Below are 136,571 nucleotides of genomic sequence, written 5' to 3'. Positions count from 1 at the left end.
CTCCTAGTCGTCTATCCGCGACTGCTTATTCAGTATATTCGCAGCTAACCTCTATATCTAGAGGCCTTCTCCTCGATCCGCAACCTGAGGACGCGCCATTCCGTGGTGACAGTTGTTAAAATATGAGTTTATGAGGTAAGTACAAGAGAATGTTGAGAAATAGAAATAAAAGTCATAGTCAAATAACTAGATACATAATCACTATGAAGTTAAATAGTTGTTTCGGGTGGAGATACATGAAAGTGCACGTACGAACCACTGTAAGTGTCATGAAAATCGAGGTGAAGAATGTTGCGAGCTGCGTGCTGAACGTGTTTTAATATTAATGGTTGTGCAAAAGACGAACGTTTTGAAGAGTGTGGGTGACAAATGCTAATAGTTTATGCATATAAAGAAACTGATTAGTCTTTCGAAGTCTCACCTTTTCGATTTTGAACATAATGAGTCAATAGTGGTACTACAAGTTTCGGCCTGAATTCTTCTGGAGCAAGCCGAGACTTGCACTTGTAGCTGTATCTCGGAGGCGGGAATTGATACCAAGTGTTGCAGATTGGAACTTGTTGCAGATTCGGACAGTTTTCATAGGAAAAGGAAAAGTGTGCACCTCTTTGTAGGATTACAGGTTCATAGGTTGCACCTGTTAGTAGGATGTAATTTGTTTTCTTGACAGCGTTTACCTGTGAGAGGAATTGGTCGTAATGAGCAAGATTGTTCAAATCGGCATCTCTTCTTGAAAATTAAGATTTGTTTATGCAAAAAGTCGTTGATAGTATCCTGTGATGTTCTCAGAATTCGAACTATGTACGTTGGTCCCTGATTGTTCCGAATACGGATGTGATGAGAACAGGATAAGAGTGAAAATGATCATAATGATGATTAAAAATTATACTACTTGTGTACTCCAGCCAAATTACGCTCGTGAAAACTCTCAATTTCTTGCAACCTGTCGCCTGTTAATGAATTAGCATCACTGTGCGCCCACATGAGTGCAATAAATAGAGTCTAGACTTGGCATTTACGCCTCACTACATGTGCGCCAGCTGAGAAAGTATGTGAATGCACTACGTTTTACCGGCAAATCGAAGTGGCTAGCAACCTATGAGAAGGTTACGCCCTCTATAACGTGAGTGATGGAAAAGAATTTATTTACAAAGTGTAAGTGGAGATCTGTGCTCTATCGAAATTTTACAATTATACGGTATAAAAACTAACAAAAAATCAAAAAGAAAAAGAAAAATGGGCGTATGGAACTTTGATCCTTAGCATTATAATGTAAGTAAATATATATAACAGAACTTAATATAGACAGATTGATTCAATATAAATACAATACAATTAGAGAAAATAAAAAATGTGTAAAGGGATAACGAGGACGGAGAATGAGGGTACGCTAGCGAAGGAGGTATTCCACGTCGCTCATAGTTGCCATGGCTGTACTGCAGGAATTTCAGAAAAGTTGTTGATAAACTTCCAGGTAGAGACGTATATGTAGGAGGTTGCGTTAGGTAAAACCACAGTCTGTTGTCCTGTGTGACTCCCTAGACCTCAACCAACGTTCATTGTAGTAGGCTTCTACGAAGCACTGGAATTGAATTTTCTGGCATTCTCTACGGACTCGACAGGCCCCAAAAGTGATAATAACGGTGTGATAAAATGCTCTCGTCAGGTCAAAGCCACAGAAATCCATAGAGACATCTTCAAATGGAATAGCCTTGATGCTAATGCTTGTAGTCAATTCGTTGCCAGAATCTCCGCGTAGAACGGATCTTATTTCTCGTGTGTATAACGGCCTCAGTTTGTCGCTATAAAAAATGCTGATGAATAATTATGTATTAATATTTATTCTGATCTGCATAGAAACAAATCATGACTTGAAGAAGCCACTTTAAAGCGGCTATATTTCGCAAACAATTACTTCAACTGCCCAGTACCAGATTGAATGAAATAATCTTGGCCGTAATAGCCATTTTAAAACGCTCACCTTCATCCGAACAATTACTCAATCAAATAAACAGATCATGACTAATGTGGCCAAAAGTTTTTTTTTTTAAAGCATACTCGAAATTTTTAATTTACGATTTTTAAAGTTCAAATTGTTTTTATACGCACAACAGATATTTATTCAAATTTATAAATGAATATTCCAGGAACTTGCGGTAGTGCCACTCCAAAACAAAAACCTAAGCGCATCTTACTTACTATAATATTAAGGAATCACAATTCATATATTCTTCGTTTAAATGGAGCGACAATCTATCACTCTTGTTTATTATTTTCAGGTGCATGATGCAGCTCGTAACATAATGAAATTAATCGGCAAATTTATAACATAATTTATATCCAGGTTAAAGATTATATTAAACAGGCTTACTATGAATGATCAGGTGCATGATACAGCTCACAACATAGTTTATATAAATTCCAGTTATGTAGCCAATTTATTTAATAAAGAACCTCTTTTGCCTTCAACGCATGCTTATTCATTTATTTATTATATTTATATATGTCATATGTTGGAATCTATGCCTGATTTTATGTATTCAGTTAGATTTCTGAATTGCACAATAAGAAACATTCCTTGCAAATTGATAACATATTAAAGCGCATTTCACATTACTTTCTCTATAAATTATAATTTTAAAATAACGAGCTTAATAACACAGGAATGCCCATTTTAGATAGGAATAATTGATTCACATTTGCTCTAACATAACAAAATTATTAACATTGGGCGGTATTCAGAGAGAATTCTTTAATGAAGGGTTAGTCACGGACTAGTTAGTGGCACACTAGCTCTATATTAAGGAAGATGTACTCTTTGGTATTCAGACTCTGCTTTGAATACAACTAAAAAGTTGATTTGGGTATGATTAACTAATATAACCTCAATGCATCGGGTGAGAAAAATAAATGTGTCAACTAGGGGAAAGAAAATCTGCGCATGCGTAGTCTGTAAACATGAAAACATATGAAGTACGAAATCCGAAATGTGTCGTACAAGCTAAACTGTGGTTAAAAGGGTACCCTCTGCTCTAGATTAATTAGTCACATGTGATACGTTCTAATCAGACTCTGAACACAGTTTTGATAACCATCCGTTAGTCAAACCCGTAGTAGGTCATTAATCAGACGTCAAAACGACTCTGCATAAGGCCCATAATTTTTAAAGGAGCAATATATTCACATTCACTTTCAAGCATTATTTTTTTTTTTTTACCGCTCTATCAGCTTTAGTTATGTTCGATATAATCATAAATATATCTCGATAATACGGGCTCTTCAATCCTTACAAGCACATAACATTAACAATAACAATAACTAAATACCGTTCCTAACATAACATACTATACCTAACCTAGCTAACTTAACCTAACTTTTTGCTAGAAAGAAATCTGATCCTATCACCTATATATATACAATAACCAAATGCTGCTTCTAGTAGATCTTATTGTTCCTTAACCAGCGCATAGAACACATGAATCACACACACAATTATATATATATATATATATATATATATATATATATATATATATATATATATATATATATATATATATATACATTGTCGGATCCAGGATATGATCAAGGGATGGGCGAAACTATAGTTTGCCGCTTTATCCAGTGTAAAACAGGATTGAAGTCCATTTTATCCTGTGTATACCTGAGAAGGGTCAAAGGGGGGGGGCTATAGCCCCTATAACCCTCCTTGGATCCGCCCATATATATATATATATATATATATATATATATATATATATATATATATATATAATATAAAATCATTAAAGGGCAAATAAGGTGATATTGCTTAGTTTACCGTTACGATTCGATTTCATGTTTATTATTGATGAATCATAATACTCAAATTTACTTCGCATCAATTCCCGATCAATGGGAAACTGCTATATCGAGAACGATCTGCAAGTGTGGAATATCAATTCTACCTAAAATGATCTGGTGAGTATCGTTATCCTACTTCAATAATTTCGTTATGTAATCACTTCTGTGCCGTTGTAGTTACTTTCCCCGCATGATTACATATAGATAAGAACTGGTCTCGCTGGACAATATGCCGCGACATCTTCATAATTCAGTGATAGGATATTTAGACCTATCGCTTAAACAAATATGTTAAACATGTCCCCCTTAAATTTTGCTGAGATATGTGCGACCGCGAATGTAACTTAATTAACCATACTAGCACCACTTCTTTTAAACTTGCAAAGGAACACAGATAATGAAGAACTTATAGTGAAGAATTTCTAGTTCACTTTTACAAGTTAAAAATGTAAAAAGCAAGTTCTTTCAAAAACATTACCAAAAACGGCGATCTTCATTTCTTCTAACTTCTGGTTTTCTTCCCCTTAAGTCTAAATTTATATTACCTTCATCATCCGCTTGATCCTTTGAAATTTCCAAAAGCACTGTTAATATCGAAATCAACTATCAGGTTGAGTCCAAATATATTCTTTTTGAGGTTAAAAATTCATTTTCCGGGCCCGACGTCGAACTATGTACGTTAATTCATATTCTTCTTAACCGCTTACACCATCTATTGACACAAACAGTTTAATTATGATAATACGAAATCTCATGAAGTATAAATAAATTCGTTAAATTGAAGCTATAGATTATATTAGGAATTATTTTTCGACATCGTATCCAATATAATTTTTACCCTTTTTACTCGAGTGACATAAAATGTATATCAAATTTGTGTACATTGGCTTGAATATGTTAGCTCTACGTGGAATTTACAAGATTATCTTTCCTTATAGGAAGTTGTATATATTCCTATTTCTATTGCCACACACACACACACACACACACACACATATATATATATATATATATATATATATATATATATATATATATATATATATAAAGATTCTTTAATTAAGATACTATCACCACACCAACTAGGGGTCTGTATACCATTCAGAGCAGAATCAGCCGTACATGCTGCCAGAATGTACTACTCATCTTCCCATACTGAAGTGAAAGCATTTTTGAAAATTGACTTCCGCAATGCCTTCAATGAACTCAACCGCGACTCAATGTTACAATCTGTTAAAAGTAACTTTCCAACTTACTATCCATACATCTACCAATGCTACTCTGAACCAAGCAATCTTTTTATAAGTGATAACATAATTCACTCACAACGTGGAGTACAGCAAGGCGACCCATTTGGACTAGCACTGTTCGCCCTAACCATCCATCACATTGTTAAGGATATTAACACAGATTTAAATATCTGGTACTTAGACGACGGTACCATAGCTGGAAATATCGACGTAGTACTATGCGCTTTTAATAAAATTCGTCTAGAAGCTTCATCTATTGGATTGTTTCTTAACTCTGCCAAATGTGAAGTGTTTTCTGAGCGCCAGAGTTGATGAAATTCATGACCTTTATGAAAGGTTTAATGAAGTAGCACCTGGTATCAAACTCTTATCTCCTACCAATGCGGAACTTTTAGGGGCTGCCATCTCTACCGAATCAAGGAGCAAAATTTTATTGGACAAGATATCAAAATTAGAATTCTTCTTTTCTCAATTATCAAAGCTTTCTGCACACTCCGCTTATTATTTACTACGAGCTTCACTCTCACTTCCAAGATTACTGTATTTCCTTCGTTGCTCCCCTTCTTGGCAGTATGATAAATTACTTGACAAATTCGACCACACTCTTAGAACAGGACTGGAATCCATTCTAAACTGTTCTTTGAAAGACAGTTCATGGTTACAAGTTTCCTTACCAGTGGAGAATGGGGGCCTTGGGATTCGTCGAGCCATGGATATCGCCATATCTTCTTTCCTCGCATCATTCTATGGCTCACGAGAACTAATTAGATCTCTTCTTCAACAGGAGGTTGACTTAGACTCGATTCGAGATGTACAAGAATGCATCGATAAATGGACTAGTCTGGTTGGAATGGATCCCCCACCTAACGACAAAAGACATGTTCAGTCTGTTTGGGATGAACCTATAGTCAAGCTTCATTTATCTTCACTCCTATCATCAACCAATAACCCAGATGACAAAGCCAGGCTGTTAGCTGTCTCCTCCTCCAAAAACGGAGCATGGCTTCAAGCCCTACCTTCTCACACGATCGGCCTACACCTTTCTAATGAGAGCTTTCGTATTGCTACAGCTCTGCGCTTAAGTGCTAATATTTGTGAGCCTCACTTTTGTCCTGCTTGCAACGCATATGTTGATAATAAAGGATTACATGGTCTTTCATGTAAAAAAAAAAAAAAAAAAAAAAAAAAAGTGTGGGAAGACAATCTCGACATCATAGTGTAAACGACATTATTTGTAGAGCCCTCGTTTCAGCGGGAGTTCCTTCAACAAAAGAACCAAATGGTTGTTGCCGCTCTGATGGTAAAAGGCCTGATGGCATGACCTTGGTACCGTGGAAAAATGGAAAGGCACTAGTCTGGGATTTCACATGTTCACATGTTTCACACGTTTGCTCCTTCCAACTTATCCCATTCTTCTATTCAGGCAGGTCTCGTCGCCGCTCATAGAGAATTAGACAAAAGACTAAAATACTCAAACCTATTGGACAAATATTGGTTTGTAGCAGTAGCAATAGAAACCAGTGGGTCTAGGGGTCACGAAGGATCTAATTTCATTAATGAAGTTGGTCATCGAATAGCAATCAAAACTGGTGACCCCCGAGCTACTGCATTTCTTTTCCAACGTATCAGCATCGCCATCCAGCGTGGGAATATGTCATCGATCTTAGGCACATTACCTCCTGGTAAAGAACTGGACGAGATTTTTCTTCTATAACACACAATAAGACGGAAGTAGAGACATCCTAGGAGGCTGACAACCACTTTGACTATGTTCATGAAGAATGTTTTGAATACAGTTTGGATAAATATAAATTCTTGGAAGTCATGGCTAATACCGGTAAATTTGGGAGTGGTAGCAACATTATCTACAGATTTTACTTTGTTGCTCAAAATCGTTAAAGACCCGAAAGATATTGTTGTCAAGCTGTCCGATGTTTATTTAGGAACAAATATGCTATAACTAATGTTTAAGAAAATATGTCATACGTTTTATCATGTAACTTTAGTTTTGGTTAATGGTTGTCAAAATGTTATTATAATTTTAAAAAATAAATTTGATATTTCTTCCTTTTGGTTAAAATTAACAAATTTCACCAAATCAAAGAGCACATTAAGAACTCAGTTTCATTTAAGAACTCTATTTGTTGCAACAGAAACGCTTCATGATGGTAGATGTATATGCAGCTGTTAAAGTCCTTTATGTATATATATATATATATATATATATATATATATATATATATATATATATATATATATATATATATATATATATATATATATATATATATATATAGCGAGAGAGAGAGAGAGAGAGAATGCAACGAATAAATATTTCTATATTATCTATGGATAATGTATGCATACGTACCTCACATTATCCATTACGACCAAGTAATATCTATACCGTACTTGTACAATCTCTTATGGGGCGTTTACACTTGGTCGATTTAGTCGCAGGGCTAAATCGACTAGCTGCATTTGCGACTAAATCGAAGCAACTAGGCCGAATCAGATCGATCGATGTGTTCAATTGTTTCAACCGAAATTGAATGCTGCTTGTCGACTCGCTCTTCTCTAGTCGATTCGAAATCGACTGGCAATTTTAAAGATGTCCAAGCAAAATGTAATTGGTACAATTTGCCGTGTTATAGCAGAAGAATTAAGGGACGAAATCAAATAGCAGTGACAAGAAAAAAAGAAAAGAAAATGGTGTTGGATAAGGGAATTTATATTAAGAAAACAGTATTTAGAAGCATAGTATACGTGTACTCTGATGAAAGAATTTTCAGTGGAGAATCTTTGTGTAGGTTTAAGCACTTGTTATGGTTCCACAGTAATAACTCTAAACTTGTAAACATAAATATACTTTCCTATATTATAGAGAAAGACTCCGCTGGTGAAATTAATATATTACACAGTCGTCTTTCATATGGAGTCACTCATCATAACCGCAGTATACCACTTGTTAAAATAAAATACTGCTTACCTTCATTTTGCAAAAATGTTCCACCAGTGGAAATCAATATCATATTAATCTACTTTCATCTATAGCCAACTCTTTTTTACCATAAAATTGCCATTTTTATGACGGTCTATTATAAACTTGCACTATACAATGTATTAAAAAATCATTAAATAATGAAAAAATATATGATTTTTAATTAACATTATCTCGTAAAATTGACAAGTTCTTTAGTAGGATAGGAAGCTGTATTTATACGCAAATCGTAAAAGAATTGTAATTTTTCAGCAATTACTTCTTGTGGCCCCTTTAGATTTTATCTACGCTAAGTGAGGTATTTTCATGGTGCCCAGTGGAAACTTTTTAGGTTATAATAAGAAGGATATTAATGAAAGATTTATAATTTTTTAATAATTCTTTCCAGTGGTGTGGCAAAAGTAGACCTGTACGTTCTAATGGAGCATATATATAATCTAGCGTTATAGCGATCAGCATCATGAACCAAGCTATCTTTTGTTGGGATATATCTTCCACACCTGCACCTGATCTTTTCGAAGCATTTTAATATTTTTAATTTTATTACGTAGATCAGCAGTTGTGATTTTTAAATTCATTTGATGAATAAATCTAGTGCTGTTCCTCTAGTAGCAATATTTCTGTAAAGAGTATTTTGTGTATTCCATAAGCATTCATTTTTCTCATATAATTATAAAAGTAATTTAATGTAAAATAAGCATAACCGCATGCCGGACACTTTTCCTTTCCCTTCAAAATATTCTGGAATCAGGTGTTTACACTAGGCAATCTAGTCGTATTCGCTAGGCAATCTGATCGAATCGACCACAGAAAACAGAACATTTTTCAATTCAGTTGCCAGTCGATTAGTCGCTTTCGATCAACAAGCGATTAAGTTGAAGTCCCGTTTACACGGTCGATTAAGTTGAAAGTGACGTCAATTCAACTAAATCGAACGCAAATCGACTAACGAGGAAGGTCCATAAACCGTGAGAGTTGAATTTTGATGAAAATTTGTGACAAGATTCAGTTCGAGTTGCTAAGTAACGTAGTAATAGTCACTCGATGCGCAAATGCTTCGTTGAGCTGCTACACCGACGCCATCTTGAAATCCTGTAGGCAATGTCCAAGAATACCCTTTTAGCACAAAAATTAAAAAGCTTTTGATATATCTGACTTCAGTATTGTAAACCAAGGTAAATCATTTATATGCGAGAGTACTTCCACTGCATGACCGCCATCTTGAAATGCGCCATATTGAATCGCCGTCAAATATGATAAATGGCAAGGGGGTCATGTGGGATATCAAATAGCATTGGAATTTACTCCTGAATTGATTTCCGTAACCAAAATTTAGATATCTGTTTTCACTTGAGAGTTAAGAGCTCTCTCGCTCACAGGAACTTACAAAAACTGAGCAAGTAAAATTTGTGATATGAAATGCGGTCGTGCAAACACTTGCATGATTTGATATAATAATACAATAGTAGTTATTTGATCTACAATAGCCACTATACCAATCAGATCTTGAGACTAGTAAGAGAAATCGTTAATTAAATTGAAATTTCTGTAGTGAAAAATGGAATATCAGCATGCTACAAGTTATACTTATTTCAAAGTGCGATGGAATAGACTGTTGGTCGATGAAACACATGCCTAATAGTACTGACAAGCAGAGAATACCAAAGGGATTGTTCGGATATATATTAGAAAAAATATATAAACTTGTACATATTAGTTGAACGACCAAAATGGTTCATATTCCACGATAATCAGTAGGTCCACGTCTCCTTTAGCGTAGCAGGCGTGTGGGACGTTGAATTGTATCAAACCAAAAATATATTTTAGGCAATTTTACCTGGTCCATTATAGTGTGTTAAGTTTTATTCTCCAATCTAGAAACCTTACGCAAAGACCATCATTGTTGCAGAATATTGCGTTCCTTTTCAACACTCATATTTGACGACCTATAATTTACCGTGCATATTACGAAGTTAAAATACTTTAATGTATTTATTGACAGTTTCTCTAAATACAATCGATTTATTGCTGCCACATTGAACAATAAAGGAGATTAAAATTATCAGTTCACAGCCAATTCTTAGAAGATACACCTGGAAACTTAGAATTCACTTTTCTTGTGTCTGTTCTGCTATTAGTGATAAGAGAATGTATGCACAACTGCTAAGAATATGTGGCAGTAAAGATTATTACAAGATTCAATTCCAAGTTGCAATCCATAAAACAAGCCTCTTTCTTCCTTTTCCCTTCCATATAAAATAATTAAATATCTGCATGTTTCCACCTTTAACGATAAAACACTTGCTTATAATAAGGACAAGACTAGTTTTCATATCAAAACTGTGATAAATAACTGATTGTAGCAGGTGTTCACTTGTTCGGTGTACAAGTTATATGGCAGAATTTTCATAAAGAAAATGCATTCTGTTGTGTATCATCAATTTTGTGCGCCAGTCCTAAAGGACATGCTTGCATATGCATGGCAGAAATGTGAGTACGTAACAGGAGCAATAGTTGGTTCATTTACAAATGTTTTGAAGACTAGTAGAAAATAGTGTCTGTGGTCATGAAGATTGTGACGAAAGTGCATTTGTTAAGTGTTTGCACTGCACCATGATGCTGTGTGCTAATCACTACGTTTTGGATCTCCATCATCACAATTGAAGAGCAAAAGGTTAGTAGGTTAATATTTGCTTATGTGCAATAGTTTATATTATTTTTGTAATATTTTTTCTGTTAATTTTCTAATAACTTCAAGACAAATTCTTTAAAACCGTATGTGCCGTTGCACCAAACTTATATTACAGCATTTAGATGTTATGCATAATCGCAACAAACACAGACTCATATACGTATATAGCGCACTTTGAAATAGGTATAATTTGTTACAGTGCTGCTATTACATTTTTCACTACAGGCATTTCAATTTAATTAACGACATCTCTTACTAGTCTCAAGATCTGATTGGTATAGTGGCTATTGTAGATCAAATAACTACTATTGTATTATTATATCAAATCATGCAAGTGTTTGCACGACCGCATTTCATATCACAAATTTTACTTGCTCAGTTTTTGTAAGTTCCTGTGAGCGAGAGAGCTCTTAACTCTGAAGTGAAAACAGATATCTAAATTTTGGTTACGGAAATCAATTCAAGAGTAAATTCCAGTGCTATTTGATACCCCACATGACCCCCTTGCCGTTTATCACATTTGACGACTCAATATGGCGCCTTTCAAGATGGCGGTCATGCACTGGAAGTACTCTCACATATAGATGATTTACCTTGGTTTACAATACTGAAGTCAGATATATCAAAAGCTTTTTAATTTTTGTGCTAAAAGGGTATTCTTGGACATTGCCTACAGGATTTCAAGATGGCGTCGGTGTAGCAGCTCAACGAAGCATTTGCGCATCGAGTGACTATTACTACGTTACTTAGCAACTCGAACTGAAGCTTGTCACAAATTTTCATCAAAATTCAACTCTCACGGTTTATGGACCTTCCTCGTAAGTATAAACGCCCCATTAGCTAGATTTATATATTACCTACTTCTGTAGTAATTCAGCGCAGGTAAACATTAATGGCACAGAAGTAAACAACTTTTACTTAGCACAGGTCCACATTACACGCACAACAAATAAATAACTTATATTAAGTGCAGATCAACATTATGCATAGAACAAATAAACAACTTATATTTGGTCTAGGAATTAATTCGTGCGGTTGGTACGCACACATTGAAGCTGTAGTACAAACACAAAATACATAAATACCTTAAGAAAAATATTGTCCATTCCTAGCCAACACTTTCGCCCATCTGTCAGGCAATGTACGGATTCCGTGGCGAAAGAAGTCCTCATCCTTGGAAGCGATCCAGTCAGAGACCCATGTTTCGATATCTTCTGAAGAAGTAAACCGCTGTCCAATCAAATCGTTGTTCATGCAATCGAACAAGTAGTAGTCCGAAGGAGCAACGTCTGGTGAATACGGCGGGTGGAGTAAAACTTCCCATCCGACATTTTCTAAATAGGTTTTGACCGGTTTTGCGACATGTGGGCGAGCGTTATCATGTTGAACAATAAGTTTATCATGTCTGTTCTCCCATTCTGGTCGTGTTCTGGCCAGAGCTTGCTTCAAACGCATTAATTGTCGTCGATAACGTTCTCCATTCATAGTTTCACCCGGTTGCAGCAGCTCATAGTACACCACACCTTTCATATCCCACCATATGCACAGCATAACCTTTGCACAGTGAATATCTCGTTTTGGTTGTGATGGACCTGGTTCACCTGGTTTCACCCAGGCCTTTTTTCGTTTAGGGTTCTCGTAATGGATCCACTTCTCATCACCCGTAATAATTCGATGCAGAAACCCCTTTCTGCTCTGTCGTTGAAGCAGCAATTCGCAAATGGTTTTTCGTCTTTCAACGTCTCTGTCTTTCAATTCATGTGGAACCCAATGTGACATCTTTTGAATCATTCCCATGGCTTTCAAGCGTTTGGAGACTGTTGTTTGATCAACGCCTAATGCTGCTGCAAGTTGTTCCTGCGTTTGACACGAATCCTGCTCGAGCAATGCTGTCAATTCTTCGTCTTGAAACTTTTTTGGCTGTCCAGCTCGCTCTTGGTCTGCCAAGCCGAAATCACCACTTCTAAACCGTGCAAACCACTTCTGACACGTTCGCTCAGCTAGAGCATGGTCACCATACACTTCCACCAAAATACGATGACTTTCAGTCGCACTTTTCTGCATGTTAAAGTAATGCAGCAGGACACCCCGCAAAAACACTTTATCAGGCACAAATTGCGCCATGTTCACTTAACTACAAACTGGTGTTGTTGACGGTTTAATCCACTGCCCTATACTACGAACGATACGCGATGACAGGGGTTTGCAACACATGTGTGGATACACGGAACTGTGGGACGCTCCGTTCGTTGCGCCATCTCTTGTCCACCCGCACGAATTAATTCCTAGACCAAATATTAAGTGCAGGTCAACATTAAATGCGCAAAGATAAACGAACTTTTATACCTAACAATAAACATATTTAAGATTGATTATTGATTTCCAAACGATAGATTTGTTTTTACCAAAAGCAGGTCGTAATATGTGGGAAGAAAAATAAATCCTTAGGAGTTAAATCAGGCGAGTATGGACAGTTAGTCAATTATCCGGCATTTTTACTGGGGAAAAATTAAGTTTGGTGTGCTAATTGGAACTGGCGTTGTGGTGGTTAGGAATGATGCAAGGATTTGAGTGTGTTTTTACGCAATTCATTGATGATCTCTAACAAACAATTTGTTGTCTATCACTCAACATATACAGTCCTTCGATCTTCAACAACTATGGTTGCTGCGTGTCAGGTGTAACCAAAAAACAAGCAAGCATTTGGTTGATAGCACTCCTCGAACGAACTACATTGTCGGTTTCGGTTCACTTTGAAACATGTAAACTGAGAATTAGTTTAGTTTCGGGTTCGTATGAATAGATCAAAGTTTCATCTCCTGTAGTGATGTAATACACCAAATTTGACTTACCGCGATTGATTTTTTTAGAGCATTTCTTTACACCAATTGATATGAGCCTGTTTTCCAGCTTTGGTCAAGTTGAATGGGATCCAACGATTTGAAAGCTTCCGTGCATTTAGGTTACCATGCAAAATCGTATATATTGTTTCTATGTCAATACTCAAGAATCCCTGAATCTTACGGTATGTGACATGCCGATCTCTCTCAATCGTTCCACGCACAGCATCAACGTTATTGGCAACAATAAACATGGATGGACGACCTTCACGAAATTCATCACTGGGAAATGTGCATGCAACCACGCTGGAATTTGGAAAACCAATTGTACTCAGTCGTATTGAATGGTACTTTATACTCAAAATCAAAATGAAATTGTATTATTTTGGTGTTATACTACATTTGAAATCAAAGAGCCTTATGCAGATTCGTTTTGACGCGTGATTAGTGCCGTACTAAAAAGTTAGACTAGCATGTTTCGTGCAGTAGTCAGGCCTTTAGTTTGACGCTATTCGTACGTCAAAACAGCTCTACATAAGGCGGAAAATCTTTGCCCGAAGTGTTCACAAATTTCTTCTCACACAAAACAATTTCTTTAAACTGTTGTTAAAACTAAACTAATCTGCGTGAACAAACACAAAGATAATTTAAACATAGGATAGTTTATTATTCCGAATTTTAGAGTAGCGGAACGTTGGCATCATTAAGTGGCAACTTGGAGATGCTTTTCCAGCAGACATTTGTTTCAGGAAAACTGATCATGTGGCAACTGTGCCTTTAGAGGAAGGTAGAATGGTACTCAACTCTGAATGGTACACAACAATTTGTTTGCCGGAGATCTTCGGCCAAATACGGAAAGCATACAGACAAGCGCTGTCGGATCATTCTTCATCAAGACAATGTAAGCTCTCACACATCTCGTCTAAGAACCTACTATTTGAACACGAAAAACGAATTGATGGGTCATCCGCCGTATAGTCCTGATTTGGCACCAAATGACTTCTTGTTCCCGAATGTCAAGAATAAATTGCGTGGACAACGATTTTCGTCGATGTAAAGCCGTTGATGCGTTCAAAAAACATATTATTGGGGTGTCTCAAGAAAATTGGAAAAAATGGTTTGAACGAATGGAAAAGTGTATTGATCATAAAGGAGAATATTCAGAAAAACAATAAATTAATTTTCAATTGCAATTTACTGTTTTTTCATTGTTAGGCTCAAAATATAAATAGTGGCCCTCGTACCCTCTGTAAATTTTTTTCGCTAGCTGCGGGTCTGATGCTTCCCCGTGGAAATGCATGTGCCGCACTGACTTTGGATACATACAAAGCTCATTAAAATCGAATAATTTTCACAAAATTTATCGTAGGACAGGCAAATGCCGTTTGAATAGAATGGTAGAAGTTTGCTGCAAATATTAACTTCCGACCCATTCAGATTTTTGGCCTGGTAACCCTGGAGAGATGTTCATTTGAAAGACGCAAACAAAAAAGACAATCCGAGCGAGCAACAGGAGAAAACGAAGAGAAGATAATTGAGAGTGCAAGTGAAAAATGTTGTTATGGAAAGCTGAAACAGGACAGAAATATTAAAAAGAAGGTAATTGTTTACGTAAGTATTTGAAATTGATTTTGACACCATTTTAAGTTACTGTTGCACTTGAAAATATGTATTTGAACATACTGATACAGACACTTCTTTAGTTTCTAGTTCACTTCTATAGTAAAGATGATTTCTTAACTAACATAACAAAGACTAATGTGCGTGCCTTCTCTGAACGTGGTTCCGAACCCGAATCCACATAAAAATTCTCTGCATATGGAACATCTAGATGTATGTAATGTTGTGACCATTTCGGTGCAGTTTTACCAGAAGGGTGTACATTTTTCAATACACGTTCCAGTTGCACATAGATAAGTGGGACCGCTTTAAAAGGGTATATTAGGGGGTAGGTAAGAGTATAATAAGGGATGAGTGAAATAGGGTAGGGTTAGATTAGCATAGGGTTAGGAAAGTTTGGACCCATTTTGTTAAAATGAATACTGTATTTTTTCGCTTCTGCATTGTACTACCAACTGGAGCGGCCATTGTGAAGTTTCACCCCATACATTGATGAAATAATGCCTCCTGTTTTTTGTTTAATAGCAGGAAATGCACTCTTACAGCCTTATGATGTGTTTCTTAAGAGAGAAGTTGAATTAATGGCAGGGTTTGCCCAAGTGGGTCCAGCCCAAAAAAACCGGTGGGTTTTTTCGGGTTGGACCCATTTGAAAGAAACTCACTTTAAAACCCACCTGGATTTTTGAGCTTTTGGTTTATATATTGTTGGAACAACTAAATTGATCACATTGAAAGTTATTTTTATCAGATTTTGGTCTTGGGTGAATTAGATGCTTTCGCGTTAAGGTATACAACGTATTTTAACATAAGACCTTAATAAAGTTCTGAATGAATAAGAAACCTTACCTTAGCTTGAGATAATTATAGAGCAAATTAATGTATGGATTATGCTTATAGCCTGTTTGAACTAAAATATGCACAGTAAAATTTGGTTTTCCAACAATAACAGTTTAGTTCAGTTATTTGTTGCTATTCTTCAAATAAGCCTTCTGTAGAATCAACAACAACAATATCATAAAAATTCTTGTCAAATTTAAGAAACTGAATGCTCGGAGTTCCGAAGACTACGTAACGCTTACTATTCCAAGTGCTCAATTCAAAGTTCCGTACTAGTTGAAGTTTCGATGTACAAGATGGTCCCAAAAGTGGGCGTACCACCTTTAATTTCAACAGTATAGTGTTAGTTATGGTAGAATGTCTACACAGTTACCTTGAAGTCTTAAGAGTCATAAACATCGGTATGATCACCATTCGTGTCGTAACACAGCTGCATTCTGCGCCAAGTTGTCGCACATGTTTTGCGGAGATAATCCGGAGTCATGAGGGTGAAGGCGTGTTCCACACCTGCTCGTAATTCCTGCGTTGTGTGATATCGAGTGTTTCTTGCTTTATGAAACCCCAGAGAGCATTGTCTGGTTTCGTCAAATCGGGACTTCTTGGAGGCCAGGCAAAGGGATCTGGTGAAGATGCACAATCTCTTCCAATCCAGTGGCTAGGAAATGTCTGATTCAGGTAATTGCGCACGTTTATCTCGAAGAGCGCTGGTGCTCCATTGTCTTGTATCACAATAGTGTTTTTGATACCATTTTCTTCCAGTTGAGGCACCAACCACTCATTAAGCATCTCCAGGTAAGAATATACATTAACATTGCCCATTAACATCCTAAAACCGCCAGAAAACACCAAGTAGGCGTACGTCCACTTCCGAACCACGCTGTACAGTAAAGAAAGCTGCAGTTTCAAGGGAAAAAAACGGTCGTGAAAGAAGTACTCGATAAATTCAGCAATTGAACGCACAAAGCATCGGAAATGAATACTTCAACAATAAAACCACTTATTTTACGCTGGAAAGTATTTAATTTCATTTAAGACATTTTCAAACACTTACTTTATAAAATATGAATTATATCTTTAATTGTTTTCAATTAATTTTCTGGCAAGAACCTTCTTGCAACAAGTGCTCGGGAAATTCCCGTAATTGGAACGCACAAAGTATCGGACGTGAACTTGAACAAAACATTTGATGAATGTCACTGACGCTTCTGGGATGATTCGATCTACATTTGTTCATTCGTTCTTTAGATCATTAGACGAATATTTCACCTCCATCAGCTCTGACTGCCCCCAACTTGGAGTCTATCCGCCCCTGGTATATCACACATACTACAGGTTATTACTTTCGGTCTTTTAAGTTTACATTTTTAGGGTACAGGCACGAGACACTCTAAATTGCGTGTATAGATTTTGGCGGCATACCAACATAAAATTTCAAAATGGCGACGGTTCTTTTTTTCAGAATAGCTGTTATCCACACTACAAAGCGCAATTTTCGGTCTTTCAAGTTGAAATTTTCAGAGTAGAAGAACGAGATACTCTAAATTACCTATACATATTTTCACGGCGATCCAACGTAAAATATCAAAATGACGGCCATTTTTCAAAATAGCTGTTATCCACGCTACAGGGTGCAATTTTTGGGACTTTTAAGTTGGAATTTTGAGAGTAGAAGCACGAGACATTCTAAATTTCCTGTATAGATTTTCTCGGCGATCGAATATAAAATTTCAAAATGGCGGCTATTTTTTTTTCAAAACAGCAGTGAATAGAAAATTGTTGCAAGTTGTGACAATAATAATCTTGAAATATAAATCACATTTTAACACTTTTGCCCCAAAGGCATTGAAATATTTCGGAAAAAAAAAAACTCGAAAATACCCATATGGCCCCAGGGGGAACCGGTCAAAACCCCACAGCCAAAACCCCCACACTCAAGAAATGTCAAAACGCCCACACAAACGGTCATAACCTCCACACAAATGGACAAATCTCCCAAACGCACGAACGGTCAAAACCCCCACACTCAAGAAATGTCAAAACGCCCACACGATCGGTCATAACCCCCACACAAATGGACAAATCTCCCAAATACACGAACGGTCATAACCCCACAGCCAAAACCCCCACACTGGTAGTCGGTCATAACCTCCAACGGTCATAACGCCCACACAAATGGACAAAACAGCCACACATAGCAAGGGTCACAATCCCCACATAAATGGACAAAACCCCCACACAAATGGGCAAAACTCCCACATGCAGAAATAGTCACAACTGCCACACAAATGGACAAAACCCCCACACAATCGGACAAATCTCCCACACTCTGAAATGATCCTGGTTGCATGTATTGCCCTTCTACTTTTTAATAACATTTTTTATTCCAATTAAACTGATGTTGCAACTATTCTTCTTGGGCGTCATAAAGAGCCGCAACAAAGACGTGTAATGACGATCATTTCAGAGTGTGGGGGATTTGTCCGATTTTGTGGGGGTTTTGTCCATTTGTGTGGCAGTTGTGACAATTTCTGCATGTGGGAGTTTTGACCATTTGTGTGGGAGTTTTGTCCATTTATGTGGGGATTATGACCGTTGCTATGTGTGGCTGTTTTGTCCATTTGTGTGGGGGTTATGACCGTTTGTGTGGGCGTTTTGACATTTCTTGAGTGTGGGGGTTTTGACCGTTCGTGCGTTTGGGAGATTTGTCCATTTGTGTGGGGGTTATGACCGTTTGTGTGGGTGTTTTGACATTTCTTGAGTGTGGGGGTTTTGGCTGTGGGGGTTTTGACCTAGACCCGCCCCAGGTGGGTTGGGCTTTTTCAAAAAACCCAGGTTTTTTTCAAACCCTGATTAATCGTGAGAGGTTTGACTTTAGGAGGGCTGAGTATAAATACAGCGTGTGGACATAGACTGGTGATGCTGATGTAATTTGGCGCACCACATTTTGTAAGATTTATTGTAAAATTTAATACTTCGCATGAAAATGCATGTTTATAAGGAACACATTTCTGCAGATTGCAGAATTTAATACAAGGCAATGCAACTGTATTGGGACATTTCATGTCAAATCAACAAGTCATCAGATTTGACAATCACAGATCTTTGTGAAAATTGGTGAACAGCTTTATTACAGTGGGAGATGAAAAAATGTCAAATTTATCCCTCTCCTCCTGAAAGTGTCCCCATACAGGGTGTTCAAAAATTTTAAAAGAGGTCATTTTCTCCGTTACAGTGATTATCACAAATTGTCATAAAATGGTTAATAGCACTAGAAAACGCAACAAACACCGTTGAAAAGCTTAAAGCTTGCTCTGCACGTTGTATTATATTCAAAAACCTGTACAATAATAATAATAATAATAATAATAATAATAATAATAATAAAAACTAACTTCAAAATTAAAATTGGAATTTCGAATAGAAATGCCCCTGAGAACTAGTTCAAAATTGTCCAGATTCTGGTCTCATGTGTGTACTAAAACACCACAAATTTGCATTTTGGGCACTCAATGGGATCTGATTCAAAATTCAACATAAACCAAACATTGCAAAATATTGACCATGCGAATATCGTGGTTCAGATCGATGACCATGTGCCTGTAACTATTTACGTGCAGCAGCAAAGGAATTTATATTTAACTTCATTTGTTTCTTGATGTATGCATTTGAATTTACACAATTATCCACCTTTCGAGTTATTTAGACAGAAACTACGCTTCCGAACAGTACTCAATACAGGCCATTATTCTTGTTAGTCAGTACGAATGTTTCTAAATTTACATAGGCAACATTGATACATGTTACTTTCATTCCGTTGTTTCAGGATTGCTATTACATACATGTAGAAGTGCATCATTGAAATAGGAAAAAGACTTTATTATGAAAGGGAGGGATTTGTTTTCCTCTCTTTCACAATATTTGTATCAAATTTGTTATGAAACACTGTGGCACTGTTCACAATCACTTCACACACTTTCAGCACAAACAATAAATTCTTTTACCACGCGATGGCTAATGGTAGAGCGTTCACCTCTTGTGCATGGGGTCCCTGGTTCGATCCTATCTCGCGCGAAGTGAACTTTAGTGAACTTTATTCTACTTTAGTCTAGCCGGCATAATTGTGGGACGTAAAAGACAAAGATTTCATTTGAAATACGGTAGACCCTTATCGAGCTTCTTCATTATGGTCCAATAGTATGATTAACTCTAAAATTTCAACTTCAATTTAATAATAATACTGTGATTATCTTCTTCCAAAGAGTCGATACATGACATCGAGCTGAACAAAATGACCGACTAGAGAGTGAATTCTCATGTGTAGTTTTCGAGAAAAACGAGAAAAAAAAATTAGGGCGCAGAAAGTACAAGTCAACAAGTTTCCGGACTTTTGTTGCAACTCTTTACTTAATCGCCCTCAAAGTAGGCTTCTTTGGAACACACACAACACTTGCTCAGCTGCTTCTGCCATTGCTGGAAACACAGGCGAAAATCCTCTTTCGCTACCATATCTTCCGCAGATCAGCCACCACGTTGGTTTCGATCCTCTTCAAAGGTGGTGAAACGCTTTCAGAGCAATTTTTCCTTAAAGCATTGTCATCAGAAACTGTTTTAAGGCTGTCAAAGTCTCTGAAGCAGATTCCCCCTTGCGCATTTCTTGAACTGCGACATTGCGCCAACTGTTCGTCATGTACTTCTCCGTCCAGCTACACTACTTGTATTCTCTCTGTTATGACCTGTTCACACTCGTCAGATTCATAAGTAGTAGTAGTAGTAGTAGTAGTAGTAGTAGTAGTAGTAGTAGTAGTAGTAGTAGTAGTAGTAGTAGTAGTAGTAGTAGTAGTAGTAGTATCATCATCATCATCATCATCATCATCATCATCATCATCATCATCATCATCATCATCATCATCATCATCATCATCATCATCATCATCATCATCATCATCATCATCATCATCATCATCATCATCATCATCATCATCATCATCATCATCATCATCATCATCATCATCATCATCATCATCATCATCATCATCATCATCATCATCATCATCATCATCATCATCATCATCATCATCATCATCATCATCATCATCATCATCATCATCATCATCATCATCATCATCATCATCATCATCATCATCATCATCATCATCATCATCATCATCATCATCATCATCATCATCATCATCATCATCATCATCATCATCATCATCATTATTATTATTATTATTATTATTATTATTATTATTATTATTATTATTATTATTATTATTAGGTCCTGGGACTAATGAGGATTTTTTCTTTTCTATTTTAGGTTTGTCCCTGGAAATGTTTTTTCCACTTTTCTCGATCTTCACCTTCCTCATTTAACTCCCAATATTTTCTTCTATCATTCAAATCATCGATCAGCTGCGTTCTTCTTCTTCCTATTCCTCGCGTTCCTTCCATCTTTCCTTTTGTGGTGGTCTGAAGAAGACAATTTCTTCGCAAGATGTGTCCCATCCAATTGGCCTTTCTACGAAGGATGGTGGCTAGAAGTGTCCTCTTCTCTCCTATCCGTTTTAAAACATCTTAGTTTGTTACTCTCTCTGTCCATTTTATCTTCTCCATCTTCCTCCGACATCACATTTCGAAGCTTTCTAAGTATTTCTTCTCTAACTTCCATAATGTCCAAGTCTCTGAACCATATATTCCAATGCTCAATATATAGCACTTGACCAACTACTTCTTAAGTCCAATATTGAGCCTGCTAGTTATGAGTGATCTTTTCTTGTTGAATGATTCTTTGGTATGGCAATTCTTGATCAAATCTCTTTGGTACAGTAAGCGTCTCTCCTCAAAATTCTTCTCAGATACTTGGAATTATCGACTTCTTCAAGTTCTCTTTGTTCTACTCTGAATAAGTAGCATAAGTAACATAAATTCATAACGACTGTGTTGTATAAGAGTTATTTTGATTGCATCACAAGTGCCAAAACTTTTTGACTACCCTGGTATGTTACTTATTGTCAATAATAATTATAGTCCAATAATGTGCTGGAATGGACTATTTATTTATTTATTTATTTATTTATATAGTGTATATAAAAAATATAATGTGTTAAGTAGATCTCTCGTAACAATGATGCAGATACCACTCGCAATTGGATGACATTCACCGTTATGTAAAATAGAAGAGACTCCCTTGCCAACACTGGTAGTCAGTCAGATTCTGGAAATAATCTTGTAATTAATACATGATTTAATAGCAGGATTCATTAAAAAGTACTCAGCCCAAAAGCACCCAAAATTATTCATTTATTTACGAACGTGATTCCAGATACAACTGAATGCCAGTTTACAGTCGAAAGTCTACCATATCTAGGAAATGTGTAATAATAATAATAATAATAATAATAATAATAATAATAATAATAATAATAATAATATAATAATAATAATAATAATAATAATAATAATAATAATAATAATAATAATAATAATAATAAACATCTAAGTAATAACAAAAAAGATTGAAAATAACTGACTAGAATTTATGCATTAAAATGACGTCATAGTGCAGAGTTATATGTTGCTTCAGAATTAAATAAATGTATCTGACATTTCATTACATAACTTAGGAAGCCTCTAGAACAGAAAGCGTTGAACTATTGACAATCTAGATCGTACTATATGAAAAAGATATGTGTTATGTGTTTGTCTGAGTGGAATTCACAAATACAATTCTGAGAGACGTTTCGGATATGAACTGGCCATGTGTCAATTTGTAGAGATATTTGAGATCACTGATTTTATGCCGAGTTCCAGGTAGTTGAATATTTAATGTTTTGTCATCCCACGTGTGCGAGGTACTCTGAAACGTACAATTACCAGGAAGAAGTTGAGTTGAGTTGAGTTGCTTTTGAGTTTAACATCTCGTTCAGCAGCGAGGTTATATGAGACGTGGACCTATTGATTAACGTGGAATCCGAACCATATGAACTCCCGTCGGGAATCGAACCCGGGTCTACCACGCTAAAGGCGCGTATGCCAGGAAGAAGTTGAGAACTAAGTTTAGCCAAGATAGGTTTGTAGGAGCTGAGATTGTTCAGATAGGTGAACAGTATTTTATCATCAAATTTTGAACACCTTTGTAAAAAGCAGGGTGGAAAAAAATCAAGATTTTTTTTAAAAATCATTTTTGTTGATTTTTTTTTATTTAAATCGATTTTTTTTATTTAAATCAAATTTTTCTCCTCGTATAATACAAGTCGCGAACTGAAGAAAAAGCATTAGGAATTAATATTAAATGCTAATTATGCAATTTAAGTTAAAGTATTGGGGTTGAATTTTGAATTATCCCCAATCGTTAACCTATATCAATCCCAAAAAATGTTTCTTAACCCTTTTAAATTATGGCTTTTTTTAAAGGTAAATTATACACTTTCAGTCAAGCAGCTACAGCATCATCCCTATTTATCCTAGGATCATGATACATACATCACTCTAGAGTAGAACAGCTTTTGAAACGGTAATATTCACATTTCCCTATCATGTCCCTGAAGCGGGAAATTTTGAGAGTAATAGGCATTTTTTAAAACTTTTTTTTTGTTTATAAATTTTGGATTCCCCTGTGTTAACGCACAGATCTCAAAATCAACTGGGAAATACTAAGGGGTGTACTAAATGTGTGTACAAAATTTGAAGCTTCTATCTTGAGTAGTAAGGGTGAGGGAACTATTTAACAATGAGCTAAGAACATTCCCACAATGCCTCAGATGACCCGGATGTAATATAACAATTTCCTCAGACATCCCTATTTATCCTAGGATCAGGGCTGGCAGAAACCATGATTTTTATTGAAAAAAAAACACAAAAAAACATTTTTTTTGTTTAAACCCGGTTTTTTTGGTTTAAATAATTTGCTCTACGTACTTATACCACATATGGACAGAAACAAGTTTTTTTTTTCGCCTTTTCATTATTATGCAACAACCGGGTTATGCTAGAACGGGTCACATAAGCCCAAAGTGGAATCCAAACCGCTTCTCGGCTTATATCCGAGAGAAATTATCCTCCGTTTGAACTCGGAACCGGGACTAATTGGCCACAAATGCGATACGTCTGCCGACTCACTCACGAAGGACTCCTGATAAAAAAAATACGTTGTTGTACTAATCTTTACATACTTGTTAATATAATTGTCAAGAGTCATTTCAGAAGGAAAAAAAGATAATCAGTTGCACAAGTGAAACCATTATACAGAATTACATATGGACAATTTCAAAGTACTGCAGAGTACAGAAGAACTAATTTAGTCCAAGTTAGTTCACTACGACTTTTATTAGTCCAAATTAAAGAAATACGACTTAATTTGCATATCAGTAAGAAAAGTGAATAAAGATACGAATTATTTGAGTCCACTTTGGCTCTGACCCATTTATACATAAATAGTTACAAAAGTTACTTCTGATTTCAATAAATGCCTCTCGTGGGGTTTGTATACCCCTTCCCCCAAGTACGGCATTTCAATGTGTTTTATCAATAGTAAACATTATTAAAACGAAACAATATTTAGAATTTTTTTGATTGCAATTGCATAACAATAATAACAAACTATAAAAAATTATAAAAGAGACATTTATAAACTTCTATATTTTTTTTTAAAAAAAAAGTTGCTTTTGTAGTATAATTTCTCAGTAATGAATGGGGAATTTAGGTCTGAGTATAATACGAATAATATACGGGAGTGAAACGTGATAACCCACAAATGTGTGTTTATCTAGCTTTTACGAACACTTACACTTTTACGAACATTTTTCGTTTTTTGGTTTAAACCAGGGTTTAAACTACCTTGGTTTAAACTAGCAAACCTTGCCTAGGATCATGATTTGTACATTATTCTCTTCATAATAAATCAGATTTTCAAACGGTACCCTTCAAATGTCTCCGGCATGTATCTGGGGCGGGTTAATCACGAAAAAAGGAATTTTTTGTTAAAAATATCTTTTTTAAAAAAATTTTTACTCAGTGAACCCCCTTCACCTTTTTTTAAGGTAGAGATCTGAAAATATTGAGGGGTACGCTGAGTAAATGTGCAAAATTTCAATCCTATAGGTGCAAAAGTAAGCCCGCAAAAAATAATATTCCCCAAATACCCGAGATTTCCGTATAAAACAGGATCTCAGGTAACAGTTTCCTGAGACATCTCTATTTATTCTAGGAGCATAGTACGTACATCATTTTCTTCAGAATAGAACAACGTTTCAAACGGTACCGAGGCGGGAAAATCACGAAAAAAGCTATTTCTGTTAAAAATATACTTTTTTAAAACATTTTTGCCCCTCTGGACCCCGCTGTTCCCACGCCAAGATATGAAAACATTTGAAAATTATTAAGGGGTGCACTGAACGAGTGTGCAAAATTTGTCTTCTGAATGCAAAATGTAACCCGATAACAAAAAATACCGTTTTAAATTTATGACTTCATCACACACTATGCCTCAACGCAGAAAGGCGTGAAAGCATATGTAACGTGTTTTAAAATGTCTCCTGTCTTGAAGAAAACGATGTAAAAAGCCTTATTGGTACTTTTTTAATCGAATAATGAAGATACTACCCTATTACTTAATAATATGTGATATAATTTAAAAGGTTAAGCATTAAGGAAAAAGTACAGCAATGTTTATCAAAATAACACTTTTTTTCACAAAAGTTACTGATATTTGGCAGGGGCCTATTTTTAAAAACTCAGAACTAGCTTGCGGCATGAAATATATAAATTTCGCCTAAAGTATAAAATTAAAAAAAAAAAAAAATGGAGAGGGGATAGGACCCCTCTAAATACACCCTATTATCTGGGAACAAACAAACAGACACGCACAAAGAGAATTTTCGTCTTAAATATCAACGGTGATTTCCCCGTCGGAATAGTTAACGATTTTAAAACCCAAACCCAATGTTACGAAAAGAAGAAAGCAGGATTGCTCCGTTACCTGTTCAAAACGGGATTTTCCCTAATCATCCTCTGCATGACACTTGTTTTCATACTATACTGTACATTTGAGTCTCCTTGTATTATGATTATTAACTTCCATAATCGAAATAACAGAACAGAAACTGGATTTTACTTATTTTCACTTTAAATTAATTTATTTCGGAATTCGATTTAAATCGACGATTTTTATTAAAAAAATCAAGTGATTTAAATCTTGATTTAAATCGTGATTTAAATCAGACTGATTTAAATCAATCCACCCTGGTAAAAAGTTACTGCTTTCCTCAGCACGAATCCTGTCGGAGAAGTAACGTTGTATATTGATTATCTTGGTCCAAATCTCATTACTTTTCTTATGTCCAGTAGTTATTCATAATATTTTCCTTGTACAATAATTTACATTTCCCAGTGTGTTTCTTAGTCTCCTGAAGAAGGTGGCAGGGAACATCGAAACAGTACAGTTAATGGTACATTAAATATACAAGTCTGGTAATGGTACATTAAACGTACAAGTCTGGTTCAGAAAGTAATGCCTCCAAAGTGATACCTTTATTTGAGTTTCACAGGTAGCACCGATACAGGTATCAGTGGAAAGTTTGCAATGTCAGCTACAAATGGTGGCATCATTTTTCAACATAAATCCCCATTACGGGCAATACATTTGCGCCAATGCGAAACAAGGTTTTTCATGCCGTCGACGAAGAATTGTGGTGGCTACTGGCGCCACCATGTCCGAACTGCTGCTTCCAGCTCCGCGTCACAACTGTAGCGTTGGCCCTTAAGGTGATCCTTAACTTTGGGGAAGAGCCAAAAGTCGCAGAGTGCAAGATCTGGACTATAGGCAGGATGAAGCAGAATGTCAACAACAACAACAGAATACCAGCAGATAGGACAACTTTGAACTTTTTGGTGGAGGAGAGGACATGTGGTAGTACTTCATCGACTGACACTTTGTTTCCAGGTCGTAATGGTGTATCCACTCATCGTCAGCGATGAATGTCCCTGTACAACCTTCTGCAGTCAGAAATTCAAAAAGAGCGCGCTGTTTCAACCAGACGTCACCACTGGATGCCATGAACTGCTCCATTACTCTGGAACGAGAAGAGATAGGGAGGAGAAACAAGTGACATTCTATAGTTTAAACATCAGTGCATTAATGATAAACAGTTCAGAATGTTTGCTGTACTATTGGCCAAGTAGTGGGCTTGGAGGCATTAATTTCTGAATCACCCACGTAGATTCAGTAAATAGAAGAGTATGCATAAAAATTCTCTTGTTTGTAAATTCATTTCTTCATGAGCATTAACCGATACCTTACATTGCAGACTAATAAAATTCTCAGTCCCAGTGTTTTGCCTTTGTTTTATTCTGCTAATAAAGCGTAATTGGTTGAAGATAAGTGGAAAAATTGAAATCAAATGAAATTTCAGTTTAAGGTAAAAGAGACGATTGATTAATGAAAGTGAATGATCGTGAAATTTATATTTGTTTTTGGTGTTATCCACCGGGAATCGAACTCGGAACCACATGCACCAATGGTGCATACGCTAACCACTAAATCACTGGGAGGGCTGAAACTGTATCTAAACAACTTTCTTATTTCTTCACTTGTACATTCGAAATATGATGAGAAAAATTTAAACGTAGGCCTTGAAATTTGTTACGTAATCCGCCAGCAAACTTTTAACTGTCTCTTTAATTTATTATTTTCACTAAAATCTTTAGATACTGTGAACAGATTTCTTGAATTCTGTTTCTTAAATTACATCACGGAACACATTATGTTCAATTTAAGTCCAATTTTTGTGTGCTCATTTAAAAAATGGGCCTATCAAAGCTTGAGTACTTTTTAAACAAACAAGTAAAGAACTTTTGTTCTTTTTATTTAGATGTTAACATTACACTAATTTGAATGTCTAAATAGTAGAAGTACAACATAAGTTTTGAGATCTAGTTTAGGAAATATAATTCAAGCAAATTGTTCAGAGGATCTAAAGATTTTAGTGAAAAGTAATAAAATAAAGACGCAGTTAAAAGCGTCGTGATTTATTACATAAAACATTTCCAAGAGTAGGTTTAAACTTTCTCAATGAATATCCAAGTCAGGAAATACACAATACGCTACTGCAATTAAATGTATATTTTTATGTATTAAAAAAAATAAATAAATCCGCAGGTTTTCCAACTTTGTGTATCGCTGTCACCGCTGTCCTGTTTCATTATTCACCCGATTCCATTCTGCATATAGGGTTACGTGTAGAAATATATCCTTTTCAACAGCAGCACATTCCATCATCACGTTCGTTCGTTGTCTTCACAATTGACAATATTGCAGTCTCTGGAACTTTGTAACAGTATTATATCCTGACTAGATATAAGAATAAAAAAAAAATAAATAAATAAAAATTAATAAATAAAATAAAAAAATAAAAATAAAAAAAAATTAAGAATCTCAGTTTGGTTTTCATAGCATCGAACGCACTAGTCAAAAAAGGATTTAGAAAAGAAAAACCTCGTTACATGATTCAGAGGCAAAGTGATGTGTTCTTTCCAGTACCGGTATTCTTTGATATAAGGCTCCTGTACTATTTTCAGAATTTTCGAGAGAAAAAAATGGTTTGTAATTGCTGTTCAAAACTTGGCTTTGAATACAGATCTAGATTTACTTGTATTGGGTGGCTCAAAAGTAGGTATATGCGCTTGCATTGATCAAGTATAACATTCTAATTTATGAGTGTATAATTAATATTGTTCAAAAAAAAAATCATTATCTGAGTTTAAGGATTTTTTTTTTTATATTTATCATTTTTTTTAAAAATATGACATCCAACAATAGCTTTCGCATGGTCAAATTTAACCTGCTACTGCATATCTTTGGTACTAATTTTTTCATGTTTTTCTCAGAGTTACCGTAGTTTCACACACTCAAATTTCAGAATAATCAGAGACTACGATTTCCCCACTTTTATTATCTGTCTGGAAATGAATTCAACCTATACACTAGACTCCCAAGTATTCGTCTCGCGACTATCCGGTCTAGTTTTCTTTTATCGCAATTAAATGAGGAAGGCAAGGCATTGCATTGGCAAGATTGCCAAGGTATTAGAAGCGGGCGTCTGCTACGATTCTCCTACGTGTCGTGTACAAAATACAAGTTGTGATAGGAAAAGAACAGCGTTCTGTTCCTTGTTCATTATTTCGTCAGTGTGTAACGGACTCCAATACAGTACGCTTGCCGCATAATTTATGTTAAAATGTGAACAGTTTACATATGCTGTACGTATTCTTTAACTGACTTTTTCTCTAATAAATTCTTGGAACGTGCAGTGCAATACATAAACTATGTACCAGCACAGAGCCAAATAAGAAGTGAGAAAATACGTACTTCATTGTAACAATGAGTTTTGGTATAAAAACTTTGTTTTCTGTTATTGGTTCCGCAAAGAAATGAGTTCATAGAATTCTGGCTTTTATTGTTATCCGGCCTGCCCTTCTGCCATATTAGGCCGGATACTCGGGGGTCTACTGTATCTCTTTATGTTTGAACGAACGCTTAAACAGCTCAACTTTAAATCTTAAAATGCCATAATTAGCTGACAAGTTTTATTCAACTCAATTCAAATTCAAATGTTACTGTTAACTAGTATGAGTTAATAAAATTAAAAAAAAAAAGTGTTTGTTATATAATCTTATTTACGTGTAATTTTTTATTGTAGTATTTAATAACATTGAGTTGGATGGCGTATTAAGAAAAACATGGGAAGTCTGGCATGCCCCCTGTGTTGTAAACAGTTCTTCGATAGCCAACTGGAGTTAATACGCCATTTACAAATATCAACTACGTATTTGAGGTGCTCAGCATGTAAATCAGCCTTCTGGACGTTAGATAAGTTTGTAGATCACTTGGAACATAGCTGTGTGGAGCTTAGAAGCAATAGTGCCAGTAACGAGGTAAATAAGAACCTAGTTCATGAAGCTACGAGAAAAACAATTAGTGAAGTGCAGAAGAAAGGAGCAACTGACTCTGTGAACATCACGCACAGTAATCATAGCAGAAGTGGTTGGTTGAACGACAAGAAGCGAAGAAAGACTGATGATGGAGAAGAGGTAAGAATTTCATACCTTTGATAGCTGAATCAGTATCAACCTTTGCATAACGCGGTTAATTGATTCCAAAAAATGTCAGCTCTATGCAAAACGGCGTTGTTCGAAGTTAAGACTGTTTTCATAATATTTCGGTCATCTCTGTAATCGTCATCTCATTCATATGAGATATAAGCTAAGACTATCACTGTAATTCCATCAAAAAAATGTTGCTTGTCCTCTAAATAGAAAACAATCCCCGAATATTCCAGAAATCACTCTCATCACCACCATCATCATAGGTATTCTGCCTTTATTGGCAGGTCACTTCCCGCAGCTGAGAAGCTTCCATGCTCCACGGTCCTCCGCTAACTTCTTCGCCTTCGCGTATGATCTTTCTGTTTTTATATCATCCATTAATTGTAGTCTCCTTCGCCCCCTCTCTCTCTTTCCCGCCACCATACCCTCTAGGACGTCCCTCATGATACAATCTCTTCTTAGGCAGGGGGCGCGGTGGCTCAGTGGTAGAGCGTTCACCTCTGGTGCTTGGGGTCCCGGGTTCGATCCCAGCCCCGCCAAGTGAACTTTGTGGTGGACAAACACCGTGCTCGTGGGTTTTCTCGGGGTTCTCCCGTTTCCTCCCACTTTCTTCATTCCACCATTTCACTCATCTCTCATAATCACCGTCTCCTTTAGCCTAACCGGCATAACCGTGGGAGGTAAAACTCAAAGATTTCATTTCATTTTTATTTTCTCCTTAGGCAATGTCCCAACCAGTTTCTCTTCCTCTTCCTAATAATATCTAAAAGTGTTCTTTTCTCACCCACCATTTCTAACACTCTCTCATTCGTTTTGCGCTCGACCCAACTAATTCTTTCCATTCTTCTCCACACCCACATTTCGAAGGCTTCCAGTCGATTTTCATCATCTCATTGTCAGTTAAATTCAACACTGTAAATTTGAATCCAGCATATACAATTGGGAATATTCAAGTGAAATTGAGTTATCCATCCGTAGTTTATTCTGAATACGCATTTTTTTCGTGTTCTCTATGACTGCCTGATGTTACCAGACGAAATAAATATGAATAATAATAATGTTGGAAGCTTAATAAGGTGTTGATTTCATTTGCATGTGACTTCCTTATAGTCATTATTAATGGTTGATAATGGTTCTTAGACATGTGCTCTTAACATTATATTTCATATTTAAAACTATTCTTTCTTATTATTCAGTGATAACTTTAGAATAATTTTCCGATGTGGATGAACATTTTCTATTCTGTAGAGCGCTTTGTTCTGGTTATGCATCTAAATTAAGAATATAGAGTATGGTCAAATTATTAGGTTCAACACAGATTTTCGTAGGATTGGTTAGCATTCTGATCTTTGTTTGGGGGAAATTTCGTTTGCTTCGTATTGGAAATTCATTAGTTCGGATTCCACATTGAGCTCCAAGCAGTAACGAATTTTTTCTAACGTGTCAAATTGATTCCGCGGTGTTACACAGAAGTCAACCTAAGAAATCGAATAGTCATTTTTTCATATTGCAATGCCTTTATTTTCAGTCTGTTCAATATATTGTATAGAAAATTGGTGGACTTTCCAATGTGTTTGTCATTGTGCCAATTCTTAAGGATTGATTGTTCAACAGTTGCTTGGTTGGTTGTTGAAGAATTGCATAAGGACATGATCACTTCCGCAGCATGTTCTCAATGGGATTTGTTTGTCCAAGTTTAGCATCTTTTCAGCAGCCAGGCTACATGAGTTGTGAACCTCCAGTTTAAGCTGGAATCCAAACCGTTGTAATGTGTGCAATATACTCTTTCGCTGAAAATCGAACCCGCGATCCTGAGCATCAAAGGCGCACGCGCTAGCTACTAGACCAGCCCTTCAGCTCTCTATCGAGTTTGTGCGTGATGAGTTTTATTAGAAACACAATAAAAACAAATATGTTTACAGAAGAAAGACTGATAAAAAGTAGCAGGGGAACTGAAGGTTACTAAATAAAGGGATCTTACAGAAACAAATTTGATGAGGTAAACTATTGAATTGGCAACCTTGTTCGGAGATGAAGGTCAGCGTCGAAAATCCGAAAACGGATGAAAATTTTATTCCTCGCAGAGACAAACTTGGCCTCGAAAAGGACGGAAACAGATAAGTTCAAGGATCTACGAGTAGGGACTGTAAACATAGTAACTAACGTACGTGGGAAGCTAGAGGACATAGAGGAACATCATGGGGATCACGGAGACAAAAACTACTGAGAAAGGAAGGAGACCAATACGGATGAGTAAGATATATTGGTCGGTTATAAGAGAAGGAAAAATAAATAAATAAAAAATAAAATAATGTAGTGCGGATAATAGTTAACCACAAATGCATAAATTACATTGAAGAAGCAGAACATATCTTCACAGATGCTTGAAAATCGTGCTTAGAATGAAAACGGAAAAACCACTGATCATACAGGTATGTGGCTCTCAAATGGGTTGCATAGCGGAAGAGAAAGAAAAATTTGAAGAGAAGTATTTAACCTAAACTAGAAAAAACAGATAAAGTGACGGGGAATTTAAATGCAAAGGTGGGAAAGGAAAGTAGGAGAAATACTGCAGGACATGTGTAAAAGTAACGGAATGGAATCAGAAAATGGAATCCCATAAAATAACTAGATCCATCTGGGACGGGAAAACAAAATCAGTCATCGATTACTTTATTCTAACCTAGGAGTGGAAGAAGAAATCTAAACATAGAAAATTTCTATGGAGATCACCGACTACTAATTGAAAAATTCCATAGCCAGAACAACAAAGGATACATCTCAAAACAATGAGGAAAAAATGTAGGCGAAGTACGGAAAGAAATCCGGAGTAAATACGTACAGAAGCTGATAAAATTAGTATCGAACATGGAAGTAAGAACTCTCGAAGAATGGAAGATGTTTAAGGAGGGATTTATGTGGTGGCACAAGAGGTTTGCGGGAGAACAAAGGGATTTAAAGGGAAGAAAGAGACACCATGGTGGAATGAGAAATCGTGAGTGTGGGAGTATTGAGGAGTAAAGGAGAGTGAATCGTAGAGAAAATGGCGAAGGGTGAAGAAGATAGGGAATTACATACAAGAATGAAGAGTTATAGAGATAAAAAAAATAATTAAATAAATATGTGGGGAGCAAACTAAGAAATTGGAGAAAGATTTTCAATGAAATAAAAAGATGATTGAAGGAAAGAGGAGACCGGAAGAAAAGGATGGTAGAATGATGACGGAGCAAATTAACAACTTCAGAGGAAGAAGTCAATGAGGTCTGCAGGAAACACTTGATGGGGCTATTGGACGGGGTGAAAAATGAAAAGCATAAAGAGGAAAAAAGAGAAGAGTGGAAGTGGAGAGATAGCTCTCAGACAAATGAATATGAGAAAATCTGCAGATGAAATAATGACAGAAATGATAAAGGCGGCAGGTCCGTCAGGGCTACACCGGTTATAGGTAATTGAAATGCGTCTGGAAAGGGAAGAGTGAAGAAGAGAAAATAAATACAGATCTTTAAGAAGGGAAATAGGAAATACTGCAAGAGCTACAGAGAAGGACGCTGATGAGGTAGATAACAAAGATCTTGGAGAGAAATCCTGAAGAGGATAAAGGAGAAAGTAGATGATGGGTTAGGGTAAGAGCAACATGGTTTCAGAAAATAGAGATCAAAACTAGACCTTATATGCACCGCACGACTGTTAATACAGAAACATCGAGAGTGTGGGAAGGATATGCTGATAGTGTTTATCGACATCGAAATAGCGTACAATACAGCACCAAGGGAAAAAGAATGGCAGGAATTAAAACGAATAGGATTAGAAAGTGAATAAAAGAACTACATAGAAGATATGAAGACAGGATAAGAACTAGAGCAGGGATGACAGGATTGTTCAACATATAGAAAGCCCTCAGCATATTGTCACCAGTATTATTCATTGTAGTTGTGGAAGGCAGAAATGCAGAGGTATTATTAAACGCTTGCAGGGACATGGATTCAGAAGTAAATGCAGAGAAAATTAAGTACATGGAAGTTCGTCGCTATCATAATACGTAAAGTATGGATGGGTTAAAATATCAGATAATGCTTTCGATAAAGTGGATACCTTCAAAATACCTAGGATCAATAGTAAGAGCCGAAACCGTATTCACGAAGAAATTAAATGTCGATTGAAAGTAGGGAACTCGTGTTATTACTGAGTTCAAAATTTTTTGTCGTCCAGAATTCTGTCGAGGAATTTGAAGCTTAAAATATATCAAACGATAATCATACCTGTTGTTCTGTAAGATTGCGAAACATGGTCGCTTACTCTGAGGAAAGAACATAAACTGAAAGTATTTGAGAACAAGATCCTGAGACGAATATTCGGACTCAAGAAGAACGGGAATGGGGAATGGAGGAAACTTCATAACGAGGAATTACATAATTTATACGGTTTACCCAACATTGTTAGGATCGTGAAGTCTAGGAGGCTCAGGTGGGCAGTTCATGTTGTTAGAATGAAAGAAAGTAGAAACGCTTTCAAAGTCTTGACAGTAAGACCAATCGGAAAACGACCATTAGGAAGACCTAGGCGCAGATGGGAGGACAATAGTGAGATGGATTTTGCAGAAACAGAAATACAAAGTAGAAACTGGATCCAGGTGGCTAAGGATAGAAGTCAATGGAAAGGTTTTGTAAACGCGGCATGAGCCTCCGGGTTCCATAGGCCATAGAGTTAGTTCGTGGTGGAAGGCATAGAAAGGAGAGTCAAAGTAAAGATAAAATACGCCGATATGATGATCTGTGCCATTGATGTAATGTTATGGGGAGAAACAGAGACAGTAATGCAAGAACAATTAGATGCACGGAAGGACAGGAGATAGAAACGTGGACTAAAGATAAGTAAGACAAAAAGCGATATAATAAAGATGTCAGGGAAGAAAGGAAGAGGAGGAAAAATAAGAGTAGGAATAGAAGAACTAATTGAAGTGGATAGTTTAATGTACTTCAGAGATAAGCAACAATAAGAGGCAGCAGGAGGAAATTACGAACCGGTTGGGGAAAGGAGGAAAATGAAATGAAATGAAATCTTTGAGTTTTACGTCCCACGGTTATGCCGGTTAGGCTAAAGGAGACGGTGATGATGAGTGATGAATGAAATGGTGGAATGAAGAAAGTGGTAGGAAACGGAAGAACCCCGAGAAAACCCACGCACACGGTGTTTGTCCACCACAAAGTTCACTTGGCGGGAGCAGGGTTTGAACCTAGGACCCCAAGCACCAGAGGTGAACGCTCTACCACTGAGCCACCGCGGCCCCCGGGAAAGGAGGAAGATAAGGGACTATTACGGGATGGAAAGATGGCAAGGAAGATAAAGTTAATGCTGTACAAGACGTATTTTGTACTGATAGTAACATATGAAGCGGAGACTTGTATAATGACCGAAAAACATTAGAATTTTGGAATTAGATTTTTGAGTTTTCGGCAATTATGGCCATGTTAGCCCGTCACATGTGAGGGGTGACGTCCCTTGGCTATCACACTATCCAAAGAAAAGGAAGAAAGCGGCCTGAGACTTATATGTTAGGTACCATCTCGGCATTTGCCTGGTGTGAATAAGGAAAACTTCACTCAGGTTGGCTGGCCTGAAAATGTTTTTACACTTTTTCGACCGAGTGTCGAAAAATACCGGATCAGGCTGCAGGCGTCGGAGATAAAAGTTCTGAGAATTTTGAGAAAGACGAAGAGGGATAGGATAAGAAATGACAGAATCCGACGAGGGCTTTGGGGAAGAAAACTTAAAAAAATAATATAAAAAAAAAAATCCTTACTCCCATTATTTGGACGCTTCAGAGGAATATACATTGTGAAGTTCTCCCTGTGTAGGGGTAAGTAGAGCTTGGTAGAGTAAATTATAGTGCGGAATGGCTCCCACTACCGGATTTTATTATAAAAAGTGCTCTATAAACAATATTTTGCAGAAATACTACAATGATGTAACTTCTCTAATATAAGGTAGAGAAAGGTTACCCAAGGCCCGAGCAGCCTAGAGCAGGATCTCCGCAGAGCTCCGAGCAAGCTAAGTGACTGAGGTTGGGAATCCCGACAGAGCTCCGAGTAAGCTAAGCCGGAGAAAAGGAAGCCTAGAGTTCCGAAGCAAACTAAAGGCTTTGGATTGGGTATTTCCCAGAGCTTCAAACAAGCTAAAGGAGGGATTGACCAGCCGAGACTGATAGCTGTCCATGGAATCCTCTCGGTGATATAGGCATTCCAGGTGAAGCGATGGCGCTGGTGATCCCTCGTGGTCATGTGACTGATGATGTCATTGCTGTCTCCGTCGCGTGCAACTGTAGTATTCTATTGTGAGGTGTACGTGGTACATTACAGTATTAACAGAATATCAAGGATCTCGGAAATAAAAGACAAACGACTAAGAGGAAGAACGAGAACTAGAGGGCCGGATGAAGTTACAAGATATATATATAGAAGCAAGAGGTATGGAGTGGCAGCAAGTGGAGAATGAGAGGTGATGGAACGATGGAAGATAGACAGGCCGTGTGAATATCCAAGCCCCGCTCCGAGTGAATGAATGAGAAACGATTTTAAGTAGAATTGACATGAAGATGATGATGATGAATTATCTCCGTAGGAGCCATGTCAACTTTGGTTGAGATTGGCTCTGACCAAAAGCTGAGATCGCCTTTAAGTGGTCAGAAGGAGGTGATACACGGTGTTTTCACTAATATGATCCTACGAATAATAGATGTAATTCTTAATCTAGGGGCGAGAAGGGCATGGACCACATTGGAAGCACTGTGAACAAAAATTGTTCTCCAAATGACTGTGCACGAAGCGACCTTAAAGTTAACTATAAACTTAACCGAGTGTGCAACGACTACTTAACAATTATAAAGTACACTGAATTTTTGTAAGCTAAGTTTAATTATTTGACCAGCTACTCTTTACACTCAAGAGTAGAAAGCAGCTTTATACTATACTTTAACCGTGTGAGGAACAATTGAAAATCATGTCTTAACTATTGAGTCATTGCATCAAAAGAACCAATATATTTCAATCAAAAATTTTCTTTTAGGCGTTATATTTGGAGAACTACATATAGTGTAGCCAAACCCAAACTTCAGTTAACTCAGTATAATGTGCTTATTCCATTAAAAAAAATAAATAAAAAAATAAAAAAAATACGAAAAGTTGATTTAGGAGCCGTTGAAAAATTTTGTGGCCCCTGATCCAAAAACTAATTATTGGCCAACATCGCAAACTTTTGTGCCCCCCCCCCCTCCTTTTTTTTTGATCATTTCTAAAATTCTTGTTTTGGACTATTATTTTACTATGGAGCCTATCATTTCTTTTTTTGATAGTAATTTTTGGAAGATGAATACGGATCACGGTTGATCAAAATACTATAATTTCTCTTGGACAGATTTCGAGTTGAGTTGAATGTAGCTAGTCCAAGTTGAACAAGGAAGTTAGGACGGTGAAGCTGTACTTTTATTTTTGTATATGTATTTTACTTATGTTATCTTTCTTGCAGCAGGGTCCTTGGTGGAAGCGTAACAAAGTAACTGAAGAAACCTCTTCAAAAAATGAAATTAGTATTGTGAAGAGTGCGACGAACAGAAGAGAGACATCAACAAGTAATAGTTCCTTAAATCGTGTGGCCATAGATAAGGAAAATTCTTTAGAAAAGCAGACGATTTGTAGTGAAACTAGTGAGTTAATTCATTTGGAGCTGAGCAGTGATGATGATGATATAGATGCTTATTCTGTTATCCAACCTTCAGAGGAAGTAATAATAGCTGACGACGTCGACGAAAGTTCCGTTCCGAACGCTACAAAGGAGGATGATGAATGTGTGGTAAAACCTCCGTTTGATGATGTTGCAGGTGAGGATTTGCATGAAAGTGTAAGCTTTTAGAAATTCACGCCTAGTTTGCTTTATACTTCCCTGTACTTTTTTTTCTTATTTCTTTTTCAGCACCATCTGATTTCAATAGTAATATTTTATCTACTGTGTGTACAATCTGGTCCAATATTTGAGCCGCGGTGACTCAATGGTAGGGCGTTCACCTCTGGTGCGTGGGGGTCTCGTTCAATCCCCGCTCACGCTAAGTGAACTGGTGGTGGACAAACAGCGTGTGCATGGGTTGTCTCGGGGTTCTCCCCTTTCTTCCCACTTTCTTCATTCCACCATTTCATTCGTTTCTCATCATTACTGTCTCCTTTAGCCTCCACAGCATAAGCGTGGGACGTGAAACTCAAAGATTTCATTTCATTTCATTTGGTCCATTATTTTATGCAGAACTTAGGATTACCCCGATGTGTTATTGCGGAAAATAGTTGCATTTCTCTTTAGGCATGTTTCACATAGAATTCGTCTGAGGAAAGTCTCGCGCGAAATTTGAACATTTCGTATGGGCATCTTAGTGAAGCACCATCATGCTTTTTACCCCTTTCCTTGTAGGTCAGGTATGAACAAACTCTGGAATTCGTGTTTATTTAATTATTTTACTTGAAATCTAAGCCCGTGTTCAATTATTTTAAATGAAAATCTAAATTGATTTTTCTAAATTTGAGATATTCCGAGATATAGGCGTCTTAATTAACCACCCCAATGCCGTTTTCTTCTCTCCAAAATCAAATATCGGGTGAGAACAAACATGTTGAATTGCGTGGGTTGTTAAATATACAAGTTTCCCTAAGCTGTAAAAAAAATTGTTTTTTAAAATACATTAGTAAACTATACATATATGTGCAGGTGAGTGCTTTGTCACCTCTTCATATAATCTTCATTAACATTCGTCTCACCGTTGTATCAATTTGTCCAAACCTTTTGTAAAAAATAAGGGCTCCGGCTATTTAGCACTCTGCTCACATTTCGCTGCTTTTCTTCATCAGTAGTTGACAGGAGACCACGTCGCTTATGTCGAACCTGAACTCTTCTTCAGGGGAACGCAATTCAGCATAAGCGACTTGATCTCTTCTTGACGATAATGCCCAGCCCCACTCAGCACGCAAACAAGACACAAAATTGAAGGATTAGGGAGGGAACGGCTGCCCCATTCTCCATTCAGCCTCAGTTTAGTGCAAAGTTAATTCCATCTTTTTCTGATGTTAAAGTCTGCATTGCAGAGTGAACATTTCGAAACATATGAAGTGAAGCGGAATGTAAGGAAAATACTAAATAGCCAAGCTTTTTTTTTTTTTTTTTTAATACAAAGGGTTTGGTCAAATTGTTTCAAGCGTGAGACAAATGCCAATGGGAATTATGTGAAGAGGTAAGGAAGGACTCACCTACACATGTATGTATAGTTTACAAATGTATGTATCTTAAAAATGAATGTTTTACAGCTTAGGGAAACTTGTATATTGAACGACCCACGTATTTTAAATGTAAAGTCCAAATTCCATATCTCAAACCTTAAGGGATTCCGAAATATGGATATCTTAATATAATAAGTGCAACTCTCCCTGTCCTTTTTCTACCGATCTCATGTATTATTTTTTTTAGACAAATACCAGAAAACGCTGAAATACATGTTTATAATTATTTAAATGTACAGTCTAAATACCAAATTTCATGTCTCTAAGGGGCCGCGGTGGCTCAGTGGTAGAGCGTTTATCTCTGGTGCCTGGAGTCCCGGGTTCGATTCCAGCCCCCGCCAAATAAACTTTGTGGTGGACAAACACCGTGTGCGTGGGTTTTCTCGGGGTCCTCCCGTTTCCTCCCACTTTCTCCATTCCACCATTTCATTCATTACTCATCATCACCGTCTCCTTTAGCCTTATCAGAAGGAAGAGAAAAATACGACATAATTAGACATGCATGATAAGAGTGTTCGTACTCCCATCAACGCATGAAATATGATAATAGTAATATACGTATTTGCATCATAACACAAATCAGAATATTCCATTAAACGAATAAATGAATGAGGATTATTCTTTTTTATATATTTTCTTAATACCTACAGGTGTAATGCGCTGCTATTTTATACCTGCGTCGCATTACATGACAGTATATTTTGGAAGGTGACAATTTGCATTCTTGTCTGTATCCGGTGATTTAAATTTAAATCAAGATAAATTTTTCGAATCGAAATTAACGAGCAAACCAAATAGTTTATTATCCAAATATCTGTTATCCAAATCGGCAGGGAAAGCAGCAGGATAACCTAACGAGGTTAAATTATCTTATTTTGTGTAGAAGAGAGCCTCAAGATATACGAAAATATTTCTTTGGAGCCTCACTTGGTGCACTCCGTAAGAAAGAAGGCGGAATTCGTCCAATAGCTGTACGTTGCACCTTAAGAAGATTGGCTACTAAACTTGCATGCTCCAGTGTTTATCAGCAATGCTCTTCCTATTTCCAGCCCAACCAATTAGGGTTCTCAACGAAAAGAGGGTGTGAAGCAATTATCCATTTAACTCGAACTTTTATCAAGAACCATCAACATTCACAGCACGTCATTCTCAAAATAGACTATAAAAATGCCTTTAATGCAGTGGAACGTGTTATCATGTTAAGTGAAATAAAGCAACAGCTCCCTGCCACCTATCCCTTTTTCTGGCAAAGTTATGCTTGTCCATCAATGCTGTTTTTTGGAGAGAAAACAATACTGTCCCAGTTGGTTGTCAACAAGGGGATCTCGCTGGCCCAATGCTTTTCAGCTTATCAATCCATCCTATAGTTCGCAAATTATCAGCTGAACTAAACTTATTTTATCTGGATGATGGTACTTTAGGTGGGTCCCCACAATCCGTTTTTCAGGATGTGAATATTTTATTAGCGGAGTCTAAACGCATTGGTTTAGAAGTTAATCCTCTAAATGTGAACTGTTTTTCACATCTGGACAAGTGGATCCCACTATTGTATCACAATTTCAACAGCTTCTTCCTGGTATTCGAACAGTTAATGCGAACCAATTATTTCTTCTAGATGCTCCACTGCATGAAACAGGATACGAAATAGCTTTTAATGAGCACCTAAATCAGTTTAAAAATGTTATTGAACGTTTAAATGCATGGGTATACCAAAGTTACAATATTTTGTTCGAACTACTCCAACATGGTATATGCCATTTCTACTTCTCCAAATGGATGCCTGCCTGAAAAAACGTTAGAGTCTATCGTAAATATAACCATGAATCAAATACAATGGACACAAGCTAGTCTTCCAATTAGTGTCGGAGGTTTGAACATCCGCATAGTCTCCGACCTCAGTCTTCCAGCTTTTGTTTCTTCTTGTTATGGCGTGAAACCACTCATCTCCAACATTCTTAGCATTCCTGTTGATGATGTGGTCATTCATCACTTGACAGAGGCAATGGACGTATGGAAGTTCTTATTTGGAAATGACATTGGAAGTACAGAAAAGTTGGGACAAAATAATCTTAAAATCAATTATTAAACAAGAGTTAGTCTTGGATAATGTATTTGATATAGCTCGCTTTAAGACATTACAAGAAAAAGAATCTGGCGCATGGTTGCAATCAATTCCATCGAGGAATATTGGAACTCTCATGTATAACAATTCTTTTCGTCTTTGTATTGCTCTACGCCTTGGCATGAACACATGTAAAAACTTTACATGCATTTGTCGGGAGCAGGTCAATAAAAAGTGTATGCATACATTGAGCTGTTCCAAAAGCGCAGACAGTGTGTCCCGACACGTTGAACGGAATGATATCTTAAAGCGTGCTTTGGCCAGCATAGAAGTGCCTTCAATTTTAGGACCATCTGGTTTATCAAGGGATGATGGGAAAAGACCAGATGGCATCACGTTAATCCCCTGGGAAAATGGGCAATGTCTAGTATGGGATGTCACTTGTGTTGATACTTTTGCAGCTTCTCATATCGTATCAACATCTAAGGAAGCTGGAAGTGCGGTAGAAATAGCGAGCAGACGAAAACATTTAAAATATACATGCTTGAAAGAGGACCATATTTTCATTCCCTTTGCTGTTGAAACAATGGGTGTTTTCAGCCAAGAGGCAAAGAATCTAGTGAAACAAATTGGTTCAAAGCTGGTTGTGAAAACAGGAGATCTGCGGAGCAAACAATTTCTAATACAGAGACTTAGTTTAGCAATTCAGCGGGGAAACGCAACTTGTATTTTTAAATCATTCCCCTCTGATCCTATTATGGAAGAAGTTTTTATATATATATATATATACCTTAAATAGTTATAGGGGACACTGAGAATGAAGATCGGCCAAAGTACCAAGAACATTAAACCTTTTAAACCCAAATGATGTTCACTAGAAAGGAGAGTAAGGAGTCACAAGATGGTGAAAGGTGATAGTAATGGTGAGAGGTGAATTCAAATGCCATGAGATCTTTCTTATTTAAAGGGAAAATACAGCCAGGGATTCACGCTTTTGATAAAATATGCCAACGAAGCAGCTTTTGTCAAAATCGATGGAAGAAAACATTTAGGCTTGTTTTGTGAACATTATATTTTAATAGTTTATGGATTTAAAAGATTACTCTTAAATATAAAGTGAATAAAATGAACAAATTTGATAATTTATGGAGATTTAATTGGAAAATAACTCAACAGGTATTCAATAGAAATAATTAGTTGTTTTATTTTGTTAAAGGAAAGATGATGTAGATAATAATGAAGCACTAATTTCATGTTGGGTCGGGAGAGACTTTATCTCTCCTTCTAATATCAGCCACAGTTTTACGATTATATAATTTAGAATAAAACAATGAAAATCATCAAAATTTTATGTTTATGTTAAAGTATGCAACATTATCTGCATCGCCTGTATTTTAAATAATCAGATATATAAGATGAAGTCATTATCGTATATGATACAAAACTCAGCCACATGGCAAATGAATAGTTGGAGTTGCGGTTTCGTAATACAATTTAAGATATCATTTAGAAATATGGAATTCTGACAAACCAAGTAATTTTAATGTTTTAAATAGAAAATGAAGGATTCTCTAGAAATATATGTATCATTGAACAAAACCAATTAGAATTAAGGTACGAACAGTAATCATATTCTTGTATTTGAACCGTATTTGAACAGTAGCCGTATTCTTGCATGTATCTCTAATATTGAAGATATGAATAGCAGAATCTGAGTAAATTATAATTATAAACTTAACTAATTACTTACCTGCAAATGTACATTCAATGTTATATGTATTCAACAAGTTTCGAACTGATGATACAACAAAGTTAGTACAATTCCAGTTCTGAAGTTTCATTTTCCAATAAGTGGTAATATTTAGAAAATTAATTAAAGTGTTACGTCAAGTTTGTATTACGTTTTTCTCCTTGCGTTGTGATCGTGATGATCTTTTTACATCAACGCGCGTCATTACCACAAATTTTGGAATTTTCCCCGTTTTTGGAAAATGGGGTGGCGTATCCACTGGGCCATAGATGCTCAGATCTTCACGGACAGAAATCGAGCCCGAAGGATGGCATTGCATCTTGAATTTTGACAGTTGCGCATACCTGCGACATCGGCAGCTGAAAAATTGAAATTTGTGATTGAGTTGTAAAAGTAACGGATCCAGTAAACAATGTACGGATTGACACGCGTCTGTACATCACAGTTATGAGATCTGATGCTAGCCCGTGCAGGAGTGTTACACAGGGCTGTTACAAAGTCCTTGCTATAAAACAAATGCTTGTAACTTTTTTTAAAAAAATAGTAATATTGCAGTGTAATAAATGTTAAGATTTTTATTAAGACTTACATTTTGTATCATCCATACATACACCTCCGCCATCATTGCCACACCTCCAGCTGGGCTCCGTTGATATCCATACATCCTGCAATCTCTGGCGAAATCCGTGAATGCTGTTCCGTCTTCGTCCTCAGAAATGTCATGGGTCACTTCATTAATCTTAGCTTTCGGGTCCTGCAAGTCCTTTGGTTTTTCCGCGTACACCTGTGTCTTAACGTGACCTCATAACCAAAAATCACAGGTTGCAAATCGGGGGACCTGGGGGCCAAGGGGTGGGATCTCTGCTCCCAATCCCCTGCGAGGTACCTCACGGTCAAGGTAGTCCTGACGACTTTTATAAAATGTGTGTGTGGTGGGTACTGTTTTGCTGGTAGTGAATGCGATTCTTGATTCCCAACTAAACAAATTCGAGCATCAGGAAATTGGTAAGCATTTGAAGATATGCCTCCCCAATCATAGTGTCTTCGTCAAAGAAAAACGGGCCTATAAGGTGGTTTATTGATACAGCATACCACATATTCACTTTCTGGCTGTCTCTTTCGTGCGTTTCATATTTATAAGGGTTTTTAGTTCCTCTAACAAGACAGTTGAGCCTGTTTACTCTCCCTGAAACATGGAAGGTTGTCTCATCTGAGAACATGAGTACTGCAGAAGCTTTCTGTCGTCATCCTATCGTTTCAGCATCAGTTCACAGAACTTCAGTCTCGTGTCTTGATTATCTTCTATCAGTTCATGTACAAATTTAATCTTGTATGGTTTGAGTTTGAAATGCTCACACATTATCTTGCGCGTTGTTGACTGATGGACTCTTGACTCCAGCGACCGCCGCGGAATCGATTTTCTTGGACTTCTCTCCAGGCTGTCGGCAACTCTTCACACCGTTTTTGGGGTTACTGGCGGCCTACCACTTCTTTGCATATCAGAAACACTCCCCCAGTAGCCAGAAACTTGCTGTGCCAAATCTTTATACTCCTGACATCAGGAGGTACTTTTTTTCTACACACGTCTGAAGTTCCGCTGCACCAAACACCTGATTTCAGTTCTGCATACCAAGACACACACTGTGCTTTCTTTTTGTACCGTCGCGATTTTCATGACTGTTGTTAGCAATGTTGCCAACCTCATCATTGTGATAATGTTGCTAACCAAGAATTAACAGATCATCGCACGATTTAAAGTGTATTTCACTGCAACATCATTATTTTTTTTAATGTTATAAGCATTTGTTTTATAGCAAGGAATCTAACAGCCCTATAGATAGCGAGAAGCGGTTTTCTGCAATCAATTAAGCGTCCCAAGAATATATTTAATCTCTATTGGATTATCTACTAGGATCGGAAATGTTAAAAATCTACTACCACGTACGATTTCAATATTGGTTTTGTTCCAGTACCTTATTTACAGTCACCTGGAGATTTCTTTCCACGCAGCCTCAAAGATTTTCGTATTTTCTCTAACGTCTCCTATCAAATGTACATTGCGTGCGTATATAAGTAAATCTGAGTTCCTACAAGAAGTGTTCAATAGGACAGGCACTGCCATCTCGCTTTTCATGATAACAGTTCTTCACACCATCTCAGCGCTGAAATGAGCTACGTTCTTGCACCAAAAACCTGTAGACATATTGTGATCATAACTGGCTCGTCCGCAGTAAATGGAAGTCCATGTTTTCTACCAAGATGTTTCATTACCGCATCAGCGCTACGCTATTAAATTTTGTGTGCTCTTTGAACAGTAACTCTTCCATGATGTACCACGAACTCAACTGAGCTGTTAAGTCAATGATATCTTGTTCCTGCTTTTGATAATACAAAGCATTTCAAGATTGCCGTGAAAATTGTGAACAGCGATGAAAAAGTTCAGTAGTTGCAGCATTTTCGGAACAAACAATATTACAGAACGTTGACTCACGTCTCTCTGTTCGTTAGCTTGCTCAGATATTGAAAATGCCGGTACTGAGATTTTGTATGGTATTTGTATATACTTACTCGCATATATTCTAAAGCTCTGCTTTTGCAGGAGTAGGTAGAGCTTTGGTAGAGTAAATTATAGTCCGGAATCGACTCCGATTTGCAGTTTTATTATTAAAAAATCCTCTATAAACAGAATTGTATAGAAATACTACAATGATGTAACTTCTCTATTATAAGGTAGAGATAGGTGACCCAAGGCTCGCGCAGCCTAGGACAGGATCTCCTCAGAGCTCCGCAGCAAGATAAGTGAAGTTGATTTTGAATCGCCAATGCTCTGAAGCAATCAGAGAAGGGGTTAAAAACCACAGAGCTCCGCAGCAAGCTATGTGACTGAGGTTGGGAATCCCGACAAAGCTCCGAAACAAGTTAAGCGGGAGGAAGGAAAGCCTAGAGTTCCGAAAGAAACTAGAGGCTTGGGTTGGGTTTTTTCCAGAGCTCCAGAGCAAGCTAAAGGAGGGATTGACCAGCCGAGACTGACAGCCCTCTTGGGTATGTAGGCGCTTCAATGCGGCGGTGGCACTGCTGTTTCCTCGTCGCCGTGTGTTGTTTATAAATAGGAACACGTGTCGAGTGTTTGTAAACACAAGCACGTGGCACGTTACTGGCTGCAGTAACTGAATTCCTAAAGTCAAAGAGTATCTTTGCGGTATCATATCCATCTTACAGCCTTGACCTTGCCCCTGCGATTTTTTGTGTACCCTTTGGCCAAGAAGAACCTTTAGGAACGTCGGCTTGGCGATGAAATCGAGGCAGTGGAAGCATTCGCGGTGAGTTTGGAGTAACTTTCGAAGGATAGCCTTTGAATGTTTGGAGACGTGAAATCGAAGGTATGACAAAGTACTGAGTTCGGGGTTAGAAAGCCAAATATAATAGTGTTTAAAAACTGAAGTGCATTAGATTTACTGGGGAATATTGTGAAGGAAACTGAAAGTATAAATATGTAACCTAACTTGGTGACGGTATTGAAAAGTTTCCCATCTTTAATTTTTGTAGTTACATATTGTGAAGCATTTGTAGCCCGGATAAGATGTCCTTCTTTTTGAAATTACTATAAATTCCGAAGGAAATATTTTCATACACCCTTATAATTTTGTGTAATTGTATACTATTAATATCTTGAAACGATCATATTTTCACTTTCAAGGATGCGAAGAAGTTGATGCGAGCCCGTGCAAGGAGAATGCGAAAGAGGGTGAGACTGAGGAGTCTCAGGCTGATCCTGTATCAGTAACCGCAAATGAAGAGGAGGACGTGTATAATTGTTCTTCGTGTGGTATGAACTTCACGTCGGTAGAAGAACACGTCGAAAAGTTCCATAGCGGCGAGGACGTCGTCGTACAGGTAAGATCAAATTAACTCAATTTCTGTTTCATCATAATTACTGGAATAAACTGTGCCTTTCGTTGGAAAGTTAAAAGTAAAATAGATTTAGTAAAAGAAGTAATTATGAAACACTTTAATGGGCATATGTGTGGGCTTATTATTTGGTCTTGCATTACCATAATAATCGTCATTACCTAATTTATTTGTCGTCGTCTTAAATTATTATTGGTCGGATTACGTCGCTGGTCCACACTCTTTGCAAATTATGCAGCTTGTAGTATTTTGCCCTCAAGATTTTATGATAAGAGAGGTATTAGAGATTGGCGGAAAACCAAATGCAACCAGTGCGGCGTTCATACAGCATCGTGAAGATAATTGGGGAGCTACTTGACTCAAAGAAATAGCGGATCCAGAAAACTGGTAACAGCAATTTGCAGCCTGTTCATCCCCCTTTTAAAGTCTTCAATTAATCGGAGTTCCAGGGGCCGCGGTGGATCAGTGGTAGAGCGTTCACCTTTGGTGCATGGGGTCCCGGGTTGGATCCCAACCCCCGCCAAATGAACTTTGTGGTGGACAAACACTGTGTGCGTGGGTTTCCTCGGGGTTCTCCCGTTTCCTCCCACTTTCTTCATTCCACCATTTCATTCATTACTCATCATCACCGTCTCCTTTAGCCTAACCGGCATAACCGTGGGACGTAAAACTCAAAAATTTCATTTCATTTAACCGGAGTTCCACATAGGTCATTCTTAGTTTACTGAACACCATGCGGGTAATAAGACGGAGACTTCTCTAGTGAAAGGGATACAGGTCGCCTGCAGGAGCGGAGTGTGTGCGTAGGGTCCCTAGGTCGATCCCAGAGCCGTGCCGTGGGGGAGGCGAGCGGGGCGATGGCCCCGGGCGCCGAAGTAAGGGGCGAAAAATTCGGGAGAAAAAAGGAAAAAGGATAGGAAAAATTGCTTGGAATATATGTGTGGGGGCGCCGTCGTATACTCTCGCCCCGGGCGCTGATTTTCCACGGCACGGCCCTGATCCCAGCTTTCACCAAGTGGGCTTTGTAGTGGATAAACATCGTGTGCGTGGGTTGCTCGGGGTTCTCCCGTTGCCTCCCACATTTTTGCATTCATTATCATCATCCGTCTCACTTGGTCTCGGAGCATAATCGTGGGACGTTAAACTAAAAACAAGCTGTGTGTGTGTGTGTGTGTGAAATTCTAGTTGAGATAAGAGACTTCTGAGTAGGACAAATTTTGGGAAGTGGGATGAATTAATATTATGATTCTTTTAATATTCGTTACTCCAACGTTTTCGAAAACCTTTTTTAAGTGAGACCCTCTTTTATTTGTCAGAATGTTACAAGGCGATCTTATTCTTGTCCTCTTCGAAAGAAAACATAATTTATTTTAATGTTTTGAGCATCTAAAATATCTTAATTTTACATTGCTATTAATACAAGAAAATACTTGCTATTTTTTTAAAAAAATAATTGATATCTTACACAAAATTGAAAGTGACTATGTTTGTGACTTAATAATTCCTGAACTACCCGACCGATCTCGATCAAATTTTCAACATAGATAAAGTTCGGGCCTGGGATGGTTTTTATCATTTCACTTTGACGGCGCAACTTAGGGGAAAGGGGAGGGGGAGATATATATATATATAAATAATCGAAAATGACTGATACTAGTGTCGAATCCATAGTTTGTGGGCAGCTGAGATGAACAGTGATGCTTCGTATGCCTTTTAAATTCAAATATAGCCCCGCAACTTGAGGAAAAGGGAGAAGGGAGATATATAAAAATGATTGGTATCAGAGAGCGCTTTAGTAATAGTAAAAGGTGACTGACTACTTTTTCTTATTTTAACCCACCGAAGTGGGCAATTGACGCTTGTTTTATATAAACTATTGGAATTCTTATAATCTTTATCATATGAAATATATAATCCGTCATTCCCATTGTCTAAATTGCTTTCACCTATTTTACTCAATGGAAGCTAATTGCATCTTTGTACTATGTCTCTTTCCAAACTTTTGGACTTCCTCTTCATTATCCTCTCTCTTGTACTCAAACCTCAATTTTTGCTATTGCGACGTGAAAATAACATATGGTTGGAAACGCGTTTTACTTCACTTTATATACATTTTCCGATTCGAGCGAAATATGTACATTGGCCACCGAATTCCGTTCATTGGATACGGACATTTCAAACACATCAACCTAATATTTAACAGCAGATGAAATGAAATGAAATTATTTTCTTAGTTTTACGTCCCACAGTTCCGGCTAAGCTAAAGGAGACTGTGATGATGAGAAATGAATGAAATGGTGGAATGAAGAAAGTGGGACGAAACGGGAGAACCTCGAGAAAACCCATGCACAGGGTGTTTTGTTCACCAGAAAGTTCACTTGGCGCGCATCAAACCGATGACCCCATGCACCAGAGATCTCTACCAGTGACCCACCGCGGCCCCCTATTCGTTAGCCGAATACACGAATATTCGAGGAATTTTAAAAACACAGTTGTGGTTTTTTATCCTTTAATATGTGAGAATTTTTATTTAATATTAATCGTGACTGGATTGCAGTCGTTCAAAATAGGTTCCAGCTGTAAGCTTTTGTTTTTTCGCCGATAAACCTTTGAGTTTTTTCAGTTATAAAGTTCGTTCTTTTATATAAATGCATTAAAAACACAATGTAGCACGACTCAAAACTAACATTACATAGAGAAATTGATGTAGTTTAGGCAGTTATACCATTTATATCCATTAAAACAAGTGCACAGTGCGTTCGAGTGATTATGGTGACTTAATATTTATGATGTGTTTAAGTCATGTTCAAAAATCTGTGAGACATATTGTACGAAAAGGTGTCTACTTCCCTTGGTAAAGCAATCAATATCAAACAGATAAAGCAATTAATGTCTTTGAGCGATTAAAAATTTATTAAATTAGCCTGTGGTGTAGTGGTCATGGGTTAAATTTTTTTTGTAGATTTTTAAAAAATTATAGAGAAAATATCTGACCAGAGTTTTTGAACGTGACTGCACATTGAAACAATGTTGTATGTATTAATTGAGAAACAATCCGCAATTTTGGCATGTTTCTGCCTCCTCCGTGTTTTGACAGCTGCTGCATCTATGTGTAAGTAAGTTAGTGAACATCTTTTAAACTGGAATTCTGAATAGTAGGAACAGTTTTGTACTTTTGAAATTGTCTACAGTCTTTTGCTCTATGCTGATATTAATCAGAAGTTGGTAGATTGTTAATTTTCAAATTGTTAGATTTTTAGAAGATATATGTGGTTCAGCAAGTGAAAATTTCCTTCTTCTTGAGTTTTAAATGCTATTCGGTAGGATTTGCTGAGTTGCGGTGTAATGGTTACTTCGGGTGGCAAAAGAAACCAATGTGATAACCAAGCTTGGGAATCGAACTTGGAATCCGTTCAGCACTCGTGCATTGAGAGCTTCGCTAATGTCAACTTGAATGCATACAAAGTTATCTGTACACAAATGCTGTTTTCCTGCAAATTGTGATGCGATTCAAACAGAACGAAGTTTTGTTCCAACCTCATCATAAACAACATCAATAAACCACTATATTAGAAGTTATGGATTAAGCAATTATAGGTAAAACATACTACGACGAACTATGCACGTAACATGCATAAAGGAGAAATCCTGAATCAAATACACACATGGTCCAATTTACTATACGTATATTATTCATATTCTTAGCTTCTTCATACTTAAACAAAGGTTAAAAAAATGAATGAAAAAAAAAAAAAAAAAAGAGGATTAACTAACAAAGCTCGAATAATTATAACACACAGGTCCACTCGTTACTCCGCCATCTTTCAGAATGGTTTCACTTTTTTTTTCCTTTTCCCTGACGAAGCCCCGCCTGTGGGACTAAAACCCAGGCGTAAAATGAAGCCTCAGACCCCTCATAACATACGAATTTTTATTCATTTCGTCTACACATGTACTTTCATTGGCTGGAGCATTATCATGACGTATAAGAAAGGTATGTGAGAATACGTTATCAGAATAGTGCCCACGGATGAGGTTCAAACGTGAACAGAGTGAGTGCATTATAACGTAAAATGAAAGAAAACACAGAAATGAAACGAAATGTACTTCTTTAAGACCAATGCGTAAAATAAAATGAATATCCAAGTTTAATTCATAATAAAGATCATTATAGCGGCTCCATTAATATTGAGGAAAAATAAAATTTTATAAACGATAATTCTTGGTAAACTACAGTATACCTGGGTATTTCTATTAATCAGAATATTCTAATTGTTTGTTTCCTTCCGTTTTATGTCACAGCATTTCAACACACACAACTCCTGTGTGTGTAGTGCTGGAAACTAAAACCGAATTTTCGTTTTTGAAAACTGAAAAAGCAGTTTTTTTGAAAACCTGTTTCGGCTTTTTATATATATATATATATATATATAAAAGATTTTTTTTTAGCTTTTTCTACTAGTTTGTTTCCGGTTTTTATAAAAGACTTTTGTTTCCGGTTTTTATAAAAGACTGTTTTGTTTCTGGTTTTTATAAAAGACTGTTTTGACCTTTCGTAATTCAACATACTATTAGTTCTCAGGAAGGATTAACGAAGTTGTGTATATATGATCAAGCGAAGGGAAGATGATAATACACAGCAATACATATTTTTGTACAAGATATTATTCGAAGATAACTCCCAAAGATGTTGGTTAAAAGAAAAAGTATAAGAGGGAATAAAACATCATTTGCAGCTCATATCCCTGTATAAGAAATGATGATGATGATACAGGGATTTGCCTCCCTGAGGGTCAAAACACAAAGTTGAATGTTTCTGAAGGTCACTGGCGGAACCTTTGGTGTCACTGCCCGGATAGTCTTCCGTAACTTATTCAGTGTGCGTAGTTTATTCTTGTAGACACACCATTTTACATGACCCCACAAGAAAAAGTGATGGGGTAAAATGTAACCGTGGACGTTAAAATTCTCGTGAAAGTACTCTGTCTGGGATACACCCGCTATACTACAAAATGTTGATACATCTTCAGTACGACGGGGAACAAGCTTGCGCAACTGCTGTTTGCATGTTGCCACCTCACTTTCTTATGAACTAACTAAAATTCTAGAAAAATGTAAATAAAATCCTTGAAGTATGTACGAGAGCAAATGAATATTATCGGGATCACCTTCGAATGAGACACGCAATGAATCAATTCGACATAATGTAATATTAAGGTAACACCATAATGATCAGCATTTTCGTATTTCAAATCGTCATAACACTATCATCTGTCTCTCTACAGAAATCTTCAGTGGCATTAGATAACAAATCAACTAGAGCCCTTCTATTTCAAGTAAGCCCTCGGAAAATATGTGAAGCATACTTCAGCTCCACCCCGCCAGCCTCTTACGGAGAGAACCATCCCTTTGCTGTGGGGAAGGGAGTGAATGACCTAAGCTGCGTTGCCAATTTGTCATTCAGTCGTTCGGTCTTGAGGAGTGAAGATCGTAGGCTACTTAGTGACCAACAAGACTGTGCACAGCAAAGCTCGTGAAATAATTTAATGTGGCAACCCTGTCCACATCCAACCATTGAAGGATTTCTGCCACAGCAACTTGTCCCTTCTCTTTCGAGAGAGATACGGGAAAACACACATCGACAGCAGCACCAGCAGGGTTACACTTGAAATACAAAGGCTCTAAGCACATAATGAAGAATAGACAAATAAATATGGGAACTAATATAAAAATAAGCAACAAAATGAAAATTTCGGTCTTTCAACATTTTCACCAACATTTATTTTTAATCCAATTTCCTCTTTCGTTCGTTACAAAAGCACTTTTTGTCATCTTGCTATTCAGACTTTTTTTTTTTTCTTTTAATTTCTTGAATTACTTACAGGCAGAATTTTTTCTGTATGCCTTGATGGCTTGTATCTAATTTTATTCAAAGTACTGAAATCTGATTTAATTTTGTCTTTGTGCTAAGAATGTTTCAAACATGTGCCTTCCAATTAAAAATATAATAATAATTACTATTATTTCTCTTCTCTCGTCTGAATAATAAAGCCGCAGTGGCTCAGTGGTAGAACGTTCACATCTGGTGCATGGGGTCCTTGGTTCGATCCCAGCTCGCGCCAAGTGAGCTTTGTGGTGGACAAACACCGTGTGCGTGGGTTTTCTCGAGGTTCTTTCGTATCTTCCCACTGTCTTCATTCCACCATTCAATTCACTTCCCGTCATCCCCGTCTCCTTTAGCCTAGCCGGCAATAACGTGGGACGTAAAACTGAAATATTTCATTTCATTTCGTCTGAATAATAATATAATATTAGGCGTTATAATAATATATGAGCCATCCTAGTATATGGCAAAGTTCCACATATGCTTCCAACACGACGTCCTGGCTGTAAACAAATGTCAGACAACTACGAAGAAGACATCGTCAATCATCGTCAACGGTCGGCAAGTGACTTAAGATTAATAATCATCAACATTTCTGGATAAAAGGAGCCCGAACACCGTAGAAGGCATCAATCTCCATCGATAAATCATAACCACCACTCTCTAGGACACTTGGTCTCTTAAGAGGTACCTACCTACACCTTGGCCGCAAAAGCCTTGGTCATTGGGTTCACCAGCAAACCCCCAAGATATCTCGAGGAACTTGTAATGTTTATTACTACTGTGTATAAAAAGAAGCTTTTATAATAAATGCTGATTGGGAAAAAGTCCAAAATCCCGTCTACCACTTTATCTCTACCCTAAAAGAATTTTACAATATTACAGTATGCGGTAAAACAAACAGTACTGAAATTCGCGTACAGGTGGCGCTCAGATGCAATGTGGTATGAGCTGTGAGTGCCACATGTGTGCTCAGTTGTGTGTGGACTAGCGTAGTGTGCAGTTGGTGCGAAAATAATGTTGCTCACAACAGAGGAGAAGGTACTTACTGTCGAGCAATATTTCCGTTGATACGGTGTGGGGCAGCGTCTCACTGCAGGAGATTAGCGTGGATGTCTACTGTATTGCTCTGGAGTATTAGCTATGGCATATGAAGATTTCATCAGTAACATATGGTTCAGTGATGAAAAGCCATGTGTACTTTGATCGCCACATCAATCGCCAGTTGATTATTGACCCTGTCTTGCATGATTTGTGCGGCTTTTACCGTACGAAAATTCTGTCGTGATAACAACAATGGATGCAGCAAGACGAAGCTATTGCCAACACTGCAAGTGAGTCACTTACCCTTCTGCTCAAAAGAATTTGGACATCGCTTGATTTCCTGTGGAACGGATTTTCCATATCCTTCCCACTCCCCTCACCTCATGACTCCAGATGCCTACATACATACGGGGTATGCTGAAGGAAGCAATTTTCCAAACAGATAACTTCCTACCACCATACCGGAGTTAAGAGAAAAAATTCGGTCATTTGCTTTGTCATTCCACCAAACCGTGTTCACTAACATGTTCATCGATCTACAGGACCGCCATGAAGAACATGTGCGACATAATGTTCAATGATGTACAGGAATGATTCCTTGTAAATTTACAATATGTGTTGAGTATCATTTAGTTGCCATCCATTTGCCAACTTTCTTATGTTTCATTATGTTGTACAAAAAATAAATAAATGTCAACGATGTGATAACGATAGTACTGTTTGTTTTGCCGCATACTGTATTACTTTTTTCCTTTATTCTGGAATATGGAGAAAATTTCTTGCAATTTTATGTGTGTCCAATATTAAACTCTTCTGTATCTTTGTTCTTTCTCTTCAATTCTAGTGGTTTCAAGTCATTTTTTTTAACGTATTTTGGACCACTTCTTTATTATTATTGGTATTATTGTCACGTGTTTAATTTTCTATTGTTCCTTACTTTTTGGGCCAGTTGTTTGTGTTTTGTGTTCTTTTTCTGTGTGTTTTCTGCAGGTTTGTTGTGTTCGGTAATGTGATGTCTGTCAGATGTGTACCTCCCTTTTTTCTTTCCTTCTTATTGCGATGTCAGGCCTCTGAGGTACTTCTTTATCGGTTAGTATTGTTTCATCTCATTAAGGTTTTATGGTTTCCGGTTGGTATTTATAATACGGCAATTCTTCTGGCATCATTTCTATTTCTGGATGCGTGATTTCTGTTACTTTGTCATGTCTTCCCTAATATTCAGTTTGTGTTATCATTGCACATCCGCCTATCATATATTCTATTCTGTCTTGGTGTATTTCTCATGTTACTATTGTTATTCATTGTTTTAATAGACAAGCGTGAAAACTTTAGATAAGCCTTAAATAAGAATGTCATATTTAACGTACTTTTATATTACTTTATTTTGATATGTTTAGTTTTACTATGCCAGAAGCTGACACAACTTCTCGTAATTGTAAACAAATTAAATATCATTATCGTAATATATTTATACTTCCATAATATCTTGCGTGGAAACTTTTTTTTTTTTTTTTTTTTCACTTGCACGTGCAAACAACTAGCACTTTCACCGTTGAAAGTATCACAACCAAATATTAAATTTTTGCCTGCTTCCTCAAGGAGTTTTTTACCACTGAAACCCTGTAAAGTCGTGTCCGCAAAGTTATTGTTTCAACTTAATAAATCAATTTGCTATTGAAGACAATAAAATATGACTGTTTTGTCGGAAACTTCCATAAAATATATTGTACTAGTTCGCAGACCGTTTTTTTTTTCTAGTCTGAAGACAATTTTGTTCATCTTTAATAATGATAAAATACCGTATTTTACGGACTATAAGATGAATGTAAATTTTTAAGCATTTTTTTAAAAATACCGTAACAGTTTTACCATTTTTATTATTAGATTGCAAAGCCAGACTTAAAAAATTCTCAGTTTATAAAACCGAACTGACCTTTAAAATCCCCGAAAATCATAATGACCATGAGCATCAAATTTTAAATTTTAAATCAAACGCTGGACATTTTTATATTAATTTCGAGTATAAAACGCACCTGAACTTTGGAGGCAATTTTCCGAAGAAAAAAGTGCGTCTTAGAGTCCGTAAAATACGGTAATGTGTTTGTCTCTTGTCAGAAGGGAGTGACCTAGAGCCACCAAGTTTTGTTCAGAGATCTTTACGAGATCTAATTGTTTACGAAGCACTTTTTTCGAATTTCAGCACGAGGGAGGGGGGGAGGTCAAAATGGATGCATAAAAAGAGACAAAAAGTACCCGGGACGCCAGATATTAGTATCAAATCCATAGTTTTCGGAATTGCTAAGCTGTTTGGTGCAAGTTTCGTTGACATTTAAGCCCAAGTTTAGGGAAGAAGGGATATGGCAGCTGGTCCGGGAAATGATAGGGGCAACGCGCGTTGCTTTTCGATATTTATTAATTTTTCTCGTATTAGAAAGGGACAACGCGAAATGTGCTGCTTTTCTTTTTCTTAAAATAAGTTCCTGCAAAATTTCATCCTTTGTGAGACCCTCAGCTTCCACCAGACTGTTTCGAGCACACAACAGTAACCCATCAGACTAGACATCAGTTATCTGACGTAATAAAAATCTCCCAGCAATTAGAGAATCATCAGGCCTTTTTCTTACACTTCTTTCTTTTTCTTTTTTTCTTTTCTTTTTCTTTTCTTTTTTTTTTTTTACTTTCTTCTTGCGCTTATAAAAGACGGTGTAATAACTACCATCACTTAAATATGAAACCTTGTACAAAATTCCACCAAAACAGAACAAAATTGAAGAAAGGGTCAAATTAACCACCCAAATTAAAGTACATAGTAAATGTAATAACTACATGCCTACACCGTTATTATAAATAAAATCTTAAATAAATATAAAATAATAATACAGAAGAGCCTACTGCAAGATGCCACAAAGAACCATTATGATTTTTTTTAAATCATACAGTTAAATACAAAAAAGAACACCTGAGGGGTCAATTTTACCCCCGAAATGCCTCTAAAGGTTAATGACCAATTTAGACTATGCTATTTTCATTTCTGAATTCTTTTAAATACCTGAAGATACAATGTAACAGTGTAATGACATAGAATGACTCATTCCGAGACTCGAATCCCGACGTTTCACTTACCAGACGGGTGTTGTATATTACTAGTGATTCCTACTCAACAAATGTAGGATGCGTTCGTGTGTAAATGTGAGGTTGAAGGAAGCAGTGTTTCAGTTTTCTTTTTCCTTTATTTTTATCTTAGGCAAAATTTTGAGAAAACATATTACCTCTAAAAGTTCCCAGCTCGAACACTCGTAGCTTCATTACAGCTTTTTACAAAGATATTAGTTCTCGTACAATCAATTTCCTACCCTTGTGGATATATATGATTGGATCAAGGGTGGGAACGTAGTCGCAATGCTAAAATGCTTCATCAAGTAGGGAGTGGAGGAAGAAAGAAAATAAATTTGAAGAACAGAAAAGCTGAAGTGTCCTGGTGAACGCCAATTTGGAATGCAGGGATACGTGATAGTATAAGTAGACTACTAATAAATGGAATGCAGTGGCGGAAGATAAAACTGATGAAATGGGTAGATCGATAGAACGAAGGAATAAAAATTAAAGAGGAAAATGTGTGTGATATAGAGGAAAAGAATATCATTATTCTGATTTATATCTGATCTGAGTTTGGTACCTCACAGTTCACTGTTTCAACATCTTCACGACCTCGGCAAAAGCACTCGGTATTTACGAGTAGTGTCTTACGAATTGATCCCAACTTAAGCACAGATGCGAGTGGATGTGTGAAAGGAAATGCGGGAAAAACCTTGTGATCTGCATTCCGTGAAAAGAATCGTAACTTGCGACGAAAAGTAGATATTTTTCCGAAATTGTAACGTGCACAAGGAATGGTCAAAGAAGGGCCAGGTGCCGAAATCGTCCCAAACTTGGAGATGTCTAGCACAAGGAGATACTCTGTGTCTGGTGGAATTATAAGGTTGCAATCGATTTACCAACGTAATTAGTACTCCGAACAGTTCAAGCGGATATATACAATTGTGTGCCAGGAATACCATGGATTAGTGAACAGAAAGTGAGCCTTTTATATATATATATATATATATATATATATATATATATATAGAAGAAAAGCAATATCTCTCCCAGAGTAAACTCAGGAACTTTAAAGAATTAAACTGTCACACCCCTCATAGAGTTCGGACCTCGAAACACCTTGTATCGATCCATGGCTAGCTTCTGTGGTCGTGATGCTTGAACTATCAAAGTGAGAATTATTATAGGCGTGGCTTCATGCGGTGCAACACGATGATGTCCACTCTGAATCCGTGGCAGCTTTGATTGTAACTTGACGCGAAAGCAATTAATTGACCGAAGTATTTAGTTGAGACTTACTCTGGTATAATTACGTGGTTACTGCGTAGTTATCACTCGTGCTTGTTATCTTTTCTTTACGACTACTACTTCTATAGAACGTAATATTAACTTAATCTAATACAACTCTTGTACTGACACTGCTTGTAGAATATACTTATGCAATTGTGTCACAGACGTGTCTGTTTTTAATAGCTGCCGCTCCTTAACCATTTTAATGAAGAATAGCATGAAGGAGAAGGAGACGTTTTCAACTATTGCCAAGTGGATGTCTGAACTTATGCAGAGTCATGACTCTAAGAGCAGGGTTCGAATACAAAGCAAATCTCTCTCTCTCTCTCTCTCAGAAGTCATGTTTTCCATAAAAATTGATGTATTTGGTTCGTAAGACTTCTATGTCTTCGTACCTACTAACCGTACTTCAAAGAAACTTAGCAGTGTCTATTGTAGGACATACATTATTGTTCGAGTTACTTTTCCTGCTTGACCCAGGGGTGCCCTATTAAAAGAAAAAGAAAAAAAATCAGGAAACTATCGGAAAATTCTGGAATTTTTGGATCGTAGCATATGCATATAGTGAAGGATAAGCAAACTAAGAATAAAAGGCAAATTTCAAAATATTACTCTTGTAACAGCTCATGCTTCAACTGAAGAAAAAGAGGAAAGGGAAAAAGAAAAATTCTATGAGTCGCTAGAAAGAGAATATGAGAAAATACCTAAATATGATGTCAAAATAATATTGGGAGATCTAAACGTTAAAGACATTCGTCAACAATAATATATGTCAGAAGCCACAAAGGACCCAACTGTGATTCAGATCATTTCCTGGTTAAAACGAAATTAAGACAAAGAATTGCAAAACAAATACCACAAGGGAGTAAGAGACTTAAATGGGAAAGCGGAAAGTTCAACACACCAACAACGAAGGAGAGAAATAGACAAGAAATAAACAAAAAAACTGGATGAAATATCAGCCACATAGGATAACGAAACAATTGATGATAAATGGGTAAAATTAGAATCAATTCTCGGTAGAAGTTCGGTAGAAGAAGTAATAGGGAAAGAAAAAAGAACATGTAGAACGGAATGGTTTGATCAAGAATGTAGAAAGACAATTAAAGAAAAGAATGCTGCGAGGAAGAAAATGATCCAAAAAGAGACCCGAAATAATAGTGAAAGATATAAGGAATTGAGAAGAGAAGCAAATAAAATATGCAGACAAAAGAAAAGAAGATTTATAAAAGAACAAATAGAGCAAATTGAACAATTAGATAAAACAAGTGAAACAAGAAAAATTTATTTTGCTTGGAAGAAGATGAGTAAGGGATATTTACCAAAAGAGATCGGGTGTAATGATAAGGACGGAAGGCTAATGGGAAATACGGAAGACATATTAAAAAGATGGAAAGAGTATTTTAAAGGGTGAGGATGAGGAAGGTGAACTTGAAGAAATAGGAAGAAACATACAGACTGAAGAAAGAGAGATGGAATTAGAACCCACAAGAGAAGAATTTAATACTATTCTAAGAAAAATGAAAAACAATAAGGCACCAGGAGATGATAATATCACGACCGAAATGCTGAAATATGCTGGATCAGAAATGCAAGAAGAAATATATAAGCTAATAGTGAGAATATGGAAAGAAGAAAAGATGCCAGAGAAATGGAAAATAGGAATATTATGCCCAGTACACAAAAAGGGAGATTAACTGCAAAAAATACAGAGAGATAACATTATTAAACACAACATACAAAATATTGACAGGAATATTACAATTAAGAATCCAAAAGATTATAAATAAGAAGATGGGAGAATATCAATGTGGCTTCAGATCAGGAAAGAGGACAACAGATCATCTGTTTACCCTCAGGCATGATCACGATATAGACCTGTACGTATTATTTGATAGCGTATACAGGAGCGCATTTGATAGCGTATACAGGAAAAGGCTGATAGAGACAATGATAGACATGGAAATACCAAGTAAACTGATCAATTTGACAATAATGACACTTAAAGAAAACAGATCCCAAGTTAAAGTAGGTAATATAATAATAGAAGATTTTGCATATAACCAAGGAGTAAGGCAAGGAGACGGATTGTCAACGACACTCTTTAATATCGCGTTGCATAAGGTCCTGAAGGAGATTGACAAGAGAGTGACAATATTTTACAAATTAAGCCAAATCCTTACATATGCCGACGATTTGATCATAATAGCAAGAACTATTAAAGAACTACAACAAATCTATAATACAATGGAAAATGAAGCGAATAAGATAGGACTGGTCACTAATACACAGAAAACTAAATTCATGTTAATTACAAAGAAAGAGAACCAATGTAAAAACATCATAATTAAAAGGAAAGAATTCGAAGCAGTTAGAAACTTTAAGTATCTGGGCATGGTGATAAATAACCAAAATAACATGAAACAGCAATCCGAGAACATATACAAGCAGAAAATAGAGCATACTACGCAAACTTAGTTACTGAAAAGCAGATGGATAGATAGAAAACTAAAATTAAGATATACAAAACACTAATTAGCCGATTGCTACATACGGAAGTGAAACTTGGGTTCTAAGGAAGGAAGAAGAAGATACATTAAGGAAATTGGAAAGGAAAATTATACGGAAGATATATGATCCAGTAAGAAGAGGAAACCAATGGATAATAAGAAATAATGAAGAAATAGATAATATACTAGAGAGACAAGATATTGTAAGATTTGTGAAATCGCATAGGCTGAGTTGGTTCGGACACCTAGAAAGAATGGAAGATAATCGAATGCCGTAAAAGGTGTTTCACGAAAAGATATACTCCAACAGGAAAAGAGGAGAGGACGTTCTGAAAATAAGATGGAAAGAAAATGTAAAGCAAGATCTAAAGATGATGAAGATAAGAGGCTGGAAAGAAATGGTGAAGGAGGCCAGATCTCACCCTGAGCTGCAGTGCCAGTTGGTAAGGTAAGGTAAGTAAGCATATGCATATAGTATTGAAAACGTGCTTCATTTTCAAGACAGTTTACGTACAAATTATGAACCCAACTTAATTAGGATAGAAATAAGAACATCCGAAAGGTTTTGTTAGTTTTCACCACATTTTTGATTAAAAATATTTTTATCTTTATATTTATTACCCGTATTTTAATAGTTAAAAAAAAAGTCTTGAGGGAAGTTTTTTAAACGAAAAAATTTTCTTAAAATTCCCGAATTACGAGTGGTGATAAATACATATGGTGTCTTTCGAAAGCCTGATTTATTTATTTATTTATTTATTTATTTATTTATTTTTTAAATAATGAAGTACGAATCATGAACTTAAGGTTATTATGGTAGGAGGAGCAGGTTCCTAAGTGAAAGTATGAAATTTCCTTTTAAGAAACCTGCGATTTTAAAAGAGTTTAGTAATTATAATGTCATTTCCTATGGTTAATACAGATTTGAATAGTTTGGAAGCAGTGGTACAGGAGGGGGAAAAGGAAATGAAAATATTTACGTTTGGCAGCCTAGCATTGGTAATGACTAAATTGAAAAGCAGGACAAAGTAAAATGATGCATTTAAGCTTAAAAAATGTGTTGAAAAGTGCCTTTTTTTGTGTGTGTGTGTGTAATTATAATAAAATCCCAATGACAAATTCTTGGAAATATAAGTCTTAACCAGTCTCTGAAGCGATTTTTGAAGCAAATCATAAAATGTTTAAAGAGTACTAGGAAAGTTCTGCAATACTATTAAACGATGTGTCGCAGGAGACTGTTATTTGGCGTCTGCTCAGTGATAGTATAAAGTGCTTGTTATGGCATCTTGGTCATGGAATGTGATAGGAGCAGTTTTGCGGTATAACTTCGCGCGTGGTTTAAGCACAGACCAGTGCTTAGAAGAAATGATTCCTGCACTGGGTGATATCTGTCTAAATCAGACGACTATATTCATGTGGTATAGGGAAGTCCAAAGGGAAAATTTCACCCTGGAGGACACTAGAAGGCCGGGAAGGCCACAAATGTCAGTTACGGAAGAGAACATTACTGCTGTTAAGGAAAATGCTTGACGAAGACAGGCGAGTGGTCTACCAGCAGATTGAAGATACCTTACGCCTAAATGCAGCAGCAATTCGTTCGATTCTGCATGATCATTTGCACGCGAAGAAGCTTTGTTGTCTTTGGGTGCCTCATAGTCTGACTGAAGAGCAGTTCATGACACAACGTGTAACATGGTGCTAAAAGATGCTGCAAATGTTTGATAAGGGACAATCTCAATATGTGAACAACATCGTGACAGGTGACGAGACTTGGTTATACTATCATGATGTACCGACCAAGACTCAGAACAAAGTTTGAATCTTAGATGATGATGATACACCTATAGCAGTCAGAAAATACCGATCAGTTAAGAAGAAAATGATAGCTGTATTTTTCAAATCGAGTGGAATTGTGGAGTGTCTCGTTTTAGACGAACACAATACAGTTACAGCTAAATCGTACACTGAACACTTCCTGCCTAAAGTAATCGAATCTACGAAGAACATACGACCAAATTTAAGAATGGACACCTGGTTCCTCCATCATAACAATGGTCCGCCTCACCGCGCGAAAGCCTGCACCGAATATTTGACCACTACGGGACTGAAACTCTTGAGCATCCTCCTTACAGTCCAGATCTTACTCCTTGCGACTTTGCACTGTTCCCGTATGTAAAAATGAAGTTGAAAGGGATGCGTGTGCTTGGGACAATGAGTGTGCTTTACTCCCTAGTGAAACTTGGTAGATCTGGTTTAAGACTGGTTTCGGAGAATGGAGAGGTGTATTGAATATGGGGGAAATTCTTTTGAAAAAATTAAATAAATAAAACTGTATTGTAAAACTTTCTTAGTGCCCTTTGTAACTTTGTTATTTGTACTCTGCTCAGTGATTGATATTTAAATTACGATGTTTCCACTCTGACTATACACAAAACAAAGCGCTGTTGTTATGGTTGAATAACGACGACTAAAGCGGTGTCTGATTTTGCGTCATTTTTGGTTAAAAGAAAGTGATGACATCGTAATCCTAAATTGCGCTACATACCTTGGTATGACTGGAAAGCGAAGTAAATTCGCGAATTAATAGGAACTCAGATCAAAACAGTAAGCAATCGAAGTAGATCTTCGAAGTAGAACATGCTACGAAGAATTTTAGATTTTAAGTGTTGAAAGTAGAGATTCGGAATCACAATCACTCTTGAGAGTTTACTGTTTTGTTTCAGATGGCAGGAAAGATACTGCAGAGATATAATAAGGGGAAGGCCACAAATGATAGGAAGGAGGAGGCTACAACCATTACTTCCCCCGCCAAAGAGAAAATGGATATGTCGGCCTCGGAAAGCCCAAAATGTGTAAGAAGCTTGAACAGTAGCAGCAGCAGCAAAAGGTTAGTAAATGAAACGGAAGAGTTCCAGAATCCGGATGTGATTTCATGTGAAATACAAGATGAATACCGTGAACTGTCGATCAGGACAAAGTCTGTAGCTGATGATGAGAATACCGTAAACAAGTTATCCACTTTCGTAAGAAGCTTAAACAGTAACAGTAGCAGCACAAGATTAGTAAATGAAGCGGAGGAGTTCCAGAATCCGGATCTGACCTCATGTAAAATACAGGAGGAATGGCGTGAATTGTCGAGCAGTACAAAGTCGGTAGTTGATGATGAAAATACCATAAACAAGTTGTCCACTTTCGTAAGAAGCTCAAATAGTAACAGTAGCAGCAAAAGCTTAGTAAATGAAGCGGAAAAGTTCCAGAATCCGGATGTGATTTCAGGTGAAATACAAGATGAATACCGTGAACTGTCGATCAGGACAAAGTCAGTAGTTCATGATGAGAATACCGTAAACAAGTCCACTTCCGTGGAAGACTGCAAAGAACTAAAGAACGTTATTGCAAATGAGTCGCAAGGCAAAGAGCAAGAAATTCCAGTGGCATTGGTGAGTGCTGAAACGCATGTTGCAAATGAGCCTGGAAAAGAGAAAGAGTTTGTTTTTATCAGGAACAAAATAGATGTGAATTATGTGAAAGTGGACAAGTCAGAATCGGTAGCTAGAGAAATTAGTACAGTACGAGAGAATTCGGCAACAGCAAACCAGCCAGGTTCTAAGAATTCCTTACATTGCATGATTTGCTTTAAAACGTTCGGGTCTCCGGATGCTTTCTCGGTGCACGAGTGCAGGATAGACAAAGAGACCCTTGTGAATGCAAAGGAGCAGGATGGTGGGTGGATCAAACTAAGAAATGTGACAAAGACTTATTCGTCTGTGCGCGAAAGAAGGCGGACAGTGAAAAAGAATGCTACTGTCGAATACAATCAGCAAGAGGATACGAGTTGTAAGGTTGATCATGATAGTTCGAGTGATGGTTCACAGTTAACTCTCGGGTCGTTTCATCGAACTTCTGTCTTTCCAGAACAACCTAAGCGCGAGAATAGAACATTTTTTAATGCGGACAAAAGAACTTACGTTTGTAGGTATTGTAGTAAAACGTTTCCTATTAAATCTGCAAGGGAGATTCACGAAATGAACCATAATAAGCAGCCATCTTTCAAGTGCGCCCTGTGCGGGAGGTCATTTATTTCTAAGAGTGCCCTCTCTGACCACAGTCGTATTCACCTCTTTTTTCCTTCAATTCCACAAACATGTCAACTATGTACAAAAGAAATTTCCACAGAGGCTGAGTATATGAAACATTTAGAGAAGCACAACGGTATCTCGTAACGTCCGTTATTCTTGTGGAATTATTTAAAATATTTCTTACCTCCGTTTTCTAATAGTGTATGTCTTTTTTCTTTCTTTCTTTTTTCGTAAGTAAAAAGACATTTTGTCATAAAGAGGGCAATTAGTGTATTAGTTGTTTATAAGAAATTCGCTAAGGGCATATCCGGTTGCAATGAAGTGAAGGGACTTTGGGGGAGATGGCTGAAATTCAACTCATGTAGAGCAGACTATGTAGATTTTATTTTCCAAAAGCAAATTGTCCTAAAGTGGATGGAACATAGTCAAAAGTAACACAAAACATTAACATTAATGTCAATGCAAAAACAAAGAAAAACAAATACTGTAATTCCTCCATTTATCTCAGACACTGAATTTTTGCACCAATTTTTACAAAAATCTAAGATGTTCAGGTCAGATTTTGTCATTTCATTGGTTGAATTCACATGGAATGTCCCGTACCTAAACAGGGAAAATTGGGAGAATGCCAGAAAAAATCCCTCCCATCAATTTTGGCCCCTCTCAGGAGTGGTCCTGGCTAAAAGCACACAATCCAATTGTATCTCGAAAAGTACTATAGAGGATAGGAATGGGTGTACCAAGTTTCGTTTTTTTGATAGGCGGCATAGGTATGAGGGGAAATGTTGTATATCAAAGCCCCCCCCCCCTCTGAAGAATTGGATGTCTCCCCCCATTTTAATTTTCTCGGATATGCACTTTATCCTCCTTAAAATGTTCTTTAATTTGCAAACTGGCTCCTATCGGTTCCGGTGTCGCTTCAGAGGACGCACAACTTTACAATAGGGTTATCTTGGAAGGTATTTTTGCTACTTATCCCCAATTTCCTCCTCCATATGTCACGCAACACTATTCGTGATTGTGTGCTTTTACCCGGGGTTACTCCAGATGGGTGTAAAGTTGATGGGAAGGACTTTTGGAGGGAATTTTCCCGACTTTCTCCCAATTTTTCCTGTTTAAGTACGTTATGGGCCCCAATACATAGCACTTCTGGAAAGCTTGTTTCATGCTAAAGAGAATGAACTATAAACAACGACTTTTCAATGAACATTTCACTGCGAGTCTACGATTTTCTTTATACTAACAAGGTTAATGGGCCCCAGGGGCTTACTCGGTTGTCCATGGCACCTAATTTTTTGTGCATGAACATATCTTAGTTATGTTAATCAAATGAACTAGATTTGATTTGCAGGTCCGGATGACATGTTCATACCCATTCCTTGTAAGAAATATGCAATAAAAATTTTGAGTCTTTTAATTTAACGTTTTGCGTGTCTGTTACTTCTAGAAGGTACATCATACACACATATGTGTTTTGGCAGTTCAGCAGTTACCGTTGTAAAACCGCTTTCAGGTTTTGATATAAGTCGTAAAAAAATCCTTACATAATACATATTTCGTAAGTTTTTAAGAAAATATTTTTTCTTTTAATTACAATTCTTTGATGACGATAAAAAGCTTCGAAAGTTCATTTATTATCCATTTCAAAACATAAGAGCCTTGTCTCACACCCCACTACCAAAAGGGTAGCCCAACCCTTGATAGGTCGGTGGTTGATGTTTGTTGCCGGATGTCCGATGTGATTACATAGAAAAGAAATAAAAAAGAAAAAAAAGTGAGAATAAAGACAGAATGTTATTACTTCTTGTGATAAATTAAATAAAGGAAATCTGGAGTAAAGTGGACGTTTGCAACTTCTTTTCCTCTTTCTAATCGAGGGTCGTCTGTTGTTTTCCCTGATTTATGGCCTGTTAACAAGACGTAAAGCCGTGTGGGTGTTCTGTCCATTTCCAATAATTGAGATTCTCTCGTTCTGAAACAGTCTTTTATATATTCCTACTGATGCATATTTTACAGTGATCTCTTAAGCAGTTGCTAATCCATAGTGCTGTTGACTTTAGCAACTTTATGTCCTAAACAAACTAAAAGTTGAGTGGCGCAGAAATAAGAAGCCCTTCCATGGGTCTTATCTTTTGCTGGTTATTTCCAGTCAGAAGTTTTACTCGTCTCCTACGTCAAAATAGTATCTTCTTACTTCACGAAAGGCCTTCTCCTTAGACTGTGCAATCAAAACTATACACCTTATGCGTATTTAGTTCTCATGTGAGCTACGTGTCCTCCTCTTTTTAGATGTATCTGGAATTATTCTCGATAATTGCGGATTGAGGAGAAGATATATATCCTGAGCATACACCTTAGAAACGAGGACCGTTCGGAAACTAACCTCCGATTAGTTAAAAAAAAAAAAAGAAAGAAAGAAAGAAACAGCAAAGTAAATAAGAATAATTTATTATATACATCTGAAAACTACTTCTTTGCTCTGTTTTTCAACATAGTTTCCATAACACTTTCAAGCATTTATCATATCTCTGCACTAGCTTAGAAATTCCATCAGCATTAAAATCTCCCGCCTGTGCCTTGAGTCAACATGTGACCGCATCTTTCAGTTTCTATCATTACTAAAGTGCTGAGATCCAAGCAACTTCTTCATATGCATGAGGAGATTGTGAAACGCCGACTTTTACGAACTTCTCCATCAATTTTTGAACGAATTCATTAGTGACCACTGATGGCCTGCCATTTCTTTCTTCGTCATGAATGTCTGTTCGTCCAGTTTTAAATGAATGAACCCATTCACAAACAACTCCCTCATTCATCACACCTGGTCCATACACGGTACGAAGTTCCCGATCAATAGCTGCTGCCGAATATAGTCTTTGCCGTACAGAAAACGTATAACAGCTCGCACCTACCACTTGGCGGGGGTTTCTATTGCAGCACACATTTTGAGAGGCTATAAAAGTGGAACTAGTGATCAGACAATCTTCAATCTGTCTTGGCTGGATGCAGACTGACCTACCACTCACGTCTGTGCAAGGATGGTAGCGCTCCCCCCACTACTTCACGCACAATAGGCAATCGGAGGTTACTTTCCGAACGCGCCTCGTATATATATATATACTTGAAAATTGAACGAAATATTCTTTTCTTTCCAATGTACTCTCCATACTTCTATAATATTTTTTTCTTCTGTTTATTATTATTATTATTATTATTATTATTTGTGATTGACAATGAAGTAACTTTGTGTTAGACTGAGTGGGAGATAAGACATGAACCTTAATTCAGTCTTTAATAAATCGAAATTGAAAATTTAATATCTGATTTTGGACATCCCTTGCATTTTGTTGAGTTGTCAAAGAATAAATTGTAGCCAATCGAAAGCTCCAGTTTAATATGTTAATTTTCAATGTGTGTGTATAGCCTTGAAGAAAATTCCTTATTTTTAATTGTCAGTTTTTCATATACTGAAATATGTAATTTGTTGTACATACATATTTTATATGTATGTGGAGGATATGTATACGTATTTATTCGGTTATAAGCCGACCCGCTGAAAATCAAAACCATAATAAGATGAAAAAAAAAACAATTTATTAATGAACCATAGATAGGATTAGGAATAAATTTTCCTCCCTTTATTAGTTTAGTCAGCCATCGCCATAAGATAATTCAAATTCATCGTTACGTGTTTCTTGTCACTATTCTGTACAGAGTATCATATTCTACGCCATCAAAGAGTTCCTTCGTAGCTAACCTGTTGGCGCACGCGCTTTTCCCGAGGAAGACCCGGGCTTGATTTCCGGCGGGAGCTCATGTGGTACGGATTCCACGTTAATCAGTAGTTCCATGTTTCATATAGCCTCGCTGCTGAACGGGACGTTAAACTCAAAATCAGCTCAGTTGTACGACATCAAACGCATTCGATATCAAACCCTTTTTGAACGCAGGAACGACTTTTTTCTGGAGTCTCTACAAACCCACTAAGATTAGAACAAAATCCACTAACTTAGCAACACTGAGTCTACATAAGAGCGAAAACTTACTTCTGGTTGCTTCTGGCAGGGTTTTTCGGACTCTTTTTTTATTGCGTCGGTTAAAGGTGTTTAATGAGAGCTATTGATGCCGAGGAGCTTTTTTTAAATCAAGAAAAAATAAAATGATGGTCGGCTTACAATCAGGTAAATACGCTATCTCTGTGAGAAGATGTTTAATTGTGCCATTTGAAAATGTACATATTTTAGTCTGTCAGAGTTGTATTGATTTCTGAAAAAGTGTGCTTTGTTTTAAGGCAGAGGAGTGTGTAATTGTTTTAAATATTTTTTTTTTTTTTCTACTTTCGAGATGTGTGAACATTTTCTGATAGTTTCGGTTTTAGTTCTTTTGTTTCTATGTATGGCTTTATTGTTTCGTATGTATTAAGATAGTAAAGAAAGTTTGTTCATGTAAGTGAAAATTGTACTGGGAAATCAGATTGTAACAGCTTAACCTTACATGGTTTTAAAGTTTTAATGTGCTCCGTGTGATCTGCAGTTTCGAAACATTTTGTGTTCCATTCTCAATGAAAAATGGTTAAAAGTATTAAGTAAAAGCCAAAGAATATTTTCATTTACTTGCTTTCTTCACGTGGAGTTCTATTTTATTTTTTTTACCTGGCTGTTATAAAGTCCTTGCTATAAAACAAATGCTTATAACATTTTTTTTTAAATAGTAATATTGCAGTGAAATAAAGGTTAAGATTTTTATTAAGACTTACAGTTTGTATCATCATCCATAGATACACTTCCGCCATCATTGTCATACCTCCAGCTGGGATACGTTGATATCCATACATCCTGCAAGCTCCGGCAAATTTGTGAATGCTATTTCGTCTTCGTCCTCAGAAATGTCATGATCACTTCACTAACCTTAGCTTTCAGGTCCTGCAAGTCCTTTGGCTTTTCCTTGTACACCTGTGTCTTAACGTGACCTCATAACCAAAAATTACAGGTTGCAAATCGGGGGACCTGGGGGCCAAGGGGTGAGATCTCTGCTCCCTATTCCCTGCCAGGTAGCTCACGGTCAAAGTAGTCCTGACGATTTGCGCAAAATTGTGTGTGTGTGGGGGGGGGGGCAGGGGGGCCTGTCTTGCTCATAGTGGATGCGATCCTTGATTCCAACCTAACCAATTCGAGCATCAGGAAATTAGCAAACATTTGAAGGTATGCCTCCCCGATTATAGTGTCCTCGTCAAAGAAAAACGGGCCTATAAGGTGGTTCATTGATACAGGATACCACATATTCACTTTCTGACTGTCTCGTGCGTTTCATATTTATAAGGGTTTTCAGTTCCTCAAACAAGACAGTTGAGCCTGTTTACTCTCCTTGAAACATGGAAGGTTGTCTCATCTGAGAACATGAATACTGCAGAAGTTTTCTGTCGTTTCAGCATCAGTTCACAGAACTTCAGTTTCGTGTCTTGATCTTCTTCTATCAGTTCATGTACAAATTTAATCTTGTACGGTTTGGGTTTGAAATGCTCACACATTATCTTGCGTGTTGTTGACTCAGGGACTTTTGACTCCAGCGACCGCCATGGAATCGATTTTCTTGGACTTCTCTCCAGGCTGTCGGCAATCCTTCGCACCGTGTTTGGTCTTACTGGCGGCCGACCACTTCTTTGCATATCAGAAACACTTCCCCAGTAGCCAGAAACTTGCTGTGCCAAATCTTTATACTCCTGACATCAGGAGGTACTTTTTTCTACACCTGTCTGAAGTTTTGCTGCACCAAACACCTGATTTCAGTTCTGCATACCAACACACACACACACACACACACACACACACACACACGCTGTGCTTTCTCTTGTACCTCGCGATTTTCATGACTGTTGTTGGCAATGTTGCCAACCTCATAATTGTGATAATGTTGCTAACCAAGAATTAACAGATCATCTCACAATTTCAAATGTATTTCACTGCAACAACTTCTTCTTCTTCTTCTTCTTCTTCTTCTTATTATTATTATTATTATTATTATTATTATTATTATTATTATTATTATTATTATTATTATTATTATTATTATTATTATTATTATTATATTTTTTTAAGTTACAAGCACTTGTTTTATAGCAAGGACTTTATAACAGCCGTGTATTTTAGTTCTATTTCATTCTTGAGAATGAAACAAAATATTTCGAAAATTCGCATCTTTGTATCAGTTGAGCACAGTGAAAAAGTGAAAAGCATTTAAGAGAAATTGTTACGACCAGTTTGTTTTAAATTCGCAAAATGTTACTTATCTGTTTTTCGTGGCTATGTTACTTTTATTATGTATAATTACGGATACCGTAATTCAACATGATTGTTTATATAAATTGTTATTTTAGATTTTTAGGCTCCGATGTTATTTTGCAACAGTTGAAAATAATTGTATGTTTATGAAACACCTGAGGCATTTGCAAATACTTACATCTGTTTTCACTTTTGCAGTTTTGCGTTTCTTTAGTAGATACACAACATAATGTTAAATATTCAAGCGTGATATTTTTGATATTATGAATCTAAATAGTAATAGAAATACTTAGGTGTTTCTTTACAAAGCATTTGAGTTATTATTTCACAATATTAGTCCCTTCTATTATATGACGACTATCCAGCTCCTAAATGTTCGTATATTTTGGGATAAACGTTCAATATATATGTTGCTGGAACTTCTTTAAGTTGGTGGGCAGACTATAGGAAGTCGCTGTCTCGTGGATTCCTAAGGTAGGTGGCATTATTTTTGAATTTCTTCCATTATCAAGGCTAACATACAAAAGTGACATAATTTACTGCAGTCCAGTTGTTTAAGGATACGATCTCATGCATATTTATGTAATTAGTAAAAAAATGTAACAACTTACTGTGTCCAAACGCATTGTAATTCCACTAGACTATTTCAGAAATATCTGTTGCTTTCATCAGTAATTTACATTTTTTTTTTTTTTATCTTCACGTTTTAGAATTAAAAACATTTAAGAAAATACATATTAGGAATTAAGTCGTTACTTAATAGGAATTTCAAGTAAGCAACAAGCTGATAAAGCATGTAATTCTGAAAGTTTAAAATCACAATACTAGCTTTACAAGTGTTTTTCAATAGTGAAACACAAATCCGCAAAACACAATTACACATTACGCATGTTGGTGTAGTCCTACTGTTCGTACAACAAATGAAGAAGGCTTTCTTGTAAGGCGCTGCTCAATCGATTGACTGTATGTTCAGAGAATGTACACTCATGTCCAAAATGATTGTCGCATATGTATAACTGTCTTCCTCAAAGAATATAATTTGATAATGATTTTGCAGGGTACTTTTAATACTGTGTGCCGACGTCTGGTAATAATTGAGACGCCGTTGGTGCAGGGTATAAAACCCACACAAATTATTAATAAAAACTTTTCATTACAATGGAATTTGGGAGACTGCATTTGAAATAGAAAAAGCGTGGTGAAGATAGTGAATTCAAACTTTTAATGTTTTTTTTGCACAATATATCACTAGATCCATAAGCACATAAATACGTAGAATAGTTATATTCAAAAACACACTTGACCATTAAACAAATGTAGTAACACATACAATAAATTCTCGTTATATAATCCATCGATGAATTACGAAAATTACTGTTAAATGTTCCTTTGAGTCTCTCGTAGTGATATTTTTTACTACAGAATAAAAGTTATTCCTGATGACACTTATGGAATCATTAAATAAAGCAGCACATTCACTGATATAATAACTTAGTCCGTCGAATATAGCCATACAAATTCCAAACTACATTCGTAAATAATTTTAACACAAAAATAGCTCATACAAGTACTCTACTTTTGGCTCCTATTCAACTCCATTTGAATACGTTAATCACTTTCAATAAAATATAATAAATACTTATCCAGGCTATCTCGGAATATCAGATATCACTAATTTCAAAACGTAATACGACAAAGTCTCGGAACTTTCCGTGATTTGCACCATTTACGACTACTATATAGAGCATGTGCTCTCGTCGTTGCATTCAATTTCCAATGACCACAAGGTGGTCAGTTAACTACCTCCAGAAATTGTAATTCCTATTTTAGCCACCCATTAGAAGTGGCGCTAGTTTTAAAAATGATCTTTTTTTTCTCTCTCTCTCTCTCTTATAATAATCTTACAATATGCTACAACTGATACTGTATGTACAATCGGGAAATGTATATTTGTGGTCCATTTCATAGGAAAAGAATTATAAATACGGAAATTAGAAGGAGTAAAACAAAATGTTGCTAAATAGACAAGGAAATTTTATTTTCGTTTTATTGTTCTTATTTATTGCTCTTTTGACATGAAATTTGCCACATACATTTCTTTGCCGATCATACTAACATTATAAGAAATACCGGGCGAATTCCTTATCAAATTATATTCCTACAACAACATATTTATAGACATTCGATAATAATTTTGGACATGAGTGTTCGTAGTGATCAACTGATTACAGGTACAGTGGAGTCCCAGTAATTCGAACAGATCCGGAAGGAAAGTTTTATTTATTTGTTTATTTATTTTTATGGCGACGCAGTGTTAGGGAATTAATAGTTGAAATGATGAAAATGGGTGCACGTTTTCGTAGAAAACAAAGTAAAATTTCGTTCAATACAGTTGCTTACTTTAACCCTTTTAAATTATGGCTTTTTTGAGGTATTGTGTAGACTTTCACTCAATCATCTACTGCGTTAAGACTATTTATCGTAGGATCATGGTTCATACCCCATTTTGTTTCTAGTAAAGCAGTGTTTTCAACTGCGTCCGTAAAATTTTCCTAAAGTGTACCAAATGCGGGAACTTTCCGCTCAAACTGGGGAAAAGGGATTTTCTTTTTTTAAAAAAATCCCTTTTTCATCGCGAGTATCTCCCCTTTGGTATAGGATACGATCATGCGAATGCTACTAAAAAAAACTTTTCTTTATGGTGGAGAGAATGAGATACAAAGAGTGGCGCTGGGACGAAGTAGTTTTGATGCTACAGCCGATTTACATATTTTCCCGTGATAATACCTTTTTAGTGAATTTCTATACTATCATCATCATCATCAAGACTCTTCATTGTGGGAACATGAATTGTATCTCGTTTTCTTTGCCATGAACCAGTCTTTCAAACGGTACCACTCGTATGTCTCTAGCATGTACCATAGTGGAGAAAATTCCTGAAAAAGGGAAATTTTTGTCAAAATATCCCTTTTCCCCCGATTTTGAGCCCCTGTGTCAACCCACAGAGCCCCAAAAACTCTCAACCATACTACATACTATGTGTAATAACTGTACAAAGTTTCAATATTATATCTTGAAAATAAGGGAGGAAAAAATATTGCCCCATGTGCAAACAGTATCAGCTTTCCCCTATGTGAGCAATGGATGACCCATTTTTATATAAAAATTTCCTGAATCATCCCTAATTATCGTAGAGACATGATTGATACACCGTTTTGTTTGGCCAAAACCAGTCTTACAAACGGTACCACTCGCATGTCTCTAGCATGTACCATAGTGGAGAAAATTCGCGAAAACGAATTTTTTGTCAAAAAATCCCTTTTTCCCCGATTTTGGGCCCCCCCTGGCCGGCCCCTGTGTCAACCTACATGCGAGTGGTTCCGTTTGAAAGACTGGTTCATGTCAAAGAGAACGAGGTACGTATCATGAGTTTAGATTAAATAGTGAACATATTTAACCCTTTGTTGATAACACATAGTATACACCATCGGATAGTAACATGAGGTTACTGATAATCCCAACATTACATACGCTTGTTCTGTTAACACGAGGTGTATATATAGGGTGTTTGAAAACAACACCGACAACGTTTGGGATGTGATTCCTGACGCCAAGATAAGGCGAAAAGTATAGACCAACCTGGGTGCACAAATGCTTCCTTTCGTAGTTATAGCCTGCCAAAAATATGAAAAAAAAAAAAAAAAAAAAACTTTAAAGATCCATAGCTCTAAAACTATGGAATGTACCGCAGTCGGGTCAAGACTTCACTTAGGAACTAATATGTGCCCTATCCAAAAATCCAAGTTTCGGAATTTTAAGGTACTCACGCAACAATTTTTATAGAGAGTATTTGGCTACGGGCATATAATTTGAAGTACTCAACATCTACCTCTATAAAAATTGTTGCGGAAGCACCGCAGAATTTTCAAACATGTATATTTGGATAGGGCAATACTAGTTCCTAAATGAAGTCTTGACCGACTATGGTAGGTTCCATAGTTTCTGAGCTATGGACCTTTAAAGTTCATTTCTTCGTGTTTTCGGTGCCTTATAACTCCGAAAGGAAGCATTTGTGCACCCAGGTTGGTCTATACTTATCGTCTTATCTTGGCGTCAGAAATCACCTCCCAAACGTTGTCGGTGTTGTTTTGAAACACCCTGTATATACACCTCGTGTTAACAGAACGAGCGTATGTAATGTTGGGATTATCAGTAACCTCATGTTATCATCCGATGGTGTATACTATGTGTTATCAACAAAGGGTTAAATATGTTCACTGCTACATATTTTTCCAATTAAATTGATGTAGAGGGGAACAGTAGCTCAGTGATAGAGCGTTTACCTTTGTTACATGGGTACTTCGATCTCGGGTCAAGTAAATTTGTGGTGGACAACATCGTGTCCGTGGGTTTTCTTAGGGTACTCCCGTTTCCTCCCACATTCTTATTCCATTAATTATTCCATCATTCACTTGCCTCAATCATCCGTCTCTCTTTGCTTAAAGGGCATAATCGTTGGACGTTAAAAGATTTTGTTTCAATTCAATAAAAACTCGTTTGACATATACTTGAACTCTATACATAACGCTCTTCAACACACTATAACAGCGTTTCCTAACCTTTATCAACTTGCGGTACACTAGGGGTGTAACTTGAATTTTCGCGGCACATTTATAAATATTATTATTTGTAAATATAAAATACAGTGTTTTTTTTTTTTTTTTTTTTTGTGATCACTGATCTCACAGAGAACAAAACTCAATTATTGGTTTTCCCCTGTGGTAAATCATTATAATTATTTTTCATTGTAATTTAAAAATATAAAACAATTGCAATGAAATATTGAACTCAGGTTTTAAAATATACTTTTTCTTTTTCGAAAACTGTATCCAACCTTTCACTAAGAACATCACTAAATAATGAACGAACAAACTAACTTCTTTTACTTTTGAAACACAAATATAGGTAATTTGTATGCATGTTTGCTTTGTCTAAAGGATTGAATGATATTTTAAATTTTCAAGATACGAAATAGTCTGCAACAGTAAACGTGCAATAATGGCCATAACAATGATAACAAATACATTTTTCAACATTAAAAATGTACATAAAAGAAACACGATATGAAACTTAAAATTGTAGATTCATAGTAGAGGTTCATAGTAATGTGAAATACAAATTACATTTTTCCGTATGTTTTGTAATTTAATTGCTTTAGAGTTAATAATTTTGTTCCGATTTGCTCGCAGCACACCAGCGGCTCATTCATGGCACACCGGTTGGGAAACGCTGCTCTATAACATCTATACATTAGCCCAAAGTTCGTTATATTATAATTTCTGGAACTAATTAAAACGTGGTTTACTCACTAAATGTTCAATGATAACAGTCAAAATTAAATATATTTAAACGTGTATTTTCTAAAGATTTTCTGCATTTAACAAAATTCCTTCTTTATAATTGAGAACACATCCACTATTAATGGGCATTATATCAGAACTATGTAGAAAAACATGTTTATACATGTCTAACAAGTTAAATGTTCAGGTTTAGCCATAAAGAAAAATTATATCATACGATGCGGACTGTTGTCCATCTCAACATATACAGATTTATAAATGTTATCGTTATAACACCTATAAACAATAAACAAAATCCAAACAACCAAATCCTGACAAAAGCATAATTACGTATAAATACTAAAAAAACATCATTTTGCTTGTAACTTCAACTTTTCTCATTCCAGCAGCCGTTACAAAAGAAGGTCTATTGCAAAGTATTTGCAGTAATAAATCATTTGGAGAAAGAGTTATTCGTTTACAGGGGTTTTACATTAACAAGAATTTGAACCTCACTTTTCAATTGAACACACGAGGAAAGTGCAAAATAAATTTGATAAGTGAAAAGAACTTTGATGTGTCTCTTGTATATCTATTGACTGAGGCGACAGAGATTACTGTAACAGTTTAGTGTAATTAAAATGCATTACGATGCAATATAGTGTTATATATATATATCTATATCTATATATATATATATATATATATATATATATACTAATTACTGTAGAACAATAGAACTCCAGAGCGAAAAATAAACGATTGCATGAGAAATCAAACTCGAGTTTACTGTCTTGTGGGTACATTACCCAGTCTGCTTCCTAACTATAGATGTACCGCATTGACTTGACACCCAGTCTTCTATTCCAAGCTGAAGGAATTCCACTCCCTTTCGCTACAGCTCTCTCATTTAGCAACAGCTGAACCCTTATTGGCTCAACGCGTGGGTATGTAGCAGATGTGAGCTTTTGTTCACATTTTTGCCACGGCTCAAGACATTTTGGCAGCACTATAGCTTCATATTCTCACTGTTGAAGTCGTTGCTCACAAAGCGGATGTGAGAATTAAAAAAAAGAAAAAATCATAGTATCCAATGTGTCAAAACAAGTACTCATGCAATTGATTGCCATTGGTTTGGCAGAGAAATGGCTTTAAAACTTCCCTCTCTATAGCATTTTCCTCTTTGAATAATCGTAGACGCATATAATTGAATCCTGATTAAAGAAAAACTACGGGCTTTACCTGTTTCAGTTGCAATTAAGTGACCTATGCTTTGGTATAACCTTAGTTTGAATACTTCTCAAAATAGAAATAACAGGGAAGTTTTGAAACTTTCCTAACAAAAATGTTAGTTTACTGACTTTATTGTTCATAAAACTTTCCTTTATAGTTAAAATATGTAAACGTTAATACAACCAGTACACTGTATAACTATGGGATCACTTTTAATCCATTTACAGCAAATTTCTATATGGAGTTTTGAGGAGAAAGAATGCCTTAGAAAGCTAAACTGAAACCAAAGTATTGGTTTCGATATGTATATGATACAGTTGTAGTTTGAACACATGGAAAGGGTGAATTGTCAGATTGATTATAAAAAATACGTCACGACTAGCACTAGGGATTGGTTGAGTGACTAAATTATTCGTATCATCGAATATCGATTATTAATAAAAGCAGGAACTTTTTTTTTTAATATTGCACTTTTTTTTAAGAGAGAGAAACTGGGATATTTAAAGTCGTAAACAATTTTTCTGGGATAAAGGAACACATGATGTAAATTTGAAACTATCGGCTAAACTGAGATGTCTGGGAGCCCTCTGTATGGTCCAAGACTTTTCCATCACAGCTGACTCCAGAATTGTGATTAGTTGATTGCTGAATGCTGAAGGAGCCTCTGGAAGGAATAATACTGGTTGATGTCCTCATTTCTCTGACTATTTGATTCCTATTGACTCTGATCTTGAATATTTGTAGATGATTTTCAAGGATAACGTGTTTCATTGTGGTTCTCGTGTAATAGCTTTAATGCAGCCATGTGCAACAGCCGGCCCTCGGGCAGCCCCTGTCCCACTGAGCCCTTTAATCCGGCCCACCTGACTCGTTATTGAAAATGAACTTACGTAATCTCTTAAACTGAGCTGGAAGTTTTTCTTGGAAAACTGTTGTCCGCCTTGAAAATATCCTCTCCGCTGAAATATCTAACGTAGTGTACCGCCGAACATTGACAGACTGACCAAGTGTTGCACTAAAATGGTAAGTGAATAGATTTTTATGTTTTTCTCTAGTTAAGTAAATATTTTGGTTGGCGTTATAACAGTTTTTATGTTCCTTTGCTATTCGTGTAAGACGACCGATTTTATAAATTGAATATAGCTATTCAGTTCTTGTAAAAATGTTATAGATTGTCTCATACGGACGTCGACGCCAATAAGTCCTCTGTGGTTGGCCCAACTTTCTCATGCCTGCTTTAATGAATAAATTGAGAGGCTTTGGATGTCACGGTTTCTGTGAGAAAATATTTGTATCTAAACGCTTGTGTATTAGACGAGAGGATACATTTTTTATTCCCAGAAGAGTGTGAGAAAATACAATTATGCCTCAAGATTAAAATTCGTGATATTGTTTGCTATGAAATCCAGTTGATAACATAATTTACTCTTGTAATATACATTACAAGAGACATTCGCGCCATTTTTAAAATTTTTTTTTTTGTGTTATTATAATAGTGAAGTAAAGGCAAAATTTGGGGAAGGTTGAATTAGAATTAAAAGAAGGGGGAAGAAAACTAGTAGTGAAACCTATGCTTAATCTTTCGCGCTTGGGAGAAATAAAATATGTTTGTTTGTAAGCAACCCGGATTTATTTTTGTCAATATTTGAGGGTCATACAAGAGTGTTGTATTTATTGACACTTTTCCTCTAACCCCTAAATATTTTTTGTATGTTAAATTCACAAGTATTACCACTAGTAATCGGTAATATTAAACAACATGAAGTAGACAGCGGGAGGTGAGGGAGGGGGGGAAGCAAAAGTAACAAGTTGAATACAATACTTTCCAAATTCTAAGGAGCTCTGTTCTCGATATTTTAATTATTATTAGGATCGCAACTGGGACTTGTAATATTGTAATGTTAGTATGTGCGTTATTCCACAAGATAACTGGGGCCGCGGTGGCTCAGTAGTAGAGCGGTCACCTCTGGTGCATGGGGTTCTTGGTTGGATCCCAGCAAGCGCGCCAAGTGAGCTTTGTGGTGGACAAATACCGTGTGCGTAGGTTCCCTCGGAATTCTCCTGTTTCCTCCCACTTTCTCCGTTCCACCATTTCATTCATTTCTCATCACCGTCTTCTTTAGCCTAGCCGGCATAATGTGCGACGTAAAACTTAGATTTCATTTCATTTATCCATAAGCTAACTCGTGAACGGAGCGATTGTCTATTTTATAATAGACAACTGGAGCTATTGTCTCGGCCAAGTTTGTTAACAATTGCATGGGTAACGGTGATTCAACGGTGGTTATCCATATCCTATTTTACACTTTGAACCAAAGGTGCTAGAAGTCTCATATCTCGCCGTTAGATGCATCCTCTTTGGGTTGACATCTACCGGACGAAATTGAAACTCACAGTGCGTGATTGCACCAAAGTTTATTTTTCCTTTTACTTTAATGATGCTTCGGAGACAGTAAAAATGGCACGAACTTTATTGTTAAGAAGTCTCCAAAAGGTTTCTTAAACTTGGAATAACTTCCGGTCATAATGAAAAAGTATAATTGTCAGTAACATATGAAACGTAAACCCTTACTTTCTGAAAAAAAAAAAGAAAAGAAAAAGAAAAAAGAAAAGGAAAGTACACTAGACTCCGAGTATTCGGCTCGCGACTACCTGACCTAGTTTCCTTTTATCGTAATTAAATGATAAAGGCAAGACATTGCATTGGCAACATTGCCAAGGCATTGGAAGCGGGCGTCTACTATGATCCTCCTACGTGTCGTGTGCAAAATACAGTTGTGACATGAAAAGAGCAGCGTAAAGAAATCAGTTTATAGAATTCCGGCCTACCCGGCTTTTTTATTATCCGGCCTGCCCTTCCGCCACATTAGGCCAGATACTCAGGAATCTACTGTAATAGCGTAAGTTGTTTTGGAGGGTTAAAAAAAAAATCAATCTTTAAAACAACGAAAATTTCGAATGTCATGCTACACTTCGAGTTCAGAGAAATTCTATATGAAAGACGGAGTAGGAGGAAATCATGATATTGCTCGCAGTAACAGATTGGAGAATTCATTAATTATTATTAAAAAACCGCTTTCCTTCCTGTCTTATTGAAGATCCAAAGATATGATAAAGTTAAGCCTACTGAATTAACCCAAGTTTTCATATCCAGAGGGGGGTATTTTCGAATTTCTTTCCTACTTCTAGAAATAAAGGTAGTGAAATGGGGTTGAAATTCCAAATTTCAAACTTGTTCAAATGTTATTTTTCATGGAAAAATCCACACGAAATTGTTTATTTTCTTCCCGAAAGATATTCTCAGGAAGTACTCAGATGATTTTGTTCAAATTTCATAAGCTAATACTTCAGTAATAGGTACAACATGGCATGATTTAGTTTAAGAAATTGAAACAAGAAACTTTGTCGTATATATCTTTGTATCAAATCCTTTTTAAGTTTACTCTTTTGTTTCAGATGAGTTCCAACGAAGAAATAGGAAGAATCTTTAACAATTTTCAAAATTCTGTGATGAATAGAATTGGTCCAGATATTTCTTCCAATGAAAATCTGAAAAAGCAACCTTCTGCTTTGGTTGGAATTGAAAAATCGTTTGTTTCGTTAGAGGATGAAAAGGGATTTTCAGCGAACGAACCGTTGAATTATGAGGATTCGGCGTCCCGAGACACATTGTCTTCTCAGTTTGAAGGTGAGGAGGAAAACGTCTCATTGAAGAATAGAAAAATGAGATCGGAAGTGCTGCCTGAAGAATCGGTGAATACAAAAAGTATTTGCAATCAGAAACTGATTAATTCGCCCAGCGTTTTAATGCAAAAGGGAGACGAGGGCACCTCATGTGATGGGGAAAAGATAACTCTTGGACAGAACAATGCAAGTAGCAATGATAACGCGATGCTCGCAAATGGAAGTCATGTTACGCCCACAAAAAATCGACTTTCTTTTAATTCTTCTACTTTATTTAACCGGGACAAATGTACTAAACAAAACGGAAATGTTTCTAAAGATACAGATATTCTCCAGAAACAACAGAAAACACAAGTAAACTACACGAGTCAGTGTGACAAATGCAAAAACAAGCCAGTGTTAGAGAAGCTGCTCTGTGTACACAACACTGAGGATCATCCAATCATAAGAGCGTATAAAGAGCACAGGAAAATACATGGCGTACAGAAAACTCCAGAGAAAGGATATCGCTGCGAGTTATGTGCTGAACTGTTTTCGAGTTTCTCTTTGTTAACAAATCATCAGCGAATGCATAGTGAAGATGAGAATAAGAGTTTCAAACGTGGCACGTGTCATGAAAAATTAGTTTCGGAGAGTTTCGGAAACTCATACGGAAAGTGTCATCAACGACTACAGACTGATTCATCAACAAACGGAGATTTCACATGCTTTATTTGTTGCCAAGAATGTCAATGCAACTACTCATTGAGACAGCATATAAGAACGCATAGCATTCCTGTAAAGAATAAATATGGACTGATGATTAGAAAGTATCCATGTCCCCGTTGTAATGGATTGTACGGGTCTCCTTCAGAATTAATTCGCCATTTGCGTACCCATACAGGTGAAAAACCTTTCGTTTGTAACCCCTGTGGTATCGGCTTTCGCCTGAAAGGAGACCGAAAGAAACACGAGAAGACTCATTTGAGAGTTAGATACAGATGTGGTATTTGTGGTGTTGTGATTAATAACAAGAAATGCTTTGAGAAACATATTACTGAGGAACATTCTAAATGTGAGATATCTTCATCTGCGATCGGTTAATTGTTGGTGTTGCCACAAAGTAATTGAGACGCTAGGGTTTACAAGTGCCCCGTGTGCACAGTGCTTTTTTCTGTTTAATGCAGAGCCGTAGCTATAGATTTTGGCGCCTCAGTGCCACATGACGATCCCAAACGTTTCAGTATTCGCGCGCTATTCTAGCCAGCTGTTTTAAGATGCTCATGTAAAGTGTACAGAAAAATTTGGGTAAGTCTTGAATATGCCATTTGATGTCAAGTACAGAACCCAACTAACCACTGTGAAGCTTCTAACCCATTCCTTCTCCTTCTCCTCCTCCTTCCTACTATTACTAGTACTACTACTACTACTTTTACTATGGCTCCGTATAGTAACACTGAACGCTTATTTTAATGAAAAAAAGTGTTATGACAATTTTTAAAAAAATAATCGGTAAATCGTGTTTTTAGTATTATTCTCAATCTTATTTTAATGAAAAAATTGTTATGAAAAATTTTAAAGAAATAAAAAAATCCTTGGGTCGGATTTGAACCCACGCCAAATATTTTCATTATTAACTTGCTCACTAGCATGCTTGGTTACGAGGCCGACAGCATTTGGCGTTTACTTTCTGCTATATGTATGTCATGACTCTTGATGCCTTACCTGTATCGGTCAATAAGATCAGAGGATACCTAAAACGTTTGGGATCCGCAAATATGCGTGCCGCATATACTCACCTCACCAAGCGTTCCTTCTGATGTTTTATATCTATTATATAATGGAAGCAGCTTTTGTTGTTATGCTACGCTGAATTTATAGCAAGCTGCTTTGACAGACCATTGCAACAGCCAGAAACGATTATTATTATTATTATTATTATTATTATTATTATTATTATTATTATTATTATTATTATTATTATTATTATTTTTTTTTTTTTTTTTTTTTACAAACAAAATCTGTTAATCAAGAAAAAGTGATTTTGGACTTTTTATTAAATTTAACAAAACTACCTTTCGTTGGTATACATATCCACTTCGAGAACAGTTATGCAAATACAGTACAGCTATTTATGTTTCATACCAGCGATAAGAAATGAAGTTTCAAACATTACAAACTATGTGCTTTTAAAATATTCGAAATGAGTGACAGCATTAAATTCCAGTAATAATTGTTAACTTTTGAAATTTTATTCCTTAGATAACCTCAATAATAGCATTTTATGTTTGTATTTAAAAATCAAAATTTAGTTTAGCTACTACATATCTTTGAAATTACAATAATTGCTTAATATCTTAATGAATGACAGTTCTGAATTTAAGGTTACTTATTATTAATTAACCTATTAAAAATATCTAACACATATATATTATATATATATATATATATATATATATATATGTCAGGTGTTCTAAAAATAGCACTCACGGACCACAGAGCACTATTCTACAGGCCAAAATAAAGCAAAAATGTTATAGGATGGTTTGCCCTCCGGGGCGTCCTTCAGCTGCTGTGAGGAATCAAATATTTCACAATGTGGCAACGTCGCAGTTTAACTTGGAGCCATTAGCATTACTCTACAAATACAACAAGCAGTTGAATCGATTGCTACCCTAATAAGTGATGCTAGTGCCAATTAATATCGACTTTAGCTGCCATCTGGAAAGGATCGATGTAATTATTTGATAGATTGGTAGATCTAAGCTATGGTTCTTTATTTGCGACGTTGCCACATAGTGCAATTTGTGTCTTCAGACGAGGACTCAAAGGTATGCAAATACATATATTTTTGCTTCATTTTGACTTGTAGAATATATAGAAAGAGAGAGAGAGGAACAGAGGATGAGGGAAACTTAACTCATTTTAGTGTCGGATCTAACGGGAGTCCATAACTGGATATCAGGGTGCAAAATCCATCATATGAACCTTCGGTAGAAAGCTTCTTAATTAACAGAAGGTTGTCAATATTTTTTTCTTTCTTTCTTTATTGCCACTTCGTCGTTGAGATACTTCTTGACGCCTCGTAAAATAAGAAAAGAAGCAAACCGAGAAAAAGAGAGTTGAAGCAAGGGTAAAAACTAACCGTTGTGAATTCCCACTAAATAAACGAAGAGAGACATTTCTTTCTTGTTCTCTCCTTCTCTCTCTTTCCCTGCCAGAGAGGGTGAAAAGAGATAGTGGACTGGTTGTTTGTCTCGATGGCTGAAATATCACACACACACACAAAAAAGCCGACCGAAGAAATTAAAGTTCCAGTGTAATAAACGAAACAATATAAGGACCTTCTTTTACTTTCACGAATATCGGAAGGGGGGGGGGGCTCTGCAGGGAAGAGGGGACATCAAGGTCCAAACTATTAAAACTATCAGGTTGCATTGTATGTACTGTATATGACCTCTTACAAGATTCATTAGGTATTATTCCCAATATCTACGAGTTTCCTTGTTTTGTGCACATCGATTCGTGGTTAAGGAGGTCAAGACTGCTCCTTAAATACGTGCCTGATCACGTAATAAAAGAAGCGTGAAACGTTCCTAATTTACCAACTAAAAAAGGAACATCATTTAAATTATATATTAAATAAATCAAATACAAGTGACTTAAAGAAAAAAACTAGGGAAAAAGAAATCAACAACGAATATATATATATATATATATATATATATATATATATATATATATATATATATATATATATATATTGAAAACGTGATCTATTCCAACTTTGCATTAGAGGCCTTCGATATAATCTGCATTGTTTTGCACTGCGTCCTAAATCTATGGTGGCTGTCGCATGATATTGATGAAGTCGTTTTGTTAATCTCTATAATTTTATAGTTACTGTGAAAGAAAAATGTAGGACGAAAGATAACGAGAGGTAATGGATTCACGGCTGAGTGGACGCCCGCCAAATTAGTTATTATGTTGTTTTCAATGGTATATCCTCCGCTGAATGAACGCAGGAGGATATGTCCTTGGTCTCTCATTAAAAATTGAAGATTACTGAATTAACCTTAGTCCAAGTTTTCATATCCAGGTTCGCTCGTTCCGGTCCACGACAGACAGTTTTGTTAACCTCGGAAGCCAGATTCAAGAAGCTTTTTTCCATATTCTGCACCTTGTTGGTATTTTCTTTTATTTGACTAAAGCATATGACAGAACTTAGCGTTACGGAATTTTAAAACGCTATTTTTAGAATTCCCTTTCTGCCTCCTCCAAGGGTAGCTAACTGAGGATGAAAATTAAAATTTCTCCGAAGCAGCTGTTTTGTTTATATTTGATTAAAAACCTTCTAATATGGTATGTCATTTCGCTGGGGGAAATCCTGGAGGGATTTTACTCTTGGCGAGTAAGATCTCGGCCGATTTTTGCCAAGACGGCTTAGGCGATTTTATGTGTATTTGATAAATAATGTTGCACTAACAACACTAGAATATAGTTGTTTCTCAAGAAAATATCCACATTGAGTTGTTTACTCTTTTTTTCTTTTTTCTTTTATGTTTTTCCGGAAAATTTTCCCCATATACTACTCAGGTGATTTTATTCAAATGTCATATGCAAATGATTCAATAATAGCTGGAACATGATATGACTTTAATTTAAGAAATAAAAGGATTTGGCTTGTACCTTTTTATTAGATACTTTTAAAAAAATATATTCTTTTGTTTCAGGTGAGTTCCGACGAAGAATTAGCAAGAATCTTTAACAGTCGTCAAAGAAATGTGATGGCTGGAATTAGTTTAGGTATTTCGCCTAATGAAAAGCTCAGAGAGCAATCTTTTGATTCAGTTGGAAGTGAAAAATTATTTATTCCGAACGAACCATTGAACTATGACGATTCGGCTTCCCGACGTAAAGTATCTTCTCAGTTAGAAAATGAGGAGGAAAATGTCTCGTTGAAAAAAGATGAAATGAGACAGAAAGTGCTGCCTGAACAGTCAGTGAATTCAAAAAACAGTTGCAGTCAGAAACTAATTAATTCTCCCAGCATTATAACTCTTGGACAGAACAATGCAAGTAGCAATGATAACGCGATGCTCGCAAATGGAAGTCGTGTTACGCCCACAAAAAATCTACTTTCTTTTAATTCTTCTACTTCATTTAACCGGGACAAATGTACTAAACAAAACGGAAATGTTTCTAAAGATACAGATATTCTCCAGAAACAACAGAAAACACAAGAAAACTACACGAGTCCGTGTGACAAATGCAAAAACAAGCCAGTGTTAGAGAAGCTGCTCTGTGTACACAACACTGAGGATCATCCAATCATAAGAGCGAATAAAGAGCACAGGAAAATACAAGGCGTACAGAAAACTCCAGAGAAAGGATATCGCTGCTCGTTTTGTAGTGAAATGTTTTCGACTTTTCTATTGTTAGCATATCATGAGCGAATGCATAATAAAGATGACAATAAGAGCTTCAAATGTAATACTTGGGGTGAGAAATTCGTTTCGAAGAGTTCCCGAGACGCACACGATAAGCGACATCAACAAACAGTGACTACTTCCTTCACATGCTGTATTTGTGGCCAAGAATTTCGAGGCAAAGACTCACTGAGAAAGCATATGAAAACGCATAGCGTTAACGTGAAGAATGAATTTGGACAGACTGTTAGTAATTACCCATGCCCTTACTGTGGTAAATTAAAAAATGTTCCTTCACAATTAGAACGCCACGTGCGTGTCCACACAGGTGAAAAACCTTTCGTTTGCTGTTATTGTAATAAAGCTTTTCGTATGAAAAGAGAGAGAGACAGACACGAAGAAACTCATTATGCTAAATGCTGAGATGACGTGGAGACCAGCAAGCACCTCGTCGAGAAATGCATTAATTAGGAGAACAAGGAAAGTAATAAGAAATTTCACCATGGTGAAAAGATGCTGCTGCGAGTTCTGTAATAAAATGTTCAAGTATTTCTTGTTAGTAAGTCATCTGCGAACGTATAATGAAGATGACAATAAACATTTTAAACGTTGGACACATTGTGAGGAATTCATTGGTCGTATGTATTCCTTTTCCCATACCATATTTCTCTCATCCCTTTTTATTCTTGTTACCTTACTATTGAAGACGGAGGTAGCTTGTTGTTGCGATACGTTTGGAGAATATTTAGTTTTCCCATGGAGGATATATTGGTAAGTAACCGATTTTTTGTTAAGAAAGATCATGCAATTTATAAAAGAAAAATAATTTTCTTAAATTTTTTGAGTTTTAGGCTTTATACAGCGAAAAAAAAAAGAAAATAAATGATAAAGTGTCTTTTACATTTACAGACAAAAGTATTTGAGAGCTAAAGTTCGGTTACAAATCTGGCATATGAACGGGAATTGTCTGTCAAAATTAAGAGACTGGCTAAGAATTCCGGCTAAAAAAATATTTTAAAGTACGAGAAATATTAAGTTTTACCAAAAATAGTATGTCAATGGCAACACTGCTGCTTACTGTCGAAATTCACCATGTTCACTAGTAAAAAGATGATTATTTTGAACTTCAGTACGAATGAACACTAATTAGAGCAAATGTGAGGAGAAATCGTGAACACTTTCGCACTGAACGTCAACAGATTAAAATAACGAAAACACAAAATTATCACTGGATTACTGGATTATTGTATTAATGACGAAATATATTTATTGGTAATGTATGGATTTTTCAGAAGATAATAAATACTAGGAATGCAATGGATATACTCGATTGCAATGAAATGAGCTGAGCGAGCTTAAGCAACGTAATCAGTTTATTGTGACTTTTTAAAACAATCAGTATTTTTCATAACAATCGCACAATTCTTCGTCTTGACCTTTTGTTCCGGCTAAAAAAAGTTTAAAAAATCGTTAATTTGTTTTTAAATTGTGATTAAAATTGTAAATTTTTACGCTAAAAAAATAAAAGGGCTTCGCCGGAATTTTTGAAAATCACGCGCAGATTTTAATTGTTGACAAAAAAATCACGTGAAAACTTTTTCCCCATGTTAAGTCTATGGAAGCGTTTTTCGGTGATTATTCCTCGATGGTACATCGGATTTTTGATTTCGACCTATGTTGTCACTCAGCACGACATACTCTATCAGCGTGCTAAGTTTGGTTGAGATCGGCCAAACGGTCTAGGAGGAGTTCGCGGACAACCAAACGGCTAACCCGAGTATTAGAGCTTCGCTCGCTCAGCTCAATTAAGCGGATTATTAACTTTCTTTCAATGTATTTTTAAACTTCCTTTTAAAATTTTTATACCTCGTGTTTCATTGTTGAAATTCTATTCTTAAAATGAAATATGTCGAGTACATGCTTCCAATATCCACCTGATTCTGGGGGTAAAAAGTAATTTCATTATATAAAATTCACTTTTTTTATTTATTTATTTCTTTTTCAAAATTAAACACTATGTGAGGAAATAATTTTAAAGTAAAATTTCTGGTTTGTAGCTTCCAAACAATATTGTTGTATCAGATTTCCATCTCTTTTCAGCTGAGATCCCAAATAGATTGGGGTTGCATATTAAGAGAAATAAACATCCAAACTTATATTTGATTTTTATTGCTGAATAAATTTCATATGTATCGTAGTCACAAACAGTAGGGAGATACACAGCAAATATTTTCGTTTGGTCTATACAGTCACTAGTTCACAGTTCATAATTGTTGGAAGGCAAATCAAATGTGTGTTTATTATAATAATCCCGGTTCCTCTCTTTCTGTGTAATATAAACATTTCTGTCTACCCAAAAGACATAAGTCACATTTCTACAAGGATTACTCACATTATGATTACTAACGCCTCTCAATTATTATTACATTATAAGAGTTACTTAAAATGTTACAATAAACGTTTATTGATTGTTTGTTCCCTGCTATTTTGACATAACATTTATAGCTGAGTCGTATAACCAAGCTGACACGCAACATTCATTCCTGCAGCATCATTGAGCGCCTATATCAGTGTTGGCCAATTAGTGCTTCTACAGCTTTCAATTACACAAATTGAAAATGTTTAGTAACGTTAAATAATTTGTTTGGTATTAATAAACACTGGCTGTTTGAAACTTTAATTCACATAACTGTTAATATTGTTGATTAATATTGAGTAGTCGTAACTATGAGTCGTTGTCGTGACTATGATGCAGTTATCCTATGCAAATGTCATTGATATAAGATATCAGTGTAATGATTAACATAAAGACATAGTTGCCTTTATAGAGGAGTCAAGAAGAGAAGGTCTGTGACAGCTCGCAGAGGCATTGTCCCTACTCACGTGTCAAGGCTTTTTTTCGGGGCAATTTAATTAATGGTGTAAAACAGAGTGACCATAGTTGGTAACACTAGTACCAAAGTAGGGGCTGCATTTTTTCTCCGCAAGTAGTAAAAAACTTCAGAGACCATCTCTTGGCCCTGCTATAGTAGTCATACCAATTTGTCACGTTTATCCTAATTTTGATTCAGGAGATCAGGGTAAAGATGATGCTACTATTCAATAACAACTAGGTAATTAGCCTAGTCCATTATTTTATTTGATTAAGCTGAATTGATACAGTGCGGAAGGCCCTTACAAATGTCAAATATTATTTTAATTGTCAGCATAATTATTTCGTGGAATTACCGTGCACAACAAATTTTGAATGTAGCATTTGAATTTGAAGCAATTCGAGCATAAAAGCCTACGGTTCTGAGGATCTTAATTACGACTGGTACTGCTTATTATGATAATATATAGGAAATAGAAACCAAAATGATATACAACTTACAGTTTCAATTCATTGCTGGTACACCAATGCACGACGAGATCAACAATTCGCTTTACTACGGTGGCTAATGCAGTCAGCGCACCTGCCCGAGAATTAAATAATGAATAATGTGTCGGTCTCTCGCAATAAAGACCAAAGCACTGAAGACCCCCAGCTCTTAACTACCAGTGGTTTTAATACACCTCATTTAGTTGTTTTTCATTCTCTTGTCCTCCAAAACCACGGCTTTCCTAGACCATAAAAGTTACAGATCGGTGACGGATTTCGGAAAATCCAGTTAAATTGTTTTGTCTTATAAGTGTTTTTGGGCTGTTTTTATCTGCTAATGAATGGCCTTTTCCAAGTATGTGTAAACACTCCAGTAATAGTTCACCTGGCCTTGAGTTGCTTCCAAAGTGAATGCGCTTGTCTTCTGTTTTGATGAAATTTTCAAATGAATAAATTTATGATATTAATTTCTTTTTAAAAAAATCGGTCAAAATTTGCATTAATGTAACAATATGTATGTACAGTATCTGAGTAACAAAAGCGCAAACACTATCTGGAAACTAGAACTGGAGTTAAGATGGATGCCATACTACAAAGTTCCTGGGAGTTTTGCTCTCCTTTTTTATTATTTTTTTATCTTTAAATAATTTTTACTTAAGTTCATTTTCCATTTAATTACAATCTTTAATGTGTTACAAATATTTTTACTAAGTTTGGCGCCACTTTTTTCCTTCTACACATTATACAAATTGAAAAACAAATTAACTGTTGACCGGCTAATCGTCCATATTGGACGGGCCATTTTGTGATGCACTTTTGTGATACATTTTTATTTTAAAGCAATAATCAGTGATATAGTCGACCTTGGCTTGATTAAGCTGTGACTCTAAAACTTTATTCCTCGAAGGAGGATCAAGGTAAGACAAACTAGAACTTATTGTACCAACAAATGATGTACCATTCATTTTATTGTACCAACAAATGATGTATTGCAATAGTTCGGTTAATTTTAATCTCTACATTCGGCTCAAGAATGTATGAAGGTAACTCTACACTTAACTTGGAATCCAAAGTACATGCACCAGGGTTCGAATCAGCTTTTCCACCTCAAAATTACATTACTTCTTATTTGGTCTACAAGAAACTAAGGTGTTATAATTGGTTTATATCATTGTAATCTCTTTTTCGAACTAAATAATCATTTATAATGTGTTATTTTATTTCAGATGTCGGATGAGGAAGTACAGAACCCCATTGAAGTTACCGAAAAAGCAAGAGATATCTTTGAAAATGCAGATGGAGAAGTAATGTCCAATTTGGTTGCTGTATCAAATACAAATATGCCAGAAAGTATATTGAGGCATCTACTTGAAAAGAAAGAGGACACTAATTCATGGAAAACAGTGAGTAAATATGATCAAACTATGGTAGCAAACGTACATCGTAATGAAGACTTTGGGAGAGAGAGATTAGACAAGGACAAAAGTATTGAGCTACATAAACATGCCAAGGAAGATGAAGAACACGAAACAAAAGAAGATGAGATTTATGGTTGTAGTACTTGTGGAGCAAGTTTCCCTACTCAGTTCGCTGTGGTACAACATTTTCGAACACATGCGACAGGAACAGTATCCAGCAGCAACACTGAAACAGAGCAGGAACTTTTCGCTGGGCACTGTAACAAAGTTTTTAACTCAGCAAACCTTAAGAATGATCGTGAAGTGCTTCACACGAAACGAGTGCTTCACACAAAACGAGAGCTTCACACGAAACCAAGTTCTTTCGATTGCGAAGTATGTGGAAGAAAATATAATGTTATAAACTCTCTCTTGTATCATAAGCTTCGAATGCACACTAAGAAACGATGTTGGTGTAGAATTTGTAAGAAAGAATTTTCAACAAAATTTGAATATAGAGAACATATGAAAACACATGTTGTGGACGAAGGTGCGACCGGAAAACATTCACAGAATCGTTACAAGTGTGGTGTATGCCTGAGGCTGTTGAGTTCAGTATGTGATTTAGAAATTCATATGCGCAAACATACCGGTGAAAGACCGTTTCCTTGCAACTTTTGTGATCAAAAGTTCCGTCGGAAAGCAGAAAAGGTTGCTCACGAAATGATCCATACAGGATTGAAACCATTTGTTTGTGAATTATGCGGAAAAAACTTTCGAACGAAATTTTGCTTAACTCTTCATCACAACCGAATACACACCAAAGCACGACCTTTCTCGTGTAACGTGTGTAGTAGTAAGTTCAAAACAAAAGCTGATTTGATGAACCACTTAACGACACATTCGGATGAAAGGCCTTACAAATGTTCTCTATGTTATAAGACCTTTAAGAGACTTTCTAGGCTATCGATGCATAAACATGTCCACACGAATCCCTACCGTTGTCCTGAATGTAATCGCCGTTTCTCCTATCGTGCTACATTTAAAAACCATTTAAGGCATCATCGCACTGAGAAATTGAAATTTCCTTGTTCGATCTGCGGAGAGCGGTATAGAAGAAAACGTGAATTGGAGCGACACATAGAAACACACATCTACGTAAAAGATGAACATTAACACCTTTTCATACTTTTTGGAATTGAAGTTAATATACACTATGTGATCAAAAGTATCCGGACATCCCCCAGAACATACGTTTTTCATATTAGGTCCATTGTGCTGCCACCTACTGCCAGGTACTCATTATCAGCGACCTCAGTAGTCATTAGATATCGTGAGAAAGCAGAATGGGGCTTTCCGCGGAACTCACGGACTTCGAACGTGGTCAGGTGATTGGGTGTCACTTGTATCAGAAGTCTGTACGCGAGATTTCCACACTCCTAAACATTCCTAGGTCCACTGTGTCTGATGTGATAGTGAAGTAGAAACGTGAAGGGACACGTACAGCACAAAAGCGTACAGACCGACCTCGTTTGTCGACTAACAGAGACCACCTACAGTTGAAGAGGGTCGTAAAGTGTAATAGGCAGACATCAATCCAGACCATCACACAGGGATTCCAAACTGCATCAGGATCCACTCCAAGTACTATGACAGGCGTGAGGTGAGTAAACTTGGATTTCATGGTCGAGCGGCTGCTCATAAGCTACACATCACGCAGGTAAATGCCAAACGACGCCTCGCTTGATGTAAGGAGCGTAAACATTGGACGATTGAACAGTGGAAAAACATTATGTGGAGTGACGAATCACGGTACACAATGTGGCGATCCGATGGCAGGGTGTGGGTATGGCGAATGCCCGGTGAACGTCATCTGTCAGCGTGTGTAGTGCCAACAATATAATTCGAAGGTGCTGGTGTTATGGTGTGGTCGTGTTTTTCTTGGAGGGGGCTTTTGCACCCCTTGTTATTTTGCGTGGCACTATCACAGCGCAGGTTTACATTGATGTTTTAAGCACCTTCTTGCTTCCCACTGTTGAAGAGCAATTCGGGGATAGCGATTGCATCTTTCAACACGATCGAGCACCTGTTCATACTGCACGGCCTGTGGTGGAGTGGTTACACGACTATAACATACCTGTAATGTACTGGCCTACACAGTCCTGACTTGAACCCTATAGAACACCTTTGGAATGTTTTGGAACGCCAACTTCGTGCCAGGCTTCACCGGCATACATCGATACCTCTCCTCAGTTCAGCACTCCGTGAAGAATGGGCTGCCATTCCCCAAGAAACCTTCCAGCACCTGATTGAAAGTATGTCTGCAAGAGTGGAAGCAGTCATCAAGGCTAAGGGTGGGCCAACTCCATATTGAATTCCAGCAGTACCGATGGAGGGTGCCACGAACATGTAAGTCATTTTCAGCCAGGTGTCTGGGTACTTTTGATCACATAGTGTGTATATATATATATAGCGAGAGAGAGAGAAACGAAACATTTTCGTTAATGTGATATGTGCAAAACGTTAAAAAAAATGCGTGTATATTTCAGGAAACCTAAAAGTTCTCGTTTCAGAGCCAGAAAAAGTGGAATTCATGTAAATTATTGCTAATAATAACTAAAAAGCGCATTTCCGATATTATTTAACTTAAAAAACGTTGCATTTACGAAAAAGCTCTGCGAGGTATTTGATCCAGAAACTATAAAACCTAATAAATATGCAGACGTCAACAAAACTGAACTGTTGTTTAAATCCTTAACTGTGTTTTGTGATGAAAATATTCATGATTTGTTGGTTGCTTACCGTGAATTTAAAAGTAAGGTTATTAAAGTTCTTAACAGCTAGGATAAGGAAGTGGACATTGTATCATTGTTAAATAATCTCAAAATTAACCATAGGTCTTTTACTGTCAGCTTGTTGCGTTCAATATACAGGGTGGGCCATAAGTCCCTTACCACCCCTTGTAAAATCCGTGTTCATGGAAAATACTGAACAACAACCATGTAGTAACATAACTTAGTAGGCCGAGGAGGAAGTCGGATTGTGATGGTGACCAAGATAGCGGCCATCTTGAAATCACGTGAAGATTTTTAAATAGGAACATGGTCATGCGGCACATCATTTTAGGCTAGAATTTAAAGACAAACACAATGGTGAAATCGGTGTGTTGACATCTTCATTTGTTCAAAAGTTCCAGGCATTTCAAATTGCTAATTTTACCTGTCACGCATGGCGAAGCACTTGCTCTACGTGGCCCCCATCCCGAGTTATGCACAAGGTAAGTCGTTCAACCCAATTGTCCATGAGAGCTCCTCCTTGGCTAAGCGGTTAGCGTACGCGCCTTTGGTGCGGGAGACCCGGGTTCGATTCCCGGCGGGAGTTCATGTGGTTCGGATTCCACGTTAATCACTAGGTCCACGTCTCATATAGCCTCGCTGCTGAAAAGGGACGTTAAACTCAAAATCAACTCAACTCATCCAATTGTCCATGACCCTCAAAAGAGTTTCTGGTGAAATATCGGCACAGACTGCAAATATGCGTTCTTCCAGGTGTTCAAGATCCCGGATCTTTTCGACGTATACCTTTGCCTTCAGGTGACCCCACAGATAAAAATCCAAGTTCGCCAGATCTGGTGATCGTGCTGGCCATTCAATGAGACCACGGCACCCAAGCCAACGTCCAGGAAATGGTTCATCCAGATAGGTACGGACCTGTAATCCGTAATGCGGAGGGGCACCATCCTGCTGAAAAAAAGAGTGGAAATGTGCCATCCTTGGACAATATGGAAGGGAGGATGAGATCCCGCAACATATCCAAATACCGTTCAGCAGTGAGGGTACCAGGAATGATGAATGGACCAATTAATTTGGTGCCCCATAGACCACACTACACCATTAATTTGCCTGTACCTACCATTTTGCAAGGGTAAACCCACTGAGGATTTATCGGGGATCAATAGCGACAGTTTTACTTATTCACTTCCCCAGTGACATAAACATTGACCTCATCGGAAAATAAAATTTGTGTGTGGAATGTGGGATCCGTTTGCAACTGTGCAAAAGCCCAGTCGCAAAATTCCACGCGACGATCAGGGTCATCTTCAGATAGATGATGTTGAAGTTGCAATTTGTACGGATGCCACTTGCTTTTCTGTAAGATACGTCTGATGGATGTACGGCTGACACCACTTTCCATGGACAGACGACGGTACTGCGGTGTGGTGAGTTGGGCGACACTAACGTGGGACACAGGATGTCGATCTGGGTGCCTGGCATTGAATTTAGCTGCTACAGCCCTTGCATTCCTTCCCCCCCATGCCCTGATCAACTCCTTCCTCTCTGTTGTCGTTAGCGGCATAATTCTTCACCTGCAACAACAGAAACAGTACGGTAAAATTAGCAATTTTAAATGCCTGTAAGTTTTGAACACATTAAGATATCAACAAACCAATTTCACCATTCTATTTTTCTTTAAATGCTAGCCTAGAATGATGTGCCGCATGACCATGTTCCCATTTAAAAATCTTGAGTGAATTCAAGATGGCCGCTATCTTGGTCACCATCACAATCCGACTTCCCCCTCGACCTACTATGTTACTACATGGTTGTTCACTATTTTCCACGAACACGGATTTTACAAGGGGGGGTAAGGGACTTATGGTCCACACTGTAGTTTCTAGTCTCAAGTGTTGATGCCGAGAGATACTTTTCTAAGTATAATATGATTGTTACTGATAAGAGAACAAACTTAAAAGAAGAATTGGTAATGTCTTGGTGTACGTTATCCTTTAACTAAGGATGAGGTTAGAGGAAGTGTTTAAATTTTTGCATTAATTTTTATATTTCAGTGAATACATTAGCTAGAATGTGTACCTAACCAAGGTATCCTCATTTTTGTATTAGATTCTGCGATGATTGGCGAATATATTTTTGGTGGTAGGGGCGTGTCCCGTCAGTAGATGGAAAAAAGTATTTGTCCCGTTTTATGCAAGTGAAAGAAGTAAATAACAAATCCAGTACCTTTACTCCGTGTAAAAGTATTAGTAATTTATAATAACAAAGAGGCAAGAATTGAATTGAAATTCCTTACATTAAACATAATCTATAGTTCGTAGTACTACTACTCGAAAGGCAGCAGAGGTTTTAGCAGTTGCTAGCTTGTTGAACGAAGTTCAACATGTCTTTCCTTGGGGCCGCGGTGGCTCAGTGGTAGAGCGTTCACATCTGGTGCCTGGGGTTACGGGTTCAAACCCTGCTCCCGCCAAGTGAACTTTGTGGTGGACAAACACCATGTGCGTGGGTTTCCTTGGGGTTCTCCCGTTTCCTTCCACTTTCTTCATTCCACCATTTCATTCATCTCTCATCATCACAGTCTCCTTTAGCCTAGCCGGCATAATCATGGGACGTAAAACTAAAAAGATTTCATTTTTTTTTTTTTTTTTGTCTTTCCTTTCTCATAAGAATCAAATTACTTGATTCCCCCCTGTAACAAAGAGAAAGGAGGAGGAGCTACAAAGAACAAAGCATAAGAACAAAGGTAGGCATAAAAGTCCAGGGTTGCTAATTCAGCATCAGTAGCAATCCTAGAGACATTCTTTTCACTTCTAGCCATTTTATAGCAAATTTTCATATTCATTCTTACGTCTCTAAAAGTATAGGCACTATAAGTAAATTGTATGTAGGTAGAGGAAATTTAAACGCGAAATTCTGTAACGCCAAATTTCTTACGGGCATGGCTAGCGATGCAAATTTATATTGTAAGTTAAGTGCTGTTTATATTTTATAGCTTACATATATTATGTTATATTACAATATAAATGTATTAGATACTGGTAATGTAAACAGGAACTAATTTCCGCACTAATCTGTTTTTCATTTCTCATGGTTTTCAAAAAAGCCGGAACCTATTCCGTTTTCAGCCGAAAATTTTATGGTCATCCTATTGAAGTATAACAATTTTCCTTTCATTATAACCTTAACTATTATATGAAGTACATATCCACTATTATAAAAAGTACATATCCAATAATGTAATCAAATGTTAACAGAACTTTCTTTCCACATAACTTTTTGTTTTTTATTATATTGTTCCAAATGACAAGTTAAAGGAACAATAGAGAACTGTTTCTGAAATAACGTTTGATACTACAGAGAAGCGACGTCAAACAATTATGATTAAAAATGTCCACACCATTACAGAACGACACTGTGTTTTCGAAAGCTTGAAATTTTCCTGACTAGAGCAGAAATTCTGAGAATTCTGTAACTTTTCTAGTTATTTCAAATTCCCTGACTTTTCCAGGCTATCCCGCTCATACGCCACAATGCATTGCAAGTAATTCAGCTAATGCGTTCCTCGTAAGACGAGTGGAGAGTAAACAATGAGAAGGGCACATGCTGACAACACTGTGCTCAAGTTTGCGTATCATTGACTACTGCTTATTAAACTTGTCATTTGGAACAGACAGTAAAACACACGTAAATAACTTTCTCATTCTGACAAAAGCAACCTCCTTTTCCCTCTTCATGCCATTACATTGAACACCGCGAAATTGAAAATTTTCTTTACAAGTGTAACTGAAACCTATGTTGCCAGGCTCATATTATTGGTGATTGTGGGCATTTCTTAAGTTCTATCTCAGAGTTTATCTGATAGAATCGGTTTATCCAGTGGCGGCGTAAGGCAAACTGGGCCAGTGAAGTAGATCGGGGCCCCTTTTCGAACAATAGTGATTTATACACTTGACATTCAGTTACATAATTATTCTTTCTGTTTACTCCCCCTTTCGCGTTGGTGTGTGTTTTTAGACCTTCTTAATCTGGGATATATTACATAAATGGGGGTGACACTCAGCATCCCTGTCTATTTTTTTACTGCTTAGATCCGCCTTCAGGTTGGTATCTAAAAATAAAACTGGACCAGGACGTCATTTCATTTTCTTTCTTTTTTATTCATTTTTAAACTAAGGAAACGATAGAAAAGGGGTTACGGATACAAGTGTAACGGAAATACAACCCACGACAGAAATAGTATAATCTTAAAAACAAACAAAACGTAACCACAAAGAATCCAGAATTTATCCTACACCTATACGATCCTAGTATCAACAGGTACTGTAATTAGGTGGAATAATGCTCCTAATAATACATTTCGAGACAAATTTACGTACAAAATGTAACAATGAGCTGATATTGAAAAAAATTGCAAATAGTAATATAACCGATACGATTTCTAAACGTAAGCTCTTAGTTTTCTAGAATTTTCTTGTTCACTTCTCACCTTTGGTGTTTCTCCTGTGCAATTTCTCATATGGTTAAGTTCATTCATGGTTTGTCATCTGTCCGAGTTTACACTACATGGGTTTTATTTGATTAGATTTTTCTCCTACAATCAGCCCCATTCACTTTAACATTTGGTTTCTCTGCAGTGATCATCCACGATACTTAAACACGTTTTTTTTTTTCTTTTTACCGAACTATCAGTAAATAATGGTAAGAATAGATTTCTCTCCGTGTCTTCACTTATTTTTTTTTCTACTTTTTTTCCAGTGATAATATATGATTTATTTACTCCCACTGCTTTTGCCGAAATATCAATGAATATTTAAGCACTAGAATGTTTTTCTTCTGGTTCTTTTTTTTTTTTTAACTATTGTTTTCAGATTTCACACGTTTTATGATTTATTATCCTGTATCAACATCCTATAAAATCCTTTCAAATATTCTATTAGCAAGACTGACCCCATACGCAGATGAAATTATTGGAGATTATCAGTCAGTTTTAGACGAAATCGATCAACTATCGACCAAATATTTACCATTCGCCATATACTCGAAAAAAAGTGGGAATACAATACCCCGATACATCAACTATTTATTGATTTTAGAAAGGCGTGCGACTCGGTTAGGAGAGAAACATTATACAACGTTCTTACAGAACTTGGAATACCGAGAAAGCTAATTAGATTAATTAAGATATGTTTAAATGAAACCCAAAATAAAGTCCGGGTAGGAAAATTTTTGTCCACGAGCTTTCACGTCGAAAATGGCCTGAAATAAGGAGATGCGTTGTCGCCATTATTATTTAACTTTGTGCTGGAATACGCTATAAGGAAAATCAAAGATAGCAACCAGGGCCTAGAGTTGAACGGTATTCACCAGGCTATGGCATATGCTGATGACGTAAATTTAATAGGGGATGATAGGAGAACAATAGAAAGAAATGCAGAGATCTTATTAAACGTTTGCAGGGACATGGGTTTAGAAGTAAATGCAGAGAAAACTAAATACATGGAAGTGCGTCGGGACCGTAATACAGCAAATTATAGATGCGTTAAAATATTAAATAATACTTTTGATAAAGTGGATAGTTTCAAATATCTAGGATCAATATTAACAGAGGAAAATCATATCCACGAAGAAATTAAATGTCGACTAAAAGCAGGGAATTCGTGTTACTATTCAGTTCAAAATCTCTTGTCGTCGCGAATTCTGTCGAGGAATTTGAAGCTTAAAATATACAAAACGATAATCATGCTTGTTGTTTTGTATGACTGCGAAACATGGTCACTTACTCTGAGGAAAGAACATAGACTGAAAGTATTTGAGAACAAGATCCTGAGACGAATATTCGGACCCAAGAGGAACGGAAATGGGGAATGGCGGAAACTTCATAACGAGGAACTACATAATTTATACGGTTTACCCAACATTGTTAGGGTCGTCAAGTCTAGGAGGCTTAGGTGGGCGGGTCATGTAGCTAGAATGGAAGAAAGTAGAAACGCTTTCAAAGTATTGACTGGAAGACCAATCGGAAAACTACCATTAGGAAGACCTAGGTGCAGATGGGAGGATAATATTAAGATGGATCTCGCAGAGATTGAAATACAAAGTAGAAACTGGATGCAGTTAGCTAAGGATAGAAGTCAGTGGAGAGCTTTTGTGAACGTGGCATTGAACCTCCGGGTTCCATAGGCCATAGAGTTAGTTAGTTATGATTGTATTATTTTTTATTTAATCATTCAGTCATGTTTATATTCTGTCACTTATGACTATTTCCATTGCCACTTACTAACATACTTACTGTTAGAATATATTATTTTAAAAAATCATGAATATATTGAATAATTGGGAATATATCATAGATTAAATATGTGAGCACAAAATTCTACTACGGGTTGTATAATCCGCGACAAAAAAAACCCTGCAACATGAGGATTTAAGTTAATTGTGAAACTACGCCTAACAGCACAGGGAATGAACATAACGTCTAAGTGGAACGAATCACGCCAGGATAAACCTCGGCCTCCTCCCGTGCACACTTACTTTGGAGCAAAAGACTTCGTCATTTCACAATAAACTTATATGCTCGTGTTGGAGATTTTTTGCCGCGGATTGTACCATCCTACTTTTCATTACTACCCATCACCAGTTAATTGACAGATCTTGACTGCTTTTTATTATCTTTTGGTACTTCTGCGTTTTTATTGTCTTAAGTTGAAACATGAAACTACTTTCGACGATAGTTCCACTACCTTATGAGCCTATATTCCACCAGCATTCAGAATTCTACCTTCCTTGCTTTGGTAGCTGCGGAAGTGTCAACTATATTATCAAAATCCAAGTAGATGCTATTTCATTTCCGATAGAAAGAATGGCCAGATTCGTGAGTCTTTCTTGACATTGTGGAGCGCAAGTATAATTTATGAATTTATCAATTTCATTTTGCTGAAAGACCTTGCACGTGATGCGACAGATACGGGCATTGCTATCAAAATCTGAAGAGCGATTGCCAAATTTTAGTAAACTTCAAGCCCCATTGAAGATACATATTTCAGTATGCTTTGTGGGGAAAAGTCAAGTTGTTCTTCAGCTTTCTGAGCACACCTTAGTGAACGGATTATAGCCTTACAATCCTGAAATAATTCTACGCCATCCAGGTCATTCGAGTAGAACAAAGCCAAATCAAAGGAACATAATTTTAGCCTTTCCTCGCTCTCATCATCTAGCTGCTGCACAAAGTTAACCATAGAACACAGGAATCCAAATCTGTCGTTCAGGTCATGTATCTGAGTAAAATGGTCATACATTTGTTTCTCATCTCATCTACAATTTCATTGATAGAGCGTTTCACTTCGGCAGTCAAGGATTCATTCTTTGGTTTTCCAGGCATGCATCTCCTTCTCCTACTGTGTGCATCCACAGTTATTTACCATGCCCTGCAACTTCCCTTCAGTTGCGGATACGATTTCCTTGGCCAGCCCAAGTCTCCAGGTATCAATGGTGTCAATTAGGCTCTGTAACTGAATAAGAGTTTGATTGAAACTCATATCTAAGATTGAAAGCATTTTTGGATCCGATCAATATATGAGACAACTGCAGACCAGAAATATAGTAAAGCGGTGAAGTTAAATGACTGGATGCTTGCAAGAAGATGATCAGCATCTCCTCGAGTATCAACCGTTTCAGTCGAAATTTCACCAGTTATTCCAACACAACAATTACTTCATTCAATTGACTAGCAAGTGCCTTCACAGGTTCTGCTTTTGCAGCACATTCCATCGGTGAGTAGATCTAGAGAAGAATACGAACAAACGTTCCACTGCTCCAAACAAAAGTGACCGCCAGACAGTGTTGCCAACAAGTTAATACAAAAAGTCGCTAAATAGGAGATGAAATGACTCCAATTTTGGGTGAAAAGTAGCTAAAAAATTAGTCGTGGAATTTTTCCTCTTTCATATATATATATATATATATATATATATATATATATATATATATATATATATATATATATATATATATATATATATATATATATATATATATATATATATGTGTGTGTGTGTGTGTGTGTGTTTGTGTGTGTAAAAGATACGTGATCAATTCAATTCAAACTATAGATCTACGCTTCAAGAACATATATGAAAGACATATATAATTAATAATCATTTCACTTTTATACATTTTTAACTTTATGATCAATTTTGCTTCATCGAAATCAAAAATGAGTTTGGAAAAACGAACAAAAAGGTCTAGAAAAAAATCTTACACACTTCATTTCTACTCTCGTTTCTACAGATAATTGGTATTATGCAGACTACTGGCCTGACTACTGCAGGAAACATATAGTAGTAGTAAGGGGGTTACTTTACCGCACTCTTAATAATCCAAATCGGGGTCCCCATGGACCATAGCGAATGAATCAGGGATGCTTTGGCCCGGGATTACGTCACATATTGAAATTTTGCTTATGCTTATTCAGGGGCCATGCACGATGGTACGAATGAGTCAGAGGTACCTTGACCCTGCTATGACGTCATTGAATTGGGAGTTTTGGATCAGAGGTCATGATGATTCTTTAAAATTACTAAAAATACGGTTTTGATGATTCATTACGTTGTGAAATAGTACAGGTTTACGAATGCTTTTTTATTTTTCGTTCCCTTTTATGGCATAAAATTTGGAGATTGTTATATCTTTGATGAGATGGACTAACACGGGTGCAAATGAAATCTTTAGTTTTACGTCCCACGCTTATGCCGGTTAGGCTAAAGGAGACGGTGACGATAAGAAAGGAATGAAAGTGTGAGGAAAATGTAGCATAATGTTGCCCACCACAAAACTATTTTCGTGATGTTTGAACCAGGGACCACATACAGCAGAGGTGAACGCTTTACCATTGAGTCACCGCACCTCTACTGATATGAATGAATTAGAGGTGATTGGTTCGAGCTAATATGTTCGTTTGACGTCACTGAACTGGTATTTTTAGCTTGGAACTTATGATGGCTTGTTTCGTTCCCTTTTATGGGTATAAAATTACCAAAACAAGGTTTGATCTCTTTCTTGATGATCTATTACATTATGAATTAGTAGACCTCAGTAATAGTATAAATTAGTATTAGTATTAATATGAAACTCGAAAACTTTGGAGTTCCTTCGTGGCTAACCGGTTAGCGTATGCGCCTTTAACGTGGGAGACCAGAGTTCGATTCCCGGAACAAGCTTATGCGGTTCGGATTGTTATCCCTTTGATGAGATGGACTAACACTGGTGCAAATAAAAAATCTTTAGTTTTACGTCCGACGATTATGCCGATTATGCTAAAGGAGACGGTGACGTTGAGAAAGGAATGAAAGTGTGGGAGAAAAATGGAGCATAATGTTGTCCACCACAAAACTATTTTCTCGGGGGTTCGAACCAGGACCCCATACAGCAGAGGTGAACGCTTTACCACTGAGCCACCACGTCCCTTACTGGTGCGAATGAAGTAGAGGTATTTGGTTTGAGCTAATGTGTTTGACGTCGGGCTGACCCTATTTCACTTTTGGGACCCACATGGACCATAGCGAATGAGTTAGAGATGTTTTGGTTCGGGATTGCATTACCTATTGAAATTTTGCTTATGTTTACTCAGGGGGCAGGGGTCACTCAGGACACATAAGATCACCTTGATTTACATCAGGAGTTGGGGGGCGGGAGGGGAGTATCGGACCTCGTTCCCTTTGATGATTATTGATTTTGGAGCCTTATTACATTATATGGAGGCGTATTTAAAATCATTTCCTTAAATTTGATAAGTACTTTGTGATCCACTTTGTTCCGTTTCAGGGGTGAACATGGATACCTTGCAATCGTTTCGAGTTCGATTCTTGGTGCTAGTTTAGGAAATGTTGAATTTAACGTCCCCAGCGAAAACGATGGTGATGAGAAATGATAGGATGAAACAGGGGAAAACATGTTCCCTTTTAGGGGTACAAAATTGCCAAAATATAAACGTAAGCAATACGTTGTACCACGTGTTTGGTCTTTTGGCCCAATTTATCCTCCTGGATGAGGTCCTATTACCTTATATAGTTATATGGACGTATACAGGGGTTCATTATCTTTCATAAGATATGGGTATATTTGTGCACCCCTTTAAAATTTGGGTGGAGTACTTTGGCCCACACCCTTCAATTTTGGAAATTGCCCAATTTAAACATTTGGTATAATAGTATAGGGCTCTAATATATATTATTATAAATTTGGGTGGTCCACCTCGTTCCTTTTAGGGACACAGAATTACCAAATTTTACTGCAACCACGTGTTTGGTATTTTGGCTCATTTTATCCCCTTGGATGAGGTCCTATTACCTTATATAGTTATATGGACGTATACAGATGTACATTTCCTATTATAAGACATAGGTACATTTGTGCACCCCTTTAAAATTTGGGAGGAGTACCATAGCCCACCCCTTAAATTTTGGAAATTTTCCAGTTTAAGCATTCGGTATTATACTACTGGACTCTAATATGTATCATGATAAATTTGGGTGTTTATGTCGTTCCCTTTCATGGGTAAAAAATTGCCAAAAATTCAAATTTCGGGGGTTTTTGACCTAATTTATCCCCTTTGGTGAGGTGTTATTACCCTATATGGTTATATGGTCATGTATAGGGGTCTATTCCCTATCATAAGACATAGGTACATTTGTGCATCCCTTGAAATTTTTGGGAATGGTACCTTGGCCCACCCCTTAAATTTTAGAAATTGCCCAACCACGTGTTTGGTCTTTTGGCCTAATTTATTCTCTTGGATGATGTCCTATTACATTATATGGTTATATATAGGGGTCTATGCCCTATCATAAGACATAGGTACATTTGTGCACCCCTTTAAAAATTTGGGAGGGGTACCCTGGTCCACCCCTTAAATTTTGGAAATCGTCCAATTTAAACATTTGGTATAATAGTATAGAACCCTAATATAGATCACTATAATACCCCTATGCACTCCTCTTAAGCTTTTTGATAAGAGAGAACCACGATACTTTAAGGTTACCTTCTTGGTCTTGGTGTTAGTTCGTGTAATTTATATCTTAAATAACATTGACGGTTTAGTTAAAATCATCTCAAGATATTTTAGCCAAAATTTTTCAGTGAGTGCAAAGAGGGAATTGTTTCACGGTTAACCGCCAAACGTTATCCGGTTTTAACTATTCGATTAAAAATTTATCGGCTTTTAACTATTCGATTAACAAATAAACGGTTTTTAATTATTCGATTAAATTTTTAGTCCACTAATTTCCAGTTATTACAAAAGTTCGTGAAAATTTGAAACTAAATTCTTTCGAACTCAAATTTTTCAAATCAAAAATATTCAAACTGAAATTTTCGAATTAAAAACATCAAACTAAACTTTTCGAACAAAAAAGTTGAAATCAATATTTTCGAATTCAAATTTTCAAACAAAAGAAATCAAACTGAAATTTTCGAATTATAAACATCGAACTAAAATTTGAAATAAAACTTTCCGAATTCAACTTTTTAAACCAAACAATTTCACACTGAAATATTTTAAACTAGAAATTCTAAACTAAAATTTTCGAATCAAAACATTTCAAACCAATTTTAGAACTAGAAAGTTGAAACTAAAATTTTCGAACAAAAAAAAATTGAAATAAAACTTTTCGAATTCAAATTTTTTCAAACCACACAATTTCACACTGAAATTTTTGAACTAGAAATATTAAATTAAAATTTTCGAAAGAATGAAATCAAAATTTTCGAACCAAAACATTTCAGTCCAAATTTTTGAACTAGAAAGTTGCAACTAAAATTTTCGAATTCAAATTTTTTCAAACCAATCAGTTTCACACTGAAATTTTTGAACTAGAAATTTTAAGCTAAAATTTTTCGAAAAAAATGGAATCAAAATTTTCGAACCAAAACATTTCAATCCAAATGTTAGAACTAGAAAGTGGAAACTAAAATTTTCGAATTATTTCTTTTGTTCGAAACTTTAACTTTCAGTTCGACAATTTTGGTTTGAAATTTTAGGTCCAAAAATTTCATTTGAAAATTTCGTTATAAAATTTTTTTAGTTCGAAAACAGGTTGAAACTTTTAATTCGAAAATTTTAGTTTCCACTTTCTAGTTCTAACATTTGGATTGAAATGTTTTGGTTCGAAAATTTTGATTCCATTTTTTCGAAAAATTTTAGCTTAAAATTTCTAGTTCAAAAATTTCAGTGTGAAACTGATTGGTTTGAAAAAAATTGAATTCGAAAATTTTAGTTTCAACTTTCTAGTTCAAAAATTTGGACTGAAATGTTTTGGTTCGAAAATTTTGATTTCATTTTTTCGAAAATTTTAATTTAATATTTCTAGTTCAAAAATTTCAGTGTGAAATTGTGTGGTTTGAAAAAATTTGAATTCGAAAAGTTTTATTTCAATTTTTTTTGTTCGAAAATTTTAGTTTCAACTTTCTAGTTCTAAAATTGGTTTGAAATGTTTTGATTCGAAAATTTTAGTTTAGAATTTCTAGTTTAAAATATTTCAGTGTGAAATTGTTTGGTTTAAAAAGTTGAATTCGAAAAGTTTTATTTCAAATTTTAGTTCGATGTTTATAATTCGAAAATTTCAGTTTGATTTCTTTTGTTTGAAAATTTGAATTCGAAAATATTGATTTCAACTTTTTTGTTCGAAAAGTTTAGTTTGATGTTTTTAATTCGAAAATTTCAGTTTGAATATTTTTGATTTGAAAAATTTGAGTTCGAAAGAATTTAGTTTCAAATTTTCACGAACTTTTGTAATAACTGGAAATTAGTGGACTAAAAATTTAATCGAATAATTAAAAACCGTTTATTTGTTAATCGAATAGTTAAAAGCCGATAAATTTTTAATCGAATAGTTAAAACCGGATAACGTTTGGCGGTTAACCGTGAAACAATTCCCTCTTTGCACTCACTGAAAAATTTTGGCTAAAATATCTTGAGATGATTTTAACTAAACCGTCAATGTTATTTAAGATATAAATTACACGAACTAACACCAAGACCAAGAAGGTAACCTTAAAGTATCGTGGTTCTCTCTTATCAAAAAGCTTAAGAGGAGTGCATAGGGGTATTATAGTGATCTATATTAGGGTTCTATACTATTATACCAAATGTTTAAATTGGGCGATTTCCAAAATTTAAGGGGTGGACCAGGGTACCCCTCCCAAATTTTTAAAGGGGTGCACAAATGTACCTGTCTTATGATAGGGCATAGACCCCTATATATAACCATATAACCATATAATGTAATAGGACATCATCCAAGAGAATAAATTAGGCCAAAAGACCAAACACGTGGTTGGGCAATTTCTAAAATTTAAGGGGTGGGCCAAGGTACCATTCCCAAAAATTTCAAGGGATGCACAAATGTACCTATGTCTTATGATAGGGAATAGACCCCTATACATGACCATATAACCATATAAGGTAATAGGCCCTCATCCAAGAGGATAAATTGGATCAAAAAACCAAACACGTGGTACATCATATTGCTTATGTTTATATTTTGGCAATTTTGTACCCCTAAAATGGAACGAAGTGAACCACCCAAATTTATCATGATACATATTAGAGTCCAGTAGTATAATACCGAATGCTTAAACTGGAAAATTTCCAAAATTTAAGGGGTGGGCTATGGTACTCCTCCCAAATTTTAAAGGGGTGCACAAATGTACCTATGTCTTATAATAGGAAATGTACATCTGTATACGTCCATATAACTATATAAGGTAATAGGACCTCATCCAAGGGGATAAAATGAGCCAAAATACCAAACACGTGGTTGCAGTAAAATTTGGTAATTCTGTGTCCCTAAAAGGAACGAGGTGGACCACCCAAATTTATAATAATATATATTAGAGCCCTATACTATTATACCAAATGTTTAAATTGGGCAATTTCCAAAATTGAAGGGTGTGGGCCAAAGTACTCCACCCAAATTTTAAAGGGGTGCACAAATATACCCATATCTTATGAAAGATAATGAACCCCTGTATACGCCCATATAACTATATAATTTAATAGGACCTCATCCAGGAGGATAAATTGGGCCAAAAGACCAAACACGTGGTACAACGTATTGCTTACGTTTATATTTTGGCAATTTTGTACCCCTAAAAGGGAACATGTTTTCCCCTGTTTCGTCCTATCATTTCTCATCACCATCGTTTTCGCTGGGGACGTTAAATTCAACATTTCCTAAACTAGCACCAAGAATCGAACTCGAAACGATTGCAAGGTATCCATGTTCACCCCTGAAACGGAACAAAGTGGATCACAAAGTACTTATCAAATTTAAGGAAATGATTTTAAATACGCCTCCATATAATGTAATAAGGCTCCAAAATCAATAATCATCAAAGGGAACGAGGTCCGATACTCCCCTCCCGCCCCCCAACTCCTGATGTAAATCAAGGTGATCTTATGTGTCCTGAGTGACCCCTGCCCCCTGAGTAAACATAAGCAAAATTTCAATAGGTAATGCAATCCCGAACCAAAACATCTCTAACTCATTCGCTATGGTCCATGTGGGTCCCAAAAGTGAAATAGGGTTAGAGACCTGCACGGGCCGGGCCCAGCCCGAGCCCGAAGCCCGGCCCGGCCCGCGGGCCGGGCTTGGGCAGGCCGACTCTTATTTCTCTGGGCCGGGCCGGGCTTGGGCGGGCCGACACTGTTATTTCTTTGGGCCGGGCCGGGCTTGGGCTGGCCGACACTGATTTCTCTTGAGGTCGGGCCGGGCTGGGGCCGATCAATTGCAATTCTTTAATAATTATTGACTTTCGTTAAACTATAATTGGAATAAAGCCAAACGTTGAAGAAGTGTGCCCGTGAAAAATGTTACAAAGAATGCAATAGCTATTTACAGTTTGTGTTGCTTAGCGGCTCCTATTTCACTATAGACGATTGCAGGCATTATGCGGTAAATTGAGCTCTGACCTTGACCTTCACTGAACTCAAAATATAACAAGAAGGGGTGGGAATGTTTTGCCTGTCGCTAAACAATATTGCCATCTTCACTTTATGCTAAAAATCAATTAAGTTAGATTTTTGTTACAGGGAATGGAGTTTTTGTTCTCTCGATGACAGGCAAAGTTCTAGGAGGCCTTGGTACCATTCGGGAAACAAGCGTCAGGTTGTGAACCAAAGTTTAGAAAATGTTTCTGAGGGTTAGGTCAAATTTAGTACTAAATTTTGAGAAAAATTGGGGCTCGAGCTAATTTTTTTTAAAATTATCGGGCCGGGGTCGGGCCAAAATCTTTTAAAATTTATCGGGCCGGGCCGGGCTTGGGCCAAGAATTTTGAAAACTTATCGGGCCGGGCCGGGCTCGGGACGAAAATCTCCAAAACTTTTCGGGCCCGGGCTGGGCCGGGCCTAGGTACGTTCGGGCTGGATTGGGCTCGGGCCGAAAAATTCGGCCCGTGCAGGTCTCTAAATAGGGTCAGCCCGACGTCAAACAAACACATTAGCTCAAACCAAATACCTCTACTTCATTCGCACCAGTAAGGGACGTGGTGGCTCAGTGGTAAAGCGTTCACCTCTGCTGTATGGGGTCCTGGTTCAAACCCCCGAGAAAATAGTTTTGTGGTGGACAACATTATGCTCCATTTTTCTCCCACACTTTCATTCCTTTCTCATCGTCACCGTCTCCTTTAGCATAATCGGCATAATCGTCGGACGTAAAACTAAAGATTTTTTATTTGCACTAGTGTTAGTCCATCTCATCAAAGGGATAACAATCCGAACCGCATAAGCTTCTTCCGGGAATCGAACTCTGGTCTCCCACGTTAAAGGCGCATACGCTAACCGGTTAGCCACGAAGGAACTCCAAAGTTTTCGAGTTTCATATTAATACTAATACTAATTTATACTATTACTGAGGTCTACTAATTCATAATGTAATAGATCATCAAGAAAGAGATCAAACCTTGTTTTGGTAATTTTATACCCATAAAAGGGAACGAAACAAGCCATCATAAGTTCCAAGCTAAAAATACCAGTTCAGTGACGTCAAACGAACATATTAGCTCGAACCAATCACCTCTAATTCATTCATATCAGTAGAGGTGCGGTGACTCAATGGTAAAGCGTTCACCTCTGCTGTATGTGGTCCCTGGTTCAAACATCACGAAAATAGTTTTGTGGTGGGCAACAGTATGCTACATTTTCCTCACACTTTCATTCCTTTCTTATCATCACCGTCTCCTTTAGCCTAACCGGCATAAGCGTGGGACGTAAAACTAAAGATTTCATTTGCACCCGTGTTAGTCCATCTCATCAAAGATATAACAATCTCCAAATTTTATGCCATAAAAGGGAACGAAAAATAAAAAAGCATTCGTAAACCTGTACTATTTCACAACGTAATGAATCATCAAAACCGTATTTTTAGTAATTTTAAAGAATCATCATGACCTCTGATCCAAAACTCCCAATTCAATGACGTCATAGCAGGGCCAAGGTACCTATGACTCATTCGTACCATCGTGCATGGCCCCTGAATAAGCATAAGCAAAATTTCAATATGTGACGTAATCCCAGGTCAAAGCATCCCTGATTCATTCGCTATGGTCCATGGGGATCCCGATTTGGATTATTAAGAGTGCGGTAAAGTAACCCCCTTACTACTCATATGTTAGTCGAACTCTTTAGTATGGCACTAATAACGCTTCAAAACAACTCTGCATAAGGCCCATTCAGTTTGCTATCAGCAATGTATTATTTGTGCCTCTAAAAAAAAGCTCTGTAAACTAAGGGATATTAAAAGCTGGGATTGGTTCCCATGAGGAGGTTAGAGATAACAGCAATCAAAGTGGGAATATAGAAATAAATGTTATGCACTTTCCCAGCTCGTCAACACCTGCACAGTAGGCTTATACCTAAATGTAACCATCGTGTGTGGTCGTAGAACAATGGATTGCAGACAAACACCCTTTGTAAACGTAAGAGATGCTTCTTTTGGAGCTGTCTCGTAATTTGAACCTTGTGTCAATTAAAGAAGGAAGAAAGTGTCAGTTTAATGTGAGATATGGATGTTGGACAATACTTTAACTGTTGGAAGGCAGAGAGACATGTGAAATAACTTTTAGAAACATTGGAAACAGAATAGAAAAGGTTAGAATTTGAAATTGACAAGCTTTTTGTAACACTGTTATAATTTGAACTTTGTGTCATTAAAAGAAAGAAGATACTGTGAGTTGAAAGTGAGATATGGATGTTTGAAAATAGTGTAACAGCAGGACGTGAGAAAGTCATGTAAGCTAAGAATGGCGGGGGAGTGAGAGAACCCTTTGATGCGTACTAAAGAAAGAAACATAGACACAGCTGTGCTGTAATTTTGGGTGGTCCAGGTTTTTTGGAGGTGGGGGAGCGAAGTGTACTGTCCATGGAGTAAAAGATTTTGTTTAATTGGGACTGTAACTTGCACCCTATGGAGAGATAACAGACATTATACTGAAGGACAGAGAATGTAAGAAAGAGATAGTTACGTGTCACTTTGTGAGAGGTATTACATTGCCACATACTGAGAGACGGGGCATACAATTGCATAGGGGGAATTGTAGTGTCCTTTTGAGCAAAGGGTTGATTTTAAATTGGCGTGGGACTTGTTAGGGAATAGTTAAGAACCTTAACACGTAAAGGGACATGTAGAAAATTACTACAATAGAAAGCGAAAATTTTTTTGTGCAGATGAGAAAATGTGATGTTACTTTTGACCCACCTGTATGTAACTCCTTTTAGAAAAGAAAGAATTGAAATAGTTGAAAAAAAGATCTTTTAAGTTGTTAGGATGTAGAAAGTTATTTGAGAAAATGTATGTGACATTTATTGTTGACGGTTAAGACCCCCTGTAATTTCGAGTTGAACGTAACTCTTTTTAGAAAAAAAAAAGATTTTTCTGACTTGTTAAACAGAAAAATGTTTTCTACTCCGATAGAATGAAAAAAGAAAGAAAGAAAAAGCCCTTTTTCTGGAAAAGATTCTTGTTAACTTTAAAGAATAGTTTTTGTACTTGTTTTTGTGAAAAAAAACGGAAGGGTGTGTGTGAACGCTCGAAACACCCAGGTTAACGAATATATATAAGGAAGTTTGAAATGAGATCAAATTATATAGTGTGCTTTTGGGCGTTGTGGAAAGTTGGCTTCTGTATTTTTCTGTGAGTGTGTTGTTTGGAGAATAATTTTGGAATTACGGGAAGGGAAAAGGTAAGTTAAAATTTACCATTTATATAAATAAATATTGAACTTGGATTTTAAATGTATTTACATGAATTAAAATGACTTGTGTTTGCTTTTATTTATTGGACAAATGTGAGATATAACCGTTGTTATGATTGAAAAGACATTGAGATTTGTTTGTGAAGATTGAAATACGCAAACTAGAAATGCTGTGTATTTTGTGGATATTTCAAACGGCAAAAAAAGCGTATAGGGGACAGAGTGGTAACTTACCTAGCAATAAAAGTATGAACGGGAACGCGTAAGAAAGCGAAAGCCAGACAGAGAGGAAAAAAAAGAAAAAAAGTTTGCTTGAGTGCAGGCTAGGGAGCGGGGCGGGGGGATTTTGTGTTTGTAGTTTCAAGGAAAGAGCAATAGAGACGCGAGGGGAGTATGTGTTTGTAGTTTGACGGAAAGAGTGCGTGCGAGAGAGAGAGAAAGAATGTGTGCAAGGATGCATAAATGCGTTGGGTGCGTGAGAGAAGAGGCGCGGGGGACATTGTGTTTGTAGTTTGACGGAAAGAGCAAGAGCGATAGAGATGCGAGGAAAAAGAGAGGGAGAGAGAGAAAGAATACGGGAAGCACACATACATGTATTGGTGTGCGTGAGAGGGGTGAGGTTAACCTGAATGCTGCTTCAGGCGATTTTTTATTGCTAGTTGAATGGAATGGAATTTACGGTGTTTGAAAGGAACGAAGGAAGGCAAAAACTGCGAGTTCGTTTAAGCCATGAGAAAACGAATACCAATTGATTGAATTAAATGAACGAAAACGAATAATTTATCTGTTGAAAACAGTGGCGTATGCGCGCGTTTATTAAGATTGCAAGTTAATATGTAAATGTTTTTGAGTGACTATTCTTTTCTTTAAAGATATGTATGCCATTTGAAACAACACAAATGGATTTATCAGATATACCTATGTAAAGCTAGATTATAGTGTATGGGAAAGCACTTGCAAAGTATAGAAATGTTAAAACGATGATACTTACCTAACACAAAATGTCTTCTCTGATGTTTGAAGCACATACGGGAACTGTATATGATGAACTAAAATATGGCGGGAAAAAACACGGGAAGCGACAAAATATTTTTGTCGGTAAGCGTATGAGGCAATGCCGGTTGTACAAATAACACTAACCCGATACGGTTTGATGTTATCGGCACAAAAGCATGCATGGTACTGACATGTGTTGCTATATAGGTGGCGTTGATGCAAAAAGACTAAGATTTTTTCCGTATATTAACTTTAAATGGACATAAATCGTAAACGATTGATCGTACGATAAAACGGACTACAGAAATCGATTTGTCAGGTCAAAATCTATATAGAAAGACACCCTACATGATAAATTTGAACAATTTTTATTTTTTTCGATTTTATACGAGGCATGTTCAAAAAGTACATTTTACATTTTTGGCTTTTTAGGGCAAACTATTGGTCGTAGAAACAAAAGAAAGGTATTTTCTTAATCGTTAGGACCTAACGAACACTACTATACAGATTAGAACAATGTAACTTTGAAATAATTTTAAATGGTCATAAATCGTAAACTATTCATCGTAGGTGAAAATGGACAACAGAAATCGATTTATCAGGTCAAAATCTATATAGAAAGACACCCTACATGATAAACTTGAACAATTTTTATTTTTTTCGATTTTATACGAGGCGTTCAAAAAGTACATTTTATATTTTTCGCTTTTTTACGGCAAACTATTGGTCATAGAAACAAAAGAAAGGTATTTTCTTAATCGTTAGGACCTAATGAACTCTACTATACAGATTAGAACATTGTAACTTTAAAATAACTTTAAATGCTCATATCTCGTAAACTATTAATCGTAGAACAAGATGGACAACAGAAATCGATTTGTCAGGTCAAAATCTATATAGAAAGACACCCTACATGATAAACTTCAACAATTTTTATTTTTTTCGATTTTATACGAGGCATGTTCAAAAAGTACATTTTATATTTTTCGCTTTTTTACGGCAAACTATTGGTCATAGAATCAAAAGAAAGATATTTTCTTAATCGTTAGGACCTAATGAACACTACTATACAGATTAGAACAATGTAACTTTAAAATAATTTTAAATGCTCATATCTCGTAAACTATTAATCGTAGAACAAAATGGACAAGAGAAATCGATTTGTCAGGTCAAAATCTATATAGAAAGACACCCTACATGATAAACTCGAACAATTTTTATTTTTTTGGAATTTATACGAGGGATGTTCAAAAAGTAATTTTTTAAAAAATACATTTTTGGGTTTTTATGGCCAACTATTGGTCGTAGAAACAAAAGAAAGATATTTTCTTGATCGTTAGGACCTAAGAAACATTACTATATAGGTTAGAACATTGTAACTTGAAAATAAAAACTTAATGAATTTGCATAAACAATATGGCGTCGATTTTTTTTGAAACTTTGGAAATATGCTTATTAAAGGATATATTTTTATATAAATAAATAAAATAAATAATATTACTAAAATAAATACCGTTTTTGCGCGTTTTTTACCGCGACCGGTGCGCGCCGCGCGGTATTTGCGCCCGGAAAAAGGTTTTCGCGACGCGGGACGCGTAAAATATTGCCGCCCGGAAACTGCGCGGGGTATTGCCGGTTATAAAAAACAAACACTCGGTAACTTGCTATGGTACATGTACACACACGCACAGTCTTATACACACTAATGTAAATGTTATGGTACAGGTGGCGTTGTTTCAAGAAAGAAACATGGCGGATGAATTTTATTGTTTTCCTTACATTAATGATATGTATAACTAAAATATTTACAATTAATGTAGTAAATGTTATTTTTAAAACACCATTAATTAAAAATTTAAACAAGTTAACACGAACTTAACCGAAGTTTTACGAACATTGCCGAACAAACAAAAATGTATCCACAATTTTGTACATGATTATACATGTATTACACAAACGGTTCCGAACTTAACCGAACATAAACATAAAAATGTATTATCATTTGCCGTACATGTGTAGTATACGTATACTTTAAACAATAGTAATTGTAATTTAATATTAACATGAAGTATAACACTATTACCTGTATACGATGTAACACAGTTTGTAATCTCGTACCCAAACACATTTCGTTTTGTAATCTCGAACCCAAAAGCATTTCGTTTTGTAATCTCGTACGCAGGTGCTTTAACATATTTTAAATTAGTAACAGTGATATTACACAATATGATGTAATTTGTAAATTTTTTTGACTCGTTTGTGGTGCAAACTCATTATTTATTTATTGTCTCGTATATTTTATTCCATCGTTTCCTTTGGAAACTTCTTATTTATTTAACATCTCGTAATATTCATTGAATCGCTTGCTAAGCAATCTCCTTATTTAACCTCTCGTAATATTCATTGGATCGCTTGCTAAGGAATCTCCGAGGAACTATGTTCCGAAAAATACTAAAATGTGTGAGCATACCAAATATGTTCCGAAAAATACTAAAATGTGTGAGCATACCAAATATGTTCCGAAAAATACTAAAATGTGTGAGCATACCATAGATGATTACTGTTGTTTTATGTTACTGAGTTTAAAAAATTCCTTTGTTAGTAATGCTAGGAATTTCTTTTGTTTGCTTTGCTACAGGTGTTTAAACTGGTTTTATTGTTTTTTTGTTAGGCATTGTGTATATATACCCCCGTTGGTAAGGAAATATTATCATATGAATGTTGGTAACCGTACCTTCAACACAATATTTTCTTACTGAATAAATTTATACAAACATATATTAAAAGAAATATTAAAATATTATATTTAGAGAAGAGTATTAATATTAACTGTATTGTTACAGTTGTTGAAATTGAAAACAAGATAAGAAGAAAAAAACAAAAGAAGAAAGGAAGTAAAAAAGAAATCCTGATTTTTACCAAGTTTAGAATACATGCCAGATTTACTTAGAAGATCATCGTAAGTATAATTATATATTATACATATTTGAATGATTATGTTTTTATACTTTGATTATTCGTATATAAAGTATTATTTTTAAAAATTGTAAACTGTTAAATATTTACAATAATATTTTATTTAAAACATACGAAATTTGTTTTACCATTGTGCAAAACATGTTTTTAATACAATTACACTTTATTTTATGAACAAAGTTCTTGCATAATTTTAAAATGTTCACACTGTATTTTAACAACGAAGTTCTTGCAGAATTTAAATACAATCACACTCCATTTTAACAACGAAGTTCTTGCAGAATTTTAATGATGATCACACTCCACTTTAACAACGAAGTTCTTGCAGAATTTTAATGATGATCACACTCTATGAGTGTTCTATTAACAGAAAAATAAGTAGAGCTTCTTAGAAGCAAACTAAATAATATTGTTAACTGAATAACACTGTATTTTTATATATTGTTGTATTTATTTTAATGTATACTAATTTTTGTTTTTTTTAATATTTTACAGATGGAATTCCTGGGCACATCGTTAGTAAACGAGTTTAATGAAATTGATGAAATTTACCTGTCTGCTGTTATAGAAGGCCTGAATACAAAGGAACGCGTGTTGGAGACCTGGTGGAGAATTATGGATAAGCAACGCCAAGGATTGCGTGGCAGTGAAAGGTATGATACCTTGCTATCAGCTCTTTTTAATTTTTACTATGACAATCAAGCACTTATATTGCAATATACAATGTCTAGTGCTGACATTGTTGACTTATTTGCACACGGATTTTTCCGTGAGCAAGTCCTGTACCAGTGGGCACATGATAAATTCGTACATTTTAATTATTTTAATTGCGCACAAGGTGATAGGATAAATGCAGCAGAGGTAGCCGAATTTTGTAATTATGGATCGCGTTTTATTTTGGTTCATAATAATGTGTCGCCATCTGTTGAAAATTCCGTAACCTCGGTCCACCAAGAAAGTCAACCCTTGGAAAACATACTTCAAGAAGAAGATTTTAATTTAATTGATGAAATTATTAATGAACAAATACAAAATGAAGCAGCAGATGGTACACAAACAATTGAAAATTCCGCAGTTTTAGTAAATCCCGATGAGTTTGGAACATCTGATTATGTGGAGGCTTTATTAGGCGAGTTATGTGAAAACGGACAAAATCCTGTGGATGTTGTAAATAATGAAGTACAGGTATCAAGTGTACAATGTTCACGGGATACTCGTGGTTACGGAATGGGGTCTCCACAGCCTAGTACTTCCGGTTACGTTCCTCCAAGTGAACGTAGCGGACATACAGATGTTCAAAATACAGGGGAAGGTAATTTCGAAGTAGTACATGAAAGCAGAAAGTTTCACTAAGTTTAACTTGGTGGGACATGAAATTGCGGTAAGGCCAATGGGAAATGAAGAAATTAGAAATCCTGCGGCCTATATTGAAAACCTAATGAACTTCGCATTGGATAATGTACTAAACAATGCGAGACCTAATGATTTTGTTGGAATGTACATTGATTCCTCCAATAGTAAGGATAAGAAAGCAGTGTATGTTCCATGGAGACGCCGCAAAGACATTTCTGCTAAGTCCGTTTTAGCTTCTATTACTAGAGTGTTAAATAGTAATGAAGACTTCGTTTTAGGTAATCATGTCCTCTTTCGATTTCATATAGTAAATTCGATGTTTGGTGCTGGAAGAACACGAGATAATAATTCCACACTAAACAAATATTTACCGTTAAATGAATTTTTAGTACAACATTTGGTTGAGCTTCCGGGAACCGATAATGACAAACTTTGTTTACCTAAAATATTGTTTGGGGTATAGCAAAGCATAGCGAAACACGTGGAAATTTGACTCATTTAACAGATCCAACTCGAGATACATTAAAAGGTAGAGCAATTAAGCTTTGTACTGAGGCAGGTGTTAGCGTTAAAGATGGTTGCGATTTTAATGACGTAGAATTGTTTCAGAAACATTTAACTCCAAACTATCAAATTATTATTTATGAAAAAGTACCCGAAAGCAAACGTGAATTTAGAGTACGTTATCCGGAAACAGAAATACAAAGACCAGAGTTACAAAATGCAAAACCAATCTATATTTATTACGATGAAAGAGGAACTATTGGGCATTTCCGTCCTATTCGTACAATAACGTCATTTCTAAGAAAAAAAAGTACTGTTTACATTGTTTAATTGGGTATAATGGTGGCAATCGTTTTCATAAGTGTGAGTTAATGTGTTCATCTTGCGTACATATGCACAAACTTGATGTTACGATGGATAAAATGAAATGCAATGCATGCAATAGATATTTTACTAGGGGTGAATGTTTCGACAATCACTTAAAAGGTAATAAAATTGGCAAGAATGTGTGTGAATATGTGAAAGTTTGCATCAACTGTAATGCACTCTGATTTAAGAACACGTAAATCTGATCATACATGTGGTGAATACTTTTGCAGTACATGTCGTGAACATGTACAGGAAGGTCACTCATGTTATGTGAAGAAAGTAAAACCTACTCATATCAAGAGTATTCTTTATATTGTCTTTGACGTAGAAACCATGCTCAAACCGGAAAATGAGCGTGGGGAACGGGAACACGTTGTTTGCTTGCTATGCGTTAGACATGTATGTCATAAATGTATGAACACAGGCATTGATGAAGCCTGCAGTACATGTGGTGATGAAAACGGTAACCGCTCGTTTTCTTTTAAAACCATTGATGAATTTATTACACATATTTTATTAGATAGACCGCTATTTAGTAAAGTATGCGTCATAAGTCGTAATGGTAGTCGTTTTGATAGCATTTTCTGTTTGAGATCTCTCATTGAGTCCCAGCATATTATTCCAAAAACTTTAATTCAGGGTCAAAAGATTTTTAGTATTTCTATTCATAATAAAATCATTTTTAGAGATAGTTATTTGTTTGTTGGTGTAAAATTATCAAAATTACCTAAGACGTTAGGCCTTTCAGAAAATTTAAAGAAGGGAGATTTCCCATACTTGTTTAATACAGTAGAGAACCAAAATTATGTAGGACCATATCCGGGAATAGAGTACTATGATCCTGAATCGCGATCTGGTGAAGAAAAAAAAGCGGTTCGAGGGATGGCACCAAGAACGGGTGCAATTGGGAGAGCAATTTAATTTGCAAAAGGAAATGCTGGAGTATTGTGAAAATGATGTGAGAATTCTCACAGAAGCTGTTATTAAATTTAGTAATATCATAGAAGAGAAAACGGGTGGATTACAATGTTTTCTAGTATCGTCTACGATTGCAAGTTTATCCATGCAAACATATCGTACATCATATCTTCCAGAAGAAAGTATTTCTGTTATACCACCTTTGGGGTACCATTATAAAACGAAAACCAGTGAAAAAGCAATGAAATGGCTAAAGTATATGGAACACCAATTGGGTATAGAAATCCAGCATGCTGGACGAAACGGAGAACAATCTTTTGGAAGGTATAATGTTGACGGATACAATGCAGAGCTTAATGCCGTGTTCGAATTTATGGGATGTTACTGGCATGCCTGTAAAACGTGTTTTCCAAATAACCGTAATGCCATAATAGATAATGCACATGGTCCGTACAACACATTTGAAAAAAGGTACGAACATACGGAAATCCGGCGAAAATATTTCACAGAAATTCTAAAAATGAATTTGTATGAAATATGGGAGTGCTCTTGGGATAATAAAGTACGCACAGATGTAGATTTACAAAAGTTCCTTAAAAAACAATGTGATACAACTGCAGACTTTCTTATTCCTAAGAGTTGCTACAACGGAGGCCGTACTGAAGTATTTCGTTCATATGTGAATTGTGCGGACGATCAATCCATTCTTTATTATGATATTACATCGTTATACCCCTACGTAATGGCAAGGAAACCTCTTCCGGTGGGGGCACCTAAGGTGCATAAGGGGCCGGTTTTCCCAGATGTGGGAAAAATTCATGGGATTGTAAAATGTACTGTATTGGCTCCTAAACAACTCTTTTTTCCCATTTTACCGTATGTAGCACAAAGCCGATTAATATTTGGACTTTGTAGGCTATGTATGGAAGGAGAAACTATTGATAATTGCACACATAGTGATACTGAACGTGCATTAACTGGAACTTTTTGTACACCAGAGCTTCACCGTGCTCTTGAAAACGGATATAAAATCGTGAAAATTTATGAAATATGGGAATTTGAACTCATGGGTTCTGAAGATCGGAATTCACCTAGTTTATTCCGGGACTATGTGAATACGTTTCTTCAGATGAAGCAGGAAGCTTCAGGGTATCCTGCTTGGTGTAAAACTGAAGAAGACAAAGATTAATATATTGACGATTACTATGCTCACGAAGGCATAAAATTAAATAAAGATAATATTAGGACGAACCCTGGACTTAGACAATGCGCGAAGTTGTACCTCAATTTCTTATACGGAAAATGGGGACAGCGTACAGATATGACACAGTGTGTAATTATTGATAGTGGGACAGAGTTCCATAGGTACCTTGCTACACCGAGATATGAGGTTCATAGTGTTATTCCAGTTGGTGATGAACATCTTATTCTAACATATAAAGACTTGGAAACTGAAAATGTACCTTTACAATTTTCCAATGTTGTCCTTGCTGGTTTTATTACTTCATGGGCCAGGCTACAATTATATGATTTACTTGTGACTGTAGGACCTGAAGACGTAATTTATTGTGACACAGACAGTATTATGTTTACGTGTAAAAAAGATAGGGAACCTCCGTTAAAGCTTGGAAGCTATTTGGGTGATCTCACTGATGAAATTGAAGAAGGGTGGGAGTTTGTAACGTTTATAGGCTTAGGGCCAAAAAATTATAGTATGCGGCTTAAAAATGCCGCAGGGGAATTTCGAAATATTTTCAAAATTCGGGGAATTACACTAAATGATAGGACCTCTCAAAGAATAAACTTTGAGAGTTTCTATGGATTAGTGACAGGATATAGTAATTGTACAATTATAGAAAATCCAAATAGCATTGTGCGAAAACAGGGCTTCACTATCTTTTCACGTAAAGAGACAAAAACACACCAAGAGGTAAACAAAAAACGTAAACGTATTGACGATATACAAAGTGACGAACCAATACCAAAGACAAAAAGTTTACCTCATGGATATGTACAATAATAATTTTAGCTTGGCTTATAAGTGATTGTTTTTATTTATTTATTTATTTATTTATTTTTAACAGATCATTAGTAGAGTTTCACTATTTATTTATTTATTTATTCCATCGTTTGCTGTGCAAACTTATAAATTGTAAACCAAAGTATAGTCATAACATCAGCTAAGCTGTGATTGTAGTCATTTCAAGCTTTAATATTTATTTTTTAACTTATTTTTAATTTATTTTTAATTTATGTTGTTAATTGTGTGAGTGAGTGAGTGAGTGTGTGAATGAGTGTATATAAAGTAAAGTATCTATTGTGTGCATTCAGTTTAATACAGGATGTTAAAGTTTCAACATCCATCAACCATTTTAATTGCTGGTCCTTCACGTGCAGGTAAAACATGTTTTGTAAATCGATTATTAAATGAACGGGATCAAATCTTTACTATGAAATTTAATGAAATTGTTTGGTGTTATGGTGCAGTCATACCAAATTTAGATGCAAGTTCAGAAATTCGATTTATAGAAGGTATTCCAGATATGAATAATTTTGAAATACAAGAAAATTCATTATTAATATTAGATGACTTAATGTCTGAAACCAATGGTGATGTTGCAAACTTATTTACAAAATATGCACATCATAAAAAATTAACAGTAATATTTATTCTTCAAAATTTATTTCCAAAAGGAAAACATGCTCGTGATATAAGTTTAAATGCACATTATATTATAGTATTTAAAAATCCTCGTGATAAATTACAAATACAATATTTAGCAAGACAAATTATGCCACGATATAGTAAACAAGTTGTGAATGTGTTCGAAGATGTAACACGTGAACCTCACACTTATTTGTTATTTGACTTAACTCAAAAAACAAATGATGCATTACGATTACGTACAAATATTTTTTCCTAATGAAACACTGCATGTATATGCAAATGTAAAAGACAGTAATTCAGTCGTTTACGTTTAGTTTAGTTCAAGATGTTGAAGGTGAAACAACACTTTGATACTCTCCGTGCTTTGTGCAAATGCAAAAGCGCAAAGCGAAAACAAATTATACGACATGCATCTGGTGATTTAATACGTACTATTTCACAAGTTGCTAAAAACACAATAAAAGGAAACATTCCGTTGAATTCGCGTCAGAAGCAACGTTTACGTAGACATAAAAAGATCTTGCGTGCTTTATCTGCACAACGTACAGCACTTAATAAGAAAAAGAAAATTTTATTACAGAAAGGTGGGGCATTTTTACCATTAATTTTAGGACCATTACTTGGTGCAGTAGCAAGTAGTTTGTTTGGAAGATAAGTATGTCGGAATTTCGTAAAATGATATTAGTGCCTGAAAATGCAATGCAACAAATGCATGCGAATATAAAATCAATAGATTCACATCAATCGCGTTTAGACGAAGAAATGAATAGTATTTTACAACGTCGTAATCTTAGTATTGAAGAAAAATGGAAATTGTATCAGCAAGCATTACAACATTATTTAAATTATACTTCATCAGTTTCACAAAATCCAATTACATTACCTATTATTGAAAAATATGTTCCTCAAACATCATCATCATCATCATCTCAAGAAGAAAAAAATAATTCTATTTTACCCTTTGTATCAGACATTTTACAATCAGTACCAAAAACAACGAAGGAAAACAGATCTATTATTAAAACAGTTAACAAGTTCTGATAAAATTCATTGGGATCAATCAGGAACAGTACGTATTCAAGGAAAAATACCAACTTCTAATATTATCGATTTAATAAATGATGTTGTTCGTACACGAAAATATTCAAGAAATCCGATAGGCATTCACGAGTTTAAAAATTTATTGGATGATCTTAATGTACCACGTGAATTTATTTCTAGTCCTATAGTGAAATCACATAGCAAAGTTAAAAAATCACAAAGTCCAACACTAGTAACAAATATTTTTAAAAACTGGAAAGAATATAAAATGTAAAAGAAAATGCGAAAATTGTCAAAATTATATTATGATTATACAAATCCTGCTTCTTTATCAAGTATTAAAACATTACAAGGAAAAACAAAATTATCAAAAAAGAAAATTAAAAATTGGTTAACATCTCAAGATGCAAATACATTACATGCATCAGCACGTAAAGTATTTGAACGTAAACAATATTATGTTAGTGCACCAAATGAAACATTACAAATGGATTTAGCAGATATGCAAAATATTGCCAAGTATAACAAAAATTATAAGTATATATTATGTTGTATCGATATTTTTCACGGTATGCGTATTGTGTTCCCTTAAAAACAAAAACAGGTCCTGAAATGGCAAAAGCAATCAAAAAAATTTAAAAAAATTTTAAACTACCTGTGTTTAATGTACAAACGGATTTAGGTACAGAATTTTATAATCGGCATGTAAAACGTTTATTTAAAGAATACGAAATTAATCATTATAGTGTACATTCAGAAATTAAATGTGCATTAGCTGAACGCTTTATAAGGACATTAAAAGAAAAATTATATCGTTATTTTACGGCTAAAAATACATACCGTTATATAGATGTCTTAGATCAATTTGTAAAAAATTATAATCATTCGTATCATAGTAGTATTAAAATTGCACCGGCAAATGTAAATTACTCTAATGTTGATCAAGTTTTGAATACGTTGTACGGTGATAAAACGAATAAAAACAAATTAACATGTAAATTTCACCCTGGTGATTATGTGCGTGTTAGTAAATATAAACATAAATTAGAAAAGGGATATTTACCAAAATGGTCACAAGAAATTTTTATTGTTGATAAATGTATTCCGACAAATCCTATTACATATAAATTAAAAGATTGGAATGATGAGGAAATTAAAGGAATATTTTACACAGAAGAATTACAAAAAGTAAATGTAAATTCAAACAAAACATTTTTAATTGAAAAAGTACTAAAACGAAAAAAAGATATGATGTATGTAAAGTGGTTGGGATATCCATCAAGTATGAATTCATGGATTAAAACAAATTCTGTTCAGTCTTCAAAATGAGTTCAATGATAGAACATGATTTCTATGTTACTCTTCCTTCAAATGCTAGTAGTGAAATTTTTACTAATAATACAACTTCTTCATTTATAGTAAAGTTAGCACAACCTATTCACTTAAGTGAAGGAGAATGGTATGTTGCCTTAACGCAACTTAATGTTCCTTTTAGTTTTTATAATGTTGGTAAAAATGAAAAAATTGTAATTGAAACCATCGTTAATGATGAACTTCAAATTGTAGATGTTCATATTACACCAGGATACTATACTTCTATTTCATCCATTTTAGAATTGATTCCTGAAGAATTACGCATGTTAAAATATTATAAAAATAAAAATCAAGTTGGAATTAGACATTCTTTAAAATTAAAAGATTTTTGTGTTATTGGAATGACACGCGGATTGCAACATTTACTTGGATTTATAAATGAAAATACAACAGAGTTTACAGATGCTGTTTTTGTAAAACCAGTTAATGAAGATGTTCCAACCGTAACACGTGCAAAATTTCCATGCAATTTAGAGTATAATATACCAAACGTTTTTAATGTTTGTGTTGATATTGTAAAACAACAAGAAAATATTGAACCAGTACTTCGTAAAGTTAGTGCCTATAATATTGAGCACGGAGATGTAAAATGTTTTCTCTTTCACACACCACAATATGTTAAAGTTGTAAAATCTTATTTTAATACGATTGAAGTAAACTTAAAAGATGAGCACGGTTTAAAGTTGCCATTTGAATTTGGAACTTCAAACTTAACACTTCACTTTAAACGAAAATGATTTCTGAAAGTATTGATGATAGTTTTTACATTACACTTGTATCAAACGCAAGTACTGATGTATATCCTACAAATAGTCCAACACATTTTATTAATCAGCTAAAAAATAATATTCAATTATCAGAAACCGATTGGCATGTAGGATTAAGTGAATTACATGTTCCTTTAACATGTTATAATGTTAACGATGGAGAAAATGTTATGTGGTATAAAATAAAAAATGAAGAAGCACAAAAAGGTAAAATTATAAGTGGATATTATCACTCTGCACATCATATCATTGATGAATTAAATATCAAAAGATATAAAATTTTCTATATCAAATATTGTACAAGTAGATTGTAGTGATCGTGTTGAATATGCCTTATTATCAGCAACATTAGCAATGCAATTAGGACTTCGTCAACATAAAGATCTTGTTTTGTATAAACGTGGATTTAAACAACCATATGTTGATATTGGATATCCTCATCAAATTTTTATTTATACTGATATCATACAATATCAGTTTTTAGGTGATACAAAAGCACCTTTATTACGTATTGCAACAATATCAAATGTAAAATACGGTAAAGTGAAAACATTAACATTTCAAGATATTCATTATCTTCCACTTGCAAAGCTTTCATTTAACAGTATTGAAATACTATTAAAAGACCATGCAGGACGAAATTTGCCATTTCGTTCTGGGACACTGTTACACTTCATTTTAAGCGCTCTCCTAATAAAAAGTAATTAATTAATTATATTTTAAAAATGAAATTTAGACGACATTACGGACATGGTATCCCATACTTTTCAGGACCTGTATATCAACGGGGACATGGTATAGGTAGTTTCTTTCAAGGATTATTTCGTTTTGCATTACCATTTCTTAAACAGGGTGCAAAAACTTTAGGTCGACAAGCATTACAAACGGGAATACAAGTAGCGGGTGATGTATTAGAAGGTAAACCATTTAAAGAATCTGTTCGTGCACGTGTAAAAGAAGCTGGTGAAACATTAAAGACAAAAGCTGTTAACAAAGTTGGTCAGTTATTAACTGGAAGTGGTAAGAGACGGCCACGCAAGCGTAAAGCTCCGGCAATTGTTCGCTTTGGACCTCCAACTAAACGTAAGCGTACAAACAAAAGCAAAAGCAAAAGAAAAGTAAAAAGAAAAATAAGTCGTGTTACAGATATATGTTCATAATGGCACTACTTAATTCAAACAGTGTGGAATGGTGTACCAACGATTTCGATTTATTTAGTACTCCAATGACACAAACTGCAATTGAATCTTGCTTTAATGCTGAATATCGTCCAATTTCAACATTAAGTTCTGATGGACCTATTGAATTTTTTATTCCCGGTGAAACAGGAGAATTTATTCATACTGCATATCTTTATCTTTACGTACGTTGTAAAATTACAAAACCTGATGACACACCATTAGCTGACACTGATGTTGTAGCACCAACAAATAATTTCCTACATTCATTATTTAGTCAAATTGACATTTCATTAAATGATAAATTAATTACTTCTTCATCAGGATTTTATCCTTATCGTGCGTACCTTGAAACATTATTAAATTATTCCCGTGATGCTTCTGATACACATTTGAAATTAGGTATGTGGTATAAAGATACTGCTAAACAATTTGATAGCATTGGTAATGCTAATGTAGGTTTTCAACAACGTGCTAATTATATTAAAAATAGTAAATCGTTTGAAATGTATGGTCGCCTGTATACAGATATTGCTGGATTACCAAGAGCACTTGTAAATAAAGTAGGTCTTCGTATAAAATTACATCGTAGTAAAGATGCTTTTTGTTTATTATCTCCTGCAAATACTTCTTATAAAGTAAAACTTGAAGATGTTACTCTACATATACGTCGCATTGATGTTGCACCTCATTTGGCAATGGAAATCAATACTAATATGAATCATGAAACAACAAAATATCCCCTTACAAGAGTACAAACAAGATCGTATACTATTCCTGCAAACGTTAATTCATACAATCTTGATAATATTTTTCTGGGTAACGTACCTAAAGGTGTTGTTATCGGGTTTGTTTCCAATTCGGCATTTAATGGAAAATCTGAACTAAATCCATTTCATTTTCAACACTTTTACGTTAACAAACTGCAGCTACAAGTTGGATCAAAATCTTTTCCTCCCAGTCCCCTCACCCCCGATTTTAAAAACAATTTGTACCTTCTAAGTTACCATTCTCTGTTTTCCGGTACTGGTTTATATTATAAAGATGATGCACATACTATTACTCCTGAAGAATATCCACACGGCTATACTCTTTATGCATTTATTCTATCACCTACAGCAACATTAGATGATTGTACGTGGGACCTTGTGCGTGATGCACCTGTAAATATTAAAGTTTCCTTTTCTGAAAATTTAACTGAACCTATAACATGTATTGTGTACGCCCAGTTTGATTCTTTAATTCAAATTGATAAAAATAGAAATATATATACTGATAATACTTTTTAAAAGTATCATTTTAATAAAAGAAGTATAACTGTTCACTTCTAAGCATATGAATTACATGTGTCCTACTGGTACAAAGTGTGTTAAACATTGTATATTGTAATATTTTTGCTTGATTATTCAAAGAGTTGCAAGGTATCATACTATGAAGTTTGTCAAAAGTATTTTTTATGCGTTAGCACCATTCATCGTTATTGGAAAAGTTATAAAAAACTCTGTCATGAATATTTTAAACATGTTATTTCGTTTTATGAGAATATTCCATATACTCCACTAGGTCTTCCAACATATACGCGTATAAAGTGAAGTGATGTGATGTGAATTTAAAAAACAAAAGTTATGTACACGGATGATTTAATAAAAGTGTTACTTCGTGATAAAGTTACTGGTGCAAATGTGCATGGCATTTATCCTATTGATAGAATACCAAAACTGTACAACCACCGGCTGGACTTATTATAAATTTAAGCAATTCATCTTCAAGTGGTACACATTGGGTGTGTGTATTCATTGATGAAAATCAAAGAGGATACTATTTCGATAGCGTAGCATTACCATTTCCAAAAGAAATAAAAACTTTTTTAAATAAAAATTGTAAAATATATTTTACAAATAGTTCCGCATATCAAGATGATAATTCAATATTGTGTGGACAATTTGTGTTGTACTTTCTGCATCATATTGTACGAAAGAAAAGCTTTAACGAATGTTTAAATTTGTTCAAAAAAATCTTAAACAAAATGATAAAATTGTATTCAATCATGTAACCAATATAATGAAAAAGAAAAAAACAAGTAGATTAGTTTAATAAAATTTTTTTATTTACAATTGAAAATCTTGTATTTTTATTTACAAGAACATATCATATCCTTTTTACAACTTTGCAAATGCATTAGTTAATGTTATAGTACGTTGAAACTTCCACCAATAACATAACTGTTGTGCATTACGAAATGCACATCCTGATTTTTTCTCAAGTTTAATATTTTGTTCATGAAAAGCACAATAATCATTAAATACGTTTGCATGCATTGTGTTTAATGGTGGACACTGTTTACTTTCCAAATCAATAACATTAGCTAGTGCAAAAATATTTTTAATCCAAAGTGTTTTTTCTGCACCTTTACAATAAAAGGTTGGATCTTGTTTACAAAGTTGATATATAAGGTTACGTATGTGTGATACAGTATAACCGCATTTATCATTCCAAGTTAATCCATGTAAGTTTAATGTTAACCATTCAATTTGTTTTTGACAACCTAATGGAAGTATATTGTATTCTACTGGTGATTTTATTAAACAATGCAAATTTACTGTATCATCACACGCAGTTAAACAAAATTCACGTATAATAAATTCATTATTTGAAATCTTAAAACCTTGTATGTCAATAATGTATTCATTAACACATGGTGAAATTTTATGTTTACGTTCTAAGAAAAATGGTATAATTTGTCCAACAAATTCAGTGTTCTTTAAACAATCACGCACTTTGCGTATAAAGTTTATACTTGAAATTTCACTATGGTGTTCTTCAAACACTTCAAATAAATCAATAACAGTTATGTCGTTGGATAAATATCCTACAGCAAAAGTTCCAATATCATCATGAAATAAACATTGATGTTCAAGATGCAGCAAGCATTGTTCACAAGAAATATTATTATTAAAACGTAAGTATGCACTTATAGTTTTTAAAACACAAACTTCACTAATATGTTCTTCACTACATGATACACAAAAATTATTTTCGAAATACATTATGTACAGTACGTTTTCTTAACACACTTCACTATAGTCGTTCGATCTGTCTTTTTCAACAAAAATACTTAAAAGTTCTTTTCGTACATTCACATCCACTGATAGTTCACCAAGTGTAATATTAAAATAATCTCTTGTTAATGGTGTAATAACTGTATGTGTTTCTGTATAAATATCAAATAATTCCTCCTGTACACGAGGATTCACTAACACAGACCAAACACGAATGTCTAAAACGTCATCATTACAGTAAAAACATTCATGAGACCATTCACATATATCATGCCAATAACATGCATAGCATATTAAATAATCATTTGGTTTCCATTTCGCAATGCAATCTCTTACACAATTTACATCCACATAGTTAACACCACATTCACAGTTCCAACTTAATTCTGATAAATCAGGTAAACATGGCGACGTATCCACATTTGATACCACTTCGTCATTTGATTCCGCCTCAAAATCTGAGTTATCTTGCGAAAATTCATACACTTCATTATCTATTCCCGCCTCACTATCATTTGCATAAACTTTTATATTATCGTTTTCATATCTTTCTAATTCAATTTCATTAATTGTACAATCTGGAGAGTCTGGATATTCATTCTGACCGTCTAACTTATGCTTCACATCAACGTCTTCTACAAACTGACGGTTCTCCATTGCTAACAAAACTATACATGTCTATTTTTTAAAACCAATATTTAAATAAAAATTTCAAATGACGTCACGCGCTCGCGCCCGCGCACGCGGGTATTTTCCGTTCGCGCCTTCCCGCGCCGCGTCCGCGTTTCCGCCGCCGGGTTAAAAACTTTTATTTGTCTTTATAACAATCCGTTATTGTTCATCACCTAAATTATTATTCTTTAACGCATACAGCTGCAAGGTTTCTCTTTTATTATTCTTTACATACAACTACAAGGTTTCTCTTTTATTATTCTTTACATACAACTACAAGGTTTCTCTTTTATTATTCTTTATAACAAGCTAGCATTGTTCAACAAGTTTTCCAAGGTTTCTCTTTTATTATTCTCTTTTGTGTCACTACTATACATACAATAGTGCACCAGCCATTACCTGTCATCATATGTCATTTAAACAATACTGTATTTCTATACCACTATACTCTCTACCTATTGTCTCCGGGCGCCCCGCTGGTGCTTCACTATTACAAATACAAAAGGTTTCTATTGTCTCTTTCCTCCCCCAGTTTTGGTTACATTTAGGTCTAAGCCTACTCTGCACTGATTCAAATAAGCAAAAAGAAAATAAACATATATCTGAACTGAATCGAGCTAATAGTACTTATTTTAGGACAAGTTGTTCGTAGCACGAAAGTCTCTAGATTTGTAGGTAAGTCGCCAAATCGTCATTCCTAAATCACCAAAAATGTCGCTAATCGGAAAAATTATTTTTTGTCGCTATCCTGGAAGATGAATCCCCTAGATTTAGCGACTTTTCCCCCAAATTGGCAACACTGCCGCCAGAACGTTAATATACGCCACAAGGTTCAATGAATTATTGTTACAAGGAACGATAATGGCCAAAGGACTTATATTCCGTATCAAAGTTTGAACTACAGAATATTGCCCGGCCATTGTAGCCTGATTATCACAAGACTGGTCTCTGGCATCTTAATACCAAGCCTATCATATTGAAGTTTCTTCAGTATTTCAGCAGAAATACTCTCAGCAGTCTTTCCTTCGACAGAGATGAAATCAATAAATGCTGCCCGAACTTGAACAGAATCACGTTGTATGTCAACAAATCGAATGTGAACAATCTCAGGAGTTGAATTAAATATAATGCTGAAGTATTTTGAATATTTGAACACTTGTTTTCTTATTGAACATTTTCTTCATTCTAAATGTAAATTCATACGCAAAAAAAAAGAAAAAGAAAAAAGAAACCAGCTAAAGGGGTTCTGCTCCCTGAAAAATACTTGTAAAGGACAAAAGTAAAAAAGAAGGAAAACAAGTGAATCAGCGACTATACCGTCTGCACCAAAGAGTTTTTAGTTAGCAATAGAATGATAGTATCCTAATAAAAGATTATGTACAATTATGTCCAAAATTATTGTCTCATTTCTATAAATATGTTGCTGTACGAATATTTGATAACGAATTCGTCCGGTATTTGTTATAATGTTAGTGTGTGTGTATAATCGGCAAAGACATGTATGTGGCAAATTTCATGTCAAAAGAGCAGTAAATAAGAACAATAAAACTTTCTTGTCCATTTAGAAACAATTTGTTTTACTCAATCTAATTTTCGTATTTATAGTTCTTTTCCTATGAAATTTACCACAAATATACATTTCCCGTATGAATATTAAAAGTACCCTGCAAAAGCATTATCAAATTATATTCTTTAAAGAAGACAGTTATAGATATGCGAAGTGATAAATGAATAAATAAACAGTGCTATTTTAGGAAGCAGGCTAGCAGACGGGGGCCCCATTACTTGCATCTTAAGACCGTAGAATGTAAACAATATACTTTGACTTTTCTTTTATTATATTATAATCCACACTCAGCTTTTTCCTTTAAATTTCTCTGAGATTATTGAACAGAGTGTAACTTATTTTATTCATATTTTAATCCGCATACATTTTTCCTTTAAATTTTTTTGGGCCCCAAAAGAGTGAAACTTTTATTCAGCCTTTTCCTTTACTTTTTTGGGGGGGGGGGAGAGATTGAAACGTTTGCTTTATTATTTTTCACCTACATTCAGCCTTTTCCTTTAAATTTCTTTGGGGTGCCCGAAGAGCGTGAAACGTTTTCTTTATCTATTTTTTACCTATATTCAAAGCTTCTTCCTTCAAATTTATTTGGGAGCCTCCAAGATAATGAAACTTTTATTTTATTTATTTTTGATCTACATTCAGTTTTCTCTTTAAATTTCTTTGCGGGTCCCCAAGATTGTAAGGCCTGAAGCTATAACTTGTTTAGCTTATACGGAAATTCGCACTGATTAGTTTTATGAGACAAATATTTCTGTTGTTTCATCCGTTATTAGGTGTAATATTGATTAGCAATTAATTGTATTTACTTTTAGGGAAGGTGTGGATTATAAACCTTGACGGCCCTTGTGCGGCTCATGCTAACAAGGTTCCTTAGTAATTATTTTTTACCTAACGTCGGAGGCCCCCACACAGTGGGGTCCTGGGCGGGCATCGCTCGCCCCACCCTTACGCCGCCACTGGGTTTATCGATCGTCATTTGTAATCCATAGGGTTAGCATGGAGCTAGATGGATTTCGGAATGCTGTTACAATAATATCCATTTTTAACTTGAACCCCCGCTTCCTCCACCGAAAGTTCCTCATAAGAAAGTAACCATACGCTTGCTGTAGCTTTTTATTTTTAACGCTGATTCACCTTTTTCTTAACCCCCCGGACATCCCTTGGCTACGTGCGTCCCTATGGGATCATAAAACAATGGGTACAACATCCTTGAGAAAACGACAGTATGTAATATCGAAGAATTAAGATTGATTAGTTAAATAACCTTATGGGGTTAAAATATTAGTACGGTAGTGCCATTTTCTAATACTTTGTTACCAAAAAAAGAAAACTACAAATTTATTCAAAATAGATGCATTTTGTAATAGAAAGTTCTGCTATTAAAATTATTCTTATTGCAATAATTCCCAAAATAAGAAAAAATGGTTTTAAAAAATATGAAAGCGTTACATAACAGGCGAAAGGTTTTTGTCGCTAAAAAATTAAAAAAAAAATCTTGAAGAAAATTGTTATAGGTAGATTATTTTCGGAACAGCTATGACTTGGCGCGAAGTTAGTCAGCGACCGAACATGGGAGAGAAGTAATGACTTGCGCACAGTGAAAGCACTGTGGTCAGTATGTGTGAGCTGTTAGCCAATTGTTTTCGCGCTGTTGTAGGAACGTCATGCTGTGTGACTGGATTCAGAGGTGCACGTACGAATGCTCACAGCTGTTCCGAAAGTAATCTACCTATACGCGCATAAAACTGGGTGCGGAGAAGTTCGCATTCAAATTATGCCAAAAAAATTGTATATTTATAAATACACTAAAGGGCCCACTTGAGCCTTGGGGGGCCCGGACCCACCAGGATCGGCGCCCTTGGCAACATTACGTATCAGTCAGCAAAATTCTGCGTATATCAATACGATAAAAAAAAAGTCGCTACAACTGTTATCAGAAACTAACTGCAAAATTTGCGTTCTGTTGTCGCAACCGTTACAGAATGTACCCGACGGTTCTTAGTTTATCTACGTACAGTCGACTGCTGACCGTGAGTCGTTAACACGTTCAGCTCCAATCCTTTATGAGTAAAATTTACAAAGTTCACCCTGAGCCAGGGTTTGAAAAAACCCGGGCTTTTTTGAAAAAGGCCAACCTACCTGGGCCCATATGTGTTTTTTCGGTTTTTTTTCGAAATATTTCAATATCTTTGGGGTAAAAGTGTTAAAATGTGATTTATATTTCAAGATTGCCATTGTTACAACTTGCAACAATTTTCTACTTACTGTTTTTGAAAAAAATGGCCGCCTTTTTGAAATTTTACATTCGATCGCCGAGAAAATCTATACAGCAAATTTAGCGTATCTCGTGCTTTCACCGTCAAAATTTCAACTTAAAAGACTTAAAATTGCGCTTCGTAGCGTGGATACTCGCTGTTTTGAAAAAATGGCCGCCATTTGGACATTTTACGTTGGTATGCCGCCAAAATCTATACAGGAAATTTAGTGTGTCTCGTGCTTGTATTCTGAAAATTTTAACTTAAAAGGCCAAAAGTTGTACCCAGCAGTGTGTGTGGTAGAGGCAGACAAACGAGTTGAGTTGATTTTGTGTTTAACGTCTCTTTCAGCTATATGAGACGGGACCTACTGATTAACGTGGAATCCGAACCACATGAGCTCCCTCCGGGAGGCAAACCCGGGTTCCACGCCGAAGACGCATACACTAACCGCATAGCCATGAAGGAGCTCGGAAGACAAACGAACAAATGCAGATCAAGTCATCCAGAAGCCTGACTGACGTTCGCCAAATATGAATACCAAAAGGGGTCTATTAATTTAAAACAAAGATACAATTCCTGTTGTATGAAATAAATAAATGTTTTAAAATGTCGTATATGAAATTAACATCTTCCAGCGTAAATAAACCTGCCATATTTTCTCCATGAGAATACGGGACACCTCAGATCCCCCCTTCCTCAACTTTCCAACACAATGCAATGAACTGTAGTCTGGTTATGAACAGAAGTATAATAGACCGCGGTGGTTCAGTGGTAGAGCGTTCACCTCTAGTGCATGGGGTTCCTAGTTCGATCCTAGCTCGCGCCAAGTGAGATTTGTGGTGGACAAACACCTTGTGCGTCGGTTTTCTCGAGATTCTTACGTTCCCTCCCACTTTCTTCATTCTGTCATTTCATTCATTTCTCATCATCACCGTCACCTTGAGCATAGCAGCCATAACCGTGAGACTAAAACTAAAAGATTTTATTTTATTTTTTTTTCAATAATATAATAGGCGAAAATTCACTAAGCAGCAGCTGCTTTTCTCTGTTCGTACCCTGCAATTAATTGTATAGACTGAAGATGCCTAAAAACTTAAGATGTGCTATAAAAATGCTTTACAGGAAAACAATATGCAAATTATTTAAATCAGTGGTACAATCTACTTTCAATATTTTTCGCGCGTTTAGCAATATTTATTTATATGGCTGTATCTGCCAAAATTACGTTCGTCAGTTTAATCTGATGAAAAGCTGATTTTTCTCCTTGTATCGTGTGTAATTGTCAGGACCGGATTTACATTTTTCTCAGACCTGGGCCAAAGCACAATTCTGTGACCCTAGCCTCTGAAAAAGATTATAATTCTTGTTAAATTATCTAATGTGTTGCTGAAGAAAAGGTTAGTCATCTTTCCTGTGTTTGTAAATGTAGAAACACTCAAAGCCATCTTATATATATATATATATATATATGTATGTATGTTCCGGAGAGTATCCGAGTTTCCATCAAGTGCAATGGAAAAAGTAGCATTGCAAATTTCGCTCGCTATCAAGTCGAACAGGGTGGTGTTATAACTTCCTCGAAACTGTTACATGCAACAGCGTACTGTTCATTCACTAATTACAGGATTCCAGCCAATGTCAGAATTTTTTGTTTTTCACTTTTCGAATAAGCTGATATTGATAGCAGAAATGGAACGGAGTTAAGATAGGGACATTTCCCTGTCCCGACTAAATTTACGGGGACGCGGGACACAGTCGTTTTTTACGGGATGTATGGCAGGCTTAAGCGTAATATAAATAGTTTTATTGTTGAAGTATTCATTTTCGATCCTTCTGCGTTTAATTCGGGAATTTCCCGAACACTTCTTTCACGGCGTGTACATCAAAACTTCCAATAGTACGGAAATTTGAACTAGCACTTGAAATAGTAAGCGTTACATAGTCTTCGGAACCCCGAGCATTAAGCTTCTTAAATTTGACAAGAATTTTAACGCTATTGCTGGTGTTGATTCTACAG

The 136,571-nt window shown here is 36.0% G+C and overlaps 1 protein-coding gene across 11 annotated transcripts; it reads left to right on the top strand.

The window, feature by feature from the left end:
* The first annotated feature begins 15,057 nt into the window (after nt 1–15,057).
* Nucleotides 15,058–97,705, top strand: LOC145686807 (uncharacterized). 11 transcript variants are annotated; one of them, XM_081760491.1, is made up of 6 exons: nt 15,073–15,225; nt 29,778–30,168; nt 37,705–38,056; nt 47,004–47,200; nt 63,763–63,926; nt 91,648–91,867. In XM_081760491.1, the coding sequence occupies exons 2-6, from the start codon at nt 29,818–29,820 to the stop codon at nt 91,727–91,729; spliced, it is 1,146 nt and encodes a 381-aa protein (XP_081616617.1). In that variant the 5' UTR covers nt 15,073–15,225; nt 29,778–29,817; the 3' UTR covers nt 91,730–91,867. The 11 variants fall into 11 exon arrangements, with proteins under 11 accessions (XP_081616613.1, XP_081616612.1, XP_081616615.1 ...); XM_081760492.1 differs by lacking the exon at nt 63,763–63,926 and adding an exon at nt 81,425–81,656 and having other exon boundaries at nt 91,648–91,790; XM_081760490.1 differs by lacking the exons at nt 63,763–63,926; nt 91,648–91,867 and adding exons at nt 81,425–81,656; nt 86,365–86,537.
* Nucleotides 97,706–136,571: the final 38,866 nt, after the last annotated feature.

Source organism: Thermobia domestica, chromosome 5, assembly GCF_964235325.1.
Source record: "Thermobia domestica chromosome 5, izTheDome1.hap1.1, whole genome shotgun sequence".
NCBI lineage: Eukaryota > Metazoa > Arthropoda > Insecta > Zygentoma > Lepismatidae > Thermobia > Thermobia domestica.
Note: the sequence above shows the minus strand (reverse complement) of the source record. Positions and strands in the feature narration are given on the sequence as shown.

What these genes read in the sequence shown, in the direction of transcription:
- LOC145686807 (XM_081760483.1), top strand. Translation starts at nt 29,818, where the DNA reads ATGGGAAGTCTGGCATGCCCCCTGTGTTGTAAACAGTTCTTCGATAGC. An exon ending in AGACTGATGATGGAGAAGAG is followed by an intron (nt 30,169 to 37,704) that starts GTAAGAATTTCA and finishes TCTTTCTTGCAG; the next exon opens with CAGGGTCCTTGGTGGAAGCG. An exon ending in GCGAGGACGTCGTCGTACAG is followed by an intron (nt 47,201 to 63,762) that starts GTAAGATCAAAT and finishes GTTTTGTTTCAG; the next exon opens with ATGGCAGGAAAGATACTGCA.